Consider the following 144,179-nt stretch of genomic DNA (forward strand, 5'->3'; position numbering starts at 1 on the left):
TTTGTTTAATATGTACGTTTTATCGAGTTTTATTACAATTATAAATACTTTTTTTAGATTTATCAATAAGGATTTGTCAAAAAACCTAAACATCTTCAAGGCAGAAAGGGGATAAAAAAAAAATATGACTAATAATTATGTTTTCAATTTTGATATAAGGTAACGACTTCTAACAGAATCGGATAGACAACCTTGCATTTGAATTATATATTTAAAATATGATTCATTTTTAATTATTTTTCTCTATTACAGTATCTCAACTTATCAGCTGTACTGAAGTAAAAAGACCGACAATTCTGGCTTTTACAGTAGCTGGGCTAACTTAATTTGCTATTCTTTTGATTAATACTCTCTCTATATTACAGGAACACTTTGTGATCAGCTGTTAAAGACAAGGGTCTGGTCTCTCTCCCTCTCCCAAGTTTAGCCGCATTATAATCAATACTACTTATCCTATGGAGGCCAAACTTACTCAAATCCTCACGCAAACGTAAATATTCTATTTTGTTGTTAATATTTAATTTTGTTATAATTTCATCCTAGTTCATTTTTAACTGTGATTAAGTTAGTTATTTCTTGTAACTGATCTTTTTTTTAAAGTTTTTAAAGCCTAGTTATATATTTGGAATATAATAAAGCAAAATATTTTGCCTCGTTAATTTTGTAACCAGGCCAAGTTTTTTCTATAACTTAAAGTAATAGGTATTTAGTAAAACATATTACATATTTTTGAGTCTTAAATATATTCTATTATATAAAGTAGTAAGGTTTTTTTCTGAAGCTTTAGATTTCAATAACTCCTTATTAGGGAAGCTTTCGTGAGTCCAGGAAATGTTTTGGGATATTTTATTTTTAGATTTAAGCATTGAGATGTGTTTAGGCTACTTTTCAACCCTCTTTTTAAACCATTGATTAAAGACCTCTTAGATTCTAGGATTTTAATTGCTAGATTATTCCACTATTATTTCCAACAAAAAAAGCTTCTATTTTTATTTTATCATTGTTAAAACTTTATATACGAAAATGATATAATCTTTGGAAACTTATCTTATCAAAAAGTTGCAACAGTAGTTACCTCTAATTGTAATTTTGAAGAAAAAAGAGATACCTACTGATTGATTTATCTTTCATTTACATTTCCCTTCTTGGATTTAATTTAAAAAGAGTAAGGGGGGGGGGGGAAGTTTGTACACTTATAGGAAATAAAAATTCAGTACCAAAGTTTGGGAGGGTCGTATGGGCTTGTTTTTAAAGTTATCAACCTAATTCTTTTTGTAGGCTCTCTTATATGACTTGATATACACGGAAAACTTTGAAAATTGAATTTTGGGACTTTCCCTCTAGGGGCTAGTGGTGCAAAAGACCCCCCAAAACACTAAAATTTTAAGTTATGAGCTTATTTTTAAAGATATCGAGCTGATTTTTTAAATGGAAGCTTTTATTGCATAAATGAGTTGATTAGCCATCCCATATTTCATTTTTGCACCTTACCTCTAGGGGCATGTAAGCTCAAAACTTATAAATTTTGTATTTGGGGGGGTTGTTTTACTCCAAAAGCCCCTAGAAGTAAAGTGCAAAAATGAAATATGGGGTGGCTAATCAACTCATCTATGTAATAAAAGGTTCCATTTAAAAAATTAGCTCGATATCTTTAAAAATAAGCTCATAACTTAAAATTTTAGTGTTTCGGGGGGTCTTTTGCCCCACTATCCCCTAGAGGGAAAGTCCCAAAATTCAATTTTCAAAGTTTTCCGTGTATATCAAGTCATATAAGAGAGCCTACAAAAAGAATTAGGTTGATAACTTTAAAAACAAGCCCATACGACCCTCCCAAACTTTGGTACTGAATTTTTATTTCCTATAAGTGTACAAACTTCCCCCCCCCCCTTATTTTCAGGCATGAGATAGATAAAGAGTTGTGTGGCAGGGACCACGTGAAAGGAGTCCTCCTAACCTCGGATAAGGGCTTCCCTATTATTTCACAGGTTAGGTTATAATTGGAGTGAAGGCATTGGCTTCGAAACCGGTTACCATCCACAGGATTAGAACTGGTTCTGAGCAATTATGAAAAATCATGTATAGCATCGTATTACAGACAATTTTCCACAAATTTTAAAATAAGAATCATTAAATTACTACCAGTTTTGTTAGCCCATGCCTTTGGGGTTAAAAAGAACTAGCTCTAATCTTGTAACTTTTCATTTCATTATCTGTGGAAAGCTGTCTATAATACGATGCAATAAATAACTATTTTCACCATTTTAAGGCAATTTTTTATGTAAAATCTCGGTAGAAGTAAAGCCTTATATTAACTTACTATTCTTAATATTTAGGGTGAAGGTAAAGCCGTATTAGCTGCTGCTGCTAGTAGCGTGGCTACTCTTGCTGCTCTCATAGAGCCAGAGGAAGATAATCCAGTCATTCGTATAGAATCAGGAGTTAGGTAACTTTTGTTTCTTTTAATATTTCACTTTAAAGCTTGTTCTTTGATCTTGAACTATCTCCCTGTCACTCTCTTCTCTTGTAATGTTCACCTTAACTACTCTTAAAACCTGATCATCTAGAGGGAGAAGGGACAATGTTATTTACATTAATCTATATTCCTTCTCATCCAACAAATAACCAAAATTAAAGATTAATTTGTCATCGTTTATTTTTCTAATTTGTAGGTATTCATTTAGAATACGTCATTTTTAACAAATATCAATATTTAAATTAATACCCTATTATTTGAAGTTTTATGAGAATTTTATTAGAAGGAACAAAATTATAATTTTATGAATTATTCTATTATATGCAGTTGGTGCACAATAAAGGTTTCGCTTACATAAGCAGAATTAACAAATAAGTAGATTTTAGCAGTTTTATAACCTTATTCGATTAACAGTAATAGATGTTATCAAAATAAATTATTGAATTAATTATTTCTCCTAAGAGAAATCGCCCCTAGAAAAAAATTACCTCCCACAATTTTTTTTTTACTTTTTGTTTTAAAATCTAAAATAATAAATTGGCTATAAAATAAGCTGTAAAAATTGGAAAGAATTTTAATGAATATAATAGATTTGAAATCTGCATAAAATTTTAAGGATTTTTTATAATATTCGTTTTTTATATAATTCATTATTTAAAAGCGCAAATCCAATTTAAGTTAATAAATTTTGACTAATAGGATAGGTGGATTGGAAACTACCTGCGCTCTAATTGGTTGAATGATGTACGTCACTTAAGCTTCTCCAATCAGGGCGCAGATAGTTTTCAATCCACCAATCACAGATGTCAAATTTATTTAACTTAATTTGTATTTCCGCTTATAGATAAAGAATTATACAAAAAACGAATTTTATAAAAATTCCTTAAAATTTTATGCAGATTTCAAATCTATTATAATCCTTAAAATTCTTTCCAATTTTTATAGCTTACTATAAAATTCGACTCTCCTCTCCTCAAGTGCCCCTAGAGGCGTAACCGCTAGTTTGAAATATAGAAGTTAGTATAAATCTTTTATTTGCCTATTCTTTCTTTCTTCTAGTCAATAACGAAAAACTAGCGTTTCAAATTATAATTCTAAGATCTATCTCTTTTGTTTCTTGACTGATTTTATTAAATCTTAATTTACAATTGTTGGCATAGATCGTACATTGTTCTTTTTTTTGTTTATTTGACAGTTTTATTGCTGTGGACAAATAATGTTGTTGTTTTTATGATTTCTTTGTCTGTTTCCTTGTGAAAACATAATATCATCATAAGTTTAAATTCTGTTTTAGAAAATATTTGATCAAGAAAGAAGAACAAGTGACAGTGTTAATAATCAAAGAAGCATAAACCACAACAACAACAAAAAAAGAAAATATAAAAATGAAGTTAAACCTACTTGTTCCCGTGGCAGCTGTCTGCTTAGCATTATGTTTTCTTTGTGTTTCATGTGAGCGGGAGGATAGAAAATTTCGTCCTTATGAAATTCTGGGAGTTACTCGTTCATCTACACCACAACAGGTATTATAGTAGAATTTAGAAGGGAGTCGTGAAAAAAATATAGAGGAGGGGTCAATATTACAAAACTTTCTTGGATCATTAGCATATTGTATCTCAAATTGTGAAAAGACGGACTGAGCCGTTTATGATATTCTAGCTTTCAAACTAAATATTTTTAGATAAAAAAGGCGTACAAGCGCCTGGCCAAAGAGTTGCATCCTGACAAGAACAAAGCTCCAGATGCCAGCGACAGATTTGTTGAAATGACCAAAGCTTATGAAATCTTATCAGGGATGAAAATTCAAGTCTTTATTGAAATTCTTTAAAGAAAGGATTACCTATTGTGTCGATATCGTAATCTGAAAATTTTAACAAATCAACACTCAAAATCTCTTTCCTCCATAAATATATAAAAGTTTTAAAGGCATATACATATTTATCGTCCATTGTCTTAATATAATTCCTTTTTACCTTATTTATTTTAAAAATCTGATTCTGTCAAAAATATTTGTGATTTTCATGTGTAAATATTGGTAGACCCTGAGAGAAAATTGAAATATGATAACTATGGAATTACTGAGGATACTCCAAACTTCAACAAGAAACATGATTACTCACAGTATAACAGGTAATAGGGATTATTTGCATATCTGCATCATACAAAAGGCGTTAAAATTTTGTACTCTTACAATTTGGGAATTGGTTGTATGTCTTTTCAAATCCACAGCAACAATATTGTCACAATAATTAAGAATTTAAAAAGAAATAGCTTCAAACATCTGATTGACATAAATCTCGCAAGGTGTATTTCATATTATGAAAAACTTTTTGGTTAGCAATTTTCCACATGACCAAACTGTCATTGAGACAATAAATTGTAAAACTTTCTATAATTCTACATATATATGTATCTTGGTGAAAGATATGAGATACAAAATGTGCAATATAGAATTTTATTGCTATTTTTTGTGACGCAACAGTGTAATGAATGTCTTTTTGTACCTTTAGAACTAAGGACTGATTTTGTGAGGAAGAATTTTTATTTAGATTTGTTAGAAAGAAAAAGTTTAATATTTTGGAAGTTGTTTTTAAGCATGTTTCTTTCATTGATTTTGATTTCAGATTTATTATTATAATAAACCATCCATTCTGTCTTTTATTAAAAAATAAATATTTAAATATCAGATTCAGAAGAGTGACTAAAGCAGATTATTTTTTTTCAGATTTGGAGATCCATTCGATCATTTACGTGATTTCTTTGGAGATGGATTTGGAAGGTTTAGACAAAACAGGGATCAAAACATCTTCCATAAACAGGTATGCTTAAAAAGATACTTGTACGTTAAAGGGATGTATTAAAAGTCTCTTAAATCTTTGACTTTTCTCTGCATTCGAATATACGTATCTTCGGTTTTAGCAAGCTATAGCTTCCTTGGGTTTTCAGGAACTAATGTAAAAAAAGAATATTTTACTCTGAAGACAACCTAATAAAAGTTTTAAAAATTTACATTGTGTGTGTTTGTGTTTGTCTATCGTTAATCACTGAGTCAATGTGGTTCTCATTTTCAATAAAGCCTTTTATAGGGCAATTTTGGGGGAGAATACCTCAACCTTGCCAAGAGAAATCACCTCTGGCAAAAATACCAGGTCTAGGGTTCATTTAAAATTAATATGGGATGTGTAGGGTTAACATAACCTTCTCCCTTCCCTAAAGGGCATCTAGAGACTATAGAGTTTTTTTTAGTATTGAAAAAGGACTTATTTTTCAGAGTGTGACGTACAAAGCATACAGTAACAACCTGGTACCAAATAGTTTCCAGCAACCTCATATTATCCTCTTCTACTCGGACTGGTGCTTTTCTTGTGCACAGGTAAACTTCATCGAATTGTTTGCCACATTTCAATGATTTCATAAAAATATCTTAACAAATATGTATTTAAAGAGCACAATTTTTTATCAGTGAAAACTTCTCATTGACAAGTTTTGAAATTAGAAAACCATTATACCTACATCTTGAACCTTATAAATTAAATGAAATATGAGACTAATTTTTTTCATCAAGACTTCGGCAAGGAGAAAAACGTGAGTGGTTTCTTTTTTGTTTGGATGAATCAAATCAAAAGCCAGATAAAAAAATAATTTATATTAATTAGGCTGAAAGTGTATTGAATATTATTCAAATTTTGATCCTAACAAAAAATTTTATACTCCTCTAGAACTATTTATTTGGGAACCTAATATTTGAAGTACAAAATGTTCATTCAAGCTACTTTGAAAATATTTAGGTAATACCTGTCTGGTCGAAGCTTGTCGAAGAATTGGAACCTATCGGATTCATCCTGGCCACTGTACATTCGGAGCATGAAAGAGAATTATCAAGGTACAGAGTAGTCATAGGTTTTGTTATGGCCAACTAAGTCATTTGCTAAGAATTTCTCAATTAAAGTTTAATTATCATCGCAGCAATATTTTTGATCTTACATAATCCTAAACAAAAAACCTAATTTTTTTGTCCCACGTCTTACTCAATATAATGATTTTTTCACAATTTCCACTTGGTAAGAAATCAACAATAACATCCATTTCATACTAAAATTTTGCATTTATTGACATTTTGATCATTTGGCATTTGATTTGAGAAAGTCTCAACTACGTTTGCTGATACCATGCATGATACCACTTGCTATTTATGAAAGGCTTTATTATTATAAAAATATTGTTTACTTATTGTACTTTTTGTTAAGGAAAATTGGAGTTAGAGAGCTACCCCATCTTGTCCTTCTCACCGATGGAAAGGTAAATTATACTCACTGCTTTGTCAAGGACCTTATAAATAATTAAATTTTAAAAGCACCCAGACCTCGAAGTATGATTGTTTAATTTGTCAAGGATATTGCAACTAGAAAAAAATTACCTATATCAATCATAATATTATTAGGTACTTTCCTAACCTAATAATGAAAGCTCCAAACATAAGATATAAAATACAAATCGCTCCAGGCAAATATTTTTTTCATAAAAAATGTGAACACGATGTACTACACATAGAATGAGAATAGTTATTTCTCGCATCGTATTATAAACGGCTTTCCGCGGATATAGAATGTACAATTATGAGATTAAAACTAGTTTTTTTAGTTATGATTGTACATTTTTAATTTCGTAGAAAGCTGGATATAATATGATGCTAGACATAGTTTTTTCGTATGGATGAGAACCGGCTCCTATCCACCGGATTCAAATGAATACGAGAAAATAAAATATATTGAATTTTCAAGAGAGTGAGATGAATTTATATTTACAGTGTTGCCATAAAATCCCTAAAAAACAGTACCTACTTCACTTAGTTTGAAGCTTTACTTTAAAAGTGTTTAGTATTAGGAATAAAATCAAAAGCCTTTTGTACCTCCTGCCCATGTATCGATAGATCCTAAGAGTATCAAAGACTTGGTAGTCTGATCGCCGTAACTTTTCTAATCCCTTACAAATGTAAAAATTGTTTGCTGCTACTTAATTTTTTCTTCCCTTTTTTTCACTTAATCCACTACTTTGTGCAATAAAAGATGTGGTGAGAAAAGTACATTTTTATTCATTATTTACCATTCATCTTGTAATTAAATGTAAAATACCAATACTTACAATTGTATTGGTTAGTTACATATATAATTTAGGGATACAAAGAGATGGGACAAAAATAGTACTGAAGCGATTTCATAATATTAGTGAAAAATCAATGATTAAGTTCTTAGCTGGCTATGGATTGGCAACTGAAAAAATGTTTTAGTCCTGTCTTTGCCAAACTGTCTAAATATAAAATTTTTGTCGATTTAGATTTCAAAAGAGCGCAAACAAAATGTATTCTGTTCTATTGCAGCTCCAAAATTATTGAACCTAGAGCTTCATACAATGCATTAATATAACGTTTGATGGACACCGGTCGGTCAAACGTTCTGATTAATGGATATTTTGCTTAGATTAGTTTCAAAAGATGTGCCTGGATTTTTTGTTATTTCATGTAATTGAAGGATCTCATATTCGTCACTTTTTTATAAAAAAAACTTTCTAATGGTATGTCCTCTTTTATTATAGGTCACCCATTACCGTGAGTCCGTGATCTCTGTAGTAAAAGTGCTGGAATTTATCCGCCGGAAGCTGCCATACAAACTTGTCCAACGGGTGGATGATAACAACGTCGGCGAGTTCCTGAAAGGCTGGTCAGACAACAAAGTTCGAGTCCTACTCTTTGGAAAACTGGATATCGTCAGGCTTAGGTAATTATTTTTATGCTTGATTTTGGTCCATTTACCTCGTCTTAATTAAATCTTCCTACTACAAATTAATAACTTCATTTTATAATAATATGTGAAGAAACAATATATTTATTATTTAGCTCATAAAATTATGTTGTAGAATATCGACAAGTTGATTAGGTATTAAGTAAATAATCGTATTATATTAATTTAAATTTTTAAACTAAAGTTAAGTAAAAAATTTAAGACATGTTGATGAATTATTATACTGGAATATAAAATTTTCAAAAAATATTCGATAACAGTAAATAATTATGTATTGTACTAAAAAGTTTTTGTTTCTAGACTACAACAAAGCGTTTGTCGGTCGATCAAATTTCAAATACTTTTTACTGAAAACTGACTTTTTAGGTATTTGACTTCTGGATTTAAATTTCGTGAGAGAGCAGCTCTTGGTTATGTTCAGATGAATCTTCCTGAAACCAGCAACATTATCAAACAGTTTGATATTGACAAGACTAAGGTACAACATTGAAATATATTCTAATATTAGCGGCTACGCCGCTAGAAGCCTCTAGGCGTACTTGAAGTTGTGGGGGTTAAATTCGACTCTCCCTCATGTTTGTTTTAGTTTTAAAAGTAGAAAAAATAGAGGAGATTTTTGGAGGGGGGAGGAGATCCCTCCCCCAAAATAGTTAAAAACCTTCCCAGGATTTATGAGAAGCTACATCGTAAAGGAGAACCATTTCGGTTCATAGGTTATCGAGATCCTTCGTTTCAGACTGAAACACAGAGATCCTGTTACTTTTATAAAAAAAATTTTAGAAATTGGCTAAGTATTTTGTTTTAAAGTAAAATGCTTTGATTTGTTTTATGTTTTATGGTTGTGTTAACTATTGGGATCTACTGCAGTTCATGGTAAAATATTGCTGGTAACGAATGCTTCCTGGTTACTGGTAATATTACAAGAATCCTGGGTCCAGCAGCACGCATATTTCCCTAAATCCCAGGTTCCTGTTAGCTGGCAATCTGCACATTTTCCAGGTTACCAGCAATGACAGAAGATTACTGGCTTACAGGAGTTTTTACCCCATACCCTTTTTCACAATTTCTTAGGGGGTAAAGCAATGCTTAAAAAGGGACAGTGGCTTCCAATGCTGTGAAACTAGCTGTAATTACTTTATATACATACTTAAAAGAGGTAGGAGAAAGGGGTTGGGGATCTTCACCTACAAATTTAACTGCTTTTATTTTAAATTTCGCTTTCGCGCCAAAATTTGATTGGCATCCATCAAAAGTGCCCAACGACCTAACAATCAATACCGGCTCTTTATTTTTATAATAAATTAAAAAGATAGTCTTTATTTTAATCGTATTTGCAAATGGAATTTTATTATCGTCTAATAATAAAGAGATTTTAATTGGTAGATATTTGATTTAGGAGAAAGTATGTAAGTTCCATCTTGGAAATGAAGGTCGCTAGGAAGTCCATGATAATATATACGTCTCTATTTCTCACCCTTATTTAAAAAAAAAAACGTAGTTGCAATTTAACAAGTATGACCACATCCATAAAAGCGAAGCTCTAGAGTGTCAGAACTGAATAATCAGAATATAAATGTATAAAAGACGATACAAAATTGTCAGTAATTTCTTGAAAGCTGATTAAATACAAGTTAATGTTTAAGGGCATACTTACTTTTTTAGGACTTGATTATAAAAATGTTTCGCTTATAACATTGTACTTAGTTGTCATAGGAATCAGTATTAAAAAAATTTGATTAATCGGATAATAAAAACTTGCTGTTTAAAAAAGTAAAAAAACTTGTTTAAAATGGACGTACGGAGATTCTAGTAATGACGGTGGTACCTAACTACATGCCTAAATCAACGAAAGCCATCCGTTCTGGACAGACGTACGGACGGACGGACTCACCTAATTATAGAAAAGCTTCGCTTTTAAAAATGGGTAATCACGGTTATTACAAAAGGGTAGCACTTTATTAAAAAGCTAGGGGAAAGTTGAAAGGGCAAAGTTAGGGGAAAGGCAAACTATCGCAACATATAAATATTGGCAAGTCTAAACAACCACTCACAGTCAAATACAGGATAGGAAATAGGAAACATCACCAGCCATGCCGCCACAAAGTTTGTCCGTATATTAAAATACGTCAATAGGAGAAGAAGGAGGGGGGGGGGGGGGAGTTAGAGAAATTCTTAGCACATTTATATTATTTTATATAATAGTTTAGATAAAAATTAAAGTTTACAGAACTAATCATTTTATTATCCCCGGAGATTCATGGATATCCTTTAATAAAGAAACATGATGTCTGTTTGTTTAGCTGTACCGAAGGATCTCGCTAACCACTGAACCGATCGGGTTCTCCTTAACAGGGAAGCTTTTCATAGGTCCCGGGACGGTTTATAACTATTAGTTTGGGGGAGGGTACCAGAGAATCACAGACTTAAACGCAACATAGACAAATTATATAAAAACGGGTTTTTGGGATTCAACTCCCACCTCTTCAAGTGCCCCTAGAGGCCTATAGGGGGCTTAGCCGTAAGTTTATGAATATTTAAAAATCAATTTGTTTATAGTATATGTAAAGACATTATGTCCATTTGATTTACTTTTTATTACAACCTTACAGTAAAATATTCAGAAATAAAATTTATTTTGAAATTAGCTTGTCGATATTATGTTAGCAATGCCCACTATAATTAAAGCAATAGTCGATGGAATGTCTACAATTTTACACAAGAATATTTACTAGAATATAAAAATTAACAGGTTAAATCTTTTCAAACCTAATTTAAGCAATCTTCTCAAATATTTATAAACATGGACTTAAGGGCCAATTGTACAGTAAATTCGAACAAATCACAAAAGCAAATGACTGAATGAAACAAATTTATCAATATTTATATGACCCTTTTTTCATATCCATACCCAATTAGTACAGAGTAGGATCTAATTCTACCCCCCCCCCCCCTCCCATTACCATAACCCTTACCATTGGTCTTTCAGACAAACATGCCAAAATAGCCGCTTCGAGTAGCGTGCTATCAACCTCTATTTGTGGGGTAAGTGTGATAAAAGGGTAATGGGAATTTAAAAGGGAAATATTGCTTTTTAACAGGAATATTTCAAACCTGCCAGAGTCCAGGAATGTGCATAAATTGCCAGCAACCAGGAAAGTTAAACATTGGTGGCTCCAGAAATATTTCTTGTTATGCTAGATCCAGGATTCTTGGAATATTGCTAGGAAACAGGAAGCATTCGTTACCAGCAATGTTTTACCATGAACTGCAGTAGATCCAACTATTGCATTCTCGTATAGAGATATAATAAAGTAAACAAATATTTTATTTATATATGTTCAGAAATGGAATTGATAATCAAACTAAGATTCTCGCATTCTTATCTGGATCCTGCTCATTAATATCTAACTTTGGCCTGAATATTGCAGTTTTACTTACAGTTATGAATTTAAGAATTTTTGATGATTGTAATACTGCGAGTAGATTTTTGTGGAAATAATCTGTTCGATTTTCTAAAATATGTAAATAATCTAGTAGATTTTTAACTACAACTAATTATTTTTAAAATTGTAGGATACTTTGCTGCTCTTCCAGGAGGATTCTGTAAAGCCAATAGCCACCCTTGCCATGCAGGACCTACCTACAAACACAATTTTAGAGGTAAATAAGTTTTTATTGTGATACTTTCTACAGGTATAAAGTTGATTTGTAAATTAATGTAATGTGGACTGGAGTAAATCATTTGATATATGAATAAATAGCTTGTAGCTTTACTAACAAGTGATTTTCTATAAAAATAACGTATGCGAACTTTTGATAGAAATAAGAAAATAAAGAAATAAATATTTAAACTGGCTTCTTTTATTGTTTTTATATTGAAAAAATAATCATTGTTTTCTTTATTTCATGTACATTGTACTTATAGATCAATTATGTGTATGTATAATAAGTTGTATATTTTCTTTTATTATATATTCATCTAGCGGCTACGCCCCTGGAGGCCTCTTGAAAATCTATGTTTTTTAATTTAGATTTTTTTTATGTAAAAAAAAAAAAATTTTGGAGGGGGGTGTAATTTTTTTTCTAGGGGCGATTTCTCTTTGGAGGTTGGTGGTACTCCCCCCAAAAATAATTATAAACCTTCCCGGGACCTATGAGAAGCTACTCTGTAAAGGAGAATCCGATCAGTTCAGCGGTTAGCGAGATTCTTTGGTACAGACAGACACACATCCTGTTACTTTATTATAAGGATTTTCAAAGTCAGTATTAATGAGAAATGGTTAGTTAATTGTTATTGTATTTCTAAGAAGAATCCCTTGATTTTTTTATATCCTCAATTATTCAGTCTTTTTTAACCTAATTCTATTTGTCAAAAGTTTTGGTAATTTTTCAAATAGTGCGAAGCTCTCTCATTATCCTTAAATTTAAAAAAAAGTTTAAAATTACCCAACTCTGCAGTTGACGTTTTTACAGTTTAATTGACATTTCAAGTTTTTAACTTATTTGGAAATAATTATGAGTAGGGATAAGAGTGGATTACTGTTTTCTTAAATGGCTATTTTCTTTTTTGATAAGGACTTTATAAATATATGATTCATAAACATGTCTGTCAAGGATATTTCTACGTTATATAATTAAGGACATCCAAGCTTTTATTTTTTTAACTAAAAGAACGATAACCCATTTATCAAAATTTAATCAAAATAAGATTTAAAAGAGGAGTCGAAGATTTTTATTAGACATAATTGTTTCGAAATAGAAATCCAATATGAAATTTCATAAATGAAAATATTTTGCTTTAAACTTGTATCCTTAATTTTGTTTAATTAACAAATTAAATCTTTTTTTAATGAAATAAAAATTTATGAAACAAATTAGAACAAAATTTTTATTTTATTAATATTATCTATTTTTTTTAGGTAATTGAAAAGCATCAATTTTTGCAACTTCCAAGACTCTCTTCACAAAAGTAAGTTATTGTTCTATAAATTTTTAATGATAAAGATAATTAACTGAAAATTAAAAAGTCAAATAAAACTCTGTACTTTGTGACATAATTATATTACAGGGTGCTTATTAGTTTATTTTAAACGGTTGTATGTTGTTTAGTTAAAACATTATTTTTTACAGGGTGTTTGATAGTTTATGTCCAGTTGGAACAAGCCGGACAAGAAAACGTTTGTGTGTAATTTTATTTACTAGAGAATCTCCTGACCATGATCAATACAGACAGGTTTGATTATTTTTTTATTTAATAACCTTGTTTACATAATAGGTATTGGATTATAAATAAATAAGTAACCAACTATACTGATCAAAATATCTAAGTGTTTATAAATACAGAAATATTTTTTTTGTATTTTTTTTATATGCAAAGAACTGTCGTTAATACAATAAATATATTTTATAATCTTTTTTTGAGAACACGAATAACAATGCTAAAATATGTTTATATACCTATCATGTCATCTGAAAAAAATCTTAATTTCTATATGTTGTATTTGAACATTGTTGTGTCTCGTTTTATGCCTTATATGCATATATTTTATTAAATAGTTATTAAATGTTTTTAAAGGCACATATTTTTATACATACAGTTATTTTTCTGACAAATAAAAGGTAGATATTTGCCATTTATTTAAATGATATTCAGACATACATCCTGTTATTTTTTTTAAAAGGATAAATTTCATGTTCTTCCTAGCATTATAGAACTAACAAACCAAATGCGTAATAGAGGAGAATCTTTTCTCTCAAACGTTTTAGATGGACCTCTATAAATATAGAGCAGCATAATCTTACATGTATTTTTTTGGTAAAATGCAAAAAAAATCCTCAGAAATAAGAAAAACAATGATGAAGAGATTCTTCTCTTAGAATCATTAAAATTAAATCTGGTAGTAATGGAAATGAAAGAAAACTTTTACTAAAAATTAAATGATGGACAGTCTTATTTTATTATTTTAGATTATTTCTAATTCCTTCTAATTCTAAAATTATATTTATGTGAACGAATTATTTTTGAAATGAAAATAAAATATTGTGCTTTTAAATTGTGGCTAAGCATAATAAATAACAAATACACCTTAATTAATAAACCATTTTACTGACATATTCTTGTTTTACAATACTGATAAAGAATTTATACTCTTCCTTATATTTAGATGATGAGAGAGTTTATAAACCGTAACAATTATTCTGGGGACAGAGTAAGGTTTACCTACATCTATATGAACCGTCAACAACAGTTCCTTAGTGCTTTATCACAGGTAATACATAACTTAGTTGCAGTTATTACAGATAATTTAAGGTAGGTTACAATCTGTCAAAATATAATCACACAACCTTCATTAACTTTAGCTTGATACATTCCCCTCAAAAGTTTCTTAGTTCTCTTAGGTATTTTGAAGTTAGGTTGAACCACTCAATTTACTGAGTTAAATTTGCAGTTAGGTTGCAATTTGCCAAATATACTCTTAAACTTCCTAAAGGTTTAGCTAGAAACTTAACCAGTAAAAGTTTCTTAGGTTGTTTTTTTTGCCAGATAATTTGAAGTTAGGATGCAATCGGTCAAAATCTCCTGTAATGCAATGTTTAGGTACAACTACAATTATTTGGACTGAATAAATAGTTTTTATCAAAATATTTTTTCTAGGACGGACAAAATCCTGAGCTAGGTGTGCTAGTGCTGTGGAGGCGCGGAGAGGAAAAGGCTAAATATGAGTGGTTGGAGAACTCGTGGGTAGAGACTAATAATAGCATGGACGAACTAAAGGAAACTCTGTCAAGGCTATTGTCGGCTAATGAGGTTAGATATCCATTATTTGTGCCCGAAGAATCTTTTATTTACCTACAACAAGTTTTTGCTGTCTTATTAGCTGATTTCACTTGTTCATAAAAAACTTTGCCTCAGAAAAAGAACCATTTAAACTTCGTTTAACCTTTAATAAAACAGATCTACAATATAGATGTATATATAGATAACTACCTGCCCACTTTTCCAATGACCATTTTCGTCTTCTGCTGCTTGGCTGTGTTAATATTCCCGACATTATTGGTTAATTTTCAAAGACCCAATCGAGAGTCGGCACAAGGTCATTGGGATGGGGAGATACAGTTTTTAACCCCTTCCCCCTCTACCTAGTGTTTTTCTCTAATATTATAGTGCCAAATATTTTCTATTTAGAATTGAGATTGACCCCTCCCTGAATGTTTTATATAAAGCCTATTTATTGTATATATTACATATGAGGAAAATTCCTTTGTATAATTGCTCTACATTCATGTATAGGTCTCAATACTAATAATGCACGCACCATTTATGTCAGGAATTTTTATATTAATTCTAACCCCATTCATTACTATTTTTACTCAGTCAAGCTTTTACGCAATCTACTTTGTGTGCTTAATTAAATATAAGGTCATTTTGCATATGGTTATTTACAAAAATTGCAAAGTTATTAATAACCTTTTCAATATAAAAAGACCCTTACAGTGATAGTTTACAGATTGATACCTAGGATGTTAGATAATCAAACGTATTAGTGAAAAAAGTTACCATTCACATTGAAAGATATTTGTTTGAGTAACACAACTCAGCAAATAAAATCAAACGCCTTATTAAAGTCTAAAGTACAAGAATTGAAAATCATTTATTTAATATGATTAAACAAAGTTAAATATATACTTAAATAAATTTTATATTGGTATTTTTATTCTGCCTTCTACTATGTTTCTATTTCGTTTTACTAAACATCTTCAATTATTTAGTTTTTATTAGTGTTACTATACTTATTGATTCCTTATTAAGGTATTATCTGGTGAAGCTATTATTGAACATTTGGTGGATGAACATGCATCCAGCATTTTTGTCAGGTAAAAACTTTTTAACAAATATATTTTCCATAGAGAAATTCCATTATGCTAATAAATATTACTTATTTTTACAATATAAATTAAGGAAGTAATCGTTGAGGGAAAAGAAATTCAACTTGATTGGAAAATATATACCCCTCTAAATATTTTAAAAACCTGTCTGATATTGGGCAAGGGCATTTATCTATTTATGACTACATATATTAACCTAAACTTTCAGGAATGTCAATATTGTATAGATGATTTAACAAAAATGTCAGCAATGTAAACTTCTCCAAACCAAATTTCCGTATCCTAAACGGCCACCACATTCCATTCTAATAAATCACAGCTTCAAACAATTTAGACATCTAAATATAGAGTAGCTTCCTTCTAAATATCACAATAAAAATTTTTTATTTATGATACAATCAGCATAATTTTCTTCTAAACACACAAATCAGCATATTTTTTACATTTTAGAACTCTTAAATGACATTCATTATTTCTACAATTGTTTTACTTACAAAATTTCATTATAACTACAATAATAACTACATATATAACTACAAGGTAACTACATTTATAACTACAAGATAACTACATTTATAACTACAATATAACTACATAATAACCACCAGTTAAGTCACATTTAATTTTGCAATCATATCTCCGGGGGGTTTCACCCCTAAATTCAGATCATGATCGAGTTAGTAGTAAAACCTCTACCACTATTGCCATGTACTAAAAGAGGTGTACTAAGCTCTACTATCCTTGTACCATAAACTATTCATACCTTATCCTATATTATTATCATAAATTGTATATCGATAGTTAAATTGATGAAATACATACATACATACAAAATTATCTGATAGTTTAAGTCTTTGAGCCATACCAAATAAGGTATAATAATGGAGTAAAAAACTGATTTACGCCATTAGTAAAAATAACCAAATACAAATTAATGGCACTAATACTTTGGATTTACAAACCAAGGCAGTGTAAACACAGGGTAGGTTGTCTGTCATAGTATAGTGTGGATGAATAGTTAAAAAGTGGCTATTATTAAAACTTGTACTCATTACGGTAATAACAAGCAATAAGAAAGTTTGTTGCACAACTAAATTGAAATAACAATGTAAAACAAGAGAATTAACATAATTAGATAACATTTTCTTTTTGCTTTGCCTTAAAAAGTGTTACCTACTTAACTTATTGTAAAACTTTTGGGTATAGTCTCTTTTTGGGAACGATCCTTAAGGGGCGATTCTTCGTATTTTTCACAGTAGCTTTTCTTTATTTCTAGCCCCTGCGGGGCCAATTCCCTAACACTGCGGGGCAATCACCGAACCCAATATAATCTAACCCTAAAATAAAATAACCTAATAAAAGGCATTTTAAAAATACGACGAATCGCCCCTTAAAGGGCGTTGCCACGAAACTTTTATAAGTTAAAAATACAATATTTTTTGCGATATTCTGTTGATATAATAAGTTAGTAATGTGGAAGGTGTATTATTTTTGTACCTTATACTTTAAGGTTTTTATTTTATTTGTTATTTAAAACAAAATACCCTAATTTGTTTCATGTCTTTCTCATTTTAGAATTTAAGGTCTGTTGGCCAAAGAAGTTAAAATCTAAGACATTCTCTTGAAATATATTTAATTTAATTGTAATGTTAAGAATTGCGAACAAGATGATTGAAATAAGTGAAATTCTCCGAGACAATATCACAAAGGTAAATACTTGTTGCATTTTATTTAACAATGTTGTAGATTCAAACAAACCTGGCAAACCCCTAATTTTATTTTTATCCTCAATGTAAATCTGCAAATTGTTTTTGATTTGATTTGTTATTTGGCAGGTAGTTTCTTCTCCACAAGCCTGTAGGAAAGGGCAGGGATGGTTTGGAAATGGCCTAAATCCACCCAAAGACATATTAAAAAGTACGACCCATTAGGACCAGCAATTTCCGAGGTCTTTACTTTCAGACCAAAAACCTTTAGTATTAGCAGATTATTTTGTTGTTGGAATTTTTAACGAAAAAAACAAGAATTTTAAGACTGCTAGCCGCTTGTAAGTAATAAAAGAATTCAATGAAAATTTCAACCTGCACAATAATATTTGATCATTCTAGTCGTATTATCTCAATTTTCACTTGAATAAGATGTTTATTTCATTTAAATCTGTTTGAGTTATGCAAGCTTTTAAAACAGAAAACATTTGCAAATATACATTTTCTGTTCTTATATTTTTTCACAATAATAAAAATTAAAAAGTATTTTTGGATAAAAAGTCTGCAATTAATATTTTATAAGTTACAATTGATTAAAATCGTCATTTTATGAAAAATTGTCTTAGGATGAGTTAATTCCTGCAGCTAGCCTGGTTGTGACTGTTGGTGTTATATTAGCTGGAGGATACCTTATGTCATACTTGGTCAAGCTAGAAGAAGAGAATGTACAGAAAACTCTGGGTGCAAAAGGATTAAAGGTAAAAGTCAGCTTTTTGTCACGTCAGTGATAAGTTGGAGTATCAGCAAAAATCGTGTCACAACTAGCAGACATTAAAATATTTACTGCTGATATGTCAGGAACGTATTATAGATATTAAACATTTATTTATCCTAAGAATAAATAACTAATGTTATACCTATTACTCCCTGACAAACCAATTATAGAGAAGCTACACTTTCAAAACAAACACAAAATTAGAGAGATAATCCATATATTTAGTCTAGGTGAAAACATTTTTATTCATCTATAATACAAAGTAGTATGATGTCTGTCCGTCTCTCTGTCTGTCTGAAGCTTAAGATCTCAGTAACCACTGAACATATTGGGCTCTACTCTTCAGGAAATATACCTACTGGTCCTGGGATAGTTTTATGCTATTTTCTTGAGGGTGGGACACCCCCCACCAAAAAAAAAGAAAAAAAACCCCAACAAAAAAAATATTTTACATTTTTCTTTTAAATCAAAATAACACTAAAATAGGTAGATTAAACCTCTTGGGGCAAAGCTCCTAGAGGCTAGGGACGAAGCCGCTAGTATAATTATAATACAATAAAATTAAAAATCAATAGATAATAAAAATTATATAATCAGCTGATGGACTACTGGAATAGCTTCTTATTTATTTAAATAAACCAGGGAGGGAAGGGAGGGATACCTAGCTAAAATAAATCCAAACTGACTATCAACGTACAAACTTAATCTCACCAAAACTACAAAAACCAAAAGGATTTACAGGGATGATAATAATATCTTAACTGACAATGCACGAACATACAAATTAACATTTTTGAGCTTATAAAATGCTTACTACTTACCTACTTAGTCTTTTAGTCATGACATTAAAAATAAAATTATTACATTTTTAAAATTTAATTTTTGCGCTTTAAAATGTCACTATTTACCTATATTATTAACTCAATTTTTACCACAACATATTTAAAGGAAAAACATGATTATTTTTAATTATTTTGATATTTCTGTGGTATTATTCTAGTTTTCCATGAACCTTTAACATATTTTAATATTTTAAAATTCTAGAGAGAAAAGAGAAAACCCATTTTAATAATCTCTAAATTTGGTTTATAGAAATAGAATTTCCTCTGAATGTGTTTAAATTTATTCTTTGATATTGTATTGTATGCGTTCAGTTATATAATATCCATAATTCAAGTTTTCTAGTAGAAAATTTCATAAAAAATAGTATAGATGGGTAACAAAAATATTTACGTTTACAACAATTCCATTCCAAAATCATATCCGTATAATAAAGTAACAGGATGTCTGTTTGTTTGTTTGTCTGTACCGAAGGGTAGCTTCTCATAAGTCCCGGGAAGGTTTATAACTATTTTGGGGGAGGGTACCACCACCCTCCCAAGAGAAATCACAAAAAAATCTAAATTTTAAAAATATTCTCACTTTTACGTATAGACTTGAACGCAATATATACAATTTTTCTTTTAAGATTAGATATTTGAATTAAAAAAACATACATTAAAAATGCCACTAATGGCCTCTAGGGTCGTAGCCGCTAGTGAAACATATTGCGTTACCATCATTTAAAAATTTTCGTCATATATTACTTATTTAATAATAAAGCATCGCATTTTTTTATTTCTTGTTTAATAATGGAATTTTTAAAAATCTATTTTCCTAGGTTGACCGTAAGGGCAAAGTTGTTCCCGAATTAAAAATCCACGAGTTACGAGCTGAAACTTATAATGGAATGATTAGGCTACTCAAGCCTGGCTGTAGGACGATAGTGCTTATTGTTGACAGGTATCATATGGATAGTAAGATTGATACAAAAAAGTACCCTATTGATTTTAAGTTATTAAAAATTCCGAATGAAGAATGAAGCATTATTTCCGACCTGCATAAAAAGTTTGAAGCAGATAATAAATTGCCTTTCTAACACAGCCAAAAAATTTCCTGTTTTTTTTGAAGAAGAAACAAAGCAACTTTTAATAATATTAGTAGTATACTTCCAACTTCTCATAACCTGATTTTTAGGGAGAAAAACTTTTTTATTGAATTTCATTGGTTTTAAAAAAGAATGAAGCAATTTTGACACGTTGTCACTTTTAATTTTACATTCGCGCTGAGAAAAAAAAAACCTATCTGTACCCTTACACGACTCTCTTGAACATCTAATGAAAAATTGCAATCAAGTTTTACTAATATTGAATTAAAATTGAAAGAGATGCAAGTAGAATTATCCTAATTCTTTCAAACTTTGCAGAATAACCTTTCAAAGTTGTAATCATTATCAGAAAGCAGGAAAAAGGTATAACCCAAAAATAAAATAAAATCTAAAATAATATTTGGGGGGCAAATGGAGAGGTCGTCAATTTTACGATGTGTTGACAGCTGAAAAACACGTATAGGTTTCCTGAATTTTTTCGAATTAATTTCGTTATTGATATAAGCTGATCAGAAAGTCCTTTGAAATTGATAATGATATTGTAAGTTGATCATATACCTATAGAATCATGAATTTGTAGTAATTTTAGTAAAGGTTATTATCGAAATTTGTTTTTTTAATCTACAAAGAACTATGAAGCTCAATATTAGTTAATTTTCCTATTGTATGATTTGTTGTGCTTCGCTTTTATATTTGTTGTTATTCTTGTTTATAACTTTTGGAATAAGTATTAAAAAATAAGTCTTAATTCGGGAGAGAAAAACGATAGTTACTAATATCGTTGTAACCTTAAAGAGCTGAACGTCTTTTTTTTTGAGTTTAGTTAATGCACTCCTTTTTATCAAATAAGAACAGTTATATAAATTAAAGTTATCTTTAGTTCAGGTTTAATAATATGTACATAACATATAATATTCATTGTAAAACTTACTTTAACAAGGATGACGGCATTCATAAAACCAATGCTTATAAATGGAACGAAAGGTTTAATAAACATAAAGTGGTCAATGTTTTACTATTTCTAAAAAGCTCTAATGCCCAAATTTTTTATTCATGTGCTAAGATTCAAGCTTTAGATTTAAACCAACTTTTAGCATTATGGTAATCTAAGTAATTTATAATGATAGCTCAGTGATAACAGTGAAGCCTATTAGGCGTAACGTCCCTTATTGTATAGTAACTTTGCAACAAAGAAAACTTGTGAAACCTATTCTAGCTATCATGTAAGACATGAAAAAACTTTCTCGAGATGTTTTCATTCAATTTGATGTTTTTCTAGAAATATAAAATCTTATCTTTTCTCTTTCGTATTTTAGGAATGTTTTATGTTTTCCATGTAATCTATTACATGACCTAGTCAAACTATTTCACATAGTGATGCTTGAAGTAATTTCAATACTAACTTTAAGCCGACTTTAGTTTTATTGTAAACCAAAATAATCTTTTAATCTGTCTTCCATCGTCTTTGTTACGAGAGCTTTTAAATCTGATTTGATTTATTTATTTAGGGAATCCAAAGACAAGCTGGTGGCTAAGTTCTACAAACATGCCTGGCCATTCAGGAGAAACAAGACATTGATGTTCGGATTTATGTATATTGAGAAGGGATTGTCATGGTACAAGAAAATATTAAACCTCACCCTTCCAGAGCCAAGGGATATCAAGATTAATCCTAAGAATTGCATCGGTAAGCCTAATAATATTTAATAAATAGTTAAGAAACAATCTATTCATGTGATTAGGCACATACAAATTTTGTCTCGGATTGCAGTTTTCAGTGAAAGCGACAGTTCCATGTTTATTATTTAAGCAACCGGAATGCCAAATTCTTTTAAAGAAACTTTTTTGACACAATTTTTTTTTGTTCTGGAACTAAAACTCTTGTTTGACATGTATTAATATGTTTTTTAAATTTTAGGTACTGTATTGAGTTTGAATGGCCACCGGCGATACTTCTGCATGTACCATGCCAAGCATCCGGAGGCTTCCAGGCGACCAGGATACTACACATCATCCGGCGCGTTCATGGGATTCGACAGTGAGAACGACAGCTCTGATATTGAGGATATTGAGAGGGCCAAGCCTGCCCCTGTCCTGGATTCTCCTGATCATCTTCCAATATTTGAGGATCAACTCCTGGATGGATTGCAGAACTGGATGGATAGACTCTTTGAAGGGTCAACTTACAGGTAACTTGAAATTTATTTACTTATTAAGTTTAAAATATTAAAACTAAACAAGGCTTTCGAATATCTGCTTGTGGGTTTAGGCTTATTTAACGTTTTTCTTGATATTTTCGACTTCAAAGTCTACCTTAACTAGGTATTCTTTCTTTAAAAAATACAATAATATTTGGTATCAGTAAAAGATAGGGGCTAATCTTTCAGAATTGAAGAGTAACCTTATATCCTTCCATTAATTTACTCTGCACAAATATTTTACATTTTTGGTTTGATTTTGAATAATTTTGTAGATATCATGTGAACTACTGGCCAGAATTTCCTATCTCACCCTCAACATGGAACACAAAATAAAAACTTTATTTCAAACTTTAAATCAATTTATAAAAATATCACATTCCTCACTTGACATCACAAGAAACATGGATAATTTCTTCTTTTTTAATAAGAATCTAATCCATATACCCAGATAAACTAGGAATAATATTTAAGTCACAGAAAATATTATAATAAATGTGTTAAATGTAGGTAATATTTCCACACTAATGATATCATTGCCATATGCTTTATAAACTTCTTGCTTATACAAACTTTTTTAATAATAAATATAATATTACAGTCTCAAAATTTGTATTATTAGACCTCTATGCAAAGCATCCTTAAATTATTGTAAATATTGTTTTTAAAATACCTTTCCTTATCCACTACCATTGTAAAACAAGTAAAAATAGAATGATAATTTTTTCTAAATGATTAATTTTGCTTTACCAAAGCTTTAATAACTAAACTAGTAAAATTATTATTATGTAAAAATAAAAATAAAAATTAAATCTGTGGAAGGATGTGACACAGAATAAAATATTATGTCTCTAACCACATTTCACTTAGCTCAGTAACTACTGACAAATAAGTTTGAGGCAAAATATTTGAACTTTTTAATAATCATCCCTTATTTGTACACTGTATTAAGATTATGAATTTATGCTAAATTGCTCATTAATTAAAACTATTGAAAATTTTGTTGTAAAATCTTTTTTTTTAAATAGGAACTGCACAATTAATTCTTTAAGCGAATTGGTGTTGGGTTGAAAGAAATTCTAAATTTATATTCTTCCATTAAACTACAATAATTTTGAATTTTTATTTTTAGTTGTGTTGAATTAATTATATTTTCCATTGAACTTTCCCTGTTGCACTTTTACGCCTTCCCTAACGATTCCATTGGTAATTTGTTAAGATTTTGAATTTAAAGGCGAAAAAGTAGTACCTAGGTAAAATAGTGTTTTTATTAGATAAGATAATCCCTCCTTGGATAACATTAACCATAGTCAGTTGTACAGCACCAGTTTTTAAACGATCAATAGTGAGTAATGATAAAATGTTCCATTTTTCCCTTTCTTGCCTTTTTTAAAGGATATTCTCCCGTAAGTAGTACTAAGTACAGATCTGCTTCAATTGTCGAGGGCATACTAAATGAACCGATTCATTATTGCTCACTTTTGATCATAGTTTTCATATTAATGTGATATTAGGACAATTTTAATTAAAATCACCTTATTATTATAATAATATTAAAATTATTAATGAAATAATAAATTCATTATGATCTCTTTAAGAAACTTTATTTATATCATAGTTATATTTACCTATGATTAATTAAAAGGATGTGTATCTGATTGTTTTGAATCTCAAACCTTATCTCTATTTACCCAGGTATAAGGTATAACCAACAAGCGAAAAAATCTAAAATCATATTTAGGGGGCAAATGGAGAGGTCGTCAATTTTACGATGTGTTGCCCCCCAACGACAGCCGAAAAACACGTATAGGTTTCGTGATTTTTTTCCGAATTAATTTCGTTATTGGTACAAGCTGCTATTTATCTCATCGTATTTATAACACAGTTTTCCGCTTAAGGTGAAATAAAAAAATTATAGGATTTTTTCTTGTGTTGATGGCCCCTATGTTTTTTATTTGATAGTAATGGAGAGAGGGAGGGGGAAACTAAAGATTTTTAGGATAAACATAAATGAAAAAAGTCAAGAAATAAAATTTTTGCCCACTAAAATCAAATGCAATACAAAATTATTTTACAATATTATAACAAGATTAACCCTTGAATCATTCTAAGATCTAAAATATAATCTCTTTTTTCGTATTAATTCGAAACCGGTGAATGAGTGATAAACACGTATATCTAGGCCTTTGGTTAGGTCAATATGAGTTGTAAGGGTCAAGTCTATGACGTAACGAACGTACCTTAATGTGGGCTTATTATTGGAAGTATCAAGCCTGTAACACCACGACCGTACCTATGGAAAGGTTATATCAAGCACTATCTTTTACCCATTCTATGCATACTGAAATATTCATAAGTATAAATCAAAAACCTTAAGCGTTCTGTAGAGGATCCGGGTTTGCTTTCCTGTAATATAAACATAAATTGTGACATTAATTCATGTCTATTGTTTACCTCTTCTTTTTCTCCTCTCCTGGCGACGTTCCTTTTTGGCAGTCTTGGCCCTGTAATACATGTTGGTCAGCTCTTTAGATAGGCGATCGATCCTTTCGCGCACCCTCTTGACTTCTTGACGGTTCCATGAATCTTGCTCCTTCCAGTAGGCCAGCTCAGTTTCTAACTTGTCATGAGAACCGGTTCTCATCCATACGAAAAAACTATGTCTAGCATTGTATTATATTCAGTTATCTACGAATATAAAAACATACAATCATAAGATTGAAACCATTTTTTTTTTAGCCCGGCATCTCGGGGCTAAAAAACTGGTTTTAATCTTATAATTGTACAGTTTATATCCGCGGAAAGCTCTTTATAATACGATGCAAGAAATAACTATTAAAGCCCTTGGAATCTACTAAATGCAGTTCCTCATAATATTTCTTTCCATGGTGAATCTTTCCGTCTCATTTATCCCGTATATGGATTTAAAGAGGGATAAGTAGCTTTCACAATATTGCGTAAAGTTGTAAGTAAGATTCCAGTCAAAGGCGATTATTAGGTCAAACTGTGTTTAAATATGTGCTTAGTTATACTATGCCTATAATCAACCTTGATAACAGTTATACTTTTACCCTTTATCAAATTTGTGTTCTATTCAAATCATGGGAGAAGTGATCGAAGGTACGGCTTAAGATTTACAAATATTTGGGATAGAAAATGAAAGAAAGCTTTTAAATTAATTTCCTTTACACCTTGTTTTATGATACCTCTATAGTTTTAACATTGGTTAGCTGATTTAATTTGTATAAAATAAACTAATGGTCAAGAATAATATTTTATTTGTGTAAATCTATACATAAATTAAATACATAAAGTGGTTAGTTCAAAAAATCGTCTCTTCATAATACTACATCATAAAAAAAATATGATATTTTATGATAGAAAGACTTAGAACTTACATTAAGACTAGCAGTTTATGTGAAGATATCAAAATCACAATCTTTGAGGTGTCATCCAGGTGCATTACATATTTACAGGTTGTCAACGTATTTAACAACAAAATACTTCAATTAGTAGGGAGGGAGAGGATATTGAAAAGTAAGTTTTACTGACAAAAAAGGTTATAAGATAGTTCTGCAATTCGTTGGCTTCAAAATTTTTAAATTACAACTTGATCGTTCACTGTCTTCTCCCTTAAAATGGTAATTTTTTCCTAAATTCCATTTTTTCATAAATAATAACTTTATTTAAATAGCAAAAATAAATCAACACACATTTTCAAGCAGAATAAGTAGTCAAATAGCTAGAAAAATAAATATTCATAAATGCAAATATTTAGAAAAATATTTTTTTTGTGCTTTTTTCTTGCATTTATTGATAATGTACAATTACATTGTACAATACATAGTACATGACGAAGTTAATTTGCAGCAAATTACAGAAAATATTAATTAAAGCTAAAAGAATTGTTAGGTTTTAATTGCATATTATACAATTAAATAGACAGAGGTTAGTAGAATTATTTATCTCATTTAACATTTCCCTGTGTCCATGAAATACAAAAGTGTCATCAGATTTAAGATACAGTTGCATTTATGAAATTCACTTAACTACTGGCAAGGCTTGCAGCATATTCAAAACATTTAATTTCTCATGTTCTTCAGCGAGCACTGCTGGAGTCCTGCCTGCTTTGTCAGGAGAATTCCTTCCACCTCCATCCAATATCACCTAAACATTTAAGGTTTGTAGTAAAATTAATATAGCTGTTGTTTGTTGGCAGCCACTTTCCTAAAGCTTCATCCTAAAACCCGTTTTTTTCCGACAAATATCCTAATTTTTCGGTACTTTTAAGTTGAATTAATTCCTGAATCATGGCCCCTAACTAACTTATGCATAACCTTTTGTTAGGGGAACCAACTTTTTTGATTACAAATAATACAAATTTAAACATTACATTTAAAATTTTATATTCACAGGACTAAAATTAGATGTTATTCATGGTTATACATAAAATTATTTTGTTAAAAAAACTCATAATTATAGAGTATGTTTGGTATTATTAACTATACCTGAACTAATTGTTTATTATCAGACAAAGCAGCCCAGTGTAGAGGTGCCCAATCCCAATGTAAAGGATTTCCAATACACGGATTAGCTCCATACTAAAATAAAATATATTTATAGTTAAATAGAAAAGAGTAAGTGAGAGTCTAAACCCAAGGGATTATTTTAATAAAACAATTGGTACACCATAAAAAGATGTTTTTCTTTTTCTGCTGAACCGTCATGGTTCTCCCTTACATTAAAGCTTTCTATAGCCCACTAGAAGGTTTTTAACCATTTCAGGGGAGGGTACCTTCATCCTCCTAACAGAGTACACCCCTAGAAAAATATCCCCCTTGAAATTTTTACTTTTCTTTTAAAAAGAATTGGATAAAGAGGAGGGGGAGGGGTCAACTACCCCTTTCAATTTTTCAAACTTCTCAATCTTCCTTTTTGTTACAGAAATCCTAATATGAGGTCTAATCGATAGGTGGATTCTGAAAAAAGCCTAGATTTAAAATTTTTAAGTTATTCTCCTCGCTTTTATTATCAAGAGTTACCTTTAATAAAAGTTTGGCCATATCAACATGCTTTTCTATACAGGCATAAATAAGGGCTGTCTGTCCTATTTTATTCATCTTATCCATCTCTGCTCCATTCTCCAGTAATACTTCTGCTACCTAGAATAGTTATTTCTTTCATCGTATTATAAACCGCTTTCCGCGGATATAGAATGTACAATTATAAGATTAAAACTAGTTTTTTTAGCCCCGAGTTGCCGAAGGCACGGGCTAAAAAAACTAGTTTTAATCTTATGATTGTACATTTCTATATTGGTAGAAAGCTGGATATAATACGATGATAGACAAAGTTTTTTCGTATGGATGAGAACCGGTTCCTATCCACCGGATTCGAATGAATACGAGAAATATTAAACTATAGATAAGGACTGTCTGTTATATAATATCCATCTCTGCTCTATTCTCTAGTAATACTTCTGCTACCTAGAAATATTAAACTATAGATAAGGACTGTCTGTTATATAATATCCATCTCTGCTCTATTCTCTAGTAATACTTCTGCTACCTAGAAATATTAAACTATAGATAAGGACTGTCTGTTATATAATATCCATCTCTGCTCTATTCTCTAGTAATACTTCTGCTACCTAGAAATATTAAACTATAGATAAGGACTGTCTGTTATATAATATCCATCTCTGCTCTATTCTCTAGTAATACTTCTGCTACCTAGAAATATTAAACTATAGATAAGGACTGTCTGTCATATTATATCCATCTCTGCTCCATTCTCTAGTAATACTTCTGCTACCTAGAAATATTAAACTATAGATAAGGACTGTCTGTTATATTATATCCATCTCTACTCTATTCTCTAGTAATACTTTTGCTACCTAGAAATATTAAACTATAGATAAGGACTGTCTGTTATATTATATCCATCTCTACTCTATTCTCTAGTAATACTTCTGCTACCTAGAAATATTAAACTATAGATAAGGACTGTCTGTTATATTATATCCATCTCTACTCTATTCTCTAGTAATACTTATGCTACATAGAAATATTAAACTAAAGATAAGGACTCCATCTCTACTCTATTCTCTAGTAAATACTTCTGTTACTTTCCCCTTGATTTTAGACTCTCCCCTCCAAAAAAAGAAAGGGAGGAGGAACCTCATACGGGCGGGGATGCTGACCATGACACTCAAACGCCAGGTCCAACAACCCAAGATAACTAAGGGGAGCAAATGTCTCCTTTTCTGTCCAAACACTAAATTATAACGTGGAGTTGAGCCGAGATTCGAACCTATCATCTCCCCGACGACGTGCGGATAGAAATTGTTACTTGTCCTCTTTATACACGCATAAAATCAAACTTACCACTGTCATTCCGTTCATAGCAGCTAGGTGAAGTGGTGTCTGATTCCCCTAAAAAATTACATAAATATTTTAGTTTTGACACATTTTAGTGTATGCACACGTGATTGGTTCATTTTAAATTTAAAGTATATTTCTAGCAGTTATGACAGACAGGCGGACAAGCATCGTTCTTCTTTGTGTCCAATTGTATAAGGAGAAATAGCAAAACAAATGTTTAGTTTGAAGTCTGAATGTTATTGTGCAATTTACATTTTATATCTACCTATGTGATATCTTGTACAGGTATTTTGTTCCGTTTACTAAACAACCCTTTCATTAGCATAGATTTTCAATATTAACATATTTATATCAAAGCAAAGGCTACTGAGAATCAATTTTCCACATTTTATTAATACGCCTTTAGAAGTTTTACTTAAAAGAGATTTATTTTCATTGGATCCTACGAAAACATTTCATACTAGAAAATGCGACCCTAGTCTCTAGAGAGAGGACAAATTTTTTATTATTTATTTTAAAAGTTTGACCTAAACCCATAAACGGCTTAAATCCTGCTCTGAACTAAAAATCAAACTTGCCATAAACAAAGGTACAATACAGCTGGAATAAACGTAGTAAACAAGAATTCTCTTTTATTTGTCCACAAACGTTTACAAGATAGTTAAGATTCTTTAATACATACAACATATTTTCCAAGAAAGGATTTATCCTCATAAGGAAAAAATGACATAAAAAAGTTTTTCTGTGATATTTCCTCTGTTGATAACAATTGCAGAATTATATTTTGCACTAACAGGGAGATAAAAATACATTTTGTATTAATATTCATGAAAGGCATGAAAGTTTTTTTCAGATGGAATATCTCTTTCTGATAGAGACTAATGAAATAACTCACATTTTTATATTGCACATTACTACAATAGTTCTTAGGAAAAATGGACAAACGGCAGGGAGTAAGTGGTCATAGAACTGTAACTTTACCTGGTTCTCTAAGTTTTTATAAAAACGTTCTCTTATTCTTCTACTAAATGACGCTTATCAAATGTTGATTGGTTGGTTCAAACTAGTAGTGTTCTAACTTTTAAACTAATAATTTTAATTTACAGGAGTGTTAATTTTGTCCAGCATTATTGAGGATGTAAATCAATTTATTTTTTATTGTCTTATCCCTTATGATCCAAGGATAAACGGAGGGTAAAAATGGAAAATGCCTGATTTTTTTTTTTTGGGGGGGGGAGGGATTAAATGATAAAACTTGAATTAATTAAGTATGTAATATAACTCCATTAGATACTGTTAAATCAGCAGTTGGTACCATATTAAAACCTGGTTTTAGAATGTTCGAACTCCTCATTTTTTCAAGACTTACCTTACTTTCCTCAGCTGCTACATTGGCTCCTCTTTTTAACAATTCTGCCGCCAGTTCTGCTTTGTGGCGTTCTTGTTCTTTTTTCCTTTCCAGTTTCGCCATTTCTTCCTCCTTCAAAACAAAAATAGAAAATTATATTAGTTTTTAAGCAGATCTTCTACAATTCTTTTTTAAAGCAAAGCTTTTCTATAAATGACAGTTTCTGTTTTGCTGCAAAATTCTTTTTATAGATATCTTGCCATTTAAAATGCTTTGCTACTAATGAAAAAAATATCAGGGGGGGGGGGGGCTACTCTTCTTATGAAAGAAGCCCTATCCCAAAAGGGAAGATAGGGAGTAAATAAAGTAAACATTCTAAAATACACCTTAAGTTTCGTTCTTCTGAAACAATGATAAAATTATTTCTTTTTTGCAGAAAAGGAAAAATTAAGAAACATGATCTTTGTTTAATTAAAAAGCTACTGTCTATAGAATATTTTTATCTCAAATAATGTTTTTGACTCAAATTACATGAAGACAAAATAAATTTCAATATTATTCTCCAATCTTTTAAAATCAATATATTTATGAATTTATCTATCCCTGTCAAAAAACTGAGTCGTTATTAAGTTTACATAAACATATAGTCGACATAAAACCTTGAGATTGAATATCGAATGTCAGCAGTTTTGACATAGTCAACATATTAATCTCCGTCAAAATTGTTGGCATTATATCGACATACAATTTCTAGGGGTTATGTCGACTAAAAAAGTGGCTGTGACTGACAAAATATCGACAATGGAAATGCTATGTTTGAAATATTTTTTGATAATACTATAATTACTTTAATAACGATTGATCTTTGCTGACATTTAGACAATCTAATGCCATCATTACTAAATACTTTCGACATGATAACACCTGATAACACGTCTATGTACCTGTGAGACTCCCTGTTGGTCTTGTAGTTGTTGCTGTGCCGGGGTGCTTTCCTCTGGTTCTTCTTGTGCACATCTAATTACAAATACAGGGATGGGACAGTGCAAGATTTTAATCACTTGGGGTGAGGCAAGGAACAAAGCCTCTAATCTTATGATAAAAAAGTAATTCATAAATATAGTACAAATTTAAGTTAATTGTATACAACATTTTTGTCAAATTTAATTGTTCAGCCACAAAATTATTATTTAACTATTAAAAGTACTATTTAGGTGTAATAACTTCAGTTATCTTACTTTAACGTTCGAGCAAAAACAATATTAATCATATTAACTATTTTCTTAAAAGCAAAAAAGGTTTCACTCCTTTACCCCACCCCCTTTGTGCTCTAGTTAACAGTTCTTGCAGATGAACGGGCGGACATTTTGAATTCTAGAGTTTATTCTTAAGTGTATGAATCTAATTTTGTTACCATCCCATGTAATTTAATTTTATAAACTTATCCTACAAACATTCTATTTACAAAATGTTTATACATACAATTTTAAAGAGGAAATTTTATATAACCTGGGTGAGTATGTCATTTAGTTACTTTATACATAATTTATAAATTAAAAGTTGTAAAGCATGCCAGTCTGTATTATTATCTAAATAAATTATTTATGTCGACTCTATGAGTCGACATAAATAATGTAAAAATATGATCGTCATTTTTCTCTTTTTAAAAAGCTATATAGTCGACTTAAAATTATAAAACTTAAACAGAATGGGAATAGCTTTCACAGGGTCATATTTATATCATCTATATGGAAATTATTATCCCTGTTATTTACATTCATTTTTTGTTACCTTTTCCTTATTTTCTTCAGACTTTTCACATAATTTGTTTTAGGAGTGAAATTATTTTAGAAAAAATACTTTTTATTTACTAATGAACTAAGTACTATATGTAGAAAGATCAATAAACTTTAGTTTCTCATATTTTACTATATATCTTTATTCAAAATAAGGATAACAACATCCATATGTGACGCATCATTAAAAACTTAAGATATATTGCAATATAAATAAATTCTGCACAACCTGAAAGACAAATTAATCACCAAAAAACTTAGATTTCCTCTTTAGACCTTTAATATCTGTATAGCACTACAGATGGACAGATAGACAATGTAAATATCATAGAGTAGAAGATACTCAACAATCAGGGGAATCTTTTAAAAAAGCAGATCTGGAAAGGTTACTGAAGACCTTGTATTGTATTCGTGTATTATTCCCATTGCTGAAGTCGGTAATTTCATAGGAAAGCCTCAGATTATTGGTTGTAGTAAGAAATCTACAATCATGATATAGTTTTACCTATGAAGAGGGGTGAAACCCTCCTTATCCGATCCAGTAGCATCTGCTCCCCCATTTAGCAACTCCAGAGCACCCTCTACATGACCCTACAACAATAAAGGGGTTTTCAAGTAATGATTTATAAAGAAAGGGGAGTCTATGATTATCCAAGGGTAGACATAGGCCAGCTTATACCAATAACGAAATTAATTCGGAAAGAAATAACCAAACCTATACGTGTTTTTCAGCTGTCGTTGGGAGGCAACACATAATAATATTGATGACCTCTCCATTAGCCCCCCAAATATTATTTTATGTTTATTTACCTTGTTAGTTATACCTTATTCCTGGTTATAGGCTATTAGTACGCCAATTAATTCATCCCAAAAAACAGTTTTTTTACTTTTATTTAAATCAAACCATCATTTTTTGTCCTGAATTCTATTCTTTAAAAATCTGCTATCGTAATTATCATTTTAAGTTTTGGTTAATTATTTCACTACTGAGGCAACAGCGTAAAAGAATAATATATTCAAGGTTTAGTAGTCGCTGTTAAATCATATTTGAAAAAAATGCAGTTTCACCTGAATTTGTGGACTTAATTCTTATCTTACCTTAGTAGCAGTCCAATGAAGTGGGAGACGCCCGGCATTATCTGGCTGATTTACAGGGCAGCCTCCCTTCAGCAGGCACACGATAACCTCTGAGGATCCATGGACAGCCGCGTGGTGTAGCGGAGTCATACCAAATTTGTTTGTAGCCTGCAAATAAATATAATTAGAATAAAAAGTGTTAAAAAGTCCTCTTAAACAAACACAGCACCCATGCAGATTAAAAAAATATTTGATACCTTTTACATCCCTAATAAAGTTTGATCCTAAAAATCTCTGAAACCAAAAAAGTTATAATGTATCTAAGTCCTTAGATTTTAATATTTACAATTTAGATGAACTTTAAATATTTTATTTGAACCTTTCTCCTAACCCCAACCATCCCTATTGTTGAATTACCTACCCGTCCCCCTTTTGAGATGTTGTATCCCCCCCCCCCCCGTAACAAAGGCTTGCCTGTGAGTTGGCTCCAAGATTCAAAAGTGTTTGTATAACAGAGGCATGTCCGTACCTAAAATAATTAATTATTGATGTATAATTTTTGTCCAACTATGTTATCTCAGTAAGAAAAAAAAAATTATTTATGGCTATAAGAGCTGTTAATTTGGAGTCAAGTGATTACAGGTTATAACAAACTCTTATAAGGTCATTCTTTTTTTATAAGTAGTATTACGTCATAATAAGTTGTGAAATGGACCTCAAAAACGTCGATTTAAATAGGTTATCACTTTGAAAAAGAATTTTTTCTAATGTAAATATATTGGGTTTAAAAGAAGTAAATACAAGTTCTTAACCTGCGACACATTCATTATCTTAATCTTTAGAATTAAAAAGATTAAATTTATATCAATTTCCCGCGAAACTTTCAATTAATTAATAGAAAGTAATTAATTTTTTTTTACTTTTAAAGTTTCGTTATGAAATGGTATTTTTATTAATTTCTTTTAAATAATTAACGTCAAGTCTGTATTTTGAAATAGGACAATGATAGAACAACGTAAGAAAAAGTTTTCAAATATTTTTATCCTAGTTGAATTTAGGGATTGTTGAGAAAATTAAGATAAGGAACAATTCCTTTCCAATTCCTGAAAATATTGTTGTACAATATGTAGATATTTTCAATAAATTCAGAAATTTCTTAATTTTTCAAATCTGTATTAATAACCTACTCTATCTTTGTCGTATTTTCAGTATTTAATTAACAGATTCCTATAGTTTCTTAAAAATTTATTTCAATTGTATTCCTCATTTTCATGGGAAGCAAATTAATTAGAAATTTTACTTACTAAAAGACAATGAAATAACAATTGCTCAAATTTAAAGGAATTGTAACCATATCTGTTTTTATAGCTAGCTAGTCTATAATTAGGGTATTTCCGTCAGACCCCCTACCACCTTCTGACCGTCAGTAAAATAGACTTTAAGACCTTATTTCAATACATCAACTCAAACTTTAAGAAGCTGTGAGTATCCACTTTGCTTTGCTAAGAACACAGTAATAGTGTCTGACTGATTATGACGTAACAAAAAAAAATTAGCCAATGAGAGGCCGTTATTGACCAATGGTAAAATTTATAGTGGCCTTTCATTGGCTAATTTTTTTGTTACGTCATAATCAGTCAGACACTATTACTGTGTTCCTTTGCTCACCCCTTTTTTTATTTCTTGAAATCCCCACTAATAATGAATCAAAATAAAATCCTTTAACTGCTATTGCTGCGCTATTTTTATACATAAATGTTTTTGTTCTCTTTACCTTGCAGCTCTGTGTAGAAGTTTATTTTCTGCAGAGTCCGCGTCTATGTCTGGGCTAAGTTCTTCTAAATATGTATTAGTGTTTTATTTATGTTACTAGCGGCTACGCCCCTACAGGCCTCTAGTAGCACTTTATATGCTTTTTTTTCTTTTTTAGATAATACGAAACATATCTAGGTTACTTTCAATTCTCAACAATAACTTGCAACGTTGCGTTCAAGTCCCTTTAATTAAAATTTATTTTTTATTTTTTGTGATTTCTCTTGGGAGGGTGGTGGTACCCTACCCCAAAATAGTTATAAACTTTTCCAGGACCTATGAGAAGCTACCTTGTAAAGGAGAATCATATCAGTTCAGCGGTTATCGAGATCCTTCGGTACAAGCATACAAACACACAGACAGACATCCTGTTTTTTAGTATAAGGATTCCTGTTAGCGAAGTTGTTCTATAATTCACTTTGTCCTTCCATCCACCTCCCGTCTGTCTGTAAGACGGAAACCTTGTCTTCTTGGCTTCTATTTAAGATATAATAGCCGAAATATTTGGTAAAGATTCATATGTCCAATATACATCACCTTTACACATCGTTTTGTCCGTCTTTGTATTGCTATGAGAGTAAAAAATTTGGTGATTTTGTTAGAATTGCCGGTGTTGGCATGGTAGATACTTTAAATTTTTATTTATTTATGGCAGATATGTATGTGTATTGACAACTAATCTAAAAGCATATCTGCTGGTTGAAAAAATGCCAGGGTCCCAAAAATAGCCATGAAAGTCGGGTAAAAATGAACTCGGGCAGCAAAAGAGAACAATGAGATAGTTAGGAAGAGAAGTAAATGAAAAATCAATACGGACAAGACTGCAACAGACTGACCGACAAGAGTAACTTGTAAATTAATTTTGATGATACCTGGAAATTGTTTAATGATAGCTGCAACTTTTTCTGCATTTCCCTTCCTCAAACTTATCAATAATCTCTCTTTCGGAGTTTTTGTATCCATTTCTAGTCTAGGAAAAATTAGTCATCTCGTCATTTAGCAAATTAATTCCATTTGAAATTGCTGAACATTTAGATATTTGGCGTAATGTTGGCGTGACACTTGTTTTGCGTGTGATTAGAGGGAAGTTGGTAAGAAGGAGACGAGTGTAAAGAAGGAGGTGGATTGAAGGAAATTTTCACTTAGAATTGTTTGTCAGAATCCTGGTCTCTTATTCCTGGTTTTACCTTTAAGCCAACAGAAATCCGAAATAGTAAGATGCGAGGCAACGCCGTGTGCGAGTCATAAAGTTAAATCGACATTAGTAGTAAGATAGAGACAATGCCTTAGTATTACCAAGAATAATGCACACTTCAAGACAAAAGTCATATAGGATTAGACAAAAAAGGCCACCAACAAAGATCACAAATACTTATTTCTCAGGTAAGAAACCATTTATTTTTATATTGTTAAAATAAATAAAAATAAAAATTGCAAATATAATCCTATATTAAAATGCCTATACAAAACAGTAACTATAACAAACACAAATAATGCATTATATACTACAAGAAGAAAGCTTGGCAGGACTGAGCTATAGAAGTATTGATGACTTACTACTAACCTACACTATTATACACCTTGTCATGAAATATCATGTCCAAACAAACAAACAAATAAAATCTTTAAAATATCCAAAATATATTAATATTGGTATCTAATAAGATTATTTTCTCTAATAATATACCAGCTACAAATAGCTAAATATAGATTATGATATATGATTATGCTAATATAAAAAAGTGATGTAATAAATCTAAAAAAAACACGCTAAAACTGTTATTTTATCATTAGAACTAAGAATGATGTTGTTTTGAAAACTAACACGAAATTTAATCTTTGTTAAGCACACCAATTCACTATTATAGATATAAAGTACACTGGAACTAAACTTTCCTTTCTTTTTAAAAGTAAAGCTTTTCTATAATTAGGGTCGGTCAGTCAGTCCGTCAGTCCGTAACGGATAACTTTTTTCGTTAATTTAGGCATGTTAGAATTGTCCTATCGATTGTCCGACTTTGCATGGTGATTCCTGTAGTAGTTAGGTACGATTTAGAAAGCGTAGCAACTCTTTTTTCGTTACCAGAATGTCCGTACGTCCATTTTAAACATGTTGATTTTTTTACTTTTTTAACATCAGGTTTTTATGTGATAAAATCATCCAATTGACCTGATTTTTGGATTTCTGATTCATATTACAATGAGGTACAATATTTTGAGCGAAGCATCTCTATAATCAAGTCCTAAAAATGTCAGTATGTCCTTAAACAGAATCCTGTATTTAATAAGTTTTGCAACAAATTTACGTATAATTTTGTAAATTTATATATTCATATTTTGTATATTCAGTTCTGCCACTCTACAAGAGTTAATGTTCGTCTGTCATACCATTTCAGAGCTTCGCTTTTATGAATGTTGTCATCCTTGTTTTATAATAGATAAGAATAATTATATCCTTAAAATAGGAGTTTAACAAATCAGATGATCGGTCATTCGAATTTAAACATTCATAGAATAACAACTGAGCTTTTAATGATGAAGTAACTGAACATAATTTCGATATAAGTTTCATGGACGAAGGATACTCAATTTTAACCACCTCACATTTTAAAAGTAAATATAAGGATGTAGCGCTTATAAAATTATTCTTAAACATCTTTGAATTCATCATTTTACAAGATAATTATTTTCTATTAAAAACAATTTACAGAAAGATTTTATGCTAAGATTACAATGTTTCTATGTTTATCGGGCATACTTAATAGTTACAGGAACCCTCGTCAAATGTTTGAAATAGATAGCTCATGACCAAATTAATCATACTAGTTTTCTGTTAAGTATGGGCGGACTGAAAAACCTTTGCTTATACAAACAGCAGAAAAATCAATGGCAGTTAAATGAGTCACTTTTAGTGATTTCTATAATAAATTTTCTTACATAGCATAACAGCATAATACGATATCATTTGAGGCAAAATTTCTGTTGTTGTAATTAAGAGGAAGTTTTTTTAGAAGCAATATTTTATCTTTTTCTGATGATGACTGCATTTAGTAAACATTGACAATATTACTTTTCTAGTAGCGCAACTACTCTACAAACAGAGTTTGTCAAACGTCCTTTCATAAATGACAGTTGTACATTTTTCAATCCTGCATTGCGTTGGTGACATTATACACTTTTAACACACATAAACTTTAATATCCTTAATTAACAGACTGAAACACATATACACAAAGTCAGACATCCTAGTTGTCATATAATATAAATGAAGACATGATTTAAATTTCTGTAAATTTTCTATCGTGCTTTTAAATAACCATTTAGATTAATAAACCCTACATCTTAATAAGAAAAATTAGCAAATTGATGGTTCATATTAGTTTGAGGAAATCATCACATAGGTCCAGTGATAGACCAATTTATTTTCAGATTTAGGTATTTTTAGGCTAGGAGCGTAGCAGCTATATAACTTATAAGATCCTAGTTCTTTCTTGCACCTAGCAACTTGAACAAACCTACACTGAGCTTCTGTTTTAAGATCATGATTTGCTAGGTTCAGCTCTTTCTATTTTATAGCCTCAAAAAAAAGCCTAAACCCAAACTATGCCTGTAGGGTTATTCATTAAAAACTACCGGTCATTCATTCCTTTTGTTACTGAGATCTTAATCCTTCCTAAAATGTCGAGCTCAATCTGGTTATGTGGTTTACGGTTTTATAATATTATATATGTTAATTTATTTATGTTGTAGAAAAAGGTGCGTTATGGCATGTAGTTGTTTAGTAATTTTTATTTCACCCATGAAATAAAGTAGAATTTTTCACTATTTTGCATTAAACAAGATTATTTTTCACTAAATAAAATTACTATTTGTTATTTTAATTTCATAATAATTGGAAATGAATGGTTTAGTATGCTTCATGCAATTGAATCAAATAACTTTTGAAGTATCGCAGGTGTGCAAATGACTAAAAGCAATTCCCAAAGTCGTAAAGGACAGAGTAATTACACAACAATTTTTATTCAGTTCGGCTGGAACAGGTACTGTAATAGTTAATTATGAAATAGTTGTAGGGAGCGGATAAATTGTCGCAATACACCAAACCAACAACTTAGAAAGGCAGTGCGTAACTTAAAATATTCATATGAAACTGCAAATATTTTTTTAGAATATTTTATTCATCCGAGACATAAATTAAGTTTTGTTAAGAAAAGAACTTAATCGATTCAGTAGTAGCATTCAAGTAACGATTATTTTTTATTTACCCATCATGACGTTTACAGATTAAACAGAACATGATATCCGTTAATTAAAACTTAAGTTAAATACTTCGATACAACGCTACAGGCTGAATGGGTGGAACACATGGTTGGGGGAAGGGGGTGGGTAAACTAAAGGATATCAAAGTTAGGTGAGAGGTGGGTGTAAATGCAGGTGTGCAGTGAGGGAGAGAGAAAGCAAGTGAGAGAGAAAAGACGTAAAACAGAGAAACAATGAGAGGTAGAGCCACCGTATATTATGAATACCATTATCAGGCCACTGCAATTTCTATATAAACCTTATAGTTATTAGATCGATTTTACCAGCCTTTGTTTGGATTATTTCATAAGGGTTGGCAAATAAATATAATCTTCTAATTAAATATTTTGTCAACAAAAATCATAGCTAACATTACAGGAAACATCATGCAAGGTTTAAAATCGATAATTAACGATTAGAGATATCCATATCGCACGCACAAATAGACCCTTATTATTGAAAAGCTTCGCTTTTGCAAGAAAAATATTAAGATGAACACTTAATTTTCAAACTTGAACATATATTACCATTAATGAGATAAATAAAAATTCCTAATGTAAAATCAATATAAATATTGATATAACAAGTTATTATTATTGATTAATTCTTAGATAATACATCTATGATATAAATATAACTAAACCAAAAGTCAATATCGAAATTTGAATATTTTTGTGTCCATTTTTAATTCAAATTTGGGGTATAGTCCCTTTCGTAACATCGCACCTTTTTTTAGCCCCTGCGGGGACAATTACCTAACCCTGTGGGGCAATCACCTAACCCAATATAACCTAACCAAACCTAAAATAACCTATATAAAGCCATTTTAACAAGGATGACAACATCCATAAAAGCGAAGCACTGAAACGGTAGGACAAACGGACATTAACGCTTGTATAGTGTCTGAACTGAATAATCAGAATAAAAAAGTATAAGAGTCAAAGCAAAGTTGTAAGTAAATTTGTTGAAAAACTGCTTGATATAGGATAAAGTTTAAGGACATACTTACATTTTTAGGATTTGATTATAGAGTTGCTTCGCTTATAATATTGTTCTTTGTTGTCTCAGGAATTAATATACCAAAAATCAGATCAAACGGATAAATAGTTCACATAAAAATTTGTTGTTTAAAAAGTAGAAAAATCAACATGTTTAAAATGGACGTACGGACATTCTGGTAATGATTATAGAGTTACTACGCTTTCTAAATCGTACCTAACTACTACAGGAATCATCATGCAAAGTTTGAAATCGATAGGACAATTCTAACATGCCTAAATTAACGAATAAAAGCTATCTATCTCGGACGGACGGATGGACGGACGGACGGACGGACGTACGGACGGACGGACGGACGGACCGACCCTAATTATAGAAAAGCTTCGCTTTTAAAAATACGAGGAAAGGGACTATTCCCCAAATTTGTTCGCTACTTAGCTTCTAGTAACTATGAAACTTAATTTCTAGCGTGACTAAATTCATTTCCTTTCTGTTTTAATTTGTTAACAACACTTCATTTTTTTTATTGGTAGTAAAGCTACCCTATGACTTACTTTGTATTGTCTTCTTGTCAGGTCTCAGGGATAAATTTATTCGGCTGCTATTAGAAATAGAAGAATTAATTTCGATGATTTCTCTGAACAATGTTCATTTAATCTTTAACTCGTTTGTCCGTTGTTCTGTCGGAAATACTCAAGTTTCTCCCTTATTATTTAACAAAAACAATTGACAGTATATTTATGTTTTTCTGTCCTATTGCTATAAAGTTTTAATCCTTGTTAAAAGCAAAGGATTTCTACTAAAAGAGTCTGCACGTCCCTGCGTACTTACTTAATATTAAATAAATTAAGCTATTGAATAAGATATTTGCATAAACATTTGGCTTAGATTTTTAAATATCATTAATTTCTTTAACATTAAAAGTTAAGTTATCTTCATGTTTTTAGTAGCGAAGCTACTCTATAATTCACTATGTCCGTCCGTCAGTCAGTCCGTCCGTCAGTCAGTCCGTAACGCTATGGGGGAAACGTGATTTTCTCGGCTCCTATTTAAGATAGACAGCTGAAATTTTTAGTGAAGATTCCTATGACATATGCCCATCTAATCTATACATTGTTTTGTCCGTCTGTCTATCAATTGGGGTGCTAGATCGATTCCTAGATTTTTACGTTTTTGTAATTTTCTCGATTCCTGTTCAAGATAAATGGCTGAAATTTTCAGGTATTGAATAAATTTAGATTTCACATATTCTGATAATATCACCTCGAGAGAGATTATTTAGTCCTTTGACACGTATATTAACTTTTTTGTCTTATGTGGATATTATTAACCTTGTTATTATACTGTAATTAATTAATCATGATCAATTTTACTGCTTGTTTGTGATTATTTATGTCATGTATATATGTATGCCTATTTTACTATGTGTCATAAAATAAATATTTCAAAAATAAATATTTAAAAAAGTTTTGTTTAGATGTCCTTATTGGTTGGGTTGCTAGATCGATTCCTAGATTTTTAAGTTTTCATGATTTTGTCAATCCCTATACAAGATAGACAGTTGAAATTTTCAGGGATTGAATAAGTTTACATTTTGCATATTTCCATTAATTTTTATTAAGATACCTTTATTGGTTAGGGTGCTAGATCGATTCCTAGTTTTTCAAGTTTTTGTGATTTTCTCAACTCCTGTTCAAGATAAACGGTTGGATTTTTTAGTAATTAATTAAGTCAACATTCTTCATATTTTGACCAAGTTTTTTAAACACTTACTATTTTTTGGGGTGCTAAATCGAATTTAGATTTTAACGTTTTTCTTATTAGCTTAAGGCTTAAAAAGACCATTATACAATATACATTTTTAAAAGATTTCGTGATTTTTATAATTGAAGTTTTTTATTACATAATCTATAGATCATTTCCTGTTGTATATTTATAATTTTTGAGCTTCGCTACTTATCGATGTTGTCATCCTTGTTTCTATCTGATTTATTGAGCTTTGCTTTATGGATTTTGGCATCCTTAGCTGGATCTTTAAATCATTTCAATGGTGCGCTAAATCACCCCGCGCAGAATTTCAGCCAATCACAGCAGCGCATTTTACGAAATTTTACGAAATGCGCTGCTGTGATTGGCTGAAATTCTGCGCGGGGTGATTTAGCGCTCCATTGAAATGATTTAAAGATCCAGCTCTTATTTAAAATAAATCGTTTTTACTTGTTTAATACATAATCTCCTGCCATGGAAAGTTTCCTTAAGAAATGAAGGAAAATAAAATTAGATCTGGCTTGTGTCGGACAGATTCTGCAAATATTGCAAATATTGGTTTCAATATCGCTAAAGCTAAATGTTTAATGCTATTTCAACTATGTTTATATTAGCCAGGTTAGCACTTTAAGCAGGATGTAAAAATCGGTCCTACCCCAAACGTAGGAGTCCCAAACCTAGGAGTGTCCGCTATTTTAATAATATGACAATTTTGAAATTTTTTATACCCCTGTCTACAAAATAATGACTATGGCCGCAGCGCTCGGACCCCTAGCCTGCCTAACCGCAGCGCTCGGCCCCCTGGCCTATAACCTAACCTACCCTAACTAAGAAAAATGAGGGAGGGGGGTGGGTTTGTATAAAAAAATTAAAATTGAAATTAATTCAAAATAAAAAAAAATCAAAATTAAAAAAAAAAATTGGGACTCCTGTGTTTGTCCACTCCGATGTTTGTCCAAAAAATCCTGCGTTTGTCTACTCCGACGTTTGTCCCACTCCGACGTTTGGGACTCCTGCGTTTGTCCACTCTGGTGTTTTTCCACTCCTACGTTTGGCGTGGAACCTAAAAATCATGTGAGATAGGTAGTAACACTTAAAAAATAAAAATAACAAAAAAAACAAGGATTTCAACATCTATAAGTAACGAAGCACAAAAATTGAGGATAGACAAACGGAGTGTTAGAGCAAATATCTATTGTCATAAAATAAGAAATATAAATCTTTTTGCAGTCTTTATAAACATAACCGGCAGACCAAGTAAATTGTATACTAGAAACTCATCGGTGTAGGAAACATTAACAAAAATCTTGAATAGCAGCCGAGTAAATCACATTTTTCTCAAAACGGGGCTGACAGACAGACTGACTGTTGGACATTTGAAATAAAAGAGTAGCTTCGCTACGAAAAAGGTACGTATGTAATTATTTAATTATTGGTATTTAGATAGATAAAAATTATACCATATAAATTTGAAAAAAGGTAAATATGTAAGTTGTGTAAGTAAGAAAGTTAAATGCTTCATGAAGAAAATTTTCTTTTAGTTTTAAAAAAAGTACAAACTAATTACGAACTTTTTAAGCACAGGATTTTAAGTAAACATGAGTTAACAAGGATGACAACATCCATAAAAGCAAAGCACTGAAACGGTAGGAAAACGGACATTAACACTTGTATAGTGTCAGAACTGAAAAATCACAATATAAATGTATAAGAGACAAAGCAAAATTGTAAGTAAATTTGTTGAAAAACTGCTTGATTCAGGATAATGTTTATGGACATACTTACATTTTTAGGACTTGATTATAGAGTTGCTTCGCTTATAACATTATACTTTGTTGTCCCAGGAATCAGGAATATACCAAAAATCAGATCAATCGGATGATTAGATCACATAAAATTTTGTTGTTAAAAATGTTTAAAATGGACGTACGGACATTTTGGTGATGATTATAGAGTTGCTACGCTTTTTAAATCGTACCTAACTATTTAAGGAATCACCATACAAAATTTAAAATCGATAGGACAATTCTAACATGCCTAAATTAACGAAAAAAGCTATCCGTTACGGACGTACGGACGGACCTACCCTAATTATAGAAAAGCTTCGCGTTTAGAAAGGTAAAGAAAGCATAACAAGGTTAAATTTTAATCGTTCCTTTTTGATGTATACCTGCATCCTTATAACAAAGTAACAGGATGTTTGTCTGTTTGTACCAAAGGATCTCCAATTTCCAATATTGTCTCAATAACGCAGAAAAATATTGTTACAGAAATACAAAGATAAATACAGAATACACAGATAAAATGAGTAAATAAAGAATCAAAACAACTTCGTAATAATAATGTACGTTGAATACTTCTATAAAATATCCATAGATCTATCCATAAATAAAAAATATATATACTTCAATAAGATTATCTTTATTTTAATCTAAAATTTATTTATTTTCTAAAAAGAATTATATTATTTAAACATTATTAAATCTGCAAACATACGAATCTATGAAATTTAAAATATAAGTTTAATATAAAATTGTACATAAATGTATTTTTAAATAAATATGCAGACACACCCATCATGAACAAAAGTCTAGGCTGTTAAGAAAACAAAAACAAAGTCACTTTTCTCCCTTTAATATAGAGGTATCTATAGTAGAAATAAAATAAACTTTTTATTCCAGACGCGTATAAAAAGAGGGTGTATCCACTCTCTGTCAAAAGTCAGAGGGGTGTCCATCCCCCAACCCCCTCTAAACTAGGGTACTATACATCACCACAGTAACATACAAGGGGATGTAAAGTTAAAAAAGTCTAACCACACTTTAAGAGGGGTGTTGAACAAATTTGCACGCATTGAGCGTCAATTTACAAGTCTTTTTGCGAATGATGATTATGTAGGGGATGGGCATTTAGTCCGGGTGTCTCAACCACCTGACGATAAAATAAAACACCCTCTATTGCCTGTATTACCCCCCTCCCCCCTAGCTATGCTATAAATATTTCTAAACGTTAACACATATATCCAGGGATAAGGGATAGGAAACCTGGCCATAAATTAGGTCTCGGCCTGGTTTTGAAAGGGATCATGCAACTTTTACCATTTGCCTAATTTAAAGACCTTACTGGCGGACGGCTCATATTGGCTACCGCTCTAAACCAATAGTGTTCTGTGATTTGGGCTTGTTTTGTATCAACCAATCACCAATTGGCGGAAATTTAAGAAGCAGACAATTCTAGAAAAAATAATGATTTGTCTGCTACGAAAAAATAAATATAAATGGTGTTAGATCACATTAGTTTAATTATTAAATCTGCTTAGAGTTAAACATTAAAAAAGGGCCATATAGAAAAAACAAAAATAACGGGATTATTTTTTGGAAAGAAGGTAGCTACGAATTTTCATTTGGTAGTTTATAAATTAGATGTTGTATTTTGAATTTTAAAAATTTAATACGGAATTGATACAACACCTTAACCCTAATTTTTGTACAATACAACACAGTACAGATATATCATTACATTATAGTATCCAAAGAACTTGATAGAATGTTACCCAAGTGCATATTTATTTATTTATTTTGAATTTTAATTAGCAATGAAATTTTCAAATAAAATTTTTACTCATTAATAAAAATGCAAATAATGCAAACTAAAATCTGTCTGAGGGAAACGATAGCTTTCTGACAGTTCAAATTACCAAAGTAAAAGATAAATAAATTTTGGGAGAGAAAAAACTTAATTTTAACAAAAGCCATTAATATATAGGTTTATAAAAAGTTATGTTTTTTACTTTAAACTAGCTACCTGAATTTGATTCTATACTTTATCTACACACACACACACAGCTTTTTCATTAGCGTTTAGGACGAACCACTGCGCCATCCCAAAACTGGTTTATTAGGCCTAGGCTTGAAATAGGCCTGAAATAATATTTTCCTACGTTTCCCATCCCTTATCCCTGCATATATCTAATTTAGTCGTAAAAATAAGTTTCCTCCAAATTGTTTAAGACAGGCATAGATCAGGACATTCGCTACTAAAAATAGGCTAGGGATTAAAAAAATTATAAATATAAGATTCGATTTCTTTTACAGCAATTTTAGTCATCTTAGCATTTTTTCGAAATAGCTAATAGTGCCTAATAAAAAATGACGCCATATAATACAAATGATAGGCCAGAATGCATAGTGATTGACAAATGGTAAAATGTATACTGGCCTATCATTGGTATCATATGGTATCAATTTTTTATGGAGCAATTCTCAAATTGACCCAAACTTTTATTGAAGCCAGATGTGAATGATGTTACAAAATAAACTTTTTTACAAGATTTACATTTCATGATAAAAAAGAAAATCTTCTTTTCATCTCCTAGAATGATTAATAGGATACTCTGCTTGTACAAAATATTTGACATTAACTTAACAATGAATTAAAATTTTATTTTACCCCATTTAAAATGAAATATTTGGATTATACTTGAAGAGTGTCCTCTGGAATATATATTTGTATATTCTTATTTCTAAATATAACTGCAGAGTGTCCTCTGGAATATATATTTGTATATTCTGATTTCTAAATATAACTGCAGAGTGTCCTCTGGAATATATATTTGTATATTCTTATTTCTAAATATAACTGCAGAGTGTCCTCTGGAATATATATTTGTATATTCTTATTTCTAAATATAACTGCAGAGTGTCCTCTGGAATATATATTTGTATATTCTGATTTCTAAATGCTTCTTCTGGTTCTAGAATTTGATAGAGATTTACAAAGTTTACATGACAGAATTTCAATGAAGGTTCTTCTGAAATCCCTGAAGAATGCAATTAATCCTTTACGAGTTTAGTTCTACAAAAGTAGGCTTAGGACGACATTTTGTTTGGAAGGGGTGATATTTCATCTGTTATCTGATTGATAGAAAGGGTAGAGGCAAAATAGTTTTGTATAACATCACTTCCAAACGCCTAGGGCAAAGGAAAGGTATGATTGGTTGATAGAACTCAAAATATACATACATCAGATGAACAACCCTTTAACTTGTTTCTGGATACTTTGCCTGGTATGTTCTGGCAATCCATTAATATTTATTATAGAAGGATATTCTTTAAATTTTAAACCTCTGCAAAAATAGTTTATGAATAATTTTTAATTTGTAAAGTTAATGAAAATAATTTTATAATCAAACTTATAAAGACTATTGTATAAGCAAGACGATCTTCCAAAATGTTTAAAATAAAAGCTTAATTTTAAATACGACATAATAAGCCTTCTTACTAAATTAACTACGACATTTGAAATGCTTAAAATCAACTTAGGCATTGGAAACGACATTTTAAGTTGTTAAACCTTATTATTCTAAATAAGCAACGACATTTTATTCATAAGTTTTGTTTAAAAAAACGAAGACGACTTTGTAAAGGATAATTAATTTCCTGTGCAGAACACCATAGATGATCGGGTTGAGCATTGAATTTGTGTAACCTAACCACAGGGCTACTGACTGGATCCACACTAAAAAAACAAGAAATAAGTTATTTTTGATAACCATGATATAACAGAGAAGGATATTCCAACAAGATTTTACAAATAATTGAACCAAATAGTGTTTAATCAATGGGTTCTTTAAAGTTCTTATGGAATGGGTCACTCCAACGAGGAAAGATAGGAGAGAGCCATTCTTGGTAAATATTCTGGTCTTTATTCTGTTACTAAAATACCTGGAATAGATGTTCCACCCGCCAGAGAACTGTACAGTGTCAGAACAAAGAAAGGAAGCCAACAAACTAGGAAGGTGAGCAGAACTATTCCGACTGTTAATGTCGCCTTCCATTCTTGCCGGGCATGAGATGCTACTCCTGAAAGTTAAAAAGATAATTCTTATAGAAATTTGTAAATCAAATTGATACAAAGATAGATATAACATTAATCTATTAATTAAAAAGACTGAATAAAAAAAGGAAATGAAGGGGACCTAGAGATTATTGATAAAGTATCTTTTCTGCTTAGACATATAACTTTCTTCTTTTTCAGAAGCTTTTATAGATAGAACAATATCAGTAGGGATTTAGCAACTTAGGGATGGGTGGGATTTTTATGGGTTTAAGTGTGTTGAAAATTCTTTTTACCATGGCCTATATCTAAAGGTCAATTGCTTATAACCTGCCTTAGACCAAAACAATCATCTCTGAAAATAGAGAAACTAGCGGTTGTCTGTCTTTGCTAAAATGCTGCTACTTTACATCATAGTATGATGATCATTTTAACTAACAAAGAAAGAATAATAGGCATAATAAATCTATTACGGTGCCATATACCTATATCTCCGTCTCTGAACAATATCTACTACATATACCTATATCTCCGTCTCTGAACAATATCTACTACATATACCTATATCCCCGTCTCTGAACAATATCTACTACATATACCTATATCTCCGTCTCTGAACAATATCTACTACATATACCTATATCCCCGTCTCTGAACAATATCTACTACATATACCTATATCTCCGTCTCTGAACAATATCTACTACATATACCTATATCCCCGTCTCTGAACAATATCTACTACTCAACTTTAAATTTACTTTTGATAAGAATTTGTCATGTCAAATTTACTCCACGACAACATGAGAAATGACAGCACAAAAAAAATCAGAGAAAAAGAGAAAAACATGCAATTTAAAAACAGTATTTATTACTTTGCAAAAATATCAGCTGATTTCACATACCAAATATATTTGCGAAAAGAAATATTGGATATAGTGCATTTCGTGACATCGCCTCTTAAGGGCCATTTTGGTTTATTTTTAAAGTAGCTTTTGATAGTTTAGGTGATTGCCCCGTAGGGTTGGAAATTGGCCCCGCAGGATTAGTGCCCCTTCGCAAGGGCTAGAAATAGGAGAAAAGCTACTGTGAAATACGAAGAAACGCCCCTTAAAGGCGATGTTACGAAAGGGATTATACCCGAAATATTTTCTTTCAGGTTTAATATTCCTGGCTTATGAAAAATTGTTTAGTAGACTGAAGAAGAAAAAAAATATTTTATATTTAAAAGATAAATCATTTTTCTTCTTTTTAAGCATCCAAACATAGTAAACGTTTTTTTCATAGGATAAATTTTTATTTTATACCTATGATATTTTCTGATAAGCCTTTTAATAGATTAGGTAGTTTTCTTTTTTACCCAATCAATTGTAACTCACCCATAAAACTGGAAAGCCTCCCAGAGGATACTTTGTTAGAAGCAAATCTTTGAAGACGAATATTTCTTATGTCAGAATTGTCTCCGGATAACAAGCCAGGATTAGATTTGGAATGCTTCAAACCTGAAATAATGAAGATAGAATTAAAATGTATAAAATTATGGTTTAAATTATCCTTATATAAAAGTAGCAGGATGCCTGTATTTGTGTAGCGAAGGACCAATATGGTTCTTCTTTAAGTGAAGCTTCATATCCCTCCAAAGAGATTAACTTTTTTATTTTTTGGAAAAATCAGATCATTTTAGAAAAGTGCTTGACTATCCTTATCAATAAAAGTGTAGAGGAGCTAAGCAACTATTGTAAATAATGTTATGATTTTAAACAAACCTTCTTTCCTGAACTCTGGTGGTATAGAAAGTGTTCCAGACGATCTCGAGTGTTTCAAACTCGCAGCTGGCCTCATTGAAAGACTTGAAGTAACAGGAGGGGACAAATAGTTATCATCCAATACATGTTCTTGCAACTGAAGAGATACCCTTCGGTCACTTTTTACATTAATATCACTATTGTCTATATTTTGATGAATATTAATACTAATATTCTTGTGTTTGCCAGGTACAGAGTCGGAATAAATATTGCTGGAACATTCACGTGTGGTAGGTATTTTAGCAGGTATTGTCTGTAAACATAAAGTTCCATCAAGGGTGTAGCCTAGTTTAGGCTAGTAAGTTAATTAGGGGTTATGACTATTAAAGTTTTGATAATTAGACGTTTTTAATTGCATAAGTTAAAATAACTGTCTAAACCTTAATTGCTGTTTACAACGAAATATATGGACATAACTGTAGCTATACAATAACACGGACTTGTCCAAATATCTGCAAACGAGAATTTTTCATCCACATAAATTTACAGACCAACATTTTACACAGTGTCTTATAGTTTATTGTTCTTTTTGATCTATAATGAAAACCTTGTTGATGGAACTAAACCTTATTACTAGTTAGAGGTAAATAATTATCACATGCTTCTGCAGTGGGAACACTTATGTAAAGAGCGTTGGTATACAAAGGATTTGTTCTAAATTTACTAAAATTAATTTTGTAATTAATTATTTTTTTAGTATATTTTTTAATTTCGTTTTTATGACTTTCTATCCCATTAAAAACGTGAATTTAATTTTAATGAGATCACATCCGGTTATGAGTATCAAGATATCAACTTTTTGGATAGACAGAATGAAACAGTTATCTGGGATCTTAAGTGATATACTCAAAGAAGATAAAGTATAGAATAGAATCCAGGTAGAAGATTCTGCCTGGCTAGCCTGAAGTAAAATTGAAACTTTTGAAAGACCAAAACGGCTACAAGGCTGTTAGTAAATAACATGATTTTAGTAATTATTCAGAAAAAATATTCAAAATAAATTTCTTTTTCAATGATTAACTAAAAGCCATGTAGCCAAGAATCCAGCTTCCTCTTCCCTATTCACAATGGATTAAAATGAATTTAATGTGCATATTAAGCCTTAAAAAAAAATTATGTAAGAAAATATACAAAAAAAATATTGGTCTCAGTATTTATATTATAAAACTAAGTTGCGCTCTTATGTTTCTTACATTAGATGTTGATACAAATTAAACTTTTCTAGTTTTGTCCAACTAGTTATTGTGATTTGTACTTTATCATTATTGTCTTTACTGCGCAAGTCAAAGATTCCTTCAAATTTCCCAGAAATATTTAGGGTTTTCATTTCTATTCCTCCTTATTCTATGGATATACTAATTAAAATCATGTACACCCAAATTTGGCCCAAGAAATTCCCCTTACTATACATATTAGTTACATAATAGTAATAGGAAAATTTTTATATCTTTTTTTACTTATTATGCGGTTTTAAGCTAAGGTTTGAACTCATCAACCACCCGACAATTAGCGAATGCGTTTTATGTTACAGTCCCACATTGCGAGAATGCAATACTTTTAAGTGATTAAGTTATTAAAAATTAATTGTAGTTTTCCTGAGAAGACTTGGTTCATTGCTATTATTTGTACATTTCAGTTCATCAGATTTTGAGGAATACGTTGTTATTGTAGGTTGTGTTCGCTCATTTGAATCAACGCAGACGGTGTCTGATTATTTTCAACATTCAGATTTTTTTTTTTTTTTATAAAATTTGTCATTACCATTAAAAGCTTTTGAAAAACATGTTGAGAAACCTAAATCATTTTAAATGTTGTTCTTGTATTTTTTAAGCGAAAGTATATTCTATAAAGCTTCGTTTTCCTCAAATTACATCTAGGCCTCTACTCTACATTTAATAACTCAGTCCGTTTGTCTGTCTTTTGCTGTAATTGATGAAAATTTCTTTTTAGTGAAATATGATTTTCCATTAAAGTTAGAATTTTCGTATTTTGAGCAAAAATGTCTAGAAGCAATTAAGATCTACTCTTCAACTCACTCTTTCTATCCATCTGCATATATGTTTATGATTAGTTTCAATTTTACGTTTTTTGATCGTTTTTTATCTTGTTAACAATACAAAATTTTTATCAGGTTCTAAATACATGTCTCAGTAATTTCATATATTTAACATCTTTTTTTAAAAAGCAAAGTGATCTTTTCATAAAAATAAAGTTTCTTTAATCTTTTTGCTTAACGTTTATCTTAATCTAAATATTATTCCTGGTGCTGCAGCACTCATTAGTGGATATCCTTCTCCAGGTACAAAAGATGGATTCACCTGGCAGCAGGCTGATCTGGTCGTAGGATCATCCTGCAGCTGCTCTGGCTGCCAGGAGCAAGGTTCCTTGACCAGCCCCTTACAGGCTGTTGATGTACTGTTCACATCTTCTGATTTTGTCTAAATTAGATGCATGTCAAATATCATCGTTTAAAACACTGAATAATGTTACATTATGGATCTTACTTAAACATTATTGAAGTCTAAATTGTTTAATTAGGTTGGTTGAAAATAAATGGGGTATTCCTATCCAGTTATTCGTGAATAAATGATGAGCTATCGCTCCATCATTTATTCCCCCGGGCAAAAAATACTCATTCCTAAACAAAAAACTAGATAGGAATATCATTCTCATTTGAACAAAAACTCATTTTTATGCTAAAATGTGGTTTAATTTTGGTTTTTAATTTTCATTTATTTCTCCGAAGTAGTCATTTTTTTCCCCCGAGGTAATTATGCTTTCTTTTAGTAATTAATAAAAATTCTAAAATCTTCCCAAAAAAAATTTAAAATCTTCAAAAAAAATCCAAAAATCTTCTAAAAATATTTTCTCAGATTTTCATATAAATATGAGAATTCATAATTTGAAAATACATATTTGTGTTGGAAAATGAAAATATAAATTTTGTTATGAAAAATAATACATCCACATAACAATTGACAGGTTTTTACGTCACGTGAAAATAAGTTTCACGACATAGTATAGCTAGGATTATCAAGGACTTAATAGTCATTCTAAGATTTATAGTAATGCTTTCTGTTAAATATGTAAGTAGATGTGTTGGTGGAGAATTAATGAATTTGTAGTTAAATCTATAAACAACTTATATTTTCAATATAAAACATACTTTACCTAGATACAGAAAGACATACCTACGGAGTGAGGAGATTTAATTTTTAGAAAACACTTCTGAAAGTTTGATAAAAAGATACCAGCTTCCCAAAATCTATTGATGTTATATACCCAACAAAAAAAAAGGCGAAACTAGTAAACACTGACTTTAAAAACCCCAGTTAGATAATATACAAATATGATTTTTTAATGGTGATTTTCTAGATTACATAATAAGATCATATAATACCCATATAACACATAATAGTGGTTAATAATGTAATATGTTAGTATGAAGATACACATTTTTTCTCTAGTCGGAAATACGAAATTTTATACGCTAAGCTTTTCTATAAAGGAGTCGGCCCATCTGTACGTCGGTAACGGATAGCTCTGGCATCTATACAAATTTCCAAAAAAATATACGTTAATACTTACTGATTTTTCAAATATTAAAACTTGTTATAGATAAATAGCCAAAACTTAAGACGACTAGGCAGAACCTAGTAATAGTGTCTAACTTTTTATCTTTGTGACGTAACAAAAATCCATCTCTTTTTTAGGGGTTTCCTTTCCCACCTCCCCTCTCATCCTTCGATTTTTGTTACGTCACAAAGATAAAAAGTTAGACACTATTGCTAGGTTCGACTAGGCACAATGCCATAAACAAAGCATCTTATTGATAAAGTCTCAAAGATGTTAGTAACAGTAAATCTATATTTTACTTCAAAGTCTATTAAGTTTTAGTTAAAAAGCTTATCAGCTTGTTTGAAACGGGGCTATTCAGTTTGTATGTCTAATCTATACTTATTATTCTTTAGTTATTACATTTGATATTATTTCTCGATTACTTTATTACTGTTTTCTGTTTTTCAATTTAAATTATTAGATTGTTTACATATCAATTCTACCTAACATTTACCAAAACAAACAAAAAAAGATGATCTTTATATCAGATTTCTAAAGTAATGTATCATGTTGAAAAGTAACTTTTTCCCTAGAAAACAAGTATTTACAAAAGCGTCGCTTTCCTACATTTATGTTCGTTCCATATTTATTTAACATTGTTAAATCAACAAATCAAATAATATTCCTCATATCTCAAACATTGCATGAGGATTTTTGTAAGAATAAGAACTAAACTCGTGAAGCAATTTTGAAATTTTTCCAGAACGTGTGAAAGACCATATCAAACATGTCTATCTTTTGGCAATTATAGATAATTACATATCTTGTTTTTTTTGAAATAATTTCTATGACAATTGAACACATTAAGTGATGTTTTTAACATGAAGCCTCCAAACACAAGTATAATATTCCCTTATCTATTTTATTGAGAGTGTTGTTATCGTGGATGTCGTTTTTCTTTGTCTGTACATTATAAAATAAAAAAAAGAGAAAAATAAGATAAGCACAACTGCATTTGTCAGACATTTTCACGAAAATAACAATAGTTAGACACTTTTCATTTAGAGATTTCTAACTTTATATTTTAATCTAGAAATGTAATTAAATCTTTGGTTATTTTATTAGGTTCATATTTTTAATTCCTTGTAAATGTTTTTTTAGACCTAAGTAGAGTGTTTGACAAAAGTACATTTTTTTCATACTAACAATTGATGATATCATTTGGGGTTAAAATTTAATGAAAATCTTTTTTTTACCAAAATATATATATCCTTTTCTCTTTAATGAATTCTACAGTTCTAATGTGTAATTTATCTTGTGGTACAACTCCTGGAATATAATATAACAAGATTCACTTTAAGTTTTTATTTTAACCAATTCTAATATTATTTGTGGTAAAAGTAACAAATTCTTATTTTCGATTATGGGTCAGAATACGATTCATTTAAATGTAATGTACAAGAGTAGGTTTTTAAACCCTACAGAAAAAAAAACATACAGGGTGCGCCAAATAAATCCTGACATTTTCTAGCTTCTAAACATAAAATTGTCAAATTTAAAGATTTTATTGAATTTTAAAAACTGGATATCAGACTAGGTACATGACTATTAGATCATGAAATAAAATCGCCACCAATCTCAATCACTGCCTCTACCCGCCCCCTGAACTGCCCGCAGGCCCTAAATACCATGTCCCTTTCCAAGATGGCAAAGTTCTTCTTGATAGTGGCAATGACTGGTGTGTTATTGGTATGAGCGCGTCTATTGGTTCCTGCTTTAATGGCGCTCAAGGCTCAATATTCTATTGGATTAAAATTGGGGCTGCTGGCAGTCGACAACTGCTTAGAAACATGATAACCAAAGGATACAAATTCAGCCATCTTTCAAGCTACCCATCGTCATATCAGCTCTGACTTAGGCCACAGTTGAGCTAGAACGACGTATTGCAGCTTTTGGAAATGGCATAAAGATTCATTCAGCACAATCCAGTTTTTAGATTCCAAATGGGCCCCTGAAGTCAGGAACCGTGAAATTTTCAAGATTTTTGACATCATTAAATGTTCTACGTTTCACTTTGATGGAGAAATACAGCCAAGCCAGTTGAGATAAAGAGCTCTAGTTTTTTTCTAGTGTCTTTATTAGGTATCTAACAGTATCTCCAACAAGTTTATTAAGTCTCTCTCACATACAGATGGGCTGAGGTCAAATTTAGTGATTCCAAGTCAAGAATCTAGGGTAAACTAGCGCACATTTCGAATCTGGTTTGTTGAACTAATAAGCGGACTGCTAGGAGTACATGTCCTCCTTCGTCCAAAGATATTTATGGGCCAAAAGGACCTTAGCTTTTTATAGTGTCAGGGATAAGGGATGGAAAACGTAGAAAAATATTATTTCAGGCCTATAAAACCAGTTATGGGATGGTGCATTAGTTTGTTATCAACGCCAATGAAATAGCTGTGTGTGTGTGTGTAAAAAAAGTATAGAATAAAATTCAGGTAGCTAGTCAACGTTAAAATAGAACATTTTATAATGGCTTTTGTTAAAATCACATTATGATGTTTATTGTCTCCCAAAATTTTTTTTATCAATGAACAATTGATTTTCTCTAACGGAGACTTATCTTCCAATGCTTTTTTGGGCCACCAATCCCCCCCCCCCCCTTGAAATGTTTTATTTTAATAAAAAGTATTTGTGACGCTTTTAAAAAGATCTACGGGTTAGTTTCTTTAGAGCCACGATGAAGCTTTCCTTATGGGTTCCAGGAATATGATCAAACAAGGATGACAACATCAATAGAAAAATGTAAATTTGAATATAATAACGAAAAAGAAAGAGAGAGACAGAATATGCAATAATGAAACCTTCATTTAAAAAATACTTGCTTCTGATACTTTGCCGATATATACTGAATGCATAGGGAATCTTTACTGACAGACAGACAGACAGACAGAGAAGGTCAATTATAGAGCTGCTTCGCTACTAAAAAGTGTGAAGTTATGTATTGGCTACTGACAAAACATATTCCTACGAATTCTGTGTAAACACAAATACTTTTACAGACCACAAATCTAATACACTCTTCGCCTAGGATAAGGAATAATAATAATACTTAAATACGTAAATAGAAGATAAGTCTACCTTCCTGTTTCTTTTACTTCTAATTATTATTAAAAATTTAAAATAATCTTTTTTTAAGGTTTGGTTTTCTGATATTTGATATAGAACAAGGATGACAACATCCATAAAAGCGAAGCTCTCAAATCAGAAGGAAGGACAAGTGAACAAAAACTCTTGTAGAGTGTCAGAACTGAATAGACAGAGCATTTATTCGCACCATTTTTTTGCCCAATTGAATAATTACAAAATACAGTTAAAGGACATACTATCATTTTTAGGATTTGAAATACAGATGCTTCGTTTATTATAATTATATTGTACCTTGTTGTCCTATTATTAAAAAATTAAATGAATAGAGGATCATTAAATTTTGTTAATATATCTTCCATATTCCTGAAATTAGCATGAAAAAAAGTAAAAATACTTTCTACTTTTCTTTCAATTATTGTATTTTTGTTTCAATTTAAATCTGACTTGTACTTTTACATTTTCATATGGAATAACAAACATTTTTATCTTTTCCTTTTAAGTTCAATAATCCATGAATACGTAAAAATCTTAATGTGCTGTATTATTAGTTATGGGGTTATTATAAATTGATTTTCATAACAATTCTAATAAGTCATAGTTAGAGACCAATTTTTTCAACATTATGTCTTATTTTGGTCAAATAAAATACGTTTTTAAAAATATTTATTTCTCACCTCATTTTTACCCCTCAGCAAATCAAAGTCGAGGGAAGGTGTTCGTGGAGTTTTTATCTTGAGGGAAAATGACCGATATCTCTTTGCTGATTTAGATTTCCTGAAATCATAGCATTTCATAGGTTAGGTAACTTATAGTTAATCTTATGGCTCTACATAAACACATCTTTCAGTTGTCTTTACTGCCTACACTTTCTAATTTATAAAGTCTATACTTAGTTTCAAGATTTGAAATAAAAATACCCCTAAGAAAATTTTTAAAAATCTTTTACTCTTTTTATTAATTTAAATGATTTTGATTTTCAAGGGAAAGAAATAATTGGGTATTTCATAAAAATAAATATTTACTTTGTGTTCAATTACGCATGATCCTCTTTTATTCAATTGTTTACTAAATGTCAATAGTAATTTAACAAGGATGACAACATCCATAAGTAGCGAAGCACAAAAATCGTGGATGGGAATACGTACAAGTAAAATGAAAAAGTATTCTTTAAAATTAAGAATAGATTTATTGGAGAAAATAAACACAAAATATTATTTCATTTTATATGATGCCTGACATTCCAACGTTCAAAGTAAATAACATACTGGATGCTAGAAAATCGGACCAAAAACACCAAAGACATTAGGAAATATGTAAAAATATAAAAATAGCCAAAAACCTGCTAAAAGGCAGTTTAACCTCCATGGATGTTTCATTAAACGAAGGGAAATTTAATTGAGATTTCCATAACTAAAAAAAATTTGAAAATCGGACTATAAACACCAAAGTTATGGTGAAAAATGTGAAAAATACAAAAATAGCCCAAAACCTGCTAAAAAGCAGTCCGACCGGCCATGGACGTGTTAAAGTTAATTATGCTCCTTAGTGATTGTAATGTTGTAAAAAAGTTTAAGCCTTCAATCTGTCATAGGAGTCGAGAAAATCACGTTTCCCCCACTTTGTCTCTGACAAAGGGACGGATAGACGGACGGACAAACGGACATTTCGAATTATAATGTAGCTTCGCTACTAATAATATTCAAATATCTATTTGATAGAAAACGTCATTAAAAACTGCACATGGGAAATAGACAGGATATTTCAGGGAAATCAATTTTTAAAATTTTTCAAAATTTTAGAAAAATGAAAATAACAGTTTTCGATTTCGAATAAAAAGAACTAGTACCTACGTATTTTAGATAAAAATACTTTTAGATGATATTTGATCAATTTCAGTATGCAACACATATTTCATATTTGTGTTTTATAATTAGAGTTATCATCTAAAAATATTTTAATGCATCGAACGTTTTGTTTAATTCAAAGTGTCTGAAATGCTGCTATTAATATATTAAGTGTATTACATGAAAAGAAAAACTATTGAACCAGTAAACAATATTCACCATAAATATAAACTGTAATAATCATTTTGTTAATGTTGAGAAAGTTGAGCATTTACTGCAAAATTGATAAGTTTCATTAGTATTTTGCGGAATCCATTGTAATATAATATATCAGAGTTTATGTTATCAAATTGAACAAGAGAAAAATTTTATGCATACCGTTAGAATCGTCATAAATGCTAGTTTTTGGAAATATATGTATCATATTTATGCTATATATAGTTTAGGAGCTACATTAAAAAATGTAAGAAAGATTAAAAAGTTTTAAGTCATTATGAACTTTTAAACTTTTTCGGAACTCCTAAATTATACGTAGCACAGGGATGGTTTTTATGTGTCCAAAAACTAGAATTTAAGACGATTCTAGCGGTATAGTATAAAGTTTTACTACTTTTAATACAATGTTTTTTAGGATGCAAAATGTCCCACGACAATGAAGAAAATGAGATATTGATTATTAATTTCTGTCAACGGTACGTGGGTTAAATAAAGCAATACTTTTGTTCTATCAAATAAAAACACACTGTACATACAATAATTTGACCACAATAATAAACGCAAAAATTAGGCGGACAAACAAACAAATTAAATTATAGAACAGAAGTATTTCTAAAAATAGAAAGAATATCAAGCAGATACTCTCTCTGTTAGAACCCTTAAAATAATTTCCTTCTTTTGTACTTCTTACAAACTAGAATGTACTTTCTGTAAAATGTAGTACACTGATATGAAACAATAGAATGGTTACATTTAAAGAATGTAATAGATATGTAGCGCGAGTGTAAAGTTGTCAAAAATGTCAAAAAAGTTTATAGGATAATTGAGAATGAAAACATGAGTTTTTGAACTAAATATTTGGCCTGTACAAAGATATATGTTAGTTTGATAAAGTAGCCTTGGGTTGAGATGAATCAATAGCTTTTAGGAAGAAATAGAAACTGTAAATAGGTTAAGTTTAGCACTTTTTAAAAAGAGAAGTAACCCCTGAAAAAATTGTGTTTCTCCCACCCATGTAAAAATGGTTTGGCACGACTTCGACTTCCCATCTATCATTTAGATGTGTATAAAGTATAAATTATCTGGAGTACAATTGTTGAAAATATATTCCTGAAATGTAATTTATGTTACCTTGTTTTATATGTTTGTGTGGATGTTTGTTTCATCTTATTCTTCTCAATACAATTATTCCTACAAAATAGTTTACATTACAATTCATTTGGACCGTCCTATCTTCATTATGTAAATTTGAATTATAAAACAAAAAATATTTGTTTATAATACAAAGTAGAATAATGTCTGTCCGTCCAGCTGTCTGTCTGTCCCTTAAGATCTCGGTAACCACTGAATCGATTGGATTCTACTGTTCATGAAATATACCTACTGGTCCTGTGGTAGTTTTAGGCTATTTTCTTGGGGGGTGGGACACCCTCAACCCCCCCAAAAACAAAAACAAAAAAACCCCAATTTTTACGAATTTTGCGAATTCGCCATTTATTTGCAAAAATTTGCGACACATTCGCAATTTTTTCGGCTTGGTAAGTAACAGAAGATGTAATCATTTTGATACTCACATAATTTTTTAGGCACGTACCTAATGTTTTTTGATTACCTCTTGGAGCAAAGCCCCTAGAGGCTAGGGGCAAAGCCGCTAGTAAATCATAAAGTAGAATTTTTATAAGCCAAATTTATCTTCTTTCTTTTCAAAGCAATCCTAAAAAGGTGTTTTTTGCTAATTTTTGTGCACTGGGATCATTGATTGTAATCTCTATTTATTTGTTGACCATATTGTAAATCAAGATACATCAATTTTTGAATTTAATAAAGTTAACATTTAGTTTGGAAAAAACATTTGCATAATTTATTCTAGAGAGGGTGGTTGAGTAGTTGTCCAAACAAAACTAATGAGAACTTATTATTCCTGGTATTCTGTCTTTCTTGATTCAACATGATATTATCATTTTCTTTCTCTGTACAATCAGATTCCTTTCTGTTCTCACTTTGCAAAGGTTTGTCTTCTCCAGAGAGCTTTAGGAGCTTGAAGTCTAGATTTAATAGTTTTGACAATACGTCTTATTTTTAATCTCAGCATGTATTTTATTATTGATATTACCATTAGTAACTATTATATCAACCAAGTAAATACACAAATTTTAGGGTAGTTATAAGTCTTATAAGCATTTTAAGTCAAAGTCAAATATCAAATAAGCTATGGTTTTTTTAAATTATTTTTTATTAGACGAGATAGAGACTAAAAAATTATAAAGAAATTAAGGAAGGATTAAAAAACGTATTGACAAAAAAACCTTGATGATTGCATTTAAGCTCAAGAGTAAGAATATCATTATTATCACAGATTCTTGTACTTTCACCCACAGACACACTGGGTGCTTTAGCAGCTGTGTAATCACAACAACCATTCTCTTTAGAAGTAGCTGCACTTACAACTATTTCGTTGTTTGAAACTTTATTTTCCATGCAATTCCTATTTTTGTTTTAATGTGATTGTAACATCTTAAATTTAACTACAAATAGAAATGATTTTACCTCTAACTTTTCCACCAGCCATTGATTCGACAATAAAAATGTTTTCTTCATTTATAACATTTACATTATGGAATTTTTTTGCTCTTTATAGGTCTTTATAGTGCTTATAAAAAAATTGAAGTTTTGCAATACAAATGACCAATGATAGGCTGAGCTGAAACACAGACTAAATTATTAATGACAGGCTAGTATACATTTAAGTTGACAAATGATAGGCCAGTATGAAGTCATTTTTTATAGACACTATAAAAAGCTTCCTAGCACGAAGAACACCAAACCATTTACATTTGTTTAAGTATAAAATTTTTTTTTTTTACAATAAGTCATTTATCTTGAATATGAAGATAATTGTATTATATAAATGATTATAAAGGCCAAGCATCAAAAGTGTGTGTTTATATTGCCTAAAGCTTGGAAAGGTATTGGATAGGGTCCAAATAATTAATCAGATCTCTAGATACTCTCACCAAATGGAGATAAAGATTTATAAAAAAATCTTCAAATGTTTACATTTAATTTTGTATTAAACACTGTTTTTTTTGTTCCGTTTAGACCTACTACATACAAAATAATCCTCGCTATTTTGGATTTAATCTTCTATGAATAATTTGTATATAGCCATATCTACATTTAGTAATATAAGTATTTAATCACATTCCTTGTGTTTATATTATATTTATAAATATCAGCTCCATATTCGATGTTATTATGATTTCTCTCCACAAGTTTGCCTGACTCTACAAGTTCTTGGTTCCCTGACTCATCTGGTGTTACATTCAGCACTTTCACTGGCTGTCGGCTGGAAAACATGTTCCGAATAGAGTCTCTGAATTTTCCTCTCTGAAAGGACAACGTCATTTTTAGTAGCGAAGCTACTCTATAATTCACTTTGTCCGTCCGTCAGTCAGTCCGTCCGTCAGTCAGTCAGTCAGTCCGTAACGCTATGGGGGAAATGGGATTTACTCAGCTCCTATAAAAGATAGAATGCTGAAATTTTTTGACAACATTCCCACCAGTAAGGAGCACAATTAACTATAAAACATCATTGGCGGTCGGACCGATTTTTAGCAGGTTTTAGGCTATTTTTATATTTTTCACATTTTTCTCCATATCTCCAGTGTTTATGGTCCGATTTTCAAAATTTTTTCAGTTACAGATATCAAAATTAAATTTCCCGTCGTTTAAAGAAACAACCATGAAGGCCAGACTGCCTTTTTAGCAGGTTTTAGGCTATTTTTATATTTTTCACATTTTTCTCCATATCTTCAGTGTTTATGGTCCAATTTTCAAAAATTTTTTAGTTATAGATATCAAAATTAAATTTCCCGTCTTTTAAAGAAAACAACCATGATGGCAGGACTGCCTTTTTAGCAGGTTTTAGGCTGTTTTTTTTTTATATTTTTAACATTTTTCTCCATATCTTCAGTGTTTATATTCCGATTTTCAAAAAATTTTCAGTTATAGATATCAAAATTAAATTTCCTGTCTTTTAAAGAAAATAACCATTACGGCCAGACTGCCTTTTTGGCAGGTTTTAGGCTATTTTTTATGTATTTAACACTTTTTTCCATATCTTCAGTATATATGGTCCGATTTTCCCAATTTTTTAAGTTAAGGATTTAAAAATTATTTTTTTGTCGTTTTAAGTAAACAACCATGGCGGTCAGACTGCCTTTTATCAGGTTTTTGGCTATTTTTATATGTTTTACATATTTCCCCATATCTTTGTCAATTTTGATCCAATTTTCAAACTTTTATGGGATATCAGTATCAAAATAGTTTTTTCCCATTGTTATGAGCATCTTTAATATAATTTACTTTGACCATCGTCATCATACAAAATAAAACGAGGTTTCATGTTTATTTTTTCCAATAAATCTATTCTTGATTTTAGTAAAAACCTTTTAAATCTACCTATACGTATTCCCATCTACTATTTTTTGTGCTTCGCTACTTATGGATGTTGTCATCCTTGTTATATCTTTTAGTTGCTTTACCGCTACCCCCAAGAGGCTTCTCTACAGGCGATAGTTAACACCTAATTTACAGTTTTTAAAGATTAATCTAAGGGGAGGGCAGCGGTTAATCTTAGACTTCATCCAGACGAACACAGAGACAGACATCGTTTTACAAGTTGAGGTAAATTGTTTTATTTTTCTTCAACGCTATTGATTTATTTAATTTTCAAGTACACTTTTTTTGTAATTATAGTAAACACTTTTTTTTACCAAATTATGTTTTAAAATGTATAAGAAATATTAACAAGTGTAGTCTTTTATACAAATTTTACTCCCTTTACTCACAATGTATTTCTAAAGAAAAACTTATGACAAAAAGTTTTTTTTCAAGAGTTAAAAATAAAGTCGTTAAACAATGTTACACAGTTTAGTAGGTTCATTAGGATCTAATTATTTTATAATTTTGTGAGATATTAATACATCTAAAACTTTCTACAATTTTCAGGCAAGTTTAAAGGTATTTACCCGAAAAAAATATCATTAGCGTTAACCCTATAAATAAAGAAAATAAAAAAATACTCTTACTTAAAACAAATTTCCGAAAATAGTAATAAAACATGTCACAAACTTCCAATCAAAGAAATAGCATTAGCTTGAACCCTATGAATAAAGAAAATAATAAAATATTACTCCTACTTAAAATAAATTTCCGAAAATAGTAATAAAACATGTCACACTTACTTCAATGATAAAAAAAACTATATTGAAAAAGTAAATAATTTAATTTAATAAATATCTAAACCAATATTAAAACGAAAATTTTTCAATGGCTGCCTAGAAGTATTTGACTTATCTAAAATATAAATGTTTGGGTCTACTGCAGTTCACGGTAAAATATTGCTGGTAACGAATATTGCCAAAAATCTATGAATTTTAAAGGCTGCTAGCTGCCAAACGGCTGAACGTACAGATCATACCCGCACACCATTTTAAACGGTATAAGAAGGCTTACAAATAATTTGGAAAAACCAAGATCCAATGATGCACAGGGAAAACTTCACTGAAGCATGATCTGTACGTTCAGCCGTTTGGCAGCTAGCAGCCTTTAAAATTCATAGATTTTTGGTAATATTCGTTACCAGCAATATTTTACCGTGAACTGCAGTAGATCCAAATGTTTAAATAATTTAAAAAGAAAAAAAATAATTGATCAATGCTAATTAAGTCTATTCAAACAAAAATTATGCATTTCTAGACAATTCAATAAAACTTCCAATTAAACTTAAAATATAATAATCTAGAAAAATCTGACTAACCTATATCATAAAAAAGAGAAGAAAATACAAATTAAAATCTACCTAAAACTTATATAAAACTTTGTATAAAGTGCTACTGATAACGTATTAACTGAAAAAAAGATTTTTTCCAATATTTAAATCTGAAACGCTGAGAAGTTGTACCTTGCAAATTTAAACTTTGTTGTCTAATGAACCAGACTGTTTTTTTTCTGCTGCATTTAAACAATGAAAAATGTTGCTCAAAGTTTTTAGTTGCGAAGCCGCTGTAAAATACACGCCCTTCCCTTCCCACGCTTTCCTTTACTTTTTTCATAATACTTTTCCTTCTTTGCTTTAAATTCTCTCCCCTCCACACATTACCTATATTTACATTTTATTGGTGTGGTTGCGAAATTAATACTTTTAAAAAAAGTGGGGTAGTAAAAAAGAGATTTTTTTAACATTGTTTAAATGATCAATAAATAAGTCTTTCTCTTAAGAAACTCTTGTTCTCTTATTATCCTTGTTTGTTTTTCAAAAGGTTGAATGAATTTTACAAATAGTGAAAGGGTTGTTTTTTTTCTGCAGAGGGATACCTAGACATTTTTCTTTTGTTAAATTATTCGTTAGGTTATTCCCATAACCAAAGCTATATTTTCCTGAAGAGGAGAGCCCAATCGGTTCAGTGGTTACCGGGGTTTCAGACGGAACGACATCCTTCTGAATTGTATTATAGATGCATTATATCCTTGATAAATATGTAATATTCAGAGTATAAAAAATTACAAACTAATAACTTTCCATGGTGTTTAAGCTGTAAAAGACAAAATTTCGTGTAAAGATTAATTTACCAATCAGTGTGACATCCCTATATTCGTGAATAATGAGCGTTGTCCTGCCTTTCTAATATTAAGACTCACTTCTGTTGACACATTTCTCCCTAATGACGGACTTTTCCGCTCCTAAAGTTAAATAAACATAATTTAAAAAGATTTTATTTTTATACAATTTACACTCTTTGTTTGTTCAGTCATCAAAAAGGTCAACAAAAAAAAATATATAAAATAAATAATGGTTCTCTTTATATTTCGTCACATAAATCTGAAAAAGTTTTAAAGAGATAGCAATTTTTAAAATTGGCACAAGGACTTTATAGTAATGCTTATATAAAGCTGCTATCCTTTACAAATTAGGTATGTCTTTATTTAATATTAACTAAAAAAATTTTTTTCTTCAAAGTTTAAATACGAGAGGACAATTAAAATATGACTAAATTTACAATAAGAACTTTCCGTTGCAGACGTCCGGACTTAGCTTCACTTTTTAAATTAAGTATAAAATATTCTTTTCATAGTGTAATTTAGTATATAAAAGACACATAACCATGAACTTATTTTTACCTTGTAAATTATTCCTTTAGCAGTCTTATAAATTCTGTAATAGAGAACAACCATAACCAAAAGAGGAATATAGAATGCGCAGATTGTTGCGTACAACTGGATCAATATTTACTTGTTTTCAAAAACGAAAAAAAATAAGTTCCTAAAGCTATAAAATAAATAATTATTTCGCACCTTCGTAACTAACTTTAACATACAGACCAAATTTGCACATTTTAATGAAAATTAATAATTTGACATTCGCTAAATAAAGAGTTCCTATCTGAAACTATTACGTATAATTTTAACAAATAACTAAGGAAAAAGTTTTTAGAGTTTTTTTTCCATTTATAGCGACTAACTTATTAAGTTCTAGAATGATTCCTAGAAAAACCTTTCAACCCAAAATCTGTTATATTTTTTCTGATAAATTCCATTTAAAGTTTTAGATTAGTTGCTCAAAGACCAAGAAATTTATATTTAAGTCGCAAAAGAAGCTCTAATGAAAAATGCAAAGAAAAGGGAAAAAAGTTTTTAAAAATACATTTTGTAGCAAAACTACTCTTTAAGTGATAATGTTTTCATCTTTGTTTGTTTTACCCTCCCAATTATCTTACTGTTTTTCAGCGCTTTGTTTACAAATTAGCACTAATTTTTACTCATTTCTACAAACAAATAACGCAAATTTTAATAATAACATACACTCCACAGTCTTCAAGTAAATATTCCTGATAAGCCGGGGCTTGAGAAACAAGGCATTGTTGTCCAGGTATTGACACTGGATAGCTTCGCAATATTCCAGTGTCAACTGTTAATCTCTAAAATATGCAAAGTTTTCACAAACTATTAATCTTAAGATTAAGGTATCTTTGACACCAACAAAGTGTTGGATATCAATAGCTATAATGGACGACAATCACATCGTGTCAACTCCATAAAAATTCATCAGCTCAGGTCTGAACATTGGATTTGAAAACCCCCAACGAAATAATCGTTTATAGAAAATAATGCATTACCTTCATGAAAAGATATTTTTTTTATCAAATCAAGTGGATGAAATTTTAAAAATCCTAAAACTTTCGTTTTCGTAATAAATAAAATTAATGTTCAAAATATTTTCGAAGTAATTATAAAATAATCTATTTTCATAGGGGATTATTGCTTGAAGAGTTTCTTAATCTTATTTCAAATTTAATATTTAGCTTGTTTGTATAATTGAAAAGATTTGTAAATGTCACATTAAATCCTTGAAATATGCAGTGGTTGTTGGGCTTGGAATAAAAACTTTATGTAATAAATTGTTAATATTCTTTATTATAACTTTTTTAATGATCTAATAATAAATTTTTATTGGAAACGTCATATTTCAAATATAATTTCCTTTCTTTTTATATTTAAAAAAAGCCTTGATTAGAACATTAGAACTTTTTAGATTAAAACAAATTTATTTACCTCTGGTAATAGTTTTGGTTGAAATATTTTGTCTGCATGTTTCAGATCAAATTTTAAATCTCGAGACTTTTCTAATTCAATAATGCGAGCCTCTGTAACATTGTTCAACAATTCTAAAATGAAATGAAAATAATATTTCATTCGTTTTTTTCCTACATTTCATTCCCAGTTTTATCGAATATCTAATTTCAAAAAGTCATTAAATTATGGTCTTCTATTTTTAACACCATGTCTATATTTAACATTCAAGTAACAAAAACAAAATTGTAAAAGAATATTTATATATGCTAAAATTTGTTTTACCTTTTTCAAGCGGTATAAGACCCGAGGAAGGATCAAGCAGAGCTGGAGCAGATACCAGAGCTGCCAGCAGCTGGATTCCAAGGATACTCACCAAGATAAGGCGGTTAGTACGCAAAGGTATGTAGTGAAGAGGCCGCGATATTGCATAGTAACGATCTAAAAATAGTTTTCTTTTGATTTAAAACATTTAATTGGGGTATTTCCCAACGCTTCTCAGAGCGAAGCCAAAAATTTTGTAAATAAATCTGTTTATTTGGGGTAATGCACATATATGAAATGTGAAAAAAATACTTTTCATCAAATATTATTAGTTGTAAAGTTTTTAAATTAATTTCTCAATATCATATGACTAGTTTGTTTTCCAAAATTAAATGCGTAATATCTTAATTTGTTGTAGAGAAATAAATAATCTTTTATCACCTATAAGTAGGAAAATACCTATTGTGAATACTATTTGGAATTTATGTGAATTATTATATGCCAGTGCAATAATCTACTAAGTTATCCTTAATTAAAAGAATAGTTTTATAATTATATAAATAAAAAAGGTTTAGACGGACTCCCTTAGAGTACCTAGCAAACACAGAACTCCCCCAGCCAAATACAGGGTGTTTTTATATAAAGAGACAAAAGTATTGCTTTATTTAACCCACTTATTATTGATAGAAAATAATAATAAAAATCTTATTTTCTTCATTGAAGTAGAGAGTTTACTGCTAAATATTATAGGACTTTGGAAAGCATTAACCAAAGTTGATCTAGAATATGGAAAAGCCACTTTAGTTTACATAAATTGACTGAAATGCCAAATAGTAATATGTTCTAAAATTCCTTGAATATTGAATATACCCAACTCTCTATCTATAATACAAAGTAGAACGATGTCTGTCTGTCTGTCTGTCCGTCTGTCTGTCCGTCTGAAGCTTAAGATCTCAGTAACCGCTGAACCGATTGGGCTCTACTTTTCAGGGATTATACCTACTGGTCCTGTGATGGTTTTAAGCTATTTTCTTGGGTTGTGGGACATCCCCAACCCCCCCCAAAAATGAAGCCGCTATTACTAAATAAACGGTTAGTATGTAAAGAGATGAGTATGCTTATTCAAATTTTACCATATAAGAATAGGAATACTTTAATTGTTTTTGAAATAAAAAAAAAGTTCATTAAAAAACTCTTTAGAATAAAGTATTAATTACTCTTGCATATAGAGGTTTTACATTTATAGGGGGCATAGAAGGAAGAAAATTAGTTAAAACCATCCATTGACTTAAAAAAAGCCTCCTTGAAATGGAGAGCTTAATTGCATCAGTAATTAGCAAGACCTTTACGAAGAAACAATAATTTTTACTCATTAATAAAGTAAAGAATAATTACTCCAAAAATTGTTGAATGTTTGTCCTGTTCAAATGTATATAAGGATTACTATTTCTCTCCTTGACTTATAAAGGTAAGAGCTTACATAGTAAATGCATTAAAAATAACAAGAGTATTTTATACAAAGATACATCAACTTGCTATATAATTATTTGTATAAAAAATATATTAATCAACATTATGGGACGCAAACTTTTTTAGATATAATGGAATAAACATAAACATTAGAAAATAGGCTGTAGGTGCAAATTCGAGTCTTGACCACGTAATACTAGAAAAGTTTAATATGTTACCTACTGCTGGTATGTCAGACGCATTACATCAATATTAAGGAATGGGGAATGACATGGCTCATAAACAGGGGCAGCTCACTTCATTTAATCTTCTATACAAATGTTAGGCAATAAAGGGTTGGTTGTCGATTACCTGAACGTAATACCTGACAGGTTTAAGGTCACTTTACATCATAACATGGAGTATAATTTAATGTGCACGGAGAAGACTGGAACCCGAACTCGACCCAGAAATTATTACATTTTTTGCAATTGATGGACTTCATCGTCCTCGTTTTTAATTTGAAGCACTATTCCAGACTTACACGAAGTAAATTCTAGAGTAGCTGTTCTTAATAAGAACAAGTATGCATGTACAATGTATATACATTAAGATATTTATCCTTTACTCAAGACAAAATTAATAATATTATTTATATATAGTAATGTATAAAATAATGATTAAACATTTATTTCTATCTGATTATATATTATAGTGTAATGATAAATATAATAATAAACTAGTATAGTACTATTTACATATACTTTACATTTACGGGAATGTATGTGAAGTAAACCTTAATGGGTGCAATAGTTAGAAAGTATATTCCTAAATAGGTATACCTATACAAATCTATCTATCTTCTTCAAGAGGCACTCTAACTAAATAATTCAATGTAACAGTTTACATTTTAAAAATTCCATAGCAATAATTTCGCTTTTTTAGACGTACTAAACAACACTTTGATTGCACTACTGTTGTCTAAAAACCTAGCACTTCACACATTTAACACGGTTTCAGTTATTTGAATTTTCAAAGTCTTTTGCTGTGCCTGGATTCGAACCATGAATCCCTATAATCCTGAATACAAATAATAAACCTTACGTTCAATTATATAGAATATTGAGTGATAATTAATATTTATTTACAATTAAAAAAATAGTTTAATTGGCTGATAATCATATTTTTATTACTATTACATGTTATACAAAAATAATTTTATATTTTACATATTAATAAAAATAATTGCTGATATATGTTTATTATGGATAAAGATATAACAACTGAGGAAAGTTAATTTTGCATTCATTTCTATCTTTAAAATAAAGTAGCAGGTTGTCTCTCCGTTTGTTTGTTCTCCTTTATAGGGAAGCTTTGCATAGGACCAGGAAAGATTTTCAACTATTTTGGGGGAGAGTAACACCACTCCCCCAGAGAAATCGTCCATAGAACAAAATTATCCCCCCCCCCAAAAAAAATTTTCTTTTCTTTTTTTGTTTACTTTCTCTTTTTGAATCTAAAATAAAAAAATTGGATTACAGAATTCAACTCCCCCCTCCCCAAGGTGCACATGAGTGAAGAGCGAATTAAAAGAAATTCAAAAATATCTTTTTTTTTGGGGGGGGGAGGACTTCTTTATAGGTGATTTATCACAGGTGAGGTGTTGTACCCTTCCCAAAAAGGGTTATAAACCCTCTCAGGACATATGAGAAGTTCCAATTACTTTTATTTTATAAGGATGATATGGTCAGGAACATGGCAGTTGGTAAATATTTGCATATAACTATATGGCGCTTGATATCATCATTACTAGGACAATATGTTCTTTTATTGTATTTTATTGTGACAAAATTATTTTGTAATTACTAATTGTTAATATAAATGAGAAAATCAAAACCCTGTCATCGAATAACATTAGTCAAGACAAATATCAATAGACATCCAGACCTACAGACCAACCAACATTTTTACTTGTATTATTGTAGAGTATACCCGCTGGTAAAGGAATGAACTTACCAACACATATAACTGTCAGGGTCAGAATACTTGATGAACAAAGAAAAACATCGAAAAAAATCCAACCTAAAAATTTATATATTAAGTAAATTTTTCATTTTCTTTTTGGAAGAAAATAGCCTAAAACCATGGTATGACCATTGTTATATATTCCATTGTTATCTAGAGAAAAAGTTGTTTCCAATAAATTAACCAGTTAAAATTATGAGGTACAACACTTTTTTATTCTAGTGAATGCATCCTTTAACATTTTATGTTTTCAGTAGTGTAATAGATTAAAATTATTTTAATTTAATTGTGTAATGAATATAAATATTTAATTTAGTAAATGAAAATAGATGGTTAATATTAATTTGTCTCTGGCCAGGAGGAGGATAAATGAAACTATTTTCTCCCAGTTTTATTCATTATTAGCCGGGATAAAAAGAATGAAATATGACTCAAGAACAACTTTTAGAATAGCAGAATTTGTGAATCTTGAAGCAATATTTCATACGTTAATGTAACATTTATCTTTGACAGAATAATATTAATAATATTCACTGTTTGTTTGCCTAGAAGAAAAGTTGGTTGCAAAGCGTTTTTGTTTCTTTAGTTAAAGCATGTATTTTTTCAATTGTAAATAAAAAAAAGTATGAATAAATACAGATATTGGTAACCTAATTATATTAATGCAAAACTTTGGAGAAATTTGTTTCTTTACTTCTGACATAGAGCTGAAAATTCGACCATCTTTACTTTCTGAGTTTTACTTTACTTGATGATTTTTCTGACTCTTAATTTATCTTAGTCCAGATTTACTTTTAGTCCAAATACACACACAAACATACAATCAAATACACATACACACAAAAAAACACACAAACAAAAATACAAAATGAGAAATTACTAAATATATATTATGTTTTTCCAAATTTTCTATCAGTCTTTCCACGAATATTAAAATAAAAATCATAAAATCAGTTTTGTTAGCCCAGGACTTCGGCCCCTCGAGCCTAACAAAATAGGTTTTAAATTTACATTTTTTTTCATTTTATATGTGCGGAAAGCTGTCTTTAATACAATGCGATAAATAACATTTCTCTTTATTTTTGAACTTCAATTTGAAAAATATTGCAAAATCTAAATTGAAATATTTTTAATTATTTATCTAATAAAATTGTAAAGATATGAATAAAAGATTTCAATATAAATAATTCAAAATATTTTTCCTACTTTGAAAAAAACACGCTATTATTTAAGAATATTTTAGTAATTAACCACATTTTTAAGTATGTCTTTGTGTATTATCCCGATCACTCAAATGCTTTGAAAAAGTTAAACGTTTATTTAAAGTAAATCATATATTTATGATTTTATCTAAAAAAAATCAAATTAGGAAGAAAAATTATCCTTTTTTAAAATTAATAGCTGAATATTAGATGTACATATATTTAAAATACTTTTCTAGACAGTAAAAAGCTGGTGGAGAGGTCTTGTAAATATTACCAAGACTGTTCAGGTTAGATGTATCGTATCCTCACCTAGTTAGATGGGCCTAGAGATTATTACACTCTCCTAGACAGGTAGACTCAGACATTATGATCCTTAGCTAGACAGTCAGGCCTAGCCATCATTATCCTTACCTAGACAGGTAGACCTCAACATTATCATCCTTACCTAAACAGGTAGGCCTAGACATTATTATACTTACCTAGAAAGACAGACCTAGACTTTATCACCCTTATCTAGTCAGGCAGGCCTAGACATTATTATCATTAACTAGACAGCTAGGCCTTCACATTATTATTCTTACCAGACAAGCAGGCCTATCATCCTCATCTATACAGGTAGGCCTAAACGTTTTCATCCTTACCTAGACAGGCAGTCCTAGACATGGACCATCCACCAGTAACAAGCTGGTACAAGGCTCCAGGCATTACAACTAGAGACACTAACAAATCTGTAACAAAATAATCATAATTAGGTATACAGCTGTAGGTAAGGTAAGAGGTAATATATAAGGAGATGGGGGAAGAAGGGGAAGAATAATTTTATACATATTTTATTTGTTTTTTTAAATAAGCTAAGCTATTGCTGGTCATGATCTTTTCTTGGTCTTATGCAATCATATTTTCTAAAATTAACATTCATAAAAAAATAAAATCCTTAGTAAACATTTTTATCATGAATAAGTAGTAATAAAAGAAATAAATTGGCTTGCATTATTTTAAATAGTATTCAAGATTTTCCTTGTTTTTTAATTAACAGTAATATTTTTATTTTTTTTTGTATAAAGCTTATAAAACTTTCTTATGATTATTATAAGTGATGAAGGAAAAATTAAATTTAATGTTTTAACAATACAAATAAATACTAATATATTTAAAGAAAATCTTTTTGGGGAAAAAACCATCGTATGATTAGTTTATACTTTCCCTGAAAATCAGAGTCCAATTAGACCTATTTGGTCTATAACTTGTCCTAACCAAGCTACAGAAACACCCCTCTGAATACGTATGTATAAGAAATATAGTTGAAAAGTGAACTATTTAGAATGATTTGCAATTGATGTTGAGAAAACCCAATATTCTCTCACTTATCTACCCAAGAGAAAACAGATTGATATGAAGAAAAATAATAGTTATTTCTTTCATCGTATTATAAACCGCTTCCCGCGGATATAGAATGTACAATTATTAGATTAAAACCAGTTTTTTTAGCCCCGAGGTACCGAAGGCACGGGCTAAAAAAATGGTTTTAATCTTATGATTGTACATTTCTATATTCGTAGAAAGCGGTTTATAATACGATGCTGGACATAGTTTTTTCGTATTGATGAGAACCGGTTCCTGTCCACCGGATTCGAATGAATACGAGAAATTATTTTATTGAAAATAAGATTTTGTAGTCATACAGAATATTGAGGAAGGATAAATGAATGATTATTTGATGGCTTTTACAATAATGAATCGGCCAAGGCGTTTAAAAAAGCTTCGATCTTGGTCACAATTCGGTTTTCCATTATCGATCTTATGTAAGGAGTTAAAGGAACCATTATAGCAGTAAAAATGGAAAAAAAGTATTTGCTTTTTTCTAATAATGATAATTCCCTGATCCTAGCTATGTTAGTTGGTCAAACTTTTAGGATTGCTTTTTTCTCTGTTTGGTCAAGTTTTACCTTCTTAAATAGAAAAGATTATTGTGGATATTTGTTGCACATAATACTTTAACTTTTTTCTTTAAGAGGAATGTGGCACTTTAACTAAAGCTTTTGATAACAACTAGTTCAATTTGACATCAGAAAATGGATTCAATTAAATTTATTTTTAACCTTATATTTATTTTTTATTGGTAACTGTTGCAAAGCATTCAGAAAAGCCAACTATTAATTGTATTTTCTAGTATTGCCCAAAATCCCATTGTTTTCGATGAAAAAACATGTATCGTATATGAGTTTCCGAGAAAAATAAAATAAAAATCATAGGAGGAACAAACCTGGAATCAATCTTATAGTTTTTGAATAAAACATTAAAAAATAGTAAAGTATGATTTACCTGTAACCGCCAGAGACAGAAGCAGAAGATTTGCTGGTTGTCTGTATAACATTTTTTTATTTCAATAAATTTTTTTAATAAAAAAATTAATTGTTTTTTTAAGAACATTTTGAACCGGGTAAAAATTTAATTTTATATTAACTAGTTTATCAAACTGTTCATTAATCAAACCAAAATTACTCGAAATGTTTTGATAACCTTGTTTTACTTCATTTCTTTCCGATTATGTTTAAGTGTCATGAATAATTTGGTATGTGATAAAAATACAAAGAAAAAAATAACTTAAGGTACTTTTTGCTAATTTACATTCCTGATCTGTTATATATTAATTTTTAAATTTATGTAAGTATACCTTTTTGTTTTTCTAAAAATATTTGAATTGAAACTAAAAATGTCTGTTACCCCACAAAAAATTGGATTAATGATTTTCCTAATTTTCCAATAAGTAAATTCTTCTCTCTTTTATTTGCTCAGACAGGGAAATGATAATTGGATGAAATATTTGTATAAATTTTTAGCTCTTTTAATATAAAGTTTTAAGTGCATGTCCGGATATTCTACCCATAGAAAATTATCTTACCTCAAACAGAAAATTATTTTTTCATGACCTTAGTTTGCAGGAATTCTTATTAACAAAAAATCTATTTATAAATTTTTATTTTGGTGCCATTTCCATGTCCCTGACTTCGGTCCTTTGCTGTCATTTATTAGAGAGGAATGAGAAAAGGCTTTTATATCTGACACCAAGTTTTTATAATCCTTCCATAGTAGTAGTCACCCGCACACAAAATATATATCATTCATATTTGTAGTTAACATTCAAATAGCAAGAAATCTAAGATATAAATAATAGTTAAATAACATATTTTGATGTTGAACTAAAACATTTCAAAGCTTTATGTAGATTGTAGGTAATTTGAAAAAAAGGTCATTGCTGATATAATATGTACATACAACTAATTAACTTGATATTAAGTCAACAATGTTCAACATCTGGCTTTATTAAAAACAGCTTTTTAATATCATAATAACGACATCTTTGTTTTTAAAAAATACAGGGCTGTTATCATATCTATCTGTTTTCCATTAATCAAGAAGACATCTATTTTGTTATTTTAAAACTTAGATTTTTATCAACATTTATCAAAATTTTCATTGTCCCTATATATGTAATCAATCGATGTCATATTAGAAATAATTTTTTCTGCCTTGATATGTAAAAACTATGCAAAAGCTAATGACGTCATCGTTTTCTTTTTATAAAATCCAGACTAGAGTTTAATTAAATTTACTTTATTCCATTTACATGATATTCTATTCTTATCCTGTGACAACGGAACCATTTATTATCTATGCACACATTTGCTTGTCTTCCAGTTAGGGTGAGGAAAGGTAAAGAGTTGTCTGTATTCAATTAAGAAAAGGTAAGTTTTTATTATACCAAGAAAGAAACAAGTTTATGACAGCTGAAGAAATTAACACTATTCTCACTCAAATATTTTTCACCAGTCAACTTAACCTAAGTCAATGTATCAATTATAACAAAATCTTTGGAAAAAAAATTTATTTCAGCAATAAGCCTTTAAAGGTTATGACTGTTAAGCTTGAATAAATGAATAATCATGCCTTCATTGTAGGATTGCGAGAAGGAAAAAAAGAGAAAATATCATTAATTATTTAAGTTTGAAAAATCACAACTATACTTTTCTTATAAAAGTATTAAACGAATATTTTCTTTACTTCTGTCTAGTTCCTTTTAATGGACAAACAAGTAAAGATTTTAAATTTTCAGGTTAAAATACTGTATGAATAATTCTTACATGTGGGAATGGTTGATGACAACGTATTGCCTGGCATTTGTCTTAAAGTCCTAACTGGGCAGAAACCAAACCTACTCTTGCTTTCCATGTCGCACTTCTGACATAGAAACCAAAGGTAATTTTTTTTTATATCTTTTGTTATAATGAAAAAGTTCGAATAGAAAAACTCCATCACGACGAAAAAAAAATTGCTTCTTTTTAGATTTAAATAAATAGACATTTGAGATGGTTAGGAATAAAAGCCAAAAAAAAAGATTCACTATTCAGACCTATATTTTTATTTGAATTGTACCTGGACACTTTTTAAAAAGTTTTTTTAAAATAATATTTTCGTCACTTTTATGTTCTTGAAATATTTTCCTGAGTTGTTTGACAATGCTAACTGCTATGACTACCAACAGGTTCCCAAGCACACTTGTTAACATCATAACAAGGATAAATACAAGCAAGGCTACAGATATCATCCTAAATATAACAAGGATAAATACAAGCAAGGCTACAGATATCATCCTAAATATAACAAGGATAAATACAAGCAAGGCTACAGATATCATTCTAAATATAACAAGGATAAATACAAGCAAGGCTACATATATCATCCTAAATATAACAAGGATAAATACAAGCAAGGCTACAGATATCATCCTAAATATAACAAGGATAAATACAAGCAAGGCTACAGATATCATCCTAAATATAACAAGGATAAATACAAGCAAGGCTACAGATATCATCCTAAATATAACAAGGATAAATACAAGCAAGGCTACAGATATCATTCTAAATATAACAAGGATAAATACAAGCAAGGCTACATATATCATCCTAAATATAACAAGGAAAAACACAAGCAAGGCTACAGATATCATCCTAAATATAACAAGGATAAATACAAGCAAGGCTACAGATATCATCCTAAAAATAACAAGGATAAATACAAGCAAGGCTACAGATATCATTCTAAACATTACAAGGATAAATACAAGCAAGGCTACATATATCATCCTAAATATAACAAGGAAAAACACAAGCATTAATTAATGATGTCTTATATAAAATAGAAAAGAGAGAAATGGATAAAATTACACATTTGTTGCTATGCAGTATGCATGTTTTAATGAATACATTATTATCATCTAATTAAATATAGTTACAAATATAAAACAAATAGAAGTAAAACATAATAAAATTTACTTGACATTGAAAAATCACATTTTTGCCACCTTAAAATTAAAATGATTTTACTTTTTTTTTTTGGGGGGGGGGTGCCGGGGGAGGAAGAATAATTTCAAGGACATAATCACACAATATTTTGTTTTCTGAAGTATTGACTGTTAATTTAGCTGTTTTCAAGACCTTAATTTACACACACTTACATACATAACCCTTTTTTGCTAAATAGGACGATCATTTAATATAATTTCATAATATTTTTATCTTACTTAATAGCTCATGTCTTAAAATTTCCACATTTAATTTTGCACTTGTCATAATATCAGCGATTCAACACATATTTAGTCTTAAATAGTCACATCAAATTTTCAGCATTTTGTTGAAATAGATTTTAAAAGCAACATGTGAAAAAAGCTTAAAATCTTGATAATTAGAAGATATAAGATTGGAGATGTAAATAATGTATTTGAAATGTGTGTCAGTATTACTAAGGTTACCATCCTCATATTTTTGTTGGTTATAATTAGAGCAGAAAATGTATACATACATGTACATAAATAAGGGAAGCAATATTTTTTTCTTATCATTAATTATCTTTCACTTAGAAAAAGTTAGAGGCAGCATAGTTTTATCATGATGACTTTTGGATAATTACAAATTTTAGAGAATTCTTTTATATAAAAATGTATATGAATTGTATACTAAGCAGACCCTAACTAGTAGACTAACGATTTGACACATAGGTCGAACCAAATATTTATGAAAGCTTTGGTTATTCATTTCAATCTTAAAATTTTACAAGCGATAAAAATTTTCTGTAAAACGTTCGGATTGTATTAAATAAGCCAAGCACAGTAGAGCATTAACATATATTTTATGACATACGATATAGTTAATCAAATCTTAGAGATAAATTGTGTATAAATCATTTTAAAATGTGTAAAATCACTAATATTTCATAACTGTGTTTTCATATAATGTTTTATAATTTAAACATACATTTATCATAAATATTGAAATAGATTTTGCCTAGTGACAAAATCTTCATGGATCTAGAAATATATATTATCGTAGCTCGCTTGCTAGCTATTTATGATTTCCAAGTAGTTAATACCATCAAGCTACTTCAAGCAGAATTTTCAATGTTAAAAGAGATTAATACAACATTTAAAGGTTTATTAATACCCAACAGACAACCAACCTTTGAATTACAATACCTTTATCTTGAGAATTTAACTTTTCATTAGTTATGGGTCACTTTTTGCTATTGTCGCCCTTTAAAAAAATGTCCACCTCCCAAAAAATGTTTTTTTCTTCAACTTTTTCTTTTAAAACTACAACCCCCCCCCCCCTCCTAAAGGCCCCTAGAGGCCTCTAGGGGGGCGTATCCGCTAGTTTAATTGAAAGCGATAACGGCCAACAAACAGCGGATGCAAGTCATAAATGAAGTTTAGGGTAATCAGTTGTTCTTCTGCTGCCATATCCAGACCACGGAAATTTCCATTAACATTTCTATTAATTTGTCCATAACTTTTTCCAAAAATCTTGAATAGTATAGAATCACAATAAAATTTCTGCTATAGCATGATGCTTTTTTTACCGTGACAACACTTTTGTAATGACCTAGAGAAACCTCCTGATTGTGTATATTTATTGCTGACCTGTTTGTATTCTTTTTTACATCTAGGACCAGAATACAACCATACCATAGTCAGCATTTCTACATTTCATAGTAATCTGAAATTCAACATTTATTTATAAGATATGAACACAATCATGAACGCGTTTAGTCTTTACATTTTATAATACATACATTAATTTTTCCCGTTTACACGGATTTTTAAAATACGTTTTAGGTTCTAGTCGAATAATTCGTCATAATAGCGTCTTAAGAAGATACCTTCAGGATTTGTTGCTTCAAACTTTTGAACCAATATTTTCAATCTGCAGATTTGGTAAATTTGATTACTATTTAAGAATTAGTATAAGGATCAATATTATATATTAGTCTAAAAAAACAATAAGAAATTAATTTAAAAATAAAATTTAGTGTATTTGTACAATGAACAGTACATTAAATAAAAGCAAATCATTGTAAACTGGAGGTTTGTCCCTTTAGTACAGAAAATACAGTTATCACAGACAAGAAACATAAATTCAATATTTAAATCCTCTTGGATCATTTAATATTTTAGTTGTCTATGTTTTAAACCTTTATATGTCAATTTTATCAATTATTCTTTAAACCAACAAAATTGTAAATTGTCTGGAACAAAAATTTTAGGATTTAACTAAACATAACCATAAAATTTCTTCTTTTTAAATAAAATTTCTTCTAAAATGAAACTTTAATTACAAAAGTGTCAAAAATAATAAATAATTAAAAGTCACAAAATAATTGGGATTATGAAAATCATGTTAAGTAAAATATAAATTATAGAAGAATTTTAATTAAATTGCAAAGAAGAAAATTGTTAATGTGGTATAAATATATGAAATTGTTATCTAAAATTTATGTACAGAATAATTTTAATTCTTATTTATTTAGGTTTTGGCGGTTAAAATCATAATCATCCTATATATAAGAATTAAAGAAAGGAATAGTTATTTTTTTATTAAATCAAATTCTTGTCACTATGTGAAATGAAAAAAATTGTTACAAAGTACATAATTGAATCTGTACAAATATCCAAATCCAACTATGTAGGTAATTATGAATTATTGAAGCATAAAATTACAAAAGCCTTTGTGTCTCCTTTAATTCATATATTATATACATACCATATAATATATAAAGATATAATTATGCAAAAATGATTTTGCAATTTCTTACATACTTGATACTTGCATGCATAACAAGGATAATTCTATCCATTTTCAAGTAATAATCTAATGAATTATTGGAATTAGATAAGAGGTAAAATACCAAGTAAATTTTGAAATACCAGAAAAAAAATTCTTTATGCTTTCACTTTTTCTTACTTTTGAATATTTTATAATTTTCTTGATTGATAACATTTAAAGCATATTAATATACAATACAATAATAGTAGAAGATACCTTTATTTAGATCATTAGTTATTCTACATCATATCATACTGCTTCATACTTGGTTTCTGTCAATCTTTTCTTTTAATTCAAGATAACAACTGCTTGACTAATTGAGTTTATCTCCCGAAATATCCAATTCTCACCCCTTTCAGCAATGCCATATCTTTTTTTCTTGCTAGAGAATTGTCTCTTTAGGCCAATGGCGAATCCGCAATTGCAAAATAAATTGTGTAATGTGTATATGAGTATATTTGAAAAACGCATAACTGGAATGTAGTCTCAAGTTACTTACAAATAATCTTACAAACTTTCACACATTTTCTTTTTAGCTTTCATATAATTTTATTATTTTATGATTAATAAGATTTAAGCTAATGTACTGTAAAAATATCTGAATATAATTTTTGCTAGAAAATATATTTCATGATCATGTTTTATTTCTATATTAAAATTTGGTTGTGTAATTATATCAAAAGTCACTATCAAAATATCATAAAAAGAAATATTGACCATCCTGTAAACAAACTATTTTAACCACTTTTGTAGCAATAAAAAAACAACAAAATTGTATATTAGTAAAATGCTTCATGTTTCGAAGGAGTAAAATAAAAACATCGACAACAAGTGTTCAGTTTTATAAATAATAATTTAATTGTACGAATACTTTATTTGCCTAAAATTCTCTAATTTCACATGTCACCAAATTACTCAAAAGGTTCATCCTTAAGAACAAGAAATAAATGATAACTTGTTTTAACTCAATTTGCCTTAACATACACATAAAAGTGAATGCAGATAAACAGACCTCATATTACTGTATGGTAGGCCAAGGAAATGTTATCAAAGAAATTGTGAAAGTACGCTAATGATGATAAGAAAAGTCAAGATATATTCCTATTGAACATTTCAGCATAATATTGACATACTTAGTCATGAAGTCGTAAATAATGGTAGTAGAATGTCATCCATGACCACTTTTATTTCACACAACATAGTCGATGTAAAAATATTACAAAAAATAATGCCGATTGAATGTAAGCATTTATTTAAATCCATATAGTCGACATAATGCCTGTTATAAAGTTATATATATCTCTGAAACTAGAAAGCCTAACCAGGCCGGCAATATCATACATTAAGATATCCGTAGGAATCTATCTAGCTCTTGGTTGTAGACCAACCTTAATTATGTTTTTTTGGCGTCACATCAACATAATCAATATGTCCACAGTTGGGTCTATTAATATGTTCAATAGCATTTGGGACTACGAATATGTTCAATAGCATTTGGGACTACGAATATGTCCAATATCATTTGGGAATATCAAATGTCCAATATCAGTTGGTAATATCAAAATGTCCAATATCAGTTGGTAATATCAAAATGTCCAATATCAGTTGGAATTATCAAATGTCCAATATCAGTTGGTAATATCAAAATGTCCAATATCAGTTGGTAATATCAATATGTTCACTATCAGTTAGGACTATTAATATATCATACAAATACAATATCAGTTGGGAATTTAAATATTTCATACAAAAACCGAATTTTAAACTATTAAAATTTCAAATAAAACATTAGCGTACAGTGTCTAAAATTCAAATTGAGATGGCCGGCCTTCCCCATTTTATACCCCTTAATGGTTTAATACCTTTTTGACGAATCGATTAGCACGCCACTGATCTAAAATATGTATAAAAATTAAGGTCACATCTTGTTGAAAACCGTAACTGTTTGATAAGAACCAATTATAACATGTTGCTGTATGGTTTGTATAATGTGAAGAATAATAATTACAGCTCACACCACACTCTCTACGTCCACAGCATTAAAAAAGAAAAACTATTCCATATGTCAGTGTGGCACTTGAGGCCAGTTCAGTTTTCTTGTGCAAAAACTGCTATTGAAAAATCTTAAAACTACAAGCAAGAATTAAGTTATTATTGGAATACAATTTGTTCCTTTGAATTTATCAACAAATTGATGGCTGCGGTTGGTCACCACTGAGGCTGATTTAGGCTGAGTGTGGCTGGTTATTCTTCCAAGCCATCCAGCTTTCTCGAATTCAGTTAGTAAAAATAATTAGCGGGTGAGCTATTTTTCGAACATCCAAACTTGAATTACTCTCTTATTTAGATCAACCCCCCTCCCCATCGATTATATCTTTGGCATCCAATTCCACAATCCCCTAAAATCCATAAATGACTAAGAGCCTACAAAAAATTAGAAAAAAATGAGGCTAATCCTCTATTAATTAAATAAATAATTATTCATAATATAAACCATTTTTTTTTATTAGATATGAGTAATATATATTTATAACAACGTTACGTCAAAAACTAGCCAAATGATAGAGATTTAATTCAACAAAAAGTAAAACAAACATTAAAAAATGTGTTTTTGATAATTAATTTATTTTAGTTTACGTCATTTATGGGTTTTATTGCCTGTCACGACTAAAGTTCTGTTTGCCTATCTGTGTTTTTAAATAACGCATAGAATGGATAGATTTTATTTATAGAGAAGCTTTATTTCTGTCCTGGGATGGCTTTTCTTTATTTCAAACGGTGGAAGGGTTTATCTAGTCCCCTTTAAGTTAAGGGGGAAGCCGGTAGTGTAATATTTTTCATGATAGAATTGTATAGCAAATCAACTGTTAATTTAAAATGACTATCAAATTTTCACAGGGACAAGGGACTATCTTACTATTTTTAAAATTTAAAATTATTAGACATGAATATTCAAGTTTTTTTAGTTTTTTTTTTCATTGTAATATTACATTAAAGGTTAAAAGATGCAAATAGCTTAGTTCAAAATCATTATTTGTTTGTTAAAAATAAAGTAGCCTATAAAGTATCTAGTCCAATACTAAGACTTTTTTCTAATATGGGTTCATTCATTTATGAGATCATCTAGACATACTTACTTTCACATATCCAGATGTTTTAGGGGATAAGGAAGTTTGAAAAAATAAAAAAAAAATTCTCAATTTTATCATTTTTTCTCTATTAAAACACATGTTTTGTAGCAAAGCATTTTTGTAATTCATATCTTTCTTCAGGTACGGAAAAAGGTAGCACATACTCAATACCATTAATATAAAAAATATTATTTGATTTATCTTGCATTCACATGAAAACCGTTTAGGTAATGGGTTAATCACTTGCAAGAAAGTATTTTTTTTTTCTATTTTAATGATTTAGGTAGCTGCACTATTTCTTTCCTTGTTTCTCTTGTTGACGGACATAACTACATCTTAACTTCCAAACATACTTTACCAAACTTTTTTAATAAATCAATATTAATATAAAATATAATATAATCTTCATATGCAATTGTTATGTACTCATCAGAATGTAGAAAAACTTGACATAAAAGGAAAAGAAATTGTAACTTTTTGGCCATAGCAATATTCTTTCCATCTTTCAGAAACTTTATTTTTCTATGTAAAACGTGAAAAAAGGTAAAAGTCATCGGAATGTTTTTAGGTTAAGTCAAATTATCTTACAAGATATCCTCCCCCCCCCCCCCTAAAAAGGTAAGAAAATTTACACCAGAAGCATATTATGTAAAAAAGCTGAAGGGTTCTAAAGTGACTAATTGAGGACCAATAACAAAAAAAATTATTGATGTTGTTGGGATATTTGAGTAATACATGCATAAATAAGCTGAAATACGAATTTGACACACAAAGACAAAATTTTGCCTTGCACTTTTTCTTCCATTTAGATAAGCTTGTAAACGTAGACATTATTTCTTAATTACATATTTTATATTATTAATAATCATTTGTATACCTAATATAAAAATAGATATAAATGAATATATTAAGTCCTGGAAAATGATATACTTGCTTGAATACCTGGAACCAGATTATACTGGTTATGGTGCTATTTATTGGCTTTTCATATCACTATTATTAATCATAAATATTATCATATAAAGATACATTGAAGACACTTTACATAATACTAAACACAATTTAATAAAAAGTTAAAGCATATAGAAAGTCTACATAGAGGGACAAAGCCAGGGTATCTTAAGGGATAAGACAAATCACAAATTGCCACACACTTAATCACGATTAACCTGTAGATATTTAAAATTATGTGTTAAAAAAGTTGGTCACAGCTAGTTTGGACCAACAAATTTAATAGAGTAAGCAAGTAATAAGAGTTGGTGTTTCTAAAACTTTAAGTGTAAGTATAATTTACATACAATCTTCCCACTTTTAAGTAATTTTTATTGGGGGTGATTTCTCTTGGGAGGATGTTGGTACTGTCAAGGCTTGAACGGATCTTAACTGCCGCTGCAAAAGGCGGCTCAGACACATCACCGTACTAACGATGGAATAATGACAGAGGAGCTTCAAATACTTCTTTATTGAAAAGTATGAAAGCAGTGAGCCTACAATAAAATAACATAAATTAGTATTGTTAATACATATTATAGAAATACGATTAATTTTAAGTTTACATTTAGGTGGGAGGTTGCGTGATCTCATTATTGCCTTTAAAAGACTAGACTTAATTTAAATCAAAATCAATTAAAAGCTCCATAAAAATGAATAGTTTTGGAATTAAAAGCTCTGTATTACATTTTACTATACTGTCACAATTTATAATATAAATAATGTTGGTCTTAGTATATATAAAATGATTGGTCTGGGAGATCTTTCGGTACAGACAGAGAGATAAACACACTCACGCACACAGACATTCAGTTACTTTTATATACGGATATTTGAATTAAAAGTACAAATTATCCATTGAAATTCGTTTGAATGCAAGGATTTTTTAAAGAAAATAATGTTGGGGAAAATTATAAATGTAAAAATTATATATAGAGAGTACTTGTGAGTACATTATATGATGCCCAATTGTAAACACTAATCACTTGTTTTTTTTCTCTTCATTCTATGCCGTTAAGTAAAAGTGACCAGGAATAATATGAACATATTTTTTCTTAATTTTAATTTCAATGTACACCCCCCTACTGCAAAGAATTGATCATATTTTGTGTTTGTATAAAAGTTAATGATTTATATATTATTGTTGGCTATCTATCACAAGATAAACCTACCAGATGAGTATGCCTGCCCGATATAAGGATTAACAACCGCTAGTTTTGTCTGTAAGAACCCGCAAATACATTACATATATTAAAATTGTTTCTCGGTTAGGATTATTAAATTTTACAAAAATAAGAGCTTCATTAACCTAGGTTAAATATTGGAATTTAGTGTTAGAAAAAATGGGTTCAGGTTAAATAATAAATATTGGACATTATACTTAAAATATCATGTAAATTAACTTTTCAAATCACCAAACGTGTCAAAAAATATCAATTTAAACAACTATTAAAATTTGATCAATTGCAGCGGCTTAAAAAAAATATGCCGATCCTTGACTTAACATCGTTCTAATGCATCTGTATAATCCATCAAAGAATAATACAAAGATACATTGAAGGAGATAATATAAAGAGTTATATTATACACAAGTCTACTTACATTTAAAGGTATACAAGTTGGTTTTAACAGAAAACATTACATAAAACAATTAAATTTAGAAGCTAAAAACTTTTTTTTCAAAAATGAATCTATTATAGACAGAAGCAACTATACTTGTTGCAGAGTAGATGTTCTAGTTGTAAAGAAGATGCGCTACTTTAGTTAATACCTATACAATTAACAATATGTGCATATTTATTGGATTATATATTCCCTTTTTTCGTATTAGTCAAAGTGACCTTGTCCTTTATTTGAAAGTTACGAAAATATTTTCCCTTTATTTCTATTTACAGAAGAAAAAGCAAGTTTTTTTTATGTGAGAGTCTAAACAAAAATCATGTACTATTCAGAATAATGTATAATAATAAAGATTATTTCTATTTGTATAATCTATAGATATTATTTTTTATTTACCCAAAATGAAAGGTCACTGCTTAAAATTTTAATAACAAACATGCTTAGATTTAGAGTCATCGTATTTTTTAAAAGCTAAACATTTCTATAAATAGGGTCTGTCCGTCCGATTACCTCTTTTCGTTAATTTAGACATGTTATAATTGTCCTATCGATTTTAAACTTTGCATGGTAATTCATTTAAAGGTTAGGTTCGATTTAGAAAGCGCAGCAATTCTATAATCGTTCCTAGAAATTCCGTACGTCTTTTTGAAACATTCTAATATTTAACTTTTCTGACAACAACTTATTGCATGATATTATTATCCTAATTATCTGATTTTTAGAATAGCATCTTTTCTTTTGAACATAATTTAGAAGGTACACCGACAAACCTCCTAAACCTAAAGGGACAAACCTCCTAAAAGACAAACGTACTAAAGGGACACCTCTTAAGTAAAACCTCCAAAAAATATCACATTTATTAATTGTGAGGTATGGTCGATTTTTGTAATGCAAGGTTGTATCGGGTTCGAAGCCATGCTGTTTGATAGCCAACACAGACTTTGAGACAACCCTCGGACAGATTTCTTATTTTCAGCCTGTGTGCAAAGTCATTTAAGAAACAATTTCAATATTTGTAATAGGTCCGTGTATATTATCGCCATATTGGATTTAATTGTTAAATATTGTTTTACTGTTGGTGGATTTGTCCTTAAATTTTGGAAGATTTTTTTTATTTAATATTTTTTGAAAAATAATAGAACGTTTTACCTTTGTCCTTTAGGAGGTTTGTCCCATTAGGAGGTTTGTCGGTGTACCATTTATAATAAGAAGGAAAAATGAAAAATAGTATGAAACATTGTAAAGAAAAGATAATGAAAGAAATGTTAATTATTGGTAATGCATCAAAGGTTTATATGTAATTTGCAACAGTATTTTGTCTAAAAACACACTCAGTGATTTTAGTTTATTTGCCTTTGTACATAGTAAGCAGAAATATAAATAAATGGAGACAGTTCCAAAACTAAACTTACCAAAGCTATACTTAAAAATAGTTACCTTTCCTACAATATTGACATATAATTTAATTCATCAATAATGTCGACTATGATATCTCTAGATTTCCAAATATATATAACTATACAAAATCATATACCATTTTGATATATTTGTAGCAGCAACAAAACATAAAATACATAGTTACATTCTAGACCAATGTAAGTAATCCAAGATCTAAGACGCACCAATATAAGTAAACCTAGACCTAAGACCTACCAATTTCCAACAAACAAATATAAAGCACAGACCTATGGATGGACACATACATATACGGATAGACAAACAATTAATAAGTTTGTGAACAAGACATAAACAAGAAGGTAATAAGGATAATTCTTTACATCATAAAACACACAACCCACCTCCCCCCCCCCCCCCTCCTTCCTCACACATACAACAAAGATGTTTAAACCAATGAGCTTGAAAATTAAGCATTGTCCATAATTACTTGACTTGCCCTTAAACTAAGCCCTACAACATATCAAAAGATTCCAGGTTTATTAGATCCCAAGAGGGCAAAGAGTAAATGGCCTTAGGTAAGAGCCAACATACTTAGCGTTTGCCGACCATAGGTATACTCTCCTTTTCGCCTGATATACAAATTAAGGATATACTTAAATAACCCTTTCTATACTGAAGTCGTGGATCAAAAACAACTAGTTTTCTGTGGTATAAGGATTACTGTTGGAACAATTTGCCAGAATTGCAAAAAAATGAATAATCCTCAATTTTTAGGGGATGTGACTTTTTTATATTGACAATCTCCTTGACTGGTTAGGGTGGTGAAGAAAAGTGTAGGGAATTATACCCCCTTTAATTTTTCTATAAGGGTCGGGGGTGGGTTTGATACCTCGACAACCCCCTTTGGCACGTCTCTAAATCATTTAATAACAAATACTTTTTAGGGAAATTACTAAAGTGTCCAAATAAAAGTAAATGGATAATGCCAGAAAGCATTCATTAGCAAGTCCTAGTTTTTAGAATAATTGATGCACAGCCAGTATTTTTGGAATAATCCTTTATCTCGCAATCCCTACAAAGAAACATGAACTGCCTGTCCCTATGTGAGCTATTATGCCTAATATTTACGTTGATGTGATAGCTTAAACTCTCTGTATATCTATATGTTGATAAAGTTTGAATAAGTGATAGAAGCATAAGTTATAGGCAATTTGGAGGTTTTTCAAAATTGTGGTTTGATCTGATTTAAGAGCGACAAAGTTAATGGGGTTAATGGATGAATAAGTGACAAGAAATGTGATTCTAACAATATTTTTCTGAAACATAACAGTACTTACAAATAATTATCAATATGTTATAAATATTCGAAGGGGTTGGCACATTTTAAAAGATATTTTATCTTAAGCAATATTATTTGTCTCAAACATTTATAAAAAAAATATTATTACATTAAGACAAAATTCATTAAGACTAGTGTTTTGACTTACAGAAAAGTTTAAAGAAAAATATTTATTTTGCTGGAAATTTTTAATTCGATCTTTTTCATAGTTTCTCTTGAATAATATTATCATGTTTTTATCTGTTTTTGTCATGAAATAATGTCAACACGTGTTGCTAATTGTTTTACCATAAAACATTTGCAAATCATTTGTGTAATGCTGAATGTTAATAATATCATAACTTGGACATTCTTGCTAATAAGTAGCTCAGCAATAATGCTTTGCTGAAGAAGATCAATTACACAGCAGCATAAAAAATGAGGGAGACTTTTAGCAAAAATGAAACCATAAAAGATATTTACAAGAAATAAAACGAAATTTTAGAAGTTGTTGTCCAATGGCGTCTACGAGGGAGAGGGAGAGCTAAAAGGTATTATCTTTCAAAAGTTTTTTGGGGGTATAGATACAACCAAAACCTTCAAACTTTTCAAACCAACAATGTAGGTTTTATATGCCCCCAAATAAAAGCCTGGACGTCCTTTGTGTTGTAAAAAAAACAAGCGACATTTGCGTTTGAAAGCTCAGTTTTAATTGATACAGTTTAAGATTAGCTTCGTATCTAAAAAAAACTTGTAATACTTAAAGCAAACTACGCCTTCAACACGATAGAACATTTTTTTATTTAGTTCAAAATTTAATTTATATTTGTATCAGCAATGCTGCTTTACAGGAAGAGAATAACAATCTAATCAAATATCAAATAAATAGAAAAAAAACTCATATTGATTATTAATTTACAAAAAGTATTTAGGTAATGTCTATTTTTCTGTTTGTGTTGCAAAAATAACATTTGTTATCTTTTATATTTATTTTACATTATAGAATGTATTATAATGTTCTATTCTATAATACAATGGATCGGCAGCTCTTGCAACAGCCACCGTCCCCCCGCATGGCTTAGAGTAGCCTCATCCATAGCCTCCAAATTTTAATTCTGCCACCCTTCAGCCGCACGGCTTACTCAGCCATCAAATAAACGAAGTTGCTGTGGCTGTCAAGCCCTGCTTAAAACATTGATATGTTTGTTAGAAATGATTTTCTTGACCACCATCTAGTCGACAAAATCTTTTGGAATTTATCATAATTTACAAGGACAAAAAATTCTATTAAAATTTCAACACAGTTGTTCAGGAAAGTTTTAAAAAATTTCTGAGGCAAATGAAACAGAATGTACAAAAAGATGAGTAGTGATATATGCATCCCATATTGTTTATATAAATATTTAATTGCTAATGTTGTTATCTATTCGTATATACATGTGGTAGCAAAATTCCGTATTTTATAAGTGAAACCCCAGTTAACAAAAATATCCCTGTGTGCGACATGTGTACGACATAAAATTACAAATATTGCAAAAAATTTACAAGAGTAAGTAGGAGCTTGGTAGTTTTATAGCTCTTAAATCATAAACAGACAACAATACCTTTTCTTTTAACTATTTGATTTATTACATGTGCCGGAAAAAAGAGACAGTTTAAAGGCAAAGCAAGTTGATTAAAACAAAAATAAAAGTGGTGTTGTTAATATGAAAGTAATGTTGAATGCATCTCAAACCTTTAGGGACCTGTTTATTTTTTATTCAATAATTTTCAAATAAGTGTTTATTATAATGATTTAACAGTTGGCTACGCTTTTACAATTATATCTTATTGCTCAAGCAAGTTTTGAATTAGAGAAGCCGATTAAAACATGAATGAATCTACGAAAAGATCTAACAGTTAGGGTCTGTCGGACAAACCTTTTATAAAGAAAAGCCTTACTTTGAAATACATTGACAGAAATGCTCGTCAAAGTGGCATTCCTATTGTGCGAATGAAATATTATTAGCCATTAAACATTTTCTTCTTGAGTCATTTAGTAATTTATCTTACAATTTCTTTACTTAATCTAAATGAAATATTACACTGTAACAAATGTTACACAAAATAACTTATTTTGCGTCCACTTTTAATTTAGGATTTTTTTCTTTAAAAAAATGCACAATTGTAATGCTTCTTAAGATATGTTAATAAAAGACCAACAATTTAAAATACTTAAATTTAGGGTAAGAGGGTTCGATGGGTCAAAAGGTACTACGAGCGATTTTATAGCAAATGTTAGAAGCGTTTTAACACAATATTGTATTTAATGATAAAATTTACAATTTTTAAAAATTTAAAATTACAAAATTTTAGGATTAGGATGTATCTTATTGTAAAACCCAAAAGGATACAAATATTTAGCTTTTCACTCTCATAACAATTTTATCTATTTTGTTTAAAAGATATTATAAATATAAAATCCATAGCCATAGCTATCCTCAGCCGAATCCGTAGCCAAAACCTTGCCACATCAACAGCCAACCTCAGCTGCAGCCGCGCGTCTGAAAGCGCGTCAGCAAACCCCTTATTACAACAAATATTTAATCTATGTATTTTGCTTTGGTGTTTCTATGGGAGGACATCAAAACTATCCTTTAAACAATACAAAGCTTCCCAGGAAAGCAAAACTAAGTTTGACAAGCAGATGTATGAACAGTTGACTGTATAAGTGCAAAATATTTTATTACCCGCCAACAAATATTTTGCTCCGTGACATATCCATGTTTCTTCCTAAAAAATGCAAAAATAAATATATTATCAACCTTGAAAAATATGGAGCAGTTGAGAATTTTAGAATGAAAACATAATTCACCTGAATCAAAAACAATATACATTAAGAGATATAAGTTTTCCGGAATTTTAATGTAGGGAGTAGATTTGAAATCTGCATCAAATTTTAAGGATTTTTTATAAAATTCGTTTTTTGTAAAATTCTTTATCTAAAAACGAAAATACATTTTAAGTTAATTAATTTTGACCAATAGGATAGGTGAATTTTAAACTACCTGCGCTCTAATTGGTTGAATGATGTACGACATCCAATCAGAGCGCAGATTTTTTAAAATCCACCAATCACAGATGCCAAAATTAATTAACTTAATTTGTATTTCCGCTTTTAGATAAAGAATTATACAAAAAACGAATTTTATAAAAAATCCTTAAAATTTGATGCAGATTTCAAATCTACTCCCTACATTGGAAAACTTATATCTCTTAATGTACATACTACAACAGAGAAATTTATACTCAAGAAAATCTTAAATTAATTTGTAAGATGTTTAATAAAAATTCTATTGTAAAATAAGATCTCACTACACTGATTGAGTTCTCAATCAGTAGACATAGCTCCCGGGTAGTTTTAAAAAGCCCCCTTCAATTATCTTCGAATATGATGCCCCTGGATGATAGAGGCGAAGCAGAAACTAAAAAAAAAATCATTGCAATTTAAGAACTTGGTTCTTTAACAGCCTTGTTATGTTTTCTATTATTACTTCGAAACTAATTTTCATTATACCTATCCCTCCCACCCCCCAAGCCCGTTAATGAAAGCAAATCATGACTCAGAATTTTTTTTCCGAATAAATAATTTTTGCAAACTATATTTCTAGTTTTTCTAGGCTAGAAATATGGAGGAGGGATTTTTTTATCAGAAAAGAACTACAATGCCTAAAACTTTTTATTTTATGCACTTTAAACCTCAGAATAAGGTTGATGATAATGTATAGTGAGATGCAGTATGGAATTCCACCTGAGCATTGAAATAATGATTTCTCTTACATTTATATCCTAATTGTTTTTTTTTGCGGACGGCAAATTTTAAAGCATTTTCTCGTTAGGGGGGGGGGGGGGTTAGATGCAGTTAATTCTGGCATAGTTCAAAAAAATATTTGCCATACTATTACAAATTTTAAAAATGTATATTCCAATCCTATAGATTTGTATTATGATTTACAATTAGATCATTGCTATTATTTATCCTTGTTGAAATGAAAACTACATTTATTAACAAGAAACAAATTGGCTTCAAAATGATTAACATGTATTTTGATTAGGCTTAACTTGACCTTTTTACTTTACCCAGAAGAAAAATAAGGATGACAATATCCGTAAATCTCAAAGCTTTCAAATAATACGAAAGAATTATCGTTTTAAATTAGACAGGAATGGCACTTAGAGAAAACTATAAGTCCTCCATCTTTTATAAATTATAATAATCTTTAAAAAGAGTAATTGAATTAATTTCACCACTAAAAACGGGTACAATTTTAGTTATAAAAATAATAATAAAGGACAGAGAAACAAGTGACCTAAATTGAAGCTGCGCTTATTCAAAGACTAAGAAAGTGTCACTGTGAAATTTCTCTTTGTGTGACGTTCATTCATACACTTAAATAGTAAAATTCAGGGATAAAGGAATAAGGATACAAAAAAAAAAGATTTTTTATAGATGACCAGACAGGAAGAGGACATTAGACAGTAAACTGTACTGATATCCCAAGTTTAATTAACACATCTTTCGTTTCTTCGTAAAGTTGATTGATTGGTTAAAACTAGCAGTGTATAATCTTTCAACCAATGATTCTTAAAAACTGATACCCATATCCCTATAAAACCCATAGGTATACAATACGGTAGAGTTTAAAAACAAGTAAAAAAGTTTTTTTTTTTTTCACTTTTACTTGTTGTAAAATTTCTTAGCCAAGTCAACAAAGAGATATTTACAGTGCATAAGTAGCTTTAACATGTTTATCTTATTAATTAATTAAATCAATGTTTTCACTTATAAAAAGATAATATAAAAGTTGTAGGGTTCTATGTAGTATGTATATCTGAATCTTTGTCTCTTGATATATTTGTAAAAGAAGGAAAGACAGGTTTGGCATTATCAGACAAGCTTCTGTTGAGTCCGGAGGAAATTTAAAGCTTTTCAATAAATGGGATGTTTCATTCTCATCTAGAAAATGTACCCCTATATAATTATTTTTCTGTTTAATTCAAAACAAAAATAATGAGGAATTGGGAGGGTTACTTTCTTTAACCTCAGGAGGAGCGAATATTCTATAGGCAAAGTCACCTTTCTATAAACCTTATAATAAAGTAAACTGATCTTTGTCTGTATGTGTGTACCGAAGAATCTCACTAACAACTGAACCTATATGGTTCTTCTTTACAGTGTAGCTTTTCATAGGTCCTGGAAAGGTATATAACTATTTTGGAGAAGGGTATCACCACCTTCCCATAGAAAGAATTTACTACCAAAATAAAATGAAAAAAAAACTATATTTGAAAGTAGGTTGAGGTAACTTCCCCTCCCCCCCCCCCCCCTAAAGAACCCCTAGAGGCCCCTTTGGGGCGTAGCTGCTAGTATATATATGAAAGCATAAGAATTTGTAATTAAATTATTATTAAAAATATTATTATATATTTATGATAAAAACATGTGTGGATTTTTTGTTAATTTAAAAAGAATTTTGATATTTTATTTTAAAAAAATTCTTTATGTCTGTAAATAAAGCAAAAGTTATACCATGGAAATAAAAATACCTTACTACATTTCGTGAAGCATGGTTGTATATGTTATCATTTAATTTCAGGGTTTTATTTTGGATATAATAAGGTGATTTAAAAACATATTGTCGACACACAGTTATAACACATATTTTTAATACAAGTTATTATTTATAAACCTATATCAATTATTCATAATTCTTTTCTTACAGTTACATAAATTATTTTTATATTGCTATACTACCAGCAACAAAATATAACATGTACAAACATTTTGTATGTGATTCTTAAACGGATTAACTCTAACTCTAGAAAAAAACATTTACTTTTTTACTTATCTGTCTTATCTATTTATGTATGATTTTTTTAATGTTACTTTTTATACTATTTTTATTTTCTTTTTCTTTTGAATTCACAGAAATCACTTTTTGGACACAGAACAAAATATATAACTTTGTATTATTAAAAACTAATTTTGTTCCATGTCCTTTAGTTGTTTTTAAATAAGTAAATAATAACTAAAATGCTGAATAATCTTTAGAGTAGGCAAGTCGGAGACTGATTTATTTTTCACTACTCTCTCAATACCTCCGTTCATATTTCCCTTTCTCCGTCAGAATTTCTCTTTCTCTCCCAAAATATTTACAAACTCCCCCCCGGCCCCATATATGATATATGTGTAGGACGAGTGTGTGTCTTACTCTTGCAGTCCCACAAAAATTGCTTCGTTCAACTCCATACACGCTAACGGGGAACAAAATCTTTCTTATCGGAGTTAAACTGCGTATACTCAAATTTCTCCGTTGAAAATGCATAGAAAAAGAATTTTTTTATGATTAAATTGTTATCTAAAGAGCCCTCTATAAGTAACCTATAATACTTATGTGTACTTTAAGGAATGTAAGAAAATTTAAATTGTCAATTAATCTAAAAAACTACAAAAATGTTACAAAAACTACAAAAATATGACTGAATCATTTGACTACATTACCATACGTTTTGATATTAATCAAAACTAAAATTGCTATTTGTAAGAACTTAAAAAATACAAGAAATGTCAAGCTACTTTGCTACAATACCTTACTTGTTTTACAATGTTTCTGATTGTTGAAATATTTTAGTTTAATTATGTATAAAAAAGCTTAATTTAGGGAAATGCTAGAGGCTGAATATTAAATTCCAAACCAAAATGAGGGAAATATCTTCAGAAGAGAACTTGTAATATCTATGATTGTGTCATAGCGAAGCTATCTTTTATACAAATTATTTATTTGCTTGTTTTTGTCTATATTTGATTTACAGAAACCTTTCTTGTACCTAATTTCCTAATACAATTATTGATTCAATGATGTTTATTCTTTTGTGATATATGATTATGCACCTCTAAACTAATAAAATAATCACTTATGCTTTTTCATTTTTTTTGGTCTGAAATTGAAGCATACCACAATTTATTAACAATCATTGTGAAACAAGGATGACAACATACATAAGTAGCGAAACTCAAAAATTATAATTAGATATCGGGAAAAAATTTACTATAGAGCATCAATGTCATACAATAAACAAATAAAGGTACTAAGAAAGAGAGGGAATGTCTGATTGAGCCAATAGGAGAATCGCATCGGAATTTACATTGGATCTCATTGGTTAAAATTATGTACACATTTTCCTACGAAGGCATGTTTTTTTTTCATTTCATACATACATAAAAGTCAGCTGTTAACAGTATATTTTCTTAGTAGAAAGCTTTGCGGAATCAGAATTAATTGCCCAAAAATTTCGTTTACAATTTGAAAGCTTGAAACAAAGTTGGATTCTTAAAAAAAAAGTTAGGCTGGCAACTCGCTGGTGAGGCAAAATTATTTTTGTGAAAAATCCTCCAAAATCGAATAAAAAAATTTACAAAAATGAAATAAAATCTTAAGAGGGTTATTAACATATGATTTTGTTTAATTTTTGTAGATTTTTAATGTGCTTTTGGATGATTTTTCACAAAAATAATTTTGCCTCACTATCGAATAGCGAGTCTATCATTTTTTAAGAATCCACATCAGCTTGAGTCGAAAGTAAACAATACTTTTGTCTGCTAGGAATGTTCTCTCTTAGATTTGACGAAAAAAGGGTTCAGAATATTCTTCTACTCTTCTATTTCTATTAATAAACATTATTATATTATATTAATGAAATAGGGAAATCCCAAATAAATTTAAAATCACGCAACCTTTAACATCACGATAAATCACGAATTTAGGAATTAATAGACAAATCTTAATGTATGTAGAATATGAGCATATTCAATCCCTGATGATTTCAGTCGTCAATCCTGAATAAGAATAGAGAAAACCACGAAAACCCAAAAATCTGGGAATCTATCTAGCACCCCTATTGATAGAAAAATCCTAATAAAACTTAGTGAAAATATGTAGAATGTAAAATTGATTGATCCCTGAAAATTTCAGCCCTCTGTCTTGAAAAGGAGTTGAGAAAATCACGAAAACATGAAAATCTAGGAATCGATCTAGCACCCCAAATAACAGACAGATGGACAAAACAATGTATAGATTAGATGGGCATATGTAATAGGAATCTACACTAAAAATTTCAGCTATCTATCTTAAATAGGAGCCGGGAATTTCACGTTTCCCCCATAGCGTTACGGACTGACTGACGGACGGACGGACAGACAAAGCTTCGCTACAAAAAATTGTTTGTTATCTCTTCATGGTTTGTGTTCTTGGTTGTAAAAAATGCACATTTCATCAATATAAATTAAACATTAAAGGGTTACAGTTTAATTTTCAAATATCTAGAAATTATTTGATTAATAGACGACTGTATCTTGGAGTTAGAGATATTTAAATCAATTACCCAACGAAAAGTATTATAATTCAAACCTTGAAGTCAGTGAGTTTAAAAATTGAGCATTCTTTAAGCTCCAGAAAGGATCGCTCGGCAAAATTGTAATTGTTCTAAATTTAAAATCACTTACTCTTATCTATTTCAATAATTCATTGAAAATCATGAAAAATGTGGTAAAGAAATTATAAAAATAACAATAATAATTAAGTCTGAATAAAAATATTTCATCTGGATGAAGAAAACAAAAGAAAATATTCCCAGGGCCCCCACAGCAAACAATTTGTGAACTTTGACATTTTAAAGAAAAAGGAAGTACTAACATCAATATATTGAAGTGCTTTTTAACCATGGGATACAAACCACCACAATACATAAACATGAGAAAGGTACAAAAAAGTAGTTGTCTACTACTGGATAATCTGAGGCGGAAATTTAGATTGTAATGAGTAGTTTTACTATGGAGAGCCTTCTTACATTTGGTCGTGGTACGTGCACAGCGATTTTACAGGCAGTTGTGAGATCATAATAAATGTAGAGATAACAATCATAACCGTTCAAAATTATTTGCTCTCTGTCTTAATTGGGTTATTTTTATTTGTACCTTATTTAAAAAGATCTCTTTTTTGATATAACATTGGGGGTTTATTCTAGCATTATCTTGTATGTCGCTCAGCCGGAAACGTATTTGAAACAGGCGTGGTCGACTTTTTCATAGTCTTGGAGATATAAGAAAATACGTAGCGAATATTTTCTTACAAAAATACAAGAAAATACAAGAAAGCGGGGAAGCTAAAAAAAATCTAACATGAATTTTTTAAAAATTTGAAATAAAAAGCGAAAATAAAGAAATTTTAGATCATAGGATCTTTCATTTGAATATTTTTCTCAAAATATTAGTTATTTTATTTTGACTTTATTCGGCCATCTTTAATAGCAATAAAAAAATCATATTTTACCAATAGCCACATATTTGGACATAATTAGTTATGGAGTGTTGCTTCGCCGTTGAAAAGTACGCATAGAGCTTTAAAAAGATTATTTATTGCAAACTATTTATGGTAAATGTCATGTAAATGAATAAAACCATCCGTGCAAAAACAAGCAAAATATCTTGTCGCCGTGCTGGAAATGTACTGACAATAGCAAAAATTTCAAGTGGTTTATTTAATCTTTTTTCAATATAGTATTACGCTTGATAAAATTAATGAAACCTTCTCATAAAATTTTACAATTGAATTATCATTACAATACCATTTATATTGTACAGAAGTTTGATGATATTGAAATCAGTAATAAAAAGTTACTGATTTTTATAAAGTTTCATCTTTTCTTAAAAAAGATGGATCATGCACGATAGAGCCTCTGGTAAAAAAAACAACAAAAAATTATTTTGCATAAAAAATAAAATGTGGTGTTTTAAAAACTAAAATTATAAGAAAAAAGAGTAAAAAAAACTTAATAAAACAATAAAATAAGAATCAATGAATATTGCAAAAATATAAAAATAAAAATGCAAAAAGAATTCAATTATGAAGAAAGATGGCATAACTACAATTTTTTAGGACTATGATGCTATACGTATTGGTGCAAAAAATGGGGACGATTTTTAAATTGATTTGACGGGGCTGTTTATTTACGTCACAAGTGAGGGGAAAGAAAAGGGAAGGAGGAAAGAAACCCCCTAGAAAAGAGATGGGGGTATGACGTCACACGCCAAAACAATTTGAAATTTGTCCCCATTTTTTGCACCAATACGTACAGCATCCATTTCTTAAACTTTGTAATTGTATGTCTTAATTTTGTTTTCAAAATTTTAAATACCCCTGATCACTTCATGTCCTTGTATAAAAGTAACAAGATATTTGTCTGTCTGTACCTAAGTATATCTCTAACCACTGAACAGATATGGTCCTCATTTACAATTTACCTTCTCATTGGCCCATGGTAGGTTTATAACTATTTTGGGAGAGAATACCCTTACCCTCCAAGGAGAAATCGCACCAAAAAAATAACCGCCCGCTCGCAAAATTACTTTTTGAAAATAAAAGTGAAAATGGGGGTGGGGTCGAATTGCTTTCCTCTCACCTCAAGTACCCTAGAGGCCTCCAAAGGCGTAGTAGCTAGTAAAAAATACAAAGTATCATATAATTAAATAATAAGCAATAGTACACTCACCAGATATGTATTGACTAAAATATCATCAAACTAACAACAATTAAATGTGTATCCTTTACCCTCTATATTATCATTCTAGAGTTTCTACTTTGAAATTCAACAAGCATTTCAAATTATTTTGGTCGACATTAACTTTAATCACTAGCAATCTTAGGGAACAGTATTCTAAAAAATAAAAACCTAGTATTTATATCTATTTTTTGTTATTTTTACTTATACTTACCTTTTTAAAGATCATTTTTTTTGTTGAAAAATGATGTCAACATCCATAAAAGAGGAGCTTTAAAATCAGACTATTGGACAAACGAACATTATCAATTGAAGTGTGTCTGATCATAAGTAGAATATTAATTTATGAGTCTCAACTAATTTGTATGTGAATTGGTTGTAAAATTGATTATACGCAGGATAATGTTCAAGGACATACTTTCATTCTTGGGACTTGATTGCAGAGATGTTTTGTTTATGATCTGGTACCTTGTTATCATTACTCCTAAAATCAGTTGAATATAAAAATTAAATCATACAATTAATTGTTTTGAACAAAGATTTAAAGTTGCTAAGCTTATAAATCATACCTTTTTTTACAGGAATCATCATGCAAACGACCCTAATCATGAAAAGCTTCGCTTAACTTTTTTTTCTTTAAACATTTCCTTACCCTTGATGAACATGAACATAGGCCAATAAGCCACAATAATTCGCATTATTTTTTTAAATTAATTACTTTTATATTTTCTATAACAAAAACTTAACCTTCCAAATTTATGTTTATTATTAATTAATTTGAATTTCACCTATCGTGACAGCAACCACAAGAACGGCACAGTAATTTTTGTTATAAATACATTTGTCATTAAGGTACATTTTTCATAATGGTAAGTTTGTCATAAAGGTACATTTTTCATAAAGGAACATTTGTCATAAATTACATTTGTCATAAAGGTATGTTTTCATAAAAAACATTTGTCATAAACTTGACAAAGGTTTACTTTATTGTTGTTGAACATTTGTTTGTTACATTTGTCATAAATTACATCTGTCATAAAGGTACGTTTGTTATAAAATACATTTGTCATAAACTTGACAAAGGTTTACTTTATTGTTGTTGAACATTTGTTTGTTACATCTGTTACATGTCATCTGTCATAAAGGTACGTTTGTTATAAAATACATTTGTCATAAACTTGACAAAGGTTTACCTTATTGTTGTTGAACATTTGTTTGTTACATTTGTCATAAATTACATCTGTCATAAAGGTACGTTTGTTATAAAATACATTTGTCATAAACTTGACAAAGGTTTACTTTATTGTTGTTGAACATTTGTTTGTTACATCTGTTACATGTCATCTGTCATAAAGGTACGTTTGTTATAAAATACATTTGTCATAAACTTGACAAAGGTTTACCTTATTGTTGTTGAACATTTGTTTGTTACATTTGTCATAAATTACATCTGTCATAAAGGTACGTTTGTTATAAAATACATTTTTCATAAACTTGCCAAAGGTTTATTTTATTGTTGTTGAACATTCGTTATTCTAATATCTGCTTTGCTACTTAAAATATTTATTGTTTTAGTTATTAGTAAATATGCAATATATTTGAAATATTTTTAAAAACCTAAAAAAATTAATTTAATCAATCTTTATGAATAAGTTAAGGTGTTGATTGCTTGTATCAAAAGATATCGCTAAATGCTGGACTGATATGTTTCTTTCATGACAAATGTTTATATGACAAACCTACCTTTTATCACAAATGTACCTTTATTTAATGTTTATATGACAAACGTACCTTTTATTACAAAAGGACCTTTATGACTGTCATGACCACATATATTTTATGGTCATGCATTGACCTTTGAAAAATCACATAAGTCTAAGATTTACTACGAGAGACAATCAGCCAAGACCAGGACCAAAAACAATAGGTATGAGTATAGATTTATTGAAGAATTTCTATCTACATGATCCTGAAATAACAACATCAGTTAGTTATATTATAAAATATACATGGTAATTGTTTAGGTCTCAAACTATTTGTATTTTTAAGGTCCGAACTTTGGATTGCTTTAATAAATAACAAAGCTCAATGTTTATATTCTTTGGATTAAAACTCAATAACTGGAGAAATATTAATAGAATTAATTTACTCAGTATTTAAATGCGATGTATTAAGGTAACTTTTTAGTTTTTAGTATATAAATGATCAAATAAGAATAAATTGCTTAATATTATAACTATATTCTTTTACTATTTATGGCCAAAAATGCCTTTAGAAATATATTTGCCGGATAATTCATAGCTACACGGATGGGTTGCTATGCACCTGAAGTGTATTTTGGTGAAGCCCCTAGCCTACTACTGATGATACTCACTCTCTAACACACGGAAAGCTCCACCATAGTCTCACAATATGTATATCTTGCAAAGATTCTCTCAAAAGTGTTGCTGCTTAATTGCGCACACACACACATTTAAAATGACTTCCCAAACAAACAATCAGATGTTCTGCATTAAATCAATAGCACTCTGGTAAAAGGATTTTTGAGAAAAATTAATTTAGGACTTGAAAACTAAAGCTTCTTTGAAAAGAGGACGAGACAATGACAAACGTACCTTCATGACAAATGTAATTTTTGACATATATACCTTTATGAAAAATATAGTATATTACAAATGTACTTATATGGCAATTGTAATTTATTCCAAACGTATTTTTATGACAAATAAAATTTATGATAAATGTATCTTTATGATAAATGTACCTTTACGACAAACATGCCTTATATGACAAATGTACCTTTATGACAAACTTACCCTTTATGACATATGTACCTTTATGATAAACATAGTAAATAGTAAATTTTAAAAAATGATCCTACGTACTGACAAAGTAAGTTATCTAGAAGAAATGTGATTAATCAAAAGACTTTTCTTTAAAAATATTAGAATTAAATTTTTATACAGAATGAAATCTCCTTTGTTGTATTGTTGACAGACAGACGGACAAAGTTATAAAGCAGATCTGACAATGGCCTTAAGAATATTTTTAAAAAATGCAGCAATCTATACTTAAAAGTGGAAATAGATTTTCTTGCAATAATTTGTCATAAAATTTTGTAAAAATGTCTGCATAAAAATTACTATTGTGTTTTTGTATTTTTTTTCAGGGTGTGATTTCTATTTGGAGGTTGGATGTACCCCTCTAAAATAGAAACAAATCTTAAGAATAGAAACAGTTTGATTGATATGAAACATTTACATTTATTTACAAAATTTCAACAAATTCTGCATTAAGATTGTACTTTTATTTGATTGATTTCTATAATCAAATAACTGATTTTTAAGATAACAATAAAAACTATTTTTTTTTAACTAGCGCAGAGTTAAAATCAATATTACGAATGAAAAAGAGAGAGGGTGTGAGGTAATGAGAGACAGCGGAAAAAAGAATGGATATCATTTGAGTAATGAGCCTGTAATGGAGAAAGAATTGGGATTTATGCTTTCAACGGCAAGCAATACATAATTATAGTGAAGCTTTCCTACTAAAACAATTTTAAATAATCTAATGTCCCTTGACGAATATTTTGTAAGTAAAAAGCATGGTATCTTTGTATACAAAATTTTAATTGATTGATCATGTTTTTGAAAGATTTCAATGTGTTGTTTAAGGTATTCTTTAAAATCTCCTATATTATTCAAATTTAACAAGTATCTACTTTTAAAAGGGGGGATTAATTTTGATTACTACCATGCAGCAAGGATTTCATCCTGTTACTGTGTCTTTTGACTTAAATAAATTGTCTATAATATGCATATAACGTTGAACGAAGAAAATCACGAAACCTATACGTGTTTTTCAGCTGTCGTTGGGGGGCAACACATAGTAAAATTGACGACCTCTCCATTTGCCCCCCAAATATTATTTTAGATTTATTTTGCTTGTTGGTTATACCTTATTCCTGACGTTGAACACTTTTATTATTTTGTTTGAATTCTGTGATTACTTGTCTGTAAAGTATAAACTAGAAATATGTATTCTAAAATTCTAAATTTAAAATAAAAACTATTACATATATTCCCTACATTTCTGATAATATCAATTTTTTTTAGTTTATTGTACCTACATCTGTTCAATGAAAAGGCCTAAAGGGTTTCTATAAACAAGTCAATGTTTTCTTTAGCAAATCAGCCACAAAAACATTTTGAAAAGGTTTTCGTAATATTATGTTAGGCTACAACATAAATTGAAATGCAATACATTCTTATAATTTCTTTCATCATCTAGTTAAGGATGTTGTCATCCTTGTTTTTCTTGAAAAACAAATAACATTAAATAGTTTATTAGTAAATAATTCATTATTCATAGTCGTAATTAAAAAGAAAATAATGTTGTGGCTGCTTTAATATATATTTATGTTATTGCATTTAGACTTAGACTCAAAACTAAATTTTTTTTGGTTATATCAAACCCTCACCTCCTAGGCTCCTAATGCAAGCTACATACAAGGAGTAAAAAACAGTCTTTAAAAACATTAATTTAATTAAATTCTTAATTAAGGAGGCATATTTCTAAAATTAAATGTACATTTTTTTCCATTCTTTACACTATTTTAATATATTATTTAGCATTAAAAGACCAACCAAATGCTGACTACTAGCAGAGTTACTAATCTTAGAAAAACAAGGATGACAACATCCATAAAAGCGAAGCACTGAAAAGGTAAGGCAAACGGACATTAACACTTGTACAGTGTCTGAACTGAATAATCAGAATAAAAAAGTATCGAAAGAGTCGAAGCAAAATTGTAAGTAAATTTGTTCAAAAACTGCTTGATACAGGATAATGTTTGTGGACATACTTACATTTTTAGGACTTGATTATAGAGTTGCTTTGCTTATACTATTCTTCTTTGTTATACGAAAAATCAGATCAAATGGATAACTAGATCACATAAAAATTTGTTGTTAAAAAGTAGAAAATTCAAGATGTTTAAAATGAACGTACGGACATTCTGGTAATGATTATAGAGGAACCTAGTAATAGTGTCTAACTTTTTATCTTCGTGACGTAACAAAAATCCATCTCTTTTTAGGGGTTTCCTTTCCCACCTCCCCTCTCATCCTTCGATTTTTGTTACGTCACAAAGATAAAAAGTTAGACACTATTACTAGGTTCATTATAGAGTTGCTACGCTTTCTAAATCGTACCTAACTACTACAGGAATCATCATGCAAAATTTGAAATCGATAGGACAATTCTAACCTGCCTAAATTAACGAATAAAAGCTATCTATCTCGGACGGACGGACGTACGGACCGACCCTAATTATAGAAAAGCTTCGCTTTTAAAAACGACTATAAGAAAAATAAAAAGAGAAGAAAATTTGAAATTTAAAACTTGTTCAAAAATTTTATTCACGATCATTTCTTTATTAACTCTCAACAAAATATTAGGGGTCTCAAATGAATAATGCAAACCATTTAATTTTACAGTTCATTCTTCAGCGATAATAGGGCTAAAAAATTGATTTAGCTCTAACAGAAATTTATATTGTTGTGGTCGAATTAATGTCAACTTAAATATTATTTCATGTGAGCATTAACTATGTAATATTAACTCTATAGGTATATAGTTGACATTGAAATTGTTTCAGGTTTAACAGAATAGATCAAGTGATTTCAACTTTTTTTTTGAAACTTTTTTATTATTGATTCATAGGACAAAAAGGTACATTATTAAAAGCGAATTATCTCCATTTTCAAGTGTAAAAATTGTAAGTATGCTTATAAACAGTATTCTGTATTTTGCATCAAATCCACATACACTTCTGCTTAGATTTGAAATCTAAATTCTGTTTATTAAGTTCTACAGTCTAGACGTGTTTATGTACGTTTGTCTGTTTGTATTAGAGCTTCGCTATATGGATGTTCTTATCCTTGTTTCATCTAAAATGTTTGACTATAATGGAAAATTCAAATCGTTACTTACTTTCCCATTGCGTCATTAAAGAAGAAGAGAAAATCAATTATTTTTCCGTCGCATTTAATAGTTATTTCTCGCATCGTATTATAAACGGCTTTCCGCGGATATAGAATGTACAATTATAAGATTAAAACCAGTATTTTAGCCCCTAGGTGCCGTAGGCACGGGCTAAAAAAAGCTGGTTTTAATCTTATGATTGTACATTTTTATATTCGAAGCGGTTTATAATACGATGCTAGAGATAGTTTTTTCGTATGGATGAGAACCGGTTCCTTTCCACCGGATTCGAATGAATACGAGAAAAACCATTATAAAATTGTATTAGTCGAATTAACATAAATTACTTTGTGCGAAAATTTTCAAAGTTTACGTTAATCAACAATAGGATAATCTAATGAAACAAGGGCGTTTATGTTAAAAATGAGTAAAGCTTTTATTGCAAAAATTGGTGCTTTCCCTCAAAGTGCCTATCAAGAACTGACCCTCTCTTGTCTATATTTAATAAAACCGTATATTGTCCATAACCCAATATAACATAACCTGACATAAAAAAAAACAAACTAACGAAAAGCTACCCACCCCATCTCCATTATTTTCAATTTATACTTACACTTATGATTGAGTAATCTAAAAGGTAAAGTGTGTTTATACACAACTTGTAAGAATTAAAAACACCAGCCACGATGTTGAATTTTTTATAGAAAATTATTTCCTCAAGTTTTTCGTCCTTTTATACTATTGTCGGATAATTTCTAGACATAACAGTTTTTTTCAGATAAATTATCCCTCCACTATTCTGGTATCGTTGCTGCGAATAAGACAAATGAGATAATTTGGATTCAATGGAAAATCTGCCCCAAAAGCAGACGTTAAAAAGATATGATCTAAATTGCGGCAGCTCCAAATAAAGTAAAAATGGTAATTCTGGTATTTCAGCCGGGTGTAGCGACTGGGTTGAATCTGCTTCTTAAGTCTATACTAATGGCTGTACCCATCAATAGCTTCAGTGGTTAATTAGATCTTAACGGAAAACAAAATTAAGATAGAAAATTATGAATAGCTTGGTATTTTGAAGATTTTAAGAAATACATTTTTCTAAAATATTTTCACTTGTGGGTAGAAAATACATGTATTACGTAGTTGATATATGATTGATCAAATTCTAGTGTAAGAGTTGATAATTACAAATTATAAACATATCCTTGCTTAACCTTACATCTCCACTCCTTAGTTAACAGAGATAAAGAGAAAGATCAATTGAAGATATGTTAATCTTCTCCAATAAAAAAACATCATAATACAAAGTAGAACGATGTCTGTCCGTCTATCTGAAGCTTAAGATCTCAGTAACCACAAAACCGATTGGGCTCTACTCTTCCGGGAATATACCTACTGGTCCTGTGATGGTTTAAAACCATTTTCTTTTGGTGGGACACCTCAACACCCTCCAAAAAGAAAATTACCCCCCCCCCCATAAAAATTATTACTTTTTATAATTAAGTTTAAAAAATGGGTAGTCGACTAAGACACCCCCCCCAAAAAAAATCCGGCCCCTCCGCCTCCGATACAAAAGATTGGGTTGTCACAAATGCCCCAAGCGGCGTACCCACTAGTTGATCACTGTAGATCATCATTTGTAATAATAATAAAATTATCGATTTTATAAAGAGTTAGTGCTCGATCTTTATATTCAATATTATTTTGTTTTTATAAATCATTAGTGCTCAATGTTCATCTTCAATTGAATTTGTTCAAAATTAAATTTACAGATTGCAAAAGTCATTTCTAAGGCGTAGCATTCACGGATAAGGTCGAGTATTCCTTTTAAAGTATTTAGGGCCTTGTACACGTCATACTAGGGACCTTTGTTGCCGTGTCAGGAAAGTGACAAAAGGTCATTGCTAATTAGAAGTAGTTAAGGATTACATTACCAAAGAATGATAAAACCTAAACCAAAGGTCGTTATTTAAAGGATTGCCTGTCTCTAATACGTTGGCCTTAGTATTATGCATTTCATTATGCATATCCTATCAATCCTATCCAATCAGTGGCGTACACAGGTTTTTACAGGGAGTTGCGTGAAGCGCACCCGAAAATGTTGACATCTTCTTCTTGGTGGGTGTGAGCTTTAGGGTGGACAACTATAGGGTTGAATATCCCCGATGTTTAAAAATTTTGATAATCGTCATCGTTCTTGTCTTGTATACAGAATACTTATCTCTAGCTTGTAGATATTAGTAGCAGCGGGGTTAAAATAGTGACAGGGATTACCACAGATTTTGAAATGGGGGCTTGGCTATCATTTTTAATCAATTATTCATCTTAAAAATAAAACAACCATCTTTATGCATACAAATTGACGATGTTATTTTTTATGAATCCATAAGTAGCGCAGAAAATACATGATAACAACTATTTAAAATACATTCCAGAATATAACTTGATTAGGTAATAATCAAATTTTTAGTAATTTTCAAATTCTCGAGGTAACGAATTCGATATTGTTTTAGTTGCATTTCTTCCTTCTAACAATGTAAAGTATTAGATTGTTATTTAGTTGTAATGTTTGAACGCATCCTTATTATAGATTAGCTGCACTAATAAAAATTGATTGATTTTAGGTATTTAAAAGCAAATATTAGGTTAGATTAGTGTAGTGTAGTATTTATTAGATCTAGTGCCCAAGTAACACATTTTAAAAAGTTTAAAATAAGAAAATATACTAGGCTAAGTTTAAGTTCTAAAAAACTGTGTAGATTCAAACTGTGCGTGCTTAAGTACAAGAAATAAGAAAAAAGAAAAACATGCAAAATAAACTCAAGATAACCATAAAATGCATCAGGGTTAAAGAGATGAAAATCCACTTAACCGATAGTAAATCACTTACAAACTTTTCAAGAAATAAAAAAACATTATTGGTGCTTTATCTATGACAAAATTAATAAAAAACATCACAGCTTTTTTTATGAATTAAATATGTAAATGCTTAAGTATATGTACTTATGTACTTCTTTGCTTTTCTTTTGACGCGAGTGGGATGTGAACATACACTAAAAGAAATATTCTAAATAATAAAGAAATTATCTAAATCTAAAGTAAAAAGTGCTATTAAAGCTATGACCGAATTAGTTAAGTGGCTTTTAAAACTTTTTTTATAACCCATCTTGGCTCTTCTTGGAGAGTGTGTCAGGAGGGTATAGGCTCTTGTTAAGAGGTGTGTATCTCCCTACACCACCCCTTCTGCACGCTTCTGGTTACACTTATTTCATTTATTTAAAAAAATATAAATTAATTTTAAAAACCTTATTATTTCTAAAAAAATTAGGGTGTGTGGAGAGTGGGGTTGTTGTTCTGTATAATCCATGGGGGGTCAGACTAGCGCAATAATTTCTCAAACAGTCTCATAGCGTAGAATCTGCAATTTGCAAAGTGCAAATATTTTGAGTACAAAAATATTTATGCTTTTGAGTACTCTTTACATAATCGATGGTAATTTTGTTGCTAAACATTGATTGGGCTATGTCGACATAGAATTTCAATGGTTTGATTTTACCACCATCTAATGTACTAGCCTCAAATTATGACAAATTATTATAATGCTTCACTGAAACTTAAATTTTAATCGAACTTAAAAATTTTAGTTCTTTACAAAAAAACAAATATAAATAATAAATTTGAAAGAAATGCCTATCAATAGCTGGTCATTATTGTTTTTTTCTCCTTCGCCAAAAAAGGCAGAACAATGTTATTCAGATGAAGGCCTTTTTACCACTCTTTCATTATACCCCTCTGTTACGTGTATGTAAAATGAACTAATTTCAGTTAATCACAGTGCATATCAGTTTGCATTACTTAGCTTTTTATAATGTTATTAAGCCGTGAGAAATACCCTTAGAACCACCTCCTTTCTCCGCCCAATTATTGTACTGAAATAACCACGCCCATTCCTTCAATTGGGTTGGGCTAGCGTGTTTTTTAAATACAACCAATATTTCATGCCAAAATATAGTTTTTGACGAAGCTCTCTAAAACATGGTAGGGCGAGAAATATGTTTTGTTGATTAGTACAGCCCTAAGTTATCTAGGCCAAAAATATATTAAATTTTGCTAACAGTTAGGTTAGTAGATTGGATTAATTATTGTTTAGATCTTTCACCAGATTATCATGTAATCTAATAAAGTAAAACTTGTAGCTGGCTAAAAAATTATCCCACTAATTTACCCCCTTTGCCCCATCCTCTCCTCTCCTACTGGATGAAAGAAATGACCAATAAATAGCAACCTAAATTGACGACAATTTTTCTCCTGTTACAATATCCACGTATATTCTATATCCATTTTTGGTAGTTTAAATTTGACTTTACATACAATCTCTTATTACAAAAGTTGTTTACCCACAATTTAAAATTAATTTCTGGTTGTTTAAAAGAAAACTCTGTATTAGTGGGTGTAAGTAAAATATAAAAGAATGCAAACACGCATACACACGCATACACACCCACACACAGCGAGCAAAGCATACCAGCCATTCAAAAGAGATATTATATGTATATTAAGCTCTCTTAAAAAAAAAAAACAGCCATGTCATTTCTAAGGGAAAGACACCATACCTCCTATATATCATGAAAATTTGGGGCTAATTGAGTTTTATAATACAAATCTAATCTTTAAGATAAAAAAATTTATTAGGTATTTGTTATCTGATTATTTTTTGTCTACGGTTATTTTCTTTAATTTTTTATGTGATCAAAGATTATTCGTCGTACAAACACATTTTTTTAACTGTTCTTTTTCCTTTATTTTGTTTTGTTAAAAATTTTTAACATAATTTTTATGATAATTCCAAAGATTATCTTCTCATAATCTGTTTATATTCTACTCGCTGTGCTTTTTATGTATATAATTGTTGTGTGTCAGAATGTTTTGTCTGGTGACGCGCTTATAAATTTTAATTTCATTTATCTGTCTAAATCTTGCATTTTGCTATGGATAGCCAGAGCAGGGACACAGGGAAAGCGCAGTGACGATAAATTGTCCATCGTCATATCCCTAAATCCCATCCAGTATTTTTGTGTTTATATACCCAGAAAATATCAATAACTGAGAACAATCTATAATTCATTAATCTATCATTAAGTCCCTGCTAGTTAAATCCTTTTTGGTCAAATCATTATGGCACGAAGAAACAAGAATCAGCACAACCATAGACGTCCAAGGGGGGGGGGGAAAGGGGCGATTACCCCCCCAAACAATTTTGGGGGGGTAAATACCCCCCCCCAAAAAATAAAAAATCTCTAATAAATAAAATTTTTGCGCTTCGCGCGAATTTTTTATACTATATATTTAATCAAATTTAAATTACCCCCCCCAAAAATTTTACCCCAGGGGTAAATTGGGGGCCCGGGTAAACTAAATTTACCCCTGCCAACAGATTTCAGGGGGGGTAATTACCCCCCTAAGCAAATTTTACCCCCGGGGTAAAAATTTTGGGGGGGGAAAAAAAAAAATTTCGGCGAGCTTCGCGCGCCATTTTACCCCCCTAAAATACGAATTACCCCCCCCCGTTAAAATTTTTTAACCCCCCCCTCCAAACAATTAAACGTAAAATAATCAAAGAAATAAATTTATTTCTACAATTTTTGGAGACAAAATATTCAAGTCACTGGCTAGTTTACTAGTAAAAATTACCTAAAATTGGGCACTATTCAAACAAATCTAAATTGAGAAAACTATATAGATAAAATTTAGATAGAATGTAAGAAAGAAAATACAATGAAAAAAATATTCCTTTCCAAATTTCTGTAGCTTGAGATTTGGATAAATAAAGACCCTTCACGTAGGTACCTGGATTTAGGCTATTTTATTTTAAGATATAATGCTTGTTTTAGTTTTATGGCTATTATCTACCCTTCCATCCCCCTTCGAATATAAAGCAACTAGAGGCCAGAGGCTCAGCCGCTAGTTGTAGTTTAAAAAAAAAATCATGGATGTACTCTAATTCCCTGGTTAGTGGTCATTCACATCGAATGATTCCCTTAAAAACAAATGAGTCATTTTGATTTTAGTTTTTTTCTTCACCAAAACACTGTTTATTTACTATTGTATGCAAAATATATTAATTTTTTACAGACTAAATTTATAAAATTTAAAAATCAACGAAAACGATGGTGTTTAATCAAATAGCATGAAAGGATTCAAACATGTACAACTATGTCTTAACCTCTTTTCGAGGAAGCTTTGTGTTTATCAAGTTCGAAATTAATTCCTTATCATTATCCTAGAATTAAGCGCAAATGTCGTCTTTTTTGACTTTCCTTTCATAATGTGACGCGGCATGGATTGTTTATATATTTTGATGCGCACGTTCGTTACTTTTGAATGAGATATGAGTGTGTGAAGATTTCGGAGAACAAAATTGGGCCTATCATTGGTCTCATAGTGTGTGAACGACCCTAGTATACCAGGGATTTGAAACCATAAGAACTTCAGGTAGAATTTGTTAATTTTATTAAGAAGAATGGTGTATAGGACGATTATATGTAGTTTTAAAAAGGCTTTAGCCAGCTAAACATGAAACTTAATAATGATTAATATATGTTTTAGTATTTTTTATTTGCCTTTATTTTTGCATTTAACAATGATTTATTAAACCAAATAATTTTCCTTTAAAGCCAAAGTTTCCAAAGATTCTTAACCGTAGAGAAAAATGATTTTTAAAAAGCAATTAAGATTACGTGGTTATAAATAACTGGAATTATGAACTAATTGATTTTGTAATTTCAGGACTTTGAAATAATTTCATCAATAAATCTATAATCAAACCTGCTGTTGAAACTTGATGGTTCCTGGTATTGGGGGTTTGTATGTTCGCCAATAGATCTCGAGAACTTCCCGCTAATTCGGAAGTCATACTCAACCAAAGTGTCATGGTTGAGACAATTTCAAAGTATCTGATGAATAGGCGTTAGCATTCATCAAGAGATCAATAGCATCCAGTGAATTATTGATGCAATAAACTGTGACAATTTTTCTGTGAAATAAGTACCTAGTGAATCAATATGCCACTAACCAAAAAGCAGAAAATTGAGCGAGCTATCGCTATTGGCAGTGAAAGGCTAGAAGTGTTTGACGAACAGTTAAAAGTGTTTTATGACAATCTAACAGCCTGCCAAAGTTTTAGTTCATGTGAAAATGTGAATGTAAAATCAATTCGTGACATTTTTAGTGAGGTCAAGGACCAATCTGACCTAATAAAAAGTCTAAAACCTGCCGTGGAGACTAGTGAGCTGCGCGAGTTCAAGCGTGATTTGGATGAAGCTAGTGAGCAGAAAACTGTTGCAGATAAAGTTTATGCGTCGTTGGAGCAGTGTACAAAAATTCTGTACTGGCTTGACAATGATTCAGACGACGCGAGGTCAAGCACTGTCGCCAGGAACCTCGACGTCATTGAGAAGGTGAAGATGGACATGGGAGTGCTTAAAATTTCCGTGGAGTTGCGCCAAGAAGTACGTGATATGTACCGAAGGCTTAGAGAGATGGAACGTCGTTCATCTAACTTGGATGAGAGTGGGACACCTGCCATGCTCTCCAGAAGTATGTCTGCTGTGGATATTCGGAGTTCCAACCCGCAGTATGGGCGCTGGGACAACAGTTTGTTGCCGTCCTTCGACGGTACTGACACGGATTACCCAAACTTTAAACAGGTCTTTAAGGATCTATGCTCTGGTTACGGATTTGCTGACCAGAGGTTAAGTCTGATGTTGTGTATGGAGAAGGTGATAACCAACCCCGAACTACGCAAGCAAGTGTCAGCGATTAGAGATCATAATGAACAATGGTCGTTTCTTGATCAGATGTTTTTATCAAACACTCGCCGGTTCATGAGGATTTTAACTAAGCTGAACAAGATGAAACCTGTGGATAAACCTGTGGACGTGGTTAGCGCAATTGCTACCTTCAAGAGCATGATGCAGGAAGTAGAAGCCATCGTTGGTTCTGCAGCTAAGGATTACAACCACCTAACTCTTATTCATATTTTTAAAGACAAGTGCCCTGAAAATTTGAGAGAGAAAATTATGATGGAGCTAGGTAGCATGAACCAACCAAACATCCAGAAGATTGTAGAACTACTGGAGAGGACCAGGGGAGCCATGTTGGCCGGTGATATGTCCTATGACACTAGCGCCGGCAAGAGAAATCGTGACAGAGCTGCCGCCGCGCAAGTATCTGGCCGCAGCGACAATAAGAATGGAAAGGCTGGAAAGGACAAGGCTTCCAAGTGGAACAGTGCATGTCCGGTGGAGAGCTGCAAGGAGAAACACCCGATTTTCCGTTGCCTCACGTTTAAGAAGATGGATGTGGTTGACCGAAAGAAAGTTGTCCAGCAGAAGAAGTTATGTGAACTCTGCCTGTGTGACGGCCATGCTGCTGACAAGTGTAATAAATCGGATAAGCTTGGTGTTTGTGGCACCAATAATTGCGACAGATATCATTCTAGACTGCTCCATGAGGCTAGTGCTGGTGTGAATACAGTCTACAAGTCAAGTTCTGCACCCAGCCCCTGTACCTTCTTACTTCAGTTAGTTCCTGTTGTAGCACCTGGCGGCGGCACCTGCCACGCCACTGTAATGTTTGACTCTGGTGCAAATTTGCCACTTGTGTCTGAGAAGTTATTCAACAAGTTGAAGCTGAAATCTACCGGCAGATATACAACTATTTCTGTAGCTGACGGCAGTGAGTCTTCCTGCCGCAATGTTGTGTTTTATCTGAAGGATAGGGACGGCAATTTGAGGGAGTTTGAGGCAGCTGTCATGCCTACCCTCGGCGGGGCCAACGAGATGCGCTCAGTCCACCCAGAAACTGCCGCCGAGATATTTAAAATGCCGCCAGAAAGATTTACATACATTAGTGGAGGCTTAGATATCATCATTGGAAATACACATCCTGACGTGTTTCCATCAACCTACCAGAAAGTGGGCCAGTCTATGTTGTGGCGAACCATTTTTGGTAGTGGTTTTATCTGTACGAGTGCTGAGGGTGGAGCTGGAGATCAAAAGTCGGCATATAAGGCTGTCAGTGTCAGTGGAGGCACCTTGCCAGACTTTCTGACGTCTGAATCGTTTGGCGTACAGCCGCAGGCACTTTGTCCAGGATGTACTGCCTGTCAAGAGTGCAAGGCTATGGCCGACGGCACTACCTGGGACCAGCGTGAGAGGCAGAGGATAATTGAGGCAGGTTTAACACTAGACTTGCAGTCCAACAAGTGGACAGGTCAATATGCTTATATTGAAGATCCTCACACTTTACCCTACAATGAGAGTTTAGCCCGCAAAATTGCTGAAAAGGATCGTGCCAAGATGGTCAAGGAAGGTACCTATGGAATGTATGTGGAGGTATTCAACGACGCCATATCCAGAGGCGTGTTTAAAAAAGCCACGCCTGAAGAATTGCAGTATGAAGGGCCTAAGTCTTGTTCATCAATAGTGGTTGCTTTCAAGGAGGATTCAAGTTCCACACCCATGAGATTGTGTGCAAATAGTTCTCTGACGTTCAAAGGTACCAGTTTTAATAACATAATGCTGGGAGGTCCGCCGCCAATGCAGAAGATTTTTTATCATTTGTTGCTTTTCCGCGGTTACAAGGTTGGTTTAACCGCAGATATTTCCAAGTTTTATAACTCCATCCTGGCCACAGAGTTCGACAGCCAGATGAAGAGAGTTTTATTTTCCCCGACGCCAGACGGTCCACTTGAAATTTACCTGACTAAAGTTGTGAATTTTGGCGAGTTGGCTGCGGGAAATTTGGCAGTTACAGCCCTGAAGTTGACGTCCCGCCTGTTCGGCGGAAAGAGTGAAGCAGAGGTCAAGGAGATGTATGGAGAGGGGCAGATAAACGGTAGTGAAATTGTTGCTAAACCTGAATTATGGAAGGAGCCACAAATACCTACCTACCCTGATGAGGATTTCAAGTTACCTCAGATTCCAGTTGCAGTCAAGCTTGAGAAGCACAGCTTCATAGATGACGTTATTTCGGGAGCAGGATCGAAGCCAGAAGCCAAGGAGATGATGAAAGAGGCCGACAGAATTATCGGCAAAGGTAGTTTTTCCTTCAAACAAGTCATTTATTCTGGAGATGATTGCCAACCAACCAAGGTTCTCGGGCTGATATGGAAGCCAGCCACTGATGTGTTATCCATCGCCACAAGAGTAAACCAAGATGGTAAAGTCAAGGGAAAGAAGGTGAAAGAGGATGCTGATTTGTACAACCTCCAGGACGCCTTGGACGAGAATCTGACAAAGAAGATGGTCCACAGGTTCGCCGCCCAGACCGTCGACCCGATCGGGCTTTGCAGCCCTATTCTGTTGAGAATTAAACTTGTCCTGCGGAAAACATGTTTGCTGAATTTGGGCTGGCAAGATTTCATTCCAAAAAGTCTACGGGATGAACTTGTTAAGTCACTGGAGGACAGAGCTGAGGTCGCTAAATTGGAGTTTGACCGTTGTGTGGTCCCGGAGGAACCAACTGGCCTTCCATCCTTGATGATGTTTTCGGATGGGTCATCAGAGGCTTATGCATGTATGGCATATTTGAGGTGGCCAACTAGACAAGGATTTGAAACGTTTCTGCTAGCCACCAAGTCAAGAGTTGCGCCGGTCAAGTGTGAATCAATTCCACGCCTTGAATTGATGGGTTGCCAGATGTCCACAAGGTTGTCAAAGTCCATCAGAGATGCCCTGCCCTTTGATGTTATCAGAGTGATGTACTTTACTGATTCATCGTGTGTTTTATCACAAATAGTTTCCAACAGTGCTATGTTGAACACATTTAATTCTCATCGCATTGGAGAAATTCAATCTGCAACCAACAAGGATGACTGGAGGTGGGTCCCGGGGACACACAATGTTGCAGATTTGGGCACCAGAAGCACCTGCAAGGTATCAGATTTGGGACCAGGTTCCAGGTACAGATTGGGCCCAGAATGGTTGCGCCAGGATGAAAGTGCGTGGCCGGTGAAAACTGCCAAACAAGTCAAGCAGGATTTACCACCAGAGGAGTTGAATACCAAAATGGTTAAGTTATGTTCAATGAAAGTTGCCGGAGAAGCCGCTGAAGATGTCTTTAGGTTTAAGCACAGGAGATCATTTGGACAGGCCAAACGTATTATGGCAGCTGTCCTGCAAGTAGCGAACACCTGGTTGAAGAAGCTAAAGAGCAGACAAGAAGGTAAGACTACAGCCGCTGGTAGTCATGTAGCAGCCGCAGATTCTGTGTACAAGCCGTCTTTGTACAATTTTATGGCGGCGGCGGAACTTTTCATTGTGTCACATAGCCAACAGGATGAGTGGATAAAGGACGCTAAAGGCAATTATGCGTCATTGAATCCATTAGTGCATGAAGTATCATTGACCTGGCCTGTCGTTGGTCCCGGAGGAAATTATGTGACCAGGGAGATGAGAATTCTTAAAATGGTTGGTCGTGGAGAGCCCGTCATTGACGCCATTACTGGTGGCCGTAAAATGATATTTGAAGACATGCCAGGTTTAATAATTTTGGAGCCTGGTAATTGGTTAGCTGCTGTTTTTATGAGAGAAGCGCATGTTGAGCTTCACTCTGGTGTCCGTGGAACTTTAGCTGAGAGCCGCCGTTGGTGCTGGATTGTGAAGGCAAGGAGGTTGTCCATCATGGAAGTGAAGAAGTGTTGGCCCTGCAGTGTTGAGAGGGCCAAGGAATGTCGTACTACCATGAAGGATGTGTTACCTGACAAGTTAGTTCCGAGCAGGCCTTTTGAAGCTGTGCAAGTCGACCTGATGGGTCCGCTGGTTACGAGGAGAGCTGCCGCCAAAACGAGGAGTCAGACAGCAATGAAGAAGGTGTGGGTGTTCGTGGTGGTCTGCAGGTTCTCAGGGGCGTTATGGTTAGATGCCTTGGAAAAGTATGATACCAGCAGTATCCTGTTGTCCCTGCGCAAGTTGGAGGCTGTTCATTGTCTGCCGAAGGTCATAGTAAGCGACATGGGCACACAATTATCCGGTGCTCGCAAGGTTTTAGAGCAGAAGTTGGGCAGCCAGGTAGAGTTTTCTTGGTCTCAGATCCCGGCCCGAGCCCACCATTTTATTGGGCAAGCTGAGAAAATGGTGGGATTAACCAAGAGATTGCTGTCCAAGAAGTTGGTGAATAGTTCTGTTAATTTTAATGAGCTCCTGGTGCTGTTGGCAGAGGTTAGCAAATTAATGAATAGCAGACCATTGACGATAGAAGCTGCGAACGACGTGGAGAATTGGCGGCTGATTACCCCTGGCCAGCTGCTGGGAAATGTTGACCGCCAGCCGTTGTGCAATGTGGCGATGAAACCGGAGGACCAAATTTCCTCCAGGTTGAAGTTGTTAGAAGATTTGTCTGCCCAGTTTTGGACTGCCTACCGCCAGGAGATTCTACCGAAGATATTACGGATGTCCAAGTGGAAGGATGAGATGGCGGAGCCACTAGCCGACGGAGATATAGTTCTGGTTACGAGTACCAACCCGCTGATGAGATGTTTGAGGATGGGCCGAGTGACGAGGATTGAGGATGGGAGAAAGACTGCAAGAGTCTTGTTCAGGCTGTCAGATAAATCTCCCCTGGAAGAACATGCTGTATCAGTCAGGCAGTTGTTAAAAATTATGATTAATAATTGATTCTTATTTTATGGAAATTGAGATTTTTTTTAGTAAAAAAGCCACATTTTTCATATGCCTATTTTTATGCCTAAAATAAGAATCAAATGAAATGTGATTAAATTTTATTCTATTTCATATGCTCAAATTTAATTTTATTGAGTTTAATTTCTTTTCAAAAGTACAATTCATTATAAAACTTACCTGAAAAGTTTACCAAAAAGGAATAAATGTGTCGAGGTTGCGTGATTCGATATTTATTCTAAGAAAAAAATCAAGTATTTTTAGCAGATTTTTAAAAAATTATATATGAATTTCAATCAAGTAAAACATTTTTATTCAGATCAAGGAATGATTGAAAATTCATATTTAAAGTCTCATATTTTTTTACAAAGAAAATTTGGTATTTTTTTCATAATTCTGATGAAAATTCTAACGAAGATATTATTATTTTGCTATTATTTAAGTATTGAAAAGTTTATTGTTGATTAAGATAGTACAGTTCTTATTCATTAAGTTTGAAAAACTTTCTGCCCAAGGATTTTGAAACATTTTTTCTTACTACTCTTTTTGATGCTTAACAAATTTAGTTTTAAGTACCTATAAATCTTAATTTTCTTGTCTAAGATTTATTTCGTTTTATTTTACCATTATTGTTTACATTTCATCCTGATTTCGTAGGTACTTATTGATTTATTAATAATGATTTATTACCTATTGATTATGAAATGATTATTATTTAGTATAAGTTGTTATATTTACAACATCATGATTAATAGGATTATCCATTTTAGGATTTGTGTATGTGATCTTGTGAGTGTCATGTGCATGGAATGTTGTATGGTACAAACCAATCCCATCCTTCTATCCTAAAATGTGAGGTATTATGAGTCCTAGTGAGGAGTATAATATTGTGTATGCATTTCACGGGATTTCATTTAGTTAGGAGCAAAATTGTCACGTTTCCGGGATGTGGCCATTCTCATGTGATTATGGTGAGTTGAGTTTAGTGGGAAATGTTGCTAGTGCTCAGCGCAAAAAAACCTTGAATCTCGTTAAGGAAGTTAATTTGACTTTCAAACGGGGGGTGTGTCTTAACCTCTTTTCGAGGAAGCTTTGTGTTTATCAAGTTCGAAATTAATTCCTTATCATTATCCTAGAATTAAGCGCAAATGTCGTCTTTTTTGACTTTCCTTTCATAATGTGACGCGGCATGGATTGTTTATATATTTTGATGCGCACGTTCGTTACTTTTGAATGAGATATGAGTGTGTGAAGATTTCGGAGAACAAAATTGGGCCTATCATTGGTCTCATAGTGTGTGAACGACCCTAGTATACCAGGGATTTGAAACCATAAGAACTTCAGGTAGAATTTGTTAATTTTATTAAGAAGAATGGTGTATAGGACGATTATATGTAGTTTTAAAAAGGCTTTAGCCAGCTAAACATGAAACTTAATAATGATTAATATATGTTTTAGTATTTTTTATGTGCCTTTATTTTTGCATTTAACAATGATTTATTAAACCAAATAATTTTCCTTTAAAGCCAAAGTTTCCAAAGATTCTTAACCGTAGAGAAAAATGATTTTTAAAAAGCAATTAAGATTACGTGGTTATAAATAACTGGAATTATGAACTAATTGATTTTGTAATTTCAGGACTTTGAAATAATTTCATCAATAAATCTATAATCAAACCTGCTGTTGAAACTTGATGGTTCCTGGTATTGGGGGTTTGTATGTTCGCCAATAGATCTCGAGAACTTCCCGCTAATTCGGAAGTCATACTCAACCAAAGTGTCATGGTTGAGACAAACTATTTATTATTTATACATATTATAGCTCTATCAGAAGCTGAGGTATTATGAGAGAGGAAGTTCAAAACTCTACTCCAACCCTTCCCATAAGATTCAGGTTCAACAAGGATGACAACAGCCATAAAAGCGAAGCTCTGAAACGGTATGACAGACAGACATTAACTCTTGTAGAGTACCATAACTGTACAAAATATGAATATATAAGTTTTGACAAAATTAAACGTAAATACAGATTTCTGTTTAAGGACAAACTGACATTTTAGGACTTGATTATAGAGATGCTTTGCTCAAAAATTGTACCTTATTGTAATAGGAATCAGTATTCCAAAAATCAGATTAATCGGAAGATTTTATCAGATAAAATATTGTTGTTAAAAAAGTAAAAAATCAACATGTTTAAATTGAACATACGGACATTCTGGTAATGGTTATAGAATTGCTACGCTTTTTAAATCATACCCAACTACTACAGGAATCATCATGCAAAGTTTGAAATCGATAGGACAATTCTAAATGTCTAAATTATTAAAAAAAGCTATCTGTTACGGACGGACTGACCGACCCTAATTATAAAAAAGCTTCGGTTTTAAAAAGGTGCTGATTTAAAATTGTGATGGCTGTGGCTAACTGGCTGACTTAATAAGCCGGACGGTTGATAGTTGGGCTGAATGGTTGGCTTACATACTGACACAGCAACGCGGTTGGCGGTGAGGCTTCTGTAAGCTGCGCAGCTTATGATAGCTGTGGCTTGAACAATGATACTTTATTATCATAGTAATATATTGAGCAATTCACTTCAACAGTAACATTAAAAAATCCAGATTCTCTAAACGGAACTTTAATCTTATCCATGACCAACTTGGAAAATACAAAAAATCTCATTAAAAATGTTTTAGCCACTGGTACCCGGATTTTCTCTGGATCTTATCAGATTTTAATATTGTCTTTATCCTAGGTTCGCCCATGGACGAATGGATAGTACATAGTCTTAAAAGTTTTTAAAAATTCTATATTAATCTTCGGGAATGTTGATAAAGCAAAGAGACCTTAGCAACATAAATAGATACACCAATATTACAGGTAAGGCTGTAAAATTTTTATGAGACTTATTTTTTTTACATCATTATAATATGTGTTTGTTATTAGAAATGTTCATATTTTTCCTACATTCAATTTTTCTCCTAAATTGTGATTTTGTAATGAATATTTAGTTTTTTTTCCAGCGGAGGCAATCAATATTTACTTAATTTGTTACTTTATAATGCATGCCTTGTTAGAAATGTTATCATCCCTGAGTATTTGGGTATATTTGCTTATCTTCTTTAATTATGTTTGTTCCAATGGTAAAGGAATAAATAATGCTTATAAGGGTTATTTGGTATGAGGCCAATCCACAGACAACCATTACTTTGATTGCACATTCTTTGTTGAACAGTTTTGCGTCTGTACTTCTTTTTTAGAGTCTTTGTTATGTTGCGTTTCTGGATGTCACAAGGGTATGATATTAAAAATATAACAAATCTTAACTATAAACTGTGGAAACCCACCAAATTTAAGATTTTTTGACCCCTCCCCTTATCCACCCCCCACATACACATAAGCATACGTTGACGTTCCTGTGATACGTTGTTCCCTTAAACCTGACCATCAAATAGCGGACATTTTCAACTTTATAATTACACTTGTGGCATCTATGCTTATCCTTTAATTCCTGACATGGCCCAAAACCTACGCCCCTCAGTTTTCCAGTGTTGCTAAAATTGCCCCAGGATATGATTATGTTGGAAATTTACAAGAGAAATTCTTTAACATTTTTCTTTTTAAACGTTACATTTCACTGCAGGAAATAAGGTATGCTTTAACAATAAAAACTTGTATGTGGTTGTAATTTCAGTTTTGAAAATCAGGTGATATGTCTATACCAGAAACAAATTAGTATTATTCTAAATTCATCCGTTTTTTGTGAGGTAAGTGTCATGCTCTATTTAAATCTCTCTATATATAACAAACATTATCCACAAACAGTCGCAATTCAGTGTAATACCCTGAGAGAACTTTCAGAAAAAGTCGTGAATTACAGTTTTTTTTTTAATTTAGGGTTATAAAATCCTAACAGATGGACGATTTCTAGAATTCAGTTCTTGTAACTAATCCTATATAAATCTCTAAAATGCTTTGAAAATGATTTTATATTTAAATATTTATGCTTACATCCTTATAAAAATAAAGATCCACCGTCCATTTAACTCCGGCCCTCAGTCAAAATGCAATAAAATAAAATTTTAGGATTCTTCTTGGCAGAAATTGCATTTCAGACAGAGAATACTAGTAACACATAAAAATTGTTGCATGGTTTTCAGAAAAATTATTATCAAACCTCCGCCAAGGGATTTTTTTTGCATCGTTTAATGGTTGTAAGTCAAATTTAGTCTGAATTGGTGTAAGCGAAGTAATACTTTTTTATACAAGCAGGTACGCCCCAAGAGGCACCTAGGGGTCCCCTGAGGGGGCGTGGAGTGGAGGAAGAAGTCGACCCCCACTTTAAAATGTAGTTTTTTTTAAAGTGACGGTTTTACAAATCCAATTCTATTGCCTTTAAATGATATATTTTATCATGAAACTATTCTAAAAGTGACTAGGTCATTTTTTCTTTAAATAAGTTAAGATAAAAATTTTTTATAGCCAAGAATAAACTACCTGCTTCATAATCTACAATTAATAGTCTTGATTTGAGGAGCATAAGTTTTATTTAAACATAACAATTTTAGCTTTCTATATAATAATTGTTGAAAATTAAATTGTTATTACGTAACACAATGAAACGGTTTCAATTTATTATAAAATTTTTCATAAAAATTAACCATACTTTTACCTTATGAATGTTACTATCGGCTGCGCCCCAATCATATAGAGGCTTTGCTTTCGAAGGGGTAGTAATGCGGAGAAAAATAGTCTAAAATAGCCATTCAACCAAACCAAGAATTTTATCAAAATACAAAAATTGCCTAAATCTCAGTACCTCAGATCAGGACCAGGTTTAGCCTTCCAGCTGATTAAAAAAACATTTCTGTTACTTTTACTCGGCTGATTCGCGGCTGCCGAGCCCTGCAATAACCTACAACTGTTGATTATTAGCCCAATGTACAATAGATACTTAATATATTAAATTAATGAACTTATTTAAGCCTATTTTCTTTTTTTATATTCCCTGGCAAGACCTTGTATGCAAACTAATCAAAAGTAAAAGTAAAGTTACTTGTTCATATATGTTGTATGTATGTACAATGTACATTATTATTATTATACTTACCTTTGCCTACGATTACTCACCTCCAGGTATCTATAATCTAAATATTATCTTAATGCTTTTAAAACTACTACGTTGTTACTTTATATTGGCCATTGATTGTTGGAGTAAGTTTTGGAGTAAGTTTTCCAAACAAAGCATCTGTTCAGTTTATGTAAATAGGTTAAGTTATTGCAGATGTAGAATTTGGTTTTCTTATATTTTCAAATTTTCCTCTGGAACTTGGCCTTTGCTTGTTTTTTTTTGGAATGCTTATTTCTGTTCTAGATTGCCTTATTTTTTATTTGTTTGCATGATTACTTATGTGTTATATCAACATTCATTATTTCTCCATATTATACAAGATTCAGCAGCCGCACCTCCAGAGTGTGGCTGAAAATTTAAGCGGCAAATTAAGATGAATTGATAACAGCTGCACATATGTACATATTGCGACTGCGAACTCCTTAAGTCTGGCAAAAACTAAGGAGTAAAGAGTGCATAAAAGTCAAGGGAATTTAATAAAGACTTTTTCAAATTCTTTATAAAGTTGTCAACCCTAAGAAAAAAATAAAAATTGTTCGTAAACAAACACATGTTTTTAGATGCAACATTAAATGAACAAATAAAAACACGAATGTTATATTAGATTACGAAAAAAGATTACTAAATAAAGGTGTTTTTTTTTTAAATACTGATCCTACATACCTAATTTAAAAATACATGAAAGAAAAAGCCTCACATACTGCTCTTTAAAATTGAGATGGTACAAGAGCCAAAAAAGGCCTTTTTGCAGATTTTAAAAACTTTGCAGAGCTTGTACCATCGCAATTTTTGCATTACAGAAAAAAAATGTTTTGTATGGGCCATTTATTGCATAAATTAACCTTATTTTGGCTGGGGGCCAAAATTTTAACAAAATTTTTCTAAAACGGGACGGGGTAATCCTCACTAATAAAAAAGGGGTGTTTTGACACGTTATGAATCAACTCATATTTCCCTCATAGGTCAAGTTTAATGAACAAAGGATGGCAACATCCATAAAAGTGAAGCTCTCAAGTAAGAAGGTAGGGCAAAAGAATATTTACACGTGTAGAGTGACATAACTTAATAAACACAATATTAATTTATAAGTCTAAACAAAATTGAAAACATATTTTTACGACTTGTTCATGGCGATGCGTCACTTATGAAATTGTAACTTGTTGTCCTTGAAATCATTATTCCACTTATTAGATGAATAGGATAATTATTTAACACAATTTAATAATTAAAGTAAAAGATTTATAACATATTTAATGGACGCACAGACTTTCTGGTAACGATACTAAAGTTAATCGTACCTAACTGTAAAATGTATCACCATGCAAAGTTTGAAATTGATAGGATAATTATAACTTATAGAAAAGCTTTGCTTTAAACGTCAAATACTGGAGATAGATAGTTTGAAGGCATTAAAAAAATTTCATTGAAGAAGCTGAATATTAATCTTATTTCTATTTGAGTATATTTTTTAAAAACTGCGTAAAAACAGCACACTGCCTAAGGACATACTTACATTTTTAGGACTTGAAAGAGATGCTTCGCTTTTAACATTGTATGAACATTAATGAATAGGATAATTATGTCATCTTCGAAATTTTTGTCTACAAAGTTAAAATTGTTTTAAAAGGAAATAAGGACAACTATTATGAAGTTGCTACTCTTTTTAAATTGTACCTCCTCATTTAGTATGTCTTCACACTCCAAGCAATACAAAATTGATCTAAATCTGATGAGAAATCATTTAAAGGGTCTAAAGTAAAAGAATTATGTGTCAAATAACTTTTCTATGTCTACTGGTGAGGTGTTGTGCTGTACAACCCCACTTGGAGGAAAGTTTCTTTTCCAATTTTAACTCTGAACAATCAAAATATTAAGGAAGTAAGATGTAAGGAAATTAATACCATGAAATTAAGTATAGATGAATTAGAAAATATCAATAACAAAGAATAGAAAAGAATTTTTTTTCCAAACATCTGATGTCTGTTGATTATAATCTAAAAATGAAAATTAATTTTTGTATCCGGGATTTTAGGCTCTTAGAAGCCGTTGAATAAAGGAAAATACGCACGTTAACTACGAAAATATCTTAACAGTGGAAGACAGACAAGATAATGCCTTTAGGGGGAAGAGGGGCTTTTTAGTGTGTGGAAAGAAAGAAAGCGCACGTTACAAACAGTATTAACAAATTAAAAGAGGTGTAAAGAAGGGAAGGAGATTGTTTTTAAGAGGGTGGAGCGGAGCAATGGTTGTTGGGGTAGTCTAATAATTTTTGACAAATTCTGGTGGTTTAAGGGGGGGGGGGAGGGTTTAGGGTGGAGGAGGATACTTAAGTATGCTACATTTACAGACCATTCAATGTATCTTTTTTTAAATATAGAATTATTAAAGTCAGCTTTAGGATTTGGGACTTGACATATCTAATTCCTCTATGGTTTTAGTTGTCCTCACTTGTACTAAATGACGTAAATAGACAATGGGAAAATAATGTTGAAATATATTAATAATACCCAATATTTCGTCTTGGTCATGTGATGGTTTCATGCTATTTTTCTGGGGAGAATTGGAGATGAAACCCTCCTCATGAAAAAATACCTGCAACCCGTAGCAGAGAATGTAATAGGTTAAAGAAAATGATATAAAAGGTATGTTTTAACAATTAAAAAAGTAGCCTGCTGCTATGTCAGGTGAGCGATGTAGATAGTTAGAGTTGGAAAATGCCTTGGCCCAATACTGGCTTAACTCATTACCATGCACAGTTAGGACTTCTCAGTCAAAGGTCGTGCAATCAACAAGTTTGTTGTCTGAAAGGTGTAACTTGAACTTATACCTGTGGTGTTTGGACGGATTAGGAGAGATTCAGCTCCCTTTAGTTATCCTAGGTTTTTGGAGCTGATGTTATAGTTTCATGGACAGCAGCCTCAACCATGTAAGGAGGGCTGCAAAGGAATATGCATATTGTCAAAAAACAAGGATGACAACATCCAAAAGTAGCAAAGCTAAAAAATTATGGATAGACATCCAAAATAAAGAACCAACTATAGAGCAGTGCCATAAAAAATAAATATTAAACTAAAATAAATCATGAAGTTTTTAATATAAAATATAGGAAGCACCCCTAACAATAAGCAAATCTCAATGAAACTTTGTGGGCATATATAAAATGTGAACTTATTTAATCCCTGAATATTTCAGCCATCTAATCTTGAATAGTCGAGAAAAATCATAAAAACTAAAAAAAATTAGGAATCGATCTAGCACTCCAGTTTGAAAGGTAGCCGAGAAAATCATGTTTCCCCACAAATGTTTCAGATGGACTTTACTTATAAAAAAGGGGAAATTTTGAATAAAGTTCATAATTTTCTTTTTAGAGGCAATTTATACATACATTATCCATTTATTTCATTTGACATTGAGATTTTTCTAACAATTAAACTGATCGAGTTCTACATTTTAGTAAAGCTCTATATAGGTTCAACAATTGTTGGCTATCTAAAATTTTGCCTATAGGTAGTAGGGAACAACCATTAAAATTTTTATTAAACATTTTAATGAAATCAGAAAATACATTTAACATCACAGTTTCACAAAAGATACAAAAGGGAAAATTTATATATGTAGTAGGACAAAAATAAGCTATGAGGCGTCATAAAATTGAGGGATTTTCTTTCTCTTTTTTAGGGGTTTTCTTTCCCTCTCATCTCCCTAATTTTTATGACGTCACATGGATGAATTTTGAGTCACTTTGTCCCATTACGGTAAATATGAATGTTGTAATAAAAGCCTATGAAAATACATAATCTATACATTGAAAAAAGTGCAGACTGACTTATAGACTAACAGAAAAATTTTAAAAAATAAGCCAGCCTTTTCTATAAGAAAAAATTCCATTATCAGCCTACTTTGGACCGGCGAAGAGTAGAGCTCTTAAAAAGATCCCCGGTGGTGGTGGTGTATTATACTCTGAGGGGTTGGCCGAAAAGGGGGGGAGGGGGTGAACGCACACTCTCTAAAAATGTTGACGCTACTTTTGCACCCCACCCAGAAAAATACGTTATGTCGCCGTATTTGAGATGAGCACATTTGGAAGATATAAATAGCAGAGCAATGAGAGGATAGTCATCACTTCAGCTCGAAACTTCATCGTGGGAAGTGTAGAACAATTTCATCATGAACAAGGTACATTAGTTCTTCACTTAAAAAATATTGGAAAACTTTCTTATAGAAACTTTCAGTAATTTTAGTTTAAGTGAAGTGAAAATATTATTTGGTATAAAATCAAATCAATTAAGCTACATATTTTATAAATTTTTACTACTTATGGGTATACGTAAATTTATATTTAAAACGCTTAAAATGAATTTAGACCTTAACTTATTTCTCTATAAATATGTGTGTTACTGATTTTTTGCGCAAGAACTTAAATCTACTTCCATTCTTTAACCTCATCGAATTATGAATATTTACATTCTGCAATTTCTAGTTTATCGCCGTCCTTTTCTTCGCCGTGGCCGCACACGCCGCCCCAGCTGCTGATGCTGACGCCGCGGCTGACCCCCAGCTCTTGTACGCTGGCGCCCATCTGGCTGCTGCTCCTCTGGCTGCTGCACCTGTTGTTGCCGCCCCTGTTGCTCCCGTTGCCTACCATGCTCCCGCCCCCAACTGTGTTGTTGAGCAGGAGATCCTTGTTACACAGACCTGTACTCCCACCGCTGAGAACGTGTGCTCCACCCAGGTTGTTGAGACCGAGGAGATTGAGTACGAGAAGATCTGCAAGGATGTCGTAGACACCCTCTGTGACGCCCCCGCCGCTTACGGTCATATTGTCAAGAGAGAGGCTGACGCCGAGGCCGATGCTGATGCTTACTATGGTTATGCTGCTGGTTATGCCGCCGCTCCCCTTGCTCACGCTGTTGCCGCTCCCGTTGCCCACGTTGCTCCTGTCGCTCACGCCGTGGCCCACTCCGCTGTCGCCACTGTGAAGCACGCTTGCCGTGAGGTCACCACCCAGCACTGCGTTGACAACCCCAAGATCAAGATTGTCCCCGTTGAGGTTGAGCACTGCCACACCGTCACCAAGGTTACTTGCGCTGATGTTGAGAACCCTCTGCCCAAGACCACCTGCGAGGCTGTTGAGACCACCCACACCTACGCCCTTCCCCACGCCGGTTATGTTGCTGCTGCCCCTGCCTGGTAATTCCAAGCACTGGACATGTACATAGTAACTTAACTAGTGAAAGTTTAAAATTTTCGTTTAATACCTGAAAATTCACTCAGAACTATATTTTAAAGAAGGTGCGGGTTGGGAATGGTTTTATTAAGAGCTTGAGAAATAATTTATTATTTCATGTGCAATGACTGACAAACTGTAGTATTAAAGAATAACGAAAGATAAAATATTTGCTTTTAATGAAATTGTTCTCAAACTGTATTATGTATATGGTACCGATTTGATTGCAATAAAAATTAAAATTAAAATTTGTTTAAATTTGTTAGAAAGATAAAGGTTAATCAAGAAAATATAACTTCAAAATAACATAAAACTACAAAATAATCATTAATTATATGGATATAAAATAATTTTTAAGAGAAATCTTTTTTTTTGTGAATTTCGAAATGTGGTAACTTAAAAAGGAATTTGCTTTGTTAAGTTTTTATTTTCTTGGTCTTTTGTGTATGTTTCTGCTCTCTATAGCTGGCTATTTTTTTTGATGGAAATAAGTGTTGGAAATTATTAAAATATGAATACAATCTTCTTTGAATTAGATAAGGATGACAACATCCATAAAAGTGAAGCTCAGAAATCCGAAGGTAAAACATTTGAACATGACCACTGCACTGGTTGCTAAGCAGCTATCTAAGTCATTGTACCTTATTGTTACAGAAATGACATGTTAACATGCTCAAATTAACGTACGTTTAGACCCTAATTATAAAAAAGTCGTTTTGACTGATGTCTTCTAAAAAGGTATATCAATATTTTTCCTTTTATTCCAACTGTTTGGTCAAAAAAGTCATTATTGAGACAAAGCTTATTAGTATCAGGTATTATGAAAAAAAAACCATGACATTCATTATGATTTGTTAGCTACCAGAAAAGTTTAATGCAAAAGTTTTTCTTGAGATAACATATCGCTCCTGGGTAAAAATCTGTGGTAGAAGATTATATTGACAGAATGAATATGTGAATAGAGGTTAATTTTTATCTCAATACAACAACTAATCTATTTCCGACTAGCGGCCTGACCTTACCAGAAATAAAAACAAGGACGAACATAAATGTAAACTGAACATGCTATAATTTCGGTCATTATATCCACTTCTTTTTATAGATATATAGATAACTGCCTCCCCTTTTTTTCAATGACCTTTCCCGTCTGCTAGCAAATTATTTTCTGCTACTTGGCACTGTTAATATTCCCGTTACCATTGGTTGATTTTCAAAGACCTAATTGAGAGTCAACACAAGGACATTGCGATAGGGAAATACAGTTATTTAACCCTTTCTCTCTAGTGTTTACTTTGATGGGATGATACTTTATAAGGTTACCACTACCCACACCAAAAAAGAAATTTGAAAAACCTCTAGGACATTAAAATTCTTTACTGTAAATTCTGACAGTTTACGAGATCTTTTATGTGAGGGATGTAATATCTATCGAAAAATTAGCTTTTTTGTGCATGAATTTCATATGAAGAAGCGACGCACCATGATACCTAATTTACTCTAAAAATGTGATATCAAAGTACGCAGAAAGAACCAATTCATGTTGGACCTGAAAGCTTTCTGTTGACACACAATTATACAGCTAACGTTGACCATTAAATATAATGCCTTGTTCAATACTTTTATATTTTATGAACATAAGAGCTATTTTTGACTATATGTAAATTCATTTTGATTTATAATGTCAATTTAGTTTTTATGATGATATGATAACAGCAACTAATAGTTTTATAGCTAAGCATTCACACATACATATATTTGTTTTATTTCTAATGATGACTTAATGTTTTATTTAGACAATTTATTTTATAACGTCATTTCTATACGAGCAAAGATACTCTATTGTGTAAATCAACTACTTTACACCATACTGGTGACTTTGTAGATAGAACTTTTAAAGAATTCAGCCATTTTAATTATATAGTAACAGATTATGTAATACTTCCCCTAAATCGTTACGGGCTGAGGGTTGGTCAGACAAATTTAATTATAAAGCAGCTTCGCTACTGATATGTTAATCGTATAATGTTAAATATAAAAATTTGGTTATAACAGGTAATCTTTATTAAAACAAGGATGACAACATCCATAAAAGCGAAGCACTGAAACGGTAGGACAAACGGACATTAATACTTGTATAGTGTCAGAACTGAATAATCAGAATATAAATGTTTAAGAGTCAAATTAAAATTCTAAGTAAATTTGTTAAAAAACTGCTTGATACAGGACAATGTTTATGGACATACTTACATTTTCAGGACTTGATTATAGAGTTGCTTCGCTTATAACATTATACTTTGTTGTCCCAGAAATCAATATACCAAAATTCAGTTCAATCAGATGATTAGATCACATAAAAATTTGTTGTTAAAAAAGTAAAAAATCAACATGTTTAAAATGGACGTACGGACATTCTTGTTATAATTATAGAGTTTATACGCTTTCTAAATCGTTCCTAACTACTAAAGGAATCACCATGCAAAGTTTGAAATCGATAGGACAATTCTAACATGCCTAAATTAACGAAAAAAGCTATCCGTGACGGACGGACGTACGGACGGACCGACCCTAATTATAGAAAAGCTTCGCTTTTAAAAATATAATAAATTGAGCTTTTCTGTGAAAAAATATGAAAAGACAGAGGCTTCGGTCAAATTTAAGATATATCTAAAGATACGTTTGATTTATAACTTTTTAGTAGCAAGGTAACTTTATGATTATACATGTTCATGTGTTTGAAATGGTTTGCGCAGAACTTGATTTAATTTTATCGTCTAGCCAATATGTCCGATTATGTGGCCATAAAGCTATGGATGATATTGGATTTTTGTTGGAGAATCACAATTTTTTCGGCTGCTGTATGTATGTCTTAACCTCTTTTCGAGGAAGCTTTGTGTTTATCAAGTTCAAAATTAATTCCTTATCATTATCCTAAAACTAAGCGCAAATGTCGTCTTTCTTGGCTTTCCCTTCATAATGTGGCGCGGCATGGATTGTTTGTTTATTTTGATGCGCACGTTCTTTACTTTTGAATGAGATATGAGAGTGTGAAGATTTCGGAGAACAAAATTGGGCCTATCATTGGTCTCATAGTGTGTGAACGACCCTAGTATATCAGGGATTTGAAACCATAAGAACTTCAGGTAGAATTTGTTAATTTTATTAGGAAGAATGGTGTATAGGACGATTATATGTAATTTTAAAAAGGCTTTAGCCAGCTAAGCATGAAACTTAATTATGATTAATATATGTTTTAGTAATTTTTATGTGCCTTATTGTTGCATTTAACAATGATTTATTAAACCAAATAATTTTCCTTTAAAGCCAAAGTTTCCAAAGATTTTTACCGTAGAGAAAAATGATTTTTAAAAAGCAAATAAGATTACGTGGTTATAAATAACTGGAATTATGAACTAATTGATATTGTAATTTCAGGTCTTTGAAATAATTTCATCAATAAATCTATATTCAAACCTGCTGTTGAAACTTGATGGTTCCTGGTATTGGGGGTTTGTATGTTCGCCAACTGATCTCGTGAACTTCCCGCTAATTCGGAAGTCAAGCTCAACCAAAGTGTCATGGTTGAGACAATTTCAAAGTATCTGATGAATAGGCGTTAGCATTCATCAAGAGATCAATAGCATCCAGTGAATTATTGATGCAATATACTGTGACAATTTTTCTGTGAAATAAGTACCTAGTGAATCAATATGCCACTAACCAAAAAGCAGAAAATTGAGCGAGCTATCGCTATTGGCAGTGAAAGGCTAGAAGTTTTTGATGAACAGTTAAAAGTGTTTTATGACAATCTAAAAGCCTGCCAAAGTTTTAGTTCATGTGAAAATGTGAATGTAAAATCAATTCGTGACATTTTTAGTGAGGTCAAGGACCAATCTGACCTAATAAAAAGTCTAAAACCTGCCGTGGAGACTAGTGAGCTGCGCGAGTTCAAGCGTGATTTGGATGAAGCTAGTGAGCAGAAAACTGTTGCAGATAAAGTTTATGCGTCGTTGGAGCAGTGTACAAAAATTCTGTACTGGCTTGACAATGATTCAGACGACGCGAGGTCAAGCACTGTCGCCAGGAACCTCGACGTCATTGAGAAGGTGAAGATGGACATGGGAGTGCTTAAAATTTCCGTGGAGTTGCGCCAAGAAGTACGTGATATGTACCGAAGGCTTAGAGAGATGGAACGTCGTTCATCTAACCTGGATGAGAGTGGGACACCTGCCATGCTCTCCAGAAGTATGTCTGCCGTGGATATTCGGAGTTCCAACCCGCAGTATGGGCGCTGGGACAACAGTTTGTTGCCGTCGTTTGACGGTACTGACACGGATTACCCAAACTTTAAACAGGTCTTTAAGGATCTATGCTCTGGTTATGGATTTGCTGACCAGAGGTTAAGTCTGATGTTGTGTATGGAGAAGGTGATAACCAACCCGGAACTACGCAAGCAAGTGTCAGCGATTAGAGATCATAATGAACAATGGGCGTTTCTTGATCAGATGTTTTTATCAAACACTCGCCGGTTCATGAGGATTTTAACTAAGTTGAACAAGATGAAACCTGTGGATAAACCTGTGGACGTGGTTAGCGCAATTGCTACCTTCAAGAGCATGATGCAGGAGGTAGAAGCCATCGTTGGTTCTGCGGCTAAGGATTACAATCACCTAACTCTTATTCATATTTTTAAAGACAAGTGCCCTGAAAATTTGAGAGACAAAATTATGATGGAGCTAGGTAGTATGAACCAACCAAACATCCAGAAGATTGTAGAACTGCTGGAGAGGACCAGGGGTGCCATGTTAGCTGGTGATATGTCCTATGACAATGGCGCCGGCAAGAGAAATCGTGACAGAGCTGCCGCCGCGCAAGTATCTGGCCGCAACGACAATAAGAATGGAAAGGCTGGAAAGGACAAGGCTTCCAAGTGGAACAGTGCATGTCCTGTGGAGAGCTGCAAGGAGAAACACCCGATTTTCCTTTGCCTCACGTTTAAGAAAGTTGTCCAGCAGAAGAAATTATGTGAACTTTGCCTGTGTGACGGCCATACTGCTGACAAGTGTAATAAATCGGATAAGCTTGGTGTTTGTGGTACCAATAATTGTGACAGATACCATTCAAGGTTACTCCATGAGGCTAGTGCTGGTGTGAATACAGTCTACAAGTCAAGTTCTGCACCCAGCCCCTGTACCTTCTTACTTCAGTTAGTTCCTGTTGTAGCACCTGGCGGCGGCACCTGCCACGCCACTGTGATGTTTGACTCCGGGGCAAATTTGCCACTTGTGTCTGAGAAATTATCCAACAAGTTGAAGCTGAAATCTACCGGCAGATATACAACTATTTCTGTAGCTGACGGCAGTGAGTCTTCCTGCCGCAATGTTGTGTTTTATCTGAAGGATAGGGACGGCAATCTGAGGGAGTTTGAGGCAGCCGTCATGCCTACCCTCGGCGGGGCCAACGAGATGCGCTCGGTCCACCCCGAAACTGCCGCCGAGATATTTAAAATGCCGCCAGAAAGGTTTACATATATTAGTGGAGGCTTAGATATCATCATTGGAAATACACATCCTGACGTGTTTCCTTCAACCTACCAGAAAGTGGGCCAGTCTATGTTGTGGCGAACCATTTTTGGTAGTGGTTTTATCTGTACGAGTGCTGACGGTGGAGCTGGAGATCAAAAGTCGGCTTATAAGGCTGTCAGTGTCAGTGGAGGCACATTGCCAGACTTTCTAACGTCTGAATCGTTTGGCGTACAGCCGCAGGCACTTTGTCCAGGATGTACTGCCTGTCAAGAGTGCAAGGCTATGGCCGACGGCACTACCTGGGACCAGCGTGAGAGGCAGAGGATAATTGAGGCAGGTTTAACACTAGACTTGCAGTCCAACAAGTGGACAGGTCAATATGCTTATATTGAAGATCCTCACACTTTACCCTACAATGAGAGTTTAGCCCGCAAAATTGCTGAAAAGGATCGTGCCAGGATGGTCAAGGAAGGTACCTATGGAATGTATGTGGAGGTATTCAACGACGCCATAAGAAGAGGCGTTTTTCAAAAAGCCACGCCTGAAGAATTGCAGTATGAAGGGCCTAAGTCTTGTTCATCAATAGTGGTTGCTTTCAAGGAGGATTCAAGTTCCACACCCATGCGATTGTGTGCAAATAGTTCTCTGACGTTCAAGGGTACCAGTTTTAATAACATAATGCTGGGAGGCCCGCCGCCAATGCAGAAGATTTTTTATCATTTGATGCTTTTCCGCGGTTACAAGGTTGGTATAACCGCGGATATTTCCAAGTTTTATAACTCCATCCTGGCCACAGAGTTCGACAGCCAGATGAAGAGAGTTTTATTTTCCCCGACGCCAGACGGTCCTCTTGAAATTTACCTGACTAAAGTTGTGAATTTTGGCGAGTTAGCTGCGGGAAATTTGGCAGTTACAGCCCTGAAGTTGACGTCCCGCCTGTTCGGCGGAAAGAGTGAAGCAGAGGTCAAGGAGATGTATGGAGAGGGGCAGATAAACGGTAGTGAAATTGTTGCTAAACCTGAATTATGGAAAGAGCCACAAATACCTACCTACCCTGATGAGGAATTCAAGTTACCTCAGATTCCAGTTGCAGTCAAGCTTGAGAAGCACAGCTTCATAGATGACGTTATTTCGGGAGCAGGATCGAAGCCAGAAGCCAAGGAGATGATGAAAGAGGCCGACAGAATTATCGGCAAAGGTAGTTTTTCCTTCAAACAAGTCATTTATTCTGGAGATGATTGCCAGCCTACCAAGGTGCTCGGGCTGATATGGAAGCCAGCCACCGATGTGTTGTCCATCGCCACAAGAGTCAACCAAGATGGTAAAGTCAAGGGAAGGAAGGTGAAAGAGGATGCTGATTTGTACAACCTCCAGGACGCCTTGGACGAGAATCTGACAAAGAAGATGGTCCACAGGTTCGCCGCCCAAACCTTCGACCCGATCGGGCTTTGCAGCCCTATTCTGTTGAGAATTAAACATGTCCTGCGGAAAACATGTTTGCTGAATTTGGGTTGGCAAGATTTCATTCCAAAAAGTCTACGGGATGAACTTGTTAAGTCGCTGGAGGATAGAGCTGAGGTCGCTAAACTGGAGTTTGACCGTTGTGTGGTCCCGGATGAACCAACTGGCCTTCCATCCTTGATGATGTTTTCGGATGGGTCATCAGAGGCTTATGCAAGTAATGCATATTTGAGGTGGCCAACTAGACAAGGATTTGAAACGTTTCTGCTAGCCACCAAGTCAAGAGTTGCGCCGGTCAAGTGTGAATCAATTCCACGCCTTGAGTTGATGGGGTGCCAGATGTCCACAAGGTTGGCAAAGTCCGTCAGAGATGCCCTGCCCTTTGATATTATCAGAGTGATGTACTTTACTGATTCATCGTGTGTTTTATCACAAATAGTTTCCAACAGTGCTATGTTGAACACATTTAATTCTCATCGTATTGGAGAAATTCAATCTGCAACCAACAAGGATGACTGGAGGTGGGTCCCGGGGACGCACAATGTTGCAGATTTGGGCACCAGAAGCACCTGCAAGGTATCAGATTTGGGACCAGGTTCCAGGTACAGATTGGGCCCAGAATGGTTGCGCCAGGATGAAAGTGCGTGGCCGGTGAAAACTGCCGAAGAAGTCAAGCAGGTTTTACCCCCAGAGGAGTTGAATACCAAAATGGTTAAGTTATGTTCAATGAAAGTTGCCGGAGAAGCCGCTGAAGATGTCTTTAGGTTTAAGCACAGGAGATCATTTGGACAGGCCAAACGTATTATGGCAGCTGTCCTGCAAGTTGCGAATACCTGGTTGAAGAAGCTAAAGAGCAGACAAGAAGGTAAGACTACAGCCGCTGGTAGTCATGTAGCAGCCGCGGATTCTGTGTACAAGCCGTCTTTGTACAATTTTATGGCGGCGGCGGAACTTTTCATTGTGTCACGAAGCCAAGAGGATGAGTGGATAAATGACGCTAAAGGCAATTATGCGTCATTAAATCCATTAGTGCATGAAGTATCATTGACCTGGCCTGTCGTTGGTCCCGGAGGAAATTATGTGACCAGGGAGATGAGGATTCTTAAAATGGTTGGTCGTGGACAGCCCGTCATTGACGCCATTACTGGTGGCCGTAAAATGATATTTGAAGACATGCCAGGTTTAATAATTTTGGAGCCTGGTAATTGGTTAGCTGCTGTTTTTATGAGAGAAGCGCATGTTGAGCTTCACTCTGGTGTCCGTGGAACTTTAGCTGAGAGCCGCCGTTGGTGCTGGATTGTGAAGGCAAGGAGGTTGGCCATCATGGAAGTGAAGAAGTGTTGGCCCTGCAGTGTTGAGAAGGCTAAGGAATGTCGTACTACCATGAAGGATGTGTTACCTGACAAGTTGGTCCCGAGCAGGCCTTTTGAAGCTGTGCAAGTCCACCTGATGGGTCCGCTGGTTACGAGAAGAGCTGCCGCCAAAACGAGGAGCCAGACGGCTACGAAGAAGGTGTGGGTGTTCGTGGTGGTCTGCAGGTTCTCAGGGGCGTTATGGTTAGATGCCTTGGAAAAGTATGATACCAGCAGTATCCTGTTGTCCCTGCGCAAGTTGGAAGCTGTTCATTGTCTGCCGAAGGTCATAGTAAGCGACATGGGCACACAATTATCCGGTGCTCGCAAGGTTTTAGAGCAGAAGTTGGGCAGCCAGGTAGAATTTTCTTGGTCTCAGATCCCGGCCCGAGCCCACCATTTCATTGGACAAGCTGAGAAAATGGTGGGATTAACCAAGAGATTGCTGTCCAAGAAGTTGGTGAATAGTTCTGTTAATTTCAACGAGCTCCTGGTGCTGTTGGCGGAGGTTAGCAAGTTGATGAATAGCAGACCATTGACGATAGAAGCTGCGAACGACGTGGAGAATTGGCGGCTGATTACCCCTGGCCAGCTGCTGGGAAATGTTGACCGCCAGCCGTTGTGTAATGTGGCGATGAAACCGGAGGACCAAATTTCCTCCAGGTTGAAGTTGTTAGAAGATTTGTCTGCCCAGTTTTGGACTGCCTACCGCCAGGAGATCCTACCGAAGATATTACGGATGTCCAAGTGGAAGGATGAGATGGCAGAGCCACTAGCTGAAGGAGATATAGTTCTGGTTACGAGTACCAATCCGCTGATGAGATGTTTGAGGATGGGCAGAGTGACGAGAATTGAGGATGGGAGAAAGACTGCAAGAGTCTTGTTCAGGCTGACAGATAAATCTCCCCTGGAAGAACATGCTGTATCAGTCAGGCAGTTGTTAAAAATTATGATTAATAATTGATTCTTATTTTATGGAAATTGAGATTTTTTTAGTAAAAAAGCCACATTTTTCATATGCCTATTTTTATGCCTAAAATAAGAATCAAATGAAATGCGATTAATTTTTATTCTATTTCATTTACTCAAATTTAATTTTATTGAGTTTAAATTCTTTTCAAAAGTACATTTCATTATAAAACTTACCTGAAAAGTTTAACAAAAAGAATAAATGTGTCGAGGTTGCGTGATTCGATATTTATTCTAAGAAAAAATCAAGTATTTTTTTAGCAGATTTTTTTTAAAAATTATATATGAATTTCAATCAAGTATAACATTTTTTATTCAGATAAAGGAATGATTGAAAATTCATATTTAAAGTCTCATATTTTTTTACAAAGAAAAATTGGTATTTTTTTTATAATTCCGATGAAAATTCTAACGAAGATATTATTTTGCTATTCTTTAAGTATTAAAAAGTTTTATTGTTGATTAAGATATTACAGTTCTTATTCATTAGGTTTGAAAAACTTTCTGCCCAAGGATTTTGAAATATTTTTTCTTACTACTCTTTTTGATGCTTAACAAATTTAGTTTTAAGTACCTATAAATCTTAATTTTCTTGTCTAAGATTTATTTCGTTTTATTTTACCATTGTTTGTTTACATTTCAACCTGATTTCGTAGGTACTTATTGATTTATTTATAATGATTTATTACCTATTGATTATGAAATGATTATTATTAGTATAGTTGTTATATTTACAACATCATGATTAATAGGATTATCTATTTTAGGATTTGAGTATGTGATCTTGTGATTGTCATGTGCATGGAATGTTGTATGGTACAAACCAATCCCCATCCTTCTATCCTAAAATGTGAGGTATTATGAGTCCTAGTGAGGAGTATAATATTGTGTATGTATTTCACGGGGTTTCATTTAGTTAGGAGCAAAATTGTCACGTTTTCGGGATGTGGCCATTCTCATGTGATTATGGTGAGTTGAGTTTAGTGAGAAATGTTGCTAGTGCTCAGCGCAAAAAAACCTTGAATCTCGTTAAGGAAGTTAATTTGACTTTCAAACGGGGGGTCACAGTGGGTTTTTTGGCTGTTTTGGGGATTTTTTAACTGTATGAGTCACAAATACCAACAAAAGCTTATTTTATCTAAAAATAAAGTTAAAACCTTTCATATACAGGTTATAGCTTATGTAATATAACACATTATAAACATATTATTGTGATTTTATATAAGAAAAATGTCCCTAGAACTAATCTACTCATATAGTTAAAAGTTCGAAATTTCTGAAATTATTCATATTAAAAAAAAATTATTTTAACATCGACTGAGACCTCAATTAAAACTTTTGGAGAGTTTTTAAGGTATATATGATTAATATACATAATATATTATTCTAAGTTATCAATAAATAGTATACAGGGCTCGGCAGCTGCGCAACAGCTGTGACTAAGCCGTAAATTTAAACCCGTTATGATGATTTAAAAGATTTTTGATAAGAGGGATTGTTATACTTGGGTCAGGTTAAAACTTTCAGTTGATATTTAAAATTGTAAATGGTTTCCCGAGGTATACAGGCTGCCGAGCCCTGCAAACATACACCATACAAAATAGGAAAAAAATGTGATGTTCTTCAAGATTTTATATGCATTCTCAATTCGATACTGATTTTAAGTAATGATGTTTATAGTAAAAATATTCTTCTATTCTTCTGGAGTCCAGGGGCTTTTATTTAAAGGGACAGCGAAGCGCTAGAAAAATAGCCTAAACCCATCCCAAGTCTTAATTTTGAGAATAAATTAGCATAAAACCAACACAGGATTAATTTAGAGAATCCAATCGGTTCAGTATTCACTGAGATCATAATCTTTGGACAAAAAAAATCTTACTACTTTATATTATAGGATATCTAAGAGTTTTTTTTAATGTATCGTGGTATTACTTATACAAAAGTTTTTTTTTCACTTCCTTGTTGATCGTTTTCTTTTAACTATCTCCTATTACTTATCAAATATGACTTTTTAAACATTAAAAAAAAATAAAATATATGATATCAGTCCGTAACGCTATGGGGAAAATGTAATTTTCACAGCTAAAATATATGTGCATCTAATCTATACATTATCTTGTCCGTTTATCTGTCATGCTTCAAAAGAGTTTTTGCATATTATCTCTCTCTTTTTATGTTAAACAACTGCTCTATAACTCAAGTTGCCTTTTTGTTTATGCCAAGTTTTTTGGTGCTTTATTACTTATGGATGTTGTCATCCTTATTATAATGTAAAATCTTTTTTAAAAGTGAAGCTTCTCTATAATTAGGGTCCGTCCGTACGTCTGTCAATCTGTTTGGAACAGATAACTTTTTTTCGTTAATATAGGAATGTTAGAATTGTCTTATCAAACTTATCATACTTTGCATGGTGATTCCTGTAGTAGTTACGTACGATTTAGAATGTGTAGCAACTCTATAATCATAACCAGAATGTCCACTTTTAACATGGCAATTTTTAACTGTTTTTAACAACAAGTTTTGTAATTATCCTGTAATTATTAAGTTTTTCAACAAATTTACTTACATTTCTGTTCAACTTTTATACATTTATGCTCTGATTATTTATGACAATCTATAAGTGGTAATGTTCGTTTTTCCCACCGTCTCAGAGCTTCGCTTTAATGGATGTTGTCATCCTTATTATTTTCAAATTTTAATAGTTGGATGGAAAATTTTAGTAATACAGTAAATACAAGTGGATTCAGGGACTAATATAAATTTAGAAACAAAGACCATTGAAAGGAAAGAACAATATAAATTAAGTATTTCAAACAAAGTTAAAGGACAGACAGAAAAAAATAGTGGCTTAGAAATCAAATGTTTCAGAAATACAGAAAAGAAGACATACGCACATTTATAAAAATTGAGCAGCTTTGTTACTAAAACTATTTCATAATAATCATTGTATATATGTTTTCAGTATATCCTATAATATAAGGTACTAAGCTTTTTTGTGTGTAGCGAAGGATCTCACTCACCACTGAACCGATATGGTTCTTCTTTAGAGGGAAGCTTCTTATAGGATGGTTTTAGGCTATTTTATTTTTATAAATAAGCCTGAGTATTGTTTTAAGCTATTTTTCTGCCCTTCTATATCCCTTCAAATACCCTAGATGCTAGGGGCGCAGACGTTAGTTTTATATAGAGTAGATTACCATCAATGAGGTAAATCTTTACCACCTCCCCCCCAAAAAAGCTGTCTATCTAAAATTACAGCGAAGCTTTTCTATAATTAGGGTCAGTCCGTACGTCCCTGCGTCCGTAACGTTAGCTTTTTCGTTAACTTAGGCATGTTAGAATTGTTCTATTGATTCCTGTATTAGTGCTGTAAAGCGTATCAACCCTATAATCATTACCAGAATGTCCATACGTTTATGTTGATTTTTAAATTATATTATAAGTACAATATTATAAGCGAAGCATCTCTATAATCAATTCCTAACAATGTCCGTATACCCTTAAACAGTATTTTATATTTAAGAACGTTTGCAAAAAATTTAGGCAAAATTTTGACAAGACTTATTTATATATATTTTACATATTCACGCTCTACATGACCTAATGTTTGTCTGTCACCCCCTTTCAGAGCTTTGCTTTTATGAATGTTGTCATCCTTGTTCAAATATAAATCAACTGGTTGTCAGACCATTACCGATAGACTGAAGGACTTAGTAAAATATAATCTGGATGCTTCTTAGTATGGTAATAAAGTCTTTTAAATAGCAGCCGAGAAATTCACGTTTTCCCTAATAATGTTTCTAACGGACAGATGTACCGACAGACGGACGTATCATTTACAGAATAGCTTCACTATTAAAAACGGAAAGGTAACCTTTAAAGATTAAATATGTGTGTTATTAAATTATATCAATTTTTAGTAGTTTGACTTCAAAATGGTATTTAATTTATATTAATACAACTTCACAGTATCTATTTTCTAAGCTGGATTTCTCATTTGGGGCTACGAGGTGCCAAGAGTTATGAACTAATCCTGAATTATGAATACTTGAATTTAATCAGGGCCTAAATAACTTTTGGCACCTCGTAGCCCCAAGTGAGAAAAACCTTTAAACGTAAAAAATACATGTTATTTTAAGATGCAATATTAGGTATTCTTGGATTTTAAATTACAGATTTATGACAACTTTTCTTATTTTTCTTTGCATTTTAAAGTAGAAACATCTGTATATATCAATGAAATATTGTTACATATCATTTAATCAGATTTTTACACCAATTTATTCTAGGAAAAAGTAGGAAAAGCAATGTATGATGATTTTAATGAAAAAATTCACTTTTTAAAAATATTCCTTTGACCACGTTCAGCAAAACGGCTGTATTTTGCCTAATTTTGTAGTATATAAAAAAATCTGTTGCATGGCAACTTTTGAATGGTAATACTAGCCCCTGGGACATTTAACTCAAAATTGAGGAAATTTAAAAAATGACCAAAAATCCCACTGTGGGGGTGTGTCTTAACCTCTTTTCGAGGAAGCTTTGTGTTTATCAAGTTCAAAATTAATTCCTTATCATTATCCTAAAACTAAGCGCAAATGTCGTCTTTCTTGGCTTTCCCTTCATAATGTGGCGCGGCATGGATTGTTTGTTTATTTTGATGCGCACGTTCTTTACTTTTGAATGAGATATGAGAGTGTGAAGATTTCGGAGAACAAAATTGGGCCTATCATTGGTCTCATAGTGTGTGAACGACCCTAGTATATCAGGGATTTGAAACCATAAGAACTTCAGGTAGAATTTGTTAATTTTATTAGGAAGAATGGTGTATAGGACGATTATATGTAATTTTAAAAAGGCTTTAGCCAGCTAAGCATGAAACTTAATTATGATTAATATATGTTTTAGTAATTTTTATGTGCCTTATTGTTGCATTTAACAATGATTTATTAAACCAAATAATTTTCCTTTAAAGCCAAAGTTTCCAAAGATTTTTACCGTAGAGAAAAATGATTTTTAAAAAGCAAATAAGATTACGTGGTTATAAATAACTGGAATTATGAACTAATTGATATTGTAATTTCAGGTCTTTGAAATAATTTCATCAATAAATCTATATTCAAACCTGCTGTTGAAACTTGATGGTTCCTGGTATTGGGGGTTTGTATGTTCGCCAACTGATCTCGTGAACTTCCCGCTAATTCGGAAGTCAAGCTCAACCAAAGTGTCATGGTTGAGACAATGTAATCATTTTCTGGATCGAGTTTCTTATGATCTACACTAAAAATAACCCTGTACGTCCGTTTGTTCCGATTTTGATTTATATTGTATTTTCTATCTGTTCTTTGCAACTACTTTTTTTTGAGCTACAGCAACTCTCATCTGAGCGTCTTCAACGAAGCTTCTGGAGCAGCTGCAAACAACATCGCAGCCTTTCTTAGCCTTCCTAAACCAAAGCGACCTTAGATAGCCGCAGCCACTTCCAAGTCACCCTCTGCAACCGCAAATCTCAGACAGCCTAAGTCATCCTTAGCTGTAGCACGGCAACTGACGAGCCCTGCTTTTTGCGAAAACAAAAAAGTAAATGATAAAAATAATGAAAGAGAAAGTTATAGAAATATTAACTGCATATTTTCTACAGCAAAAGGGGTATATATCTTTAAAATATCTATCAAAATTTACTTCTCTGTTTTATTTAATTGAAAAACCCCGACCAAAATTAGCGTTTCACTTTTTGTACGTCACAGGCAATTTTAATCCAAATAAAAGCAGTCTCCAATATTTTAGAGATAACTTTCTTTTTCTCATTTTGGAAATAAACCAAAAATTAGGAAAAAATATCCTTTTCCTTGATTTTCTTTTTTTAGGTTTACAATTTTTGGTTGGTTGACTGCTCTTGCGAAATATATCATTACTTACTATTAGCTAAGTTACTCTATAAATGTTGTTTGTGGCAATCTGTAGTATCATTATCTTATTTTTCCTACAAATTCGTATTCCTAATAAATATTTAATATAAGACAAAACTCGAAAGCCAATAATAAATCATCTTCTTATTTTCTTCTTTTTTCCTTTCATCTTTCTTTTTCTTGTTTTATCTTAATTTACTTACTGTTACTAACGGAGAGAACCAGAACAGATTTCTTCATTAATAATCTACAATTCTTGTAATATATAATTGATCATGATATAACAAAATTTTAGGGATAAGACAATGGTCAAAATATTAATATACATTCTAATGATGAAAAACAAAAATTTTGAAATCATTAGTTAATAAGTTTGGACACTAATAGTTAGTCAAAGTTTAAAAAAATTACCCAAAGTTTTTGATCCAACAAATTATTCATGTTAACTTGGATACATCGTTATAAAAATATTACTATCCTATGTCCCCTTCCTCCCTGATATTTACAATAAAAC

The 144,179-nt window shown here is 31.5% G+C and overlaps 5 protein-coding genes across 5 annotated transcripts; 2 read left to right on the forward strand and 3 right to left on the reverse strand.

The window, feature by feature from the left end:
- Positions 1–2,333: 2,333 nt before the first annotated feature.
- Positions 2,334–24,365, forward strand: l(3)80Fg (dnaJ homolog subfamily C member 16 l(3)80Fg). Its single transcript, XM_080172713.1, has 22 exons — positions 2,334–2,443; positions 3,768–3,996; positions 4,155–4,264; positions 4,511–4,603; positions 5,199–5,292; positions 5,745–5,846; positions 6,262–6,356; positions 6,721–6,772; positions 8,066–8,247; positions 8,638–8,749; positions 11,845–11,931; positions 13,191–13,240; positions 13,402–13,504; positions 14,436–14,540; positions 14,927–15,079; positions 16,082–16,146; positions 17,813–17,867; positions 18,491–18,622; positions 20,300–20,421; positions 22,075–22,253; positions 22,485–22,755; positions 23,040–24,365. Exons 2-22 carry the CDS (start codon positions 3,859–3,861, stop codon positions 23,098–23,100), a joined length of 2,361 nt encoding a protein of 786 aa, XP_080028839.1. The 5' UTR covers positions 2,334–2,443; positions 3,768–3,858; the 3' UTR covers positions 23,101–24,365.
- A 1,660-nt stretch (positions 24,366–26,025) lies between these two features.
- LOC145317158 (uncharacterized) lies at positions 26,026–36,232 on the reverse strand. The gene is made up of 11 exons (XM_080158095.1): positions 36,053–36,232; positions 35,143–35,206; positions 33,843–33,897; positions 33,390–33,536; positions 32,797–32,882; positions 31,440–31,512; positions 30,517–30,627; positions 29,151–29,198; positions 27,807–27,926; positions 27,273–27,365; positions 26,026–26,931 (listed from the first exon to the last, which is right to left on the reverse strand). The coding sequence occupies exons 1-11, from the start codon at positions 36,141–36,143 to the stop codon at positions 26,806–26,808; spliced, it is 1,014 nt and encodes a 337-aa protein (XP_080014221.1). The 5' UTR covers positions 36,144–36,232; the 3' UTR covers positions 26,026–26,805.
- An 8,424-nt stretch (positions 36,233–44,656) lies between these two features.
- On the reverse strand, positions 44,657–61,131 carry LOC145317163 (uncharacterized). The gene is made up of 12 exons (XM_080158109.1): positions 60,957–61,131; positions 60,565–60,695; positions 59,782–59,834; positions 57,265–57,364; positions 52,146–52,323; positions 51,481–51,592; positions 50,452–50,539; positions 49,847–50,138; positions 49,460–49,582; positions 47,969–48,106; positions 47,683–47,762; positions 44,657–47,063 (listed from the first exon to the last, which is right to left on the reverse strand). Exons 1-12 carry the CDS (start codon positions 61,126–61,128, stop codon positions 46,980–46,982), a joined length of 1,551 nt encoding a protein of 516 aa, XP_080014235.1. The 5' UTR covers positions 61,129–61,131; the 3' UTR covers positions 44,657–46,979.
- Positions 61,132–61,827: 696 nt separating this feature from the next.
- On the reverse strand, positions 61,828–79,278 carry LOC145327105 (5-hydroxytryptamine receptor 7-like). Its single transcript, XM_080170636.1, has 11 exons — positions 79,201–79,278; positions 76,727–76,831; positions 74,547–74,587; positions 72,866–72,952; positions 71,011–71,076; positions 67,567–67,722; positions 67,264–67,376; positions 66,540–66,629; positions 65,833–65,928; positions 65,332–65,394; positions 61,828–62,037 (listed from the first exon to the last, which is right to left on the reverse strand). The coding sequence occupies exons 2-11, from the start codon at positions 76,828–76,830 to the stop codon at positions 61,828–61,830; spliced, it is 1,026 nt and encodes a 341-aa protein (XP_080026762.1). The 5' UTR covers position 76,831; positions 79,201–79,278.
- Positions 79,279–127,232: 47,954 nt separating this feature from the next.
- LOC145317168 (uncharacterized) lies at positions 127,233–128,703 on the forward strand. The gene is made up of 2 exons (XM_080158121.1): positions 127,233–127,404; positions 127,709–128,703. The coding sequence occupies exons 1-2, from the start codon at positions 127,396–127,398 to the stop codon at positions 128,420–128,422; spliced, it is 723 nt and encodes a 240-aa protein (XP_080014247.1). The 5' UTR covers positions 127,233–127,395; the 3' UTR covers positions 128,423–128,703.
- The last annotated feature ends 15,476 nt before the right edge of the window (positions 128,704–144,179 follow it).

The sequence above is a fragment of the Acartia tonsa genome, chromosome 1 (genome assembly GCF_053477335.1).
Source record: "Acartia tonsa isolate MP-2025a chromosome 1, ASM5347733v1, whole genome shotgun sequence".
In the NCBI taxonomy this organism is placed as follows: Eukaryota; Metazoa; Arthropoda; class Copepoda; order Calanoida; family Acartiidae; genus Acartia; species Acartia tonsa.

Excerpts from the sequence above, each read along its gene's own strand:
- LOC145317158 (XM_080158095.1), bottom strand. The coding sequence starts at position 36,143 with ATGGATACAAAAACTCCGAAAGAGAGATTATTGATAAGTTTGAGGAAG. Across the intron at positions 27,927-29,150 it reads CTATGAACGGAATGACAGTG|GTAGCAGAAGTATTACTGGA; the intron begins GTAAGTTTGATT and ends TAACTATTCTAG. Across the intron at positions 26,932-27,272 it reads ATAATAAACAATTAGTTCAG|GTGATATTGGATGGAGGTGG; the intron begins GTATAGTTAATA and ends TTAAATGTTTAG.
- LOC145317163 (XM_080158109.1), bottom strand. The coding sequence starts at position 61,128 with ATGGAAAATAAAGTTTCAAACAACGAAATAGTTGTAAGTGCAGCTACT. Across the intron at positions 47,763-47,968 it reads GGGTGGAACATCTATTCCAG|TGTGGATCCAGTCAGTAGCC; the intron begins GTATTTTAGTAA and ends TTGTTTTTTTAG. Across the intron at positions 47,064-47,682 it reads TCTATGGTGTTCTGCACAGG|GATTTCAGAAGAACCTTCAT; the intron begins AAATTAATTATC and ends GCATTCTTCAGG.
- LOC145327105 (XM_080170636.1), bottom strand. The coding sequence starts at position 76,830 with ATGATATCTGTAGCCTTGCTTGTATTTATCCTTGTTATGATGTTAACA. Across the intron at positions 74,588-76,726 it reads AGCATTGTCAAACAACTCAG|ACAACCAGCAAATCTTCTGC; the intron begins GAAAATATTTCA and ends AATGTTATACAG. Across the intron at positions 67,723-71,010 it reads CCTGACAGTTATATGTGTTG|ATCGTTACTATGCAATATCG; the intron begins GTAAGTTCATTC and ends AACTATTTTTAG.